The 129,891-nt window shown below is 40.4% G+C and overlaps 14 protein-coding genes across 21 annotated transcripts; 6 read left to right on the top strand and 8 right to left on the bottom strand.

The window, feature by feature from the left end:
• Positions 1-10,581: 10,581 nt before the first annotated feature.
• Positions 10,582-13,233, top strand: LOC108094523 (phenoloxidase-activating factor 2-like). Its single transcript, XM_017195125.2, has 3 exons — positions 10,582-10,779; positions 11,017-11,908; positions 12,923-13,233. The coding sequence occupies exons 1-3, from the start codon at positions 10,582-10,584 to the stop codon at positions 13,231-13,233; spliced, it is 1,401 nt and encodes a 466-aa protein (XP_017050614.2).
• Positions 13,234-13,612: 379 nt separating this feature from the next.
• Positions 13,613-54,368, bottom strand: LOC108094538 (voltage-dependent calcium channel subunit alpha-2/delta-3). 2 transcript variants are annotated; one of them, XM_017195140.2, is made up of 17 exons: positions 53,776-54,368; positions 50,066-50,704; positions 43,305-43,386; positions 33,447-33,557; positions 22,454-22,927; positions 21,648-21,929; positions 20,883-21,590; positions 20,448-20,661; positions 20,177-20,382; positions 19,855-20,084; positions 19,377-19,409; positions 19,093-19,197; positions 18,768-19,029; positions 18,169-18,648; positions 17,839-17,994; positions 17,626-17,782; positions 13,613-17,560 (listed from the first exon to the last, which is right to left on the bottom strand). In XM_017195140.2, the coding sequence occupies exons 2-17, from the start codon at positions 50,176-50,178 to the stop codon at positions 17,367-17,369; spliced, it is 3,807 nt and encodes a 1,268-aa protein (XP_017050629.1). In that variant the 5' UTR covers positions 50,179-50,704; positions 53,776-54,368; the 3' UTR covers positions 13,613-17,366. The 2 variants fall into 2 exon arrangements, with proteins under 2 accessions (XP_017050629.1, XP_017050630.1); XM_017195141.2 differs by lacking the exon at positions 19,377-19,409.
• On the bottom strand, positions 28,161-28,475 carry LOC108094540. The gene has a single exon (XM_017195144.2). The coding sequence runs from the start codon at positions 28,435-28,437 to the stop codon at positions 28,267-28,269; it is 171 nt and encodes a 56-aa protein (XP_017050633.1). The 5' UTR covers positions 28,438-28,475; the 3' UTR covers positions 28,161-28,266.
• LOC122320264 lies at positions 28,935-32,547 on the top strand. Of its 2 annotated transcripts, none has more exons than XM_043208392.1 (2): positions 28,935-29,139; positions 30,616-32,547. In XM_043208392.1, the coding sequence occupies exons 1-2, from the start codon at positions 29,032-29,034 to the stop codon at positions 32,410-32,412; spliced, it is 1,905 nt and encodes a 634-aa protein (XP_043064327.1). In that variant the 5' UTR covers positions 28,935-29,031; the 3' UTR covers positions 32,413-32,547. The 2 variants fall into 2 exon arrangements, with proteins under 2 accessions (XP_043064327.1, XP_043064326.1); XM_043208391.1 differs by lacking the exon at positions 28,935-29,139 and adding an exon at positions 30,078-30,379.
• On the top strand, positions 40,465-41,551 carry LOC108094539 (phenoloxidase-activating factor 2). Its single transcript, XM_017195143.1, has 2 exons — positions 40,465-40,577; positions 40,637-41,551. Exons 1-2 carry the CDS (start codon positions 40,485-40,487, stop codon positions 41,441-41,443), a joined length of 900 nt encoding a protein of 299 aa, XP_017050632.1. The 5' UTR covers positions 40,465-40,484; the 3' UTR covers positions 41,444-41,551.
• Positions 54,369-54,956: 588 nt separating the features above from the next.
• On the bottom strand, positions 54,957-76,443 carry LOC108094543 (G1/S-specific cyclin-E). 3 transcript variants are annotated; one of them, XM_017195149.2, is made up of 6 exons: positions 76,060-76,443; positions 68,788-68,915; positions 65,335-65,653; positions 57,048-58,378; positions 56,756-56,981; positions 54,957-56,608 (listed from the first exon to the last, which is right to left on the bottom strand). In XM_017195149.2, the coding sequence occupies exons 2-6, from the start codon at positions 68,805-68,807 to the stop codon at positions 56,318-56,320; spliced, it is 2,187 nt and encodes a 728-aa protein (XP_017050638.1). In that variant the 5' UTR covers positions 68,808-68,915; positions 76,060-76,443; the 3' UTR covers positions 54,957-56,317. The 3 variants fall into 3 exon arrangements, with proteins under 3 accessions (XP_017050638.1, XP_017050639.1, XP_017050640.1); XM_017195150.2 differs by lacking the exon at positions 76,060-76,443 and adding an exon at positions 74,689-74,849; XM_017195151.2 differs by lacking the exons at positions 65,335-65,653; positions 68,788-68,915; positions 76,060-76,443 and adding an exon at positions 58,662-59,497.
• Positions 76,444-78,025: 1,582 nt separating this feature from the next.
• LOC108094551 lies at positions 78,026-79,240 on the bottom strand. Its single transcript, XM_017195159.2, has 3 exons — positions 78,869-79,240; positions 78,682-78,783; positions 78,026-78,267 (listed from the first exon to the last, which is right to left on the bottom strand). Exons 1-3 carry the CDS (start codon positions 79,121-79,123, stop codon positions 78,127-78,129), a joined length of 498 nt encoding a protein of 165 aa, XP_017050648.1. The 5' UTR covers positions 79,124-79,240; the 3' UTR covers positions 78,026-78,126.
• Positions 79,241-79,729: 489 nt separating this feature from the next.
• LOC108094541 (exosome RNA helicase MTR4) lies at positions 79,730-83,296 on the top strand. Its single transcript, XM_017195145.1, has 2 exons — positions 79,730-80,895; positions 80,949-83,296. Exons 1-2 carry the CDS (start codon positions 79,812-79,814, stop codon positions 83,018-83,020), a joined length of 3,156 nt encoding a protein of 1,051 aa, XP_017050634.1. The 5' UTR covers positions 79,730-79,811; the 3' UTR covers positions 83,021-83,296.
• Positions 83,297-83,404: 108 nt separating this feature from the next.
• Positions 83,405-91,075, bottom strand: LOC108094542 (neuroligin-like protein glit-1). Of its 3 annotated transcripts, none has more exons than XM_017195146.2 (8): positions 90,994-91,075; positions 88,295-88,467; positions 88,105-88,237; positions 87,133-87,561; positions 85,599-86,818; positions 85,223-85,534; positions 84,454-85,161; positions 83,405-84,381 (listed from the first exon to the last, which is right to left on the bottom strand). In XM_017195146.2, the coding sequence occupies exons 1-7, from the start codon at positions 91,030-91,032 to the stop codon at positions 84,546-84,548; spliced, it is 2,922 nt and encodes a 973-aa protein (XP_017050635.1). In that variant the 5' UTR covers positions 91,033-91,075; the 3' UTR covers positions 83,405-84,381; positions 84,454-84,545. The 3 variants fall into 3 exon arrangements, with proteins under 3 accessions (XP_017050635.1, XP_017050636.1, XP_017050637.1); XM_017195147.2 differs by having other exon boundaries at positions 90,875-91,060; XM_017195148.2 differs by lacking the exon at positions 90,994-91,075 and adding an exon at positions 90,653-90,815.
• A 1,229-nt stretch (positions 91,076-92,304) lies between these two features.
• On the top strand, positions 92,305-94,192 carry LOC108094545 (leucine carboxyl methyltransferase 1). 2 transcript variants are annotated; one of them, XM_017195154.2, is made up of 4 exons: positions 92,305-92,694; positions 92,844-93,269; positions 93,340-93,644; positions 93,733-94,192. In XM_017195154.2, exons 1-4 carry the CDS (start codon positions 92,443-92,445, stop codon positions 93,767-93,769), a joined length of 1,020 nt encoding a protein of 339 aa, XP_017050643.1. In that variant the 5' UTR covers positions 92,305-92,442; the 3' UTR covers positions 93,770-94,192. The 2 variants fall into 2 exon arrangements, with proteins under 2 accessions (XP_017050643.1, XP_017050642.1); XM_017195153.2 differs by having other exon boundaries at positions 93,340-93,656.
• A 98-nt stretch (positions 94,193-94,290) lies between these two features.
• On the bottom strand, positions 94,291-96,129 carry LOC108094544 (zinc finger protein weckle). Its single transcript, XM_017195152.2, has 4 exons — positions 95,886-96,129; positions 94,911-95,825; positions 94,509-94,855; positions 94,291-94,424 (listed from the first exon to the last, which is right to left on the bottom strand). The coding sequence occupies exons 1-4, from the start codon at positions 96,009-96,011 to the stop codon at positions 94,388-94,390; spliced, it is 1,425 nt and encodes a 474-aa protein (XP_017050641.2). The 5' UTR covers positions 96,012-96,129; the 3' UTR covers positions 94,291-94,387.
• Positions 96,130-96,390: 261 nt separating this feature from the next.
• LOC108094547 lies at positions 96,391-98,880 on the bottom strand. The gene is made up of 5 exons (XM_017195156.2): positions 98,786-98,880; positions 98,635-98,730; positions 98,359-98,579; positions 98,181-98,303; positions 96,391-98,118 (listed from the first exon to the last, which is right to left on the bottom strand). Exons 1-5 carry the CDS (start codon positions 98,798-98,800, stop codon positions 96,480-96,482), a joined length of 2,094 nt encoding a protein of 697 aa, XP_017050645.2. The 5' UTR covers positions 98,801-98,880; the 3' UTR covers positions 96,391-96,479.
• Positions 98,881-99,026: 146 nt separating this feature from the next.
• Positions 99,027-100,291, bottom strand: LOC108094533. The gene is made up of 4 exons (XM_017195135.2): positions 100,097-100,291; positions 99,660-100,035; positions 99,324-99,498; positions 99,027-99,271 (listed from the first exon to the last, which is right to left on the bottom strand). Exons 1-4 carry the CDS (start codon positions 100,173-100,175, stop codon positions 99,095-99,097), a joined length of 807 nt encoding a protein of 268 aa, XP_017050624.1. The 5' UTR covers positions 100,176-100,291; the 3' UTR covers positions 99,027-99,094.
• Positions 100,292-118,418: 18,127 nt separating this feature from the next.
• On the top strand, positions 118,419-123,378 carry LOC108094550. Its single transcript, XM_043208414.1, has 3 exons — positions 118,419-118,473; positions 118,544-120,747; positions 120,778-123,378. Exons 2-3 carry the CDS (start codon positions 118,558-118,560, stop codon positions 123,202-123,204), a joined length of 4,617 nt encoding a protein of 1,538 aa, XP_043064349.1. The 5' UTR covers positions 118,419-118,473; positions 118,544-118,557; the 3' UTR covers positions 123,205-123,378.
• Positions 123,379-129,891: the final 6,513 nt, after the last annotated feature.

Raw genomic sequence — 129,891 nt, 5'->3', positions numbered from 1 at the left:
ACTGCCCACTGTGAATCTATGTGAATTTATATGAATGGAAATGTAGGAAATGTAGGGTGGTTACCACATTTGAAGTCTGCTACTATTAGCAGATTAGGTTTTCACTGAATGCTTTGCTAAGTATAAATGGTTGAATTTAAGTTATTTTAAAACTATTAGCATTTAAAGTTTAATTTCTGTTCATATTACTTAAAAGCAAAAAGAGGAAAAATCAATTTAAATGTGGACAACGTTGGAATCTTTTTATGAGTAACCTTTTTTAATTTGAACAAGTGAAAAAAATAACTCATTTAACCAACAATTCAGGCTTTTGCCATTCATGTCGTTCATACAATTTGACAATTTATCCCTGGCGACAGTTAATTTTTAATTTACACACAAGGCCACAAGGCCCAGTTCATTGCCTCATTCGCTTTCTTAATGCCGTTTGGCGACTGTTTTCAATTTACATGAACAGGGCACAAAAGGCCACATTCACAGTGGAAGCAGGGATGAAGGACTTTCGGCCGTTGGCGGCATTTTACAGGTGACAGGTGAGTGGGAGGGGGGGTACTAGGGGGGGGGGGTTAGGAAATGGGAAGGGGAAGGGAAAGAGTGGGCCCGAAACACCCCTCAAATGCGCCCTAGGGACACTCGTGTTTTTTCGCTTTTGCCCCAACTTTTTCAGCACTCTGCTAAACTTCCACTAAACATTTGCCTTCAATTTTGTGCTTCTATTTTTTTCTCTCCATGAACTTGTTTGGCAGTTGGCTGTCGTTTCTGTTGCTTTTTCTGCGGCTGTCTCTGCCATAGTCGATGTGCTAAACATTTTTTAATGGCTTGTTTTGTGGCCCAAAGTTGTTGACTGGTTGACTGGCCAGCAACCTTTTAATGAGTTTGTTTCCTTTCAAAAAGCTGAGTGGGGTAAGCTCTCTGTTTTTTATTATTCATGGCTTCATCAATATTTTTCAAGAAAATCATAAAAACTTCACGCTTCCCATGGCAGAAAGGGTTTAAAATGCACACAGTAAAAAAATGTGTAAGCTGGTTGTTCAACATTCTAATTTGTGTGTATTGTATACTACTTTCAAAAAGATAGAAACCATTAAAGGTAATCATTTATAAATACTGTTGTTCCAGAGAAAAGGAAGTATATATAGTTTATAAACATAATTTTCTTAGTGCACAATCAAAGGCAAGGGAGTTTTGTATTTTTCCACATTAACCTCTGAGTGCAGCTCGGCTCATTAGGTGCTATTTTACAGCATTCCGCAATTTTGTTTGCTCAATTTCATAAGCAATTGTGCATTGCATTGCTCTGCGCCTAAATGTATGCAGCACACACAAGAGATGCTAATGTATGCCAAACACATACGCTCACCCACACACACACTCAGGCACTCTCGCATATTTCTGATTTTCAAAATGGACGCAAACAAAGTTGCCGCTCACAAAAGCACGCAAAGTTGCTTCTCTGCTCGGTTTTGCATTTCTCCTTTGCTCTTCTTGTGCTTGCGGATGTGTGGAGAAAGTTTTCCTGACTCTACGAATTTTTTTTACTTTTTAAACGCTTGCCAAGAAGTGAATTTTTTTTTTGTTTTTAAGGAACACGAGGGGTGGAATAGAAGTCAATTTGAAAGGGGAGGATTATTTATATAATTTTAGGTTCCAAAAAGAATAGATTGTTTTTTAAGGAATTTTAAAATAAACTAATTTATTTAAAACAAATTACGTTAGGTGATTTTTTAAGTTGATTATCCCATTTACATACGTTTTGTGATTCTCATTAAACAATATAAACATTTAAATTCTTATAATTTTCATATCTAAACATTTTTTTAATTAAAATTAAGAAACTACACTTTTTCTTACCATGCATTGCAAAACAAAATTATTGTTTACGCTTAAACTAGAGTTGTATGTTGGAATCGCCTGATTTGCAGTTGCGTTGGCAAAGAGGTTTTCTGGGTGCAAATGGGAAATGGAAATGGAAAAATGGAAAGTTGGTGGTTTGTGCTGAAATGTGTGAGAAGTTTCTGAAGCAGTTACTGGTTCTGTTTGCCATGCATCACATCATAAATCCATTTTCTGACCACAAACCCAGGACCCCAAGCATAACTCTTTGGGGTGGGTCAAGTGGACAAAGTGGTCAAGTGCCTGATTAGCCTTTAATTTGGGGGCCCTTTGTTAAATAAGATCCGGTGATCCCGCCGGGTCATTGGAGACGGATAGCTGGCTCTTTGGCCACTGAAAGCCCTTGTTCCACCCGTCCAGAGACTAAAGTAATTATTCGGCCAAGGGGGACTGTCCGATGTCCATTCAATTTTCGCCCGCATTTCAGGGCCGTCGGGGTGGCAGTTGTGTGCTAATTTCCGGTGCTCATATTTGGCAGACAGTCACGCCCACTTACACAGCGACAGCAGCAACAAATTGCACCACATCCTGCTACGATGTCGATGTCGATGACGATGGTCGATGTTAATGATGACTATGATGACGATGCGATGACCAGACGACGGGTGAGAAGCAATTCAATTGCAGTCTCCACGGTGCAAGTATACAAACAACAATAAGCCAAGGGAGAACAACAGCCACTGGCTGACAGCCTTGTAACTGTCAAACATAACATACTAAATCTATTATCCCCCTAACAGACACTAACCCCCACCGATTCCTTATTTTTCCAAGCTTAAACCATGCGTTTTTGTTTCAGTGTGGGTATTCACTAAGTTAAATACCCAGCGGTCGTTTTCGAATTACAAAACACAAAACATTTCAACAGGTTTAAGCACGTTGAAATAAAGAAAATATTTTTGAAAATAATTCTGAAAAAATATATTTCTATATTTTAATAAAAATTTAAGCAGAGGATGCATGACATACCAAACTATAAACATGAAACTAGTTAGAGCCTTCCGTTAATAGCTGATACACCTGTTTTCCTTGAAAACTCGTAATATTTTCACTTTTCCACAAGTTTGCCGCCTCATGAGTCACGAGTAACCCGAATGCCCAGGAGCCGTTGCAAAAACAGCCATCAAATGGTCATTCAATGCGCTGCACTTCCTCCTCGTCCCTCGTCCTTTATCCTCCAGTGGCGTTGTTGTCTGCTAGCCGCTGCCTGGTGACCAGTCAACCGGGGAGAGTCCTGAAACCCCCTTCCCCCTCTCTATCTTCTCCCCACCCGTAAGTGTTTGCAGCAATCAGTTATGACCCTTTTGTAACAGCAGCAGCAGCAGCAGAAGCAACAACCATGCACATTTCTGGCATCCTTGGCAACTTGCTTGCCCACTTCCTGTGGCGATTGTCAACAGAGAACGTTGGTTATGTATTTTTTGTTTTTTTTTTTTTTTTTTTGGGTTTTTATTCCCGGGGGCATGACGTTGGCAGCCTCTATAAATCTGCACAAATTGGCAGCCCTGTGGTAGCATTAAAAAATATTTTATAAAAGAGCAAAAGTAAATAAATACAGCGAGTAAAACCGAAGGGCAGGCACATGTTGCCAGTCAGTTCTTTATGCGGTGTGCTCCCCTGGTCTTATTTTTTGCCAACATCTGTTTGTTTATTTATGCTCGCAACGTTTATAAATCGCTTTCCGAAAAAAAAAAAACGAAGTCACCGGAAGGAGGGACCGAACAAGGCGAAATCTGCGACTGACCAAGCGACACATCCTTGCCATCCCGAAAGCCCCCAAAGGTGACTGCGAACAACGTGGCGTATGCGCGATGTCCTCGATTGAGTTGTCACGGCTGGCTGGCTGGCTGGTAGGTGGGTTGGTTGGCTGGCTGCACTTTCCGCCCCCTGAGCGTCTTCCGCCACCGTTTGCTGCATGCTGACCACACAACTTCATAAATCAGTCGACAAAACCGCATCGAGCGCTGCCGCTTTGATGACCTTATTACCTGTCAGCCAGCATTCGCAATTCCAGAAGCTAAGCAATGTTAAATATTTAAACGATGCACTGTGGTGATTACAGAAGTAATTTCGAAAATTCTTTAAAATGCAAACTTAGTTTTAAAAAATATATTAAATGATTGAGGAATGTTTCAAGGTCAGTTTTAAGGCTGGATGTAACTAAAGCCCAAAACTGTTTTATGTAATATTTTTAGTGGATTACTAAGTTCAGATATCAAATGTTATAATATGTAAATATTTTTTTAATATATATATTATTTTAATGTAGGTTTTATACTTGAAAATAGCGAGGGTACTTTACTTTACCACCATTTTTCAGGTGGTTTCAAATAAAATATATATTTTTTTAACTTGCTCTGAAACCCAACTTAGCTCACTGTGCTTCACAGGTGCACTCAGTACTTGGCCATTGATTTGGCTTGCTTCGAGTGGAGCGTGGAACACGGAGCAAGCTCACCTCGTTGCGTTCGGCTTCTGAATCGAATCACGCGCCTTCCGCATCGCAAATATTTGCCCACTGGCGATATTTCATTTGCCTCCCCGACTCCGAGGCGGACAACTCATAAATCTTTGAGGGGGAACCCAACTCGAGGAAGAGGACGCAGAAGAGGACGAGGACGAGGACGAGGATGAGAACGACGACTGATGGGTCGATGGGCAAACGAATGTAATCGGGGAAAGTTTCCCGTTTTCCCGTTTTCATTGAGGGCTAGGCAACCACTGAAGGAGCAATCGTTAGACTGACAAACAGACATCAACATCACGTCGAGCGCGGATGGAGGCGGGCGAAAGCGAATCGAAATCAATATTTTCATCAGAATGAAAAATGACCCAAACAGAAGGGGCCGGCGGGGGAAATTGTCCAGCATCCATAAAACCACTTGAAGCCGCCGTAAGCCGTTCGTTGGCCCTTTGGATGAAGTGCGGCATCTCGTGGGTCTTTGGAGCTTATCTTTATTGTATTCCAGTGATTAGCGAAAATAACTCGAGCAGCTACGTGAATTTGCAAACGTCGCATAATTGATTAAACACGCAGAACGAGCGACTTAATCAACGGAGCGGGCAACGTGGCGTATACGCAATGCGAGCACACAATATTCTTGAGACGCTGGAATTGCGAATGGAACTTGGAAACGTTGATGAACACGAGAGACAGAAATAGAAGAAAATAAAGATACAGAACACGAGAAAAAAAAACACAAAGACACCAATCAGCAGGAAAAACAATGCAGGGCATTGAATTGATAAAGGAGGTGGGTTCAAATAAAGCAAGGACCTTAATAGACGAAGCAGATGGCTCGGCTTCAGGTACATTGATTATCGGAGAAGCTGTTGGCTTGATTAGGGACATTAATCAAAGGAACTGGTGTTCTTTAAAATCTCATTAAAATGCAAACTTAAATGTTTAAAGTGCATTCAATATTTTAAATTTTGATCTTATTTAAACCTTTTTCCCAATTCACTTAAGCATTATAACTCACTTTTCACCGTTTCTTATACCCAAAAAAAAAATCTGTTCGTTTATCTGGGGTAAACACGCCAGAAATCTATTAGTGAATCTGGGCTTTGTCCTTATTCTCCAAAAATCTATTAGTGTATCTAGGTTTAGTCATATTGACAGTATCCGTTTCTTTATCGTCTCGAGCACCCTCTTGTTGTTTTTATCTGGCTTTGTTGCTGCTTTTGGCTGCCGCTGGTGTTGTTATTGTTCCTGTTTTGGGCACACTCAGCTACGTGACACTGACATGGATTTTCGAGTTGTTTGCCGCTGTGTGTGTGTGTGAGTGTGCGAGTGTTTCAAACGTTCCAAACGTTTCTTTCGTTTCGTTGCCAGCCCGAGGAGGTCCTTGGAGGCACTCTCGCACACACGTGCTCGCTTATGAGGTGCCGTCCTGCCTACCCGTTCATTTGGCATGTTCGTGCCCTAAGACCCACTTGCACTTTGTCAATTCGCAAATCTTTTTGTACGCCATTCTTTTAGCGAACTTAGCCGCTGCCATCGTCATCAAAGGAAAACCCACGCACGCCGGCAAAAAGTTTATAGAACTAAGCTCGAACAAATGTTAAGGGGAAATCGGGGCAGCAATCCTTAAAAGCTTGAGGCATCGGCGGTGGCTGTGGCTCAAACATTTAACAATTGTGCGAGTTAACTTTGATGAATTCAATTATTTGAGCACAACATCCTGTCTTCCGCATCTGCATACAGCTTCAACCAAAATGTTAGTGTTCTTATTGTTTTGCATTCATATACTACTAAATATTTTTAAATGCTTCTTTTCCAGTAAGCTTTAAATAAATCAAAAAAGAATAGATAAACAGATAAATTTATGTTGTTACGAAAAGGAACTGCATGTTTTGATCATTGTTGAATAAATCACTTCATGAGAATACTTTTCTTTAATAACTGATAAATAAACAAAATGATAAGCAAGGCTATAAATCAAAATCTAATCTAAATAAGTGAATGCTACTTTCTTGTAGGCAACTGTGCCACAGTGCACGTACTTTGTCTTCGCCCTCGTTCAATGAGTTTGTTCCCGTCGTCGTGCTTAGAACGAATTGAAATTCCCCCATGTCCTCACGTCCCACGGTCGTCTCAATCTGTAAAGTGGATTTATTTCGTTGAAATCGAAAGTTGATTTCTCCCATATCCCATATCCCAAATCCCTTCTCCCCATGGCCGTGTTTGTGTCATTGTGTCACGCCCTACTGTACAGATGTTTGACTCTACCCTTTGCCATTCTCGGGTTTCTAGGTCTCTCGTGTGTGGGCGAAACATTAAAGGATTTATCAATTTACGCAATGGAACTTTCGGAAGTCAAACAGGTTATTCCTCCGCCAGATTTGTGTCTTATTATATAGTTGCGGGGTGATTGATTAAATTGTTTCCGAGCCCCTCGAGGAAAGCTAAGATGGCAGGGAAAAAGTTTGAAGCTTAATGGTCGGGGCTAAAGGAGTTAAGTAATAAGTTTGATCTTTGATTGAAATTACCCGAGAGCCATCTTGGGATTTCTGAAACCTCAAAGACTTTAATGGTTTTTTTGAGGCAAAGCCGCATTATTGATAATTGGTAAAATTGTTAGAAATTTTATGGGCTGCACACAATAGAAATATAATTTTGAATAAGCTATTTTCGGCAATAAGTGTCCATCAACAATAGTTTTATTCTCGCTTCCATTAAGCCCGTTTTGGTTAAGTAATCCCATCAGCTCCATTTGCTAATTCAAATACGTCAAATTAACGCCAGGACCAGGGACTCAACCATAAACAAGTGCAAATGCAAATTGCTTTTTGCGGTTGGAACAACAGAAGTGGGGGAATCCGCAGCAGCCACAGCAAAACTGGGGGCCAGAATTATGGCAGGCACTGTAGCACTGTAGCACTGAGCACTGAACACTGAACTCTGAGAGCTCTGAGGTCAACATATAATGCTTTATTAACGACGACCATCGTAAAAATTGTATATGGAAATTTCAACTGGTTTTACGATTATGGGTCGTCAGAAATATCAACCGACTTTGGTGGTGGCCAATGGTAAGGAATGCGAACGCAAAATGGCGGAATGCTGTTGCAAATTGGTCGCAAACAATGCAAACAGTTAAAACCAAAATCGAAAAAATTAAATCTCCTGAATTGCAATTAAACGATTTCATGCATATATGTAAATGGATTGCATAATGCTCAATTGCCGGAATCCGCGGAGCCATGCGAAATGAAATTACAAAATGTAACCATCAGCAGCAACAGATCCCAGGAACCAGGCCAATTGCAATAACAATGAAAATACTGGCCAAACCACTGGGCCAACCCATAACAACAACTATTAAATTAATGTTGAAAACTGAAATCAATTTATTTGTAGAAAATCATGACGCATGAGGAAACAGTCGGCGAAGGGAAAGGGCGCATCCCACACACATTATTTAATGAATAAATCAGATGACTGGCCCTGTGTCGAGCAAACAACCACGACAATAACCAAAATCACACAAAATTCAATTGCAGCCACACACGCAAAAAAGCCAACCGTCATTGTTAGTCGTTCTTCAAATCGCTTTCCTATCAAAATCCATCCGTTCACTTTTTTGACTGACAATTCGATTTTTGATTTGCATGTGCAGTAAAGTTTCATAATATTTCTAACCATTTCTGTATAATTGATATATTATAATATAAATATTATATTTCTTTGGAATATATATTCATACAAAATAAAAAGTAACTTACCAATCAGGACACATGTTTTATGGATTTACTTATCACTGTAAATATATGCATGCAATCAAATTTTGCTAATTTACAACCGTGCATATTTTTTCAATGGCAAATCTGTTTGAAGCTCAGTCCAGGTTCAGACACGCCAACGAGTCCCGGGAGTCCTCTAGTTGGCCAATTAAATTCAAATACATAATTGATAAGCGGCTAATTTAACGGCTCGACGCACAGAGCTAAAATAACAACAATACGGGGCAATAATGACAGGAATAACAATATGCACGAAGGGTCGAATTAATGACAAGTAACAGGATAACGATTTCAGCACGAACTCAAACACAACAACAGCCTGCTCAAGCCAAAATTGAAGTCCCGGTCCGACGTACATTTATAGTTTATTTGATTTGAATTTTGTTGACAGTTCTCGTACATAAAGTGCAAACATTTTCCACAGTTACTGGCCCACTTTGTTTGGCTAAAAAGTTCCCATCCGGTTTCCGTGTGTATGTCTAGCCTTATAAATAAATTAAATAGTTTTGCCAAATTTATTTGATTACGCAATTTATAATTGGCGCTTATCCTTGGGGAAGGATCACGTGCCAGGAGAGCAGACTGCCATATCGCAATTTTGGGATTTCGGCAGTTGATTTGTGTTTGCCATGCGTAATTGCGTACCGGAAGTGCAGCAGGTCATTAATGATGCTCCCCACACATTTTGATTCTTTGTTGTTGTTTAGTTTGTGGGCGAAATATTTGGTTTGGGTGGCAAATGATACACTGGCGCCATCTGCACTTATATTTTATTATCAGTTGGCAGCTTTTAAGCTTCTGTTTTTCACACCCAGAGGTCGCTTTTGCTTCTATAAAAAGTTTAAGAGGGATATTCCTAACTTTATCAAATCATTCTCGGAAAGCCAATGTTTTTTACCCAGGTGGCAGCCCTGCCCGATATAGTCGGCCGATCCGGCTCGTTCCGACTTATACACTGCGTGCAATAACTACACAACTTTTGGGAAAGTTTTAGCAGATAGCTTCAAAACTGAGCGACTAGTTTACATAGAAACATACAGACGGACAGACGGACCGACGGACAGACGTACAGACGGATTTCGATTCAGATCGAAATGCTGATCAAGAATATATATACTTTATAGGGTCTGAGGTGCCTCCTTCACTGCGTTGCAAACTTCAGACTGAAATTATAATACCCTTTGCTCTGCAAGGGTATAAATAAAAGCTAGTTTCGGTGAGCCGAAGGTTATATATATTATACTAGCGGACCCGGCGTGCTTTGTCTCGCCCCAATTTCACGATTTCATATAACCCTAGAGTAATAATAGAACACTGGCAATTCCAATTTTTGGGGAAATTTTGTTGACTCGAAATCATTGGAGAGCGATGTGGTCACAAAGCGCCCGCTCGGTGGTGAAATTGCCCTTGAATCTGAATGTTGGGATGCAATTTTGAAAAAATGGCAGTTGTTCATTTTGATAAAAGAGAGACGCCATTACCTTATTACTTGGATTGTAGCCTGGTTGATGAACAACCTCGGCTCCAGATGACGTCATTTGAAAGCATCCGTTATATTTTTGTGCAAGCTTCGGAAATTCTGACTATTTATGAAATTGCGCGAACGCCGTCCCAGTCTTAAAATAATTTTTTTTTTTTTGTCTGTTGGTTTTTAATCTTAAAGAGTATTGAGGTAAGCAACACAATATTTTTTTTTTTAATTTTAAAGATTATTTTTAGATGTACAAGTCATTGTTTTCGGTTTTATCGTCTGAGTGTTCGGATGAGCAAACATTGTCTGTCAAAAGCCAGCTTATATTTTCTTTAACGAATTCTATGGAACACGAAAATGATTATAAAAATAAAAAAAAGGCTCTTAATTTATATGAAAGTATTTTTTTGAAAGTCATATATGTACATAACTGTCGAAAGTGTGTATTTTTGACTACAATTATAAAAGCCCCTGCAAGGATATACAAGAGTTTCCTAAAAAGTTTGGAAAAGTTTAATGTTTAATTTAACAATTTACATTTTTTTGCCTTTTCAGATAACCGATCCAGTTGTACAAGTCGACGATCAACCAAGCTATTTCTCCAACCAACCAGCTTATTTCCCCAGGCAACAGGATCAGTTTAATCAGAATGGGGATGAGGTCTCTACAGAAAATCAATGGTGGGTACTACTGTAGGTTACGATGTTGTCTTCGGTAGTCCAAAACCAACACTATTTTATGTCTTTCGAAATTTATAAAAAAAAAAACTCAAAATGCTATTTCATAAATAAATAAAATTGCTGCTATTCAGAGTTCTTTTAAAGTGAATTCCCGATAAGAATCATATTAATACATACCTATATACGTGTTATAGTTTTTGGTCTTATCGCTTGAGTGTTCGGATGATCATTTATATACTCAACCATTGGCTCTCCAAAGCCAGTCTTTCATTTTCTTTACCAATGACAAGAATGTCTCGGTTGAAAGGAATACTTTCGATTCTGTGCCTTCTTCTGGCCACGTGGCAAGTCGAGTGCGCCTGTGGTGGAAGGCAAAGTTATCGGTGCGTGCCACGTCCGATGTGCAAAATTGAACTGGGTTATAAAACTCTTCAAGCCGGCAACATGGGATGCCCTTCCACGGCGGTCTGCTGTCCAAATACTCAAATGGTAAGAATAATAGAAAAAATAAAAATGAAAAGAAATTTCAAAAAAAACTTTGCAAAAAAATATCACTTTTAAAATAATTATATGTATTAATTAAAACGAATTTATTGTATATGAAAACATTTTACCGCGAGATATAAACATAAATGTGAAAAGTGTGTTGTTTTAACCTACTTGTAAAAAATAGGATATACAAAAATTTCTTAAAAGAAAAGCTTATGTTTCTTTTTGCCTTTTTAGAAAAGCAATCCAGTTGTGCAAATCGATGAACTAGTAAATACCAATTGCGGCCAACGTAACCCAAATGGAGCAACCTTTACTATTAGGGATTTACCAGGTTTCGCTCAGGAGGCCGAGACGCCTTGGATGGTGGCTTTGCTTAGACGAGATCTCAGCTATAAGGCCGGTGGCGCCCTGATTGCCGATAACGTGGTTATCACAGCCGCCCACGTACTCGAAAACCTACATGAATACGATCTGATTGTCCGGGCTGGCGAATGGGACTTTCAAACCGACTCCGAGAACTATGGCCATGTAGACGTTGGCATCCGAAAGATTGTGCGTCATCCTGATGTGGATACATTTAGCGGGGCTAACAACTTGGCCATTCTGTTTCTTAACGACCGGATCAAACTGGCGAAGAACATTCAGCCCATTTGCTTGCCAAAAGAAGAACAGTATCCTGGTCGTCAATGCATCTTCACTGGCTGGGGACAGAAGGACTTTGGCCGTTATCCCAATATGAATCTGATGAAGAAGGTGGAGATGCCGGTGGTGTCAAACGATGTGTGCCAACGAACGATGCGCGATTATTATACCGACGAGTTCGTGCTCCACAACAGTCTGATGTGTGCCGGCGGAGAGGAGGGCAAGGATTCCTGTCAAGGCGACGGAGGATCCCCGCTGGCCTGTCCACTGTCGAGCGATCCCACCCGCTATGAACTGGCCGGAGTTGTTAACTTCGGCGTCGGATGCGGAGAAAGAGGATATCCCGGTGCTTACACGAGTATTGCGAAGCTCAAAGGCTGGATAATACAGGAGAGAGCTAAATATTATGATCCTAACGTGATCCATCGTCCACCGGTCGGTCCTGCGAATCGGGGAGCACGAGACGTTCAACCTTTTCAAAATGGTAATTTTTCAAATATAGAATCATTCCCAAACGCAAATTCCGAGAAAATTCCTGTGTGGACGGACAATCCCACCACAATTACCTCCCAACCAAAATCAGAATAGCAGAGAACTTTGGCATACGGGTTTCCTTAATTCCGGACCGAATGTCAAAAATGGAAATGTCGCACCTCCCCGGTATGATTCCCAACCGAAACCGATCATTCAACAGGAACTGATCCCGTGGAAACCACAGAACCCAAACAATATTAACGATCCGCACAATAGATTCAAACCAAACCAAGATCAACAAGGCAATCAATATGGCGTTGGCGTGACGACCCCGATGCCCCAGAGACAGTTCCCGATGCAACACTTTATCCCACCAAATAGTGTTCAAGTGCAACCAAGTCGGCTCACTCCGACATTCGGACAGCAGGTAGATCAAAATGGCTTTGGAAGACAGCAAGTAAACAATGGTTGGAACTTGGGACCACAGAATTCCCCACCAAACGGTGGGAATTGGGCACAGTCCTTTGGGCAAACACAACAATTCCCTCTAATGCTCGTCAAAATCAACCAAGCTATTTGCCCAAACAACCCGCTCCTCCCTTCAGTCAACAGGGTCAGTTTAATCAGATTACATCACCACGACCAAATTTTCTAGAAGAGGTCACTACAGAAAATCAAGAAGTGTTCTCTACTACATTAGGTTACCAATACTATTTTACTTCTTTCAAAATGTATAAAAATAGTAAAAAAAAAACTTAAAATTATTCTCACAAATATTGTAAAATAGAATATTAACTTCTTTTGAATTGGGAATACTATTTTTCTTTTTTCAAAATGTATAAAAATAATAAATAAACTTAAAATAATTCTCACAAATATTATAAAATAGAATATTGACTTCTTTTGAATTGGGAAAAAAATCAGGAGAAATTGATTTCGTTAAACAGTAATCTACTGTGCATCATTAGCCCGTTGGGCTTGTGGCAAAATACCGGGCCAGCGATTTGTTACCATTCATACACAGGACACAGTGGACAGCCGCAGGGTCCGCAGAAAGGGGGAACAGGATTGCAGGGATGGCGGAGGACTGTCGTCCTTTTCCAGGAGCGGAACTTCGGACCCGCGACATCGCTCGGCACCCACACGCAGCAGCTGCGGGCGCCATCAAAAACTTGTGCTTGTGGCGGGCGCACTTTAATTTCAATTTGGCGCCGACCTCCGCAACGCCACCAGCACCACCACCACCAGTACCACCACCACCGCAATGAGACTGGCCCCACGGCATTTTATTGTTTTCCACTTTACGCCTGTCTCCCACTGGAGACGGTGTCCTGACCGCGTGTTATTGTTTTGTTGTGTTTTTTAGTGCCGTCCTCAAATTCAAGAGTTCTCCCGCCACCGCGACTCCCTTGGGCTTTTTTGAGGGATTGAGCCACTTGTCGATTGTAGGCAAATCAGAGGAGCCAGCAGTTTGGGGATTAAAAAAAATCGACCAAAAAAAAAAAATTTCAAATGAAGCAGTTGGTTAGAGAATTGAAATACAAGCTTTAGAGGTATGCCACTTCAAATTATTAAAGTTATGGACTTCGAATTAGTGATTTTTGACTAAAGTTATAATAATCTCTGCAAGGCTATAAAAATATAAAATGTTTTGAAGCATAGCAAACCATATACATATATGGTACTCAAAACATTAAAAATAAAACAAGTAAAATATATTTTATAATACCTTTTGTCATTTATTTCTTCGTTCTTGTTTTCTTATGCTTTTTTCTGTTCCTTCGTTCATATTATTTATTTATAATATTTTTAGTTGTTCATCTTCCTGTTTAATGTTGAATCTTAACTTGGTTTTAATTATATTATTTATGTATACCATTTACTTATAATTTCCACTTTGTAATTAGAATAATGAGCAAGTTTATATTAATTTATAATTAATTTATGTAAGTATGCGGTTTACTTTCTTCGTTTCCTTCTTAACAGTTAGGCTTCTCGTAAATGTGTTTTTTTTCTTTGACTAATTGTTAATAGTTTTCGTTTTATTAAACTATTTCGCGAAATTCATTGTAGACTTTTCATACAAAATAACATAAGCTTTGTCTATAGGTGTAGTTTTATGTTCTTGGTGAGCATGTGTTTATGTGTGTGTTGTTTTTGTATAACAAAAGACCAAAATTTCATTTATCCAAATTTTAAGCATTTTTGAACAATTTCGATATTTATTTTAAGCCATTTTGCGGGTCTTTGGAATATACAGAATGTATGTATATGACTTATATGTGTGTACGTATTTATATTTTCCCGTTCGGTTGTGGTTTTGCATTAAACATTTATATTTTCAAATCTCATAATGACAAATTTAATGAAACAACAATTTCTCTCACAATTTAAAAGTTGTCTTGTGTTTATTTTAGTTTTAATATTCAAATGTGTTTGACAGCAATAACAGAATTTATTAACGTTGAATATTACTTGATAGAATGACTTCGGTTCCAAATAACGTTTAAGTCAGTAACTGGCTTTTTTATTTTTCATGAATGTATGCTTACTTGTCATATGATGTCTGTTATGCTTTTCGGTCTCAATTAAAGTACTAAGTGTGGCAATCAAAACTTAAACAAAATTTAACGAAACGAAAAGCGGCAAATTATAATATACAGTTTCTGGGGATTCATCTCATTCTTTGTAAGAATGTTTGAAGAAAGGGTAAGTTCTTCAAGGGATCGTTTTATTACATGTTCTATATACGTTTTTTTTTTTTTTCGGATGGCTTTATATAAATGTTCCATATAGAAAGATGTATATAGGGTTTATAGAGAGCAAAAGTGTGTTCATATTTAAATTGTAGTTCATTTGTTTTTTCTTATTTTGCGGTTTTGTTTTTAGCAAAAAGCACGATTTCCAAAAAGCAAAAATCGCATTGTCAAAAATTTGATTTAAATCGTAAGTTAATAATGGTAGATTTAATTGTTTTTCATTTTGTTTTCCATTCCATTAAGACCAATAAACATTACATTCGTTTTTTGTTTCTTGTCAATATTTTTCATATGCCTTTAGAAAATTATGGACTACACATACAAACATTCGATTTCCTTATAAAAATAAACAAACATAGAAAATGTTGCAGAACAATATCGTATTATATTATTACATACTTCAGTAAAGTTTTCATTTTAATTTTGGTTTTATTCTGATATGGAATTTTTGTTTTGCAAAAAGTTGAATACATAAATATGTTTATTATCTTCGAGTTGAAGTTATGCGAAGGAATTGAATGCCATTTTACAGTGGATTTGTGGTATTGTGGATTTGAGAACAGGAGTGAGTGAGAATGTAGCCGAAGATGGCGGCCGAGTGATGGATATAGAGAGAGGGGAATGTTGTTGGATAGCGATCTTAACTGTACGGTGTATTGTGTATATTGTGTTCTGCCTTCGGTGGCCTACCAGGTATATCCATTGTCTTGTCTCACACATTCCCACCCACGCCACTTAAAGTCAGTCAAGGTCCCCAGCCATGCACACGCACGCACACACAAACACAAACACACCCACCCAATCACGCACACACTCCAGCTCAGATTACGCATACGACCGGGTGTCCAAACCCGTGCAGCACTGCAACATCGTCCAATCCGTCGACATTGTCATCGTTTAACAAACAGCTCTTATAACGTACGGCTTACAATTGATTACTCGGTTTATGTGGTGTGTTAAATTAGGTTTATTACATATTTACTATATATATTAAATATTCTGCTAATATTTCTTCTAATGCTTGTATGGATCCTCCCTCCTTGCATGCTCTTCATCCTGCCGGTGCTGCCCTTTAACCGGCCCTAACTAACTACATTATCTAACCGTCTAATGGGTGTAAGAATGTTCTTGGTTTTCTTCTGTTTTTGTTTTTTTTTTTTTTTGGTTTCCTCTTGCCACCGACAGCTTAAAGCTGAACAGGCAACCGAGAGAAAATGTTTTGAAATTGTGTATGCTTGGTTAATGACGTTTCGAGTTAAATGTTTTAATATATATTTCCTTATATAATCGTATTTTTTAGTTTAAGTTAATTAGTAGTTATTGATTTATAAATTGTTTTACTTTGTTTGGATTTCTTTTTTCGTTAAGTATTTTAATGGAAGACATTTTTTATACAAGTTTAAGACACAGAAAATATTTTTTCTTTATATTTTGTAAATGTTTGTTGTGTTTTTTGTTTGCTTGTGTTTAGAGTGAGTGAGTGTAGGTGTGAATATGTAAGTGTTTCGAGTAAGTTTTGTATTTTTGAAATAGTTTTGCTTGTTAGTTTAGAAAAGAAATAATTGTTATTTCAGAACTCCGATAGATATGTAAATTTCTATGTAGGTCTAATAAATGAAGAAAACAACAAAAAGAACATACGATATAGTCTAAAAATTAATGAATCGACTACCCTAGTTGATCGATATAGGTTTTCGCCTTTCGCTTCTTGTTATTTGAATGAGGTTTTGTATAAAAATGTATATAAAATAAATTATTATTCCCTCTCCGCTTTATTTTATAATTTATTTTCTGCAAAACTAATCAAATATTTATTCAATAATTAACTTGTTTTTTTTTATTCTTTCTATTCGTTTTGCTTGTTTCTGTTCAAAATTTGATGTCAACCATGTACATTTAAGATATGACCTGTCTATATCTATGTTCTGGTTTTAATTTAGTTTCTGGTGTGCTTTTGTTGTTTTTACATTGCTGTCGGGTATTTCAAGTCTTCCATTTGTTCAGTGAATTCGATTTCGTTTGGTTGTAAAATATATAATACTTCATATTTGTGCGTACGCAGTTGAGTGCAAAAGTAACTCCGTTCATTTAGTATTTAAGTTGTACGATAGAAAAAAAAGGAAAAACGAATTATTTATCGGTAGGAATTTTGCTCATTATGAATACTTTTGGATACTATTTACATAATTTGACTGATAACTGGCTTTCCTTCATGGTTTCATTCAGTAAACGATTTTTGCACTGTTTCTTTTCTTTGCATTTCTTAATTTGTATTGAGGATAAAATAAATAGTTTTAGTCAAAGGTAAACAAAGCTCGCTCTAAAAAGTATTTATACTTGACTAAACAATTTAGTTTTAAATGCTATTCTTATTGCACACATACATACAGAATTGATGTTTAGCTATCATTTTGCGTAATTCTCAATGAAAATATTTTTCTGCAAATTATTGTCTACAAACATAAGGATATAAACTCGTCAGAATTATCTGTGTAACGTTACTCGTTTTGCAAATCTTCTAATAATTTCTTTATACCTTTTTTCTCCTCAATTAAAAGAAAGAGGATTGCTAACAATCATTATTTCGACCTCAAATCAACACCCTCCGTTTCAAAAGAAATTCAAGAGCCCTCTAGAGCCCTTTCCGCTTATTGTTTTCGACACAAAAATAGTGCAAACCTAATGCTCAAGACCCATTTAGTACTCATATCACGCATTGGCCAGCACAAAGGTCACGGCCACCATCAGGAGATGGGCCACGATCACGGAACCCGACATGTGCAACAGGGTGCTGCCACGCCCACATTGCTGTATCTCGATCTCCTCGGGGTGATAGTTGATGCACTTCTTGGGTCGGCGACGCGACTCCTGCTCCTGTCCTTGTCGTCTCGTACTGCAGGCTCCTAAATTGAAATAAAAATAAGATAAATTAAAAAGAAATCCTAATGAATATCTGAAAAATACTTACCGACAATGCCCGCCTCCTCCATGGGCTCAATGTCCAATTGTTTGGAGCCACACGGGCACAGAGTGTCCACCACCAACAGGATCAAATTGCTGTGCGGGATCTTCTGGACGCTGAAAGGGCGCTCGCAGCCAGAAACGTGGCAGTTGGTTAGTTTGCCCTGAAAGGATGAGAAATATTAAGAATTTTCATTAAATTCAGGGAAACAACACCCACCTTTAGTGGATTGTTCTGACCACCCTGGTTGAGTCGCTCTGGCTGGAGCATGTAGAGATCGGTTCGCAGATCGCAGCGCCTTGCATTCTGCGGATCCGGTGCAAATCGAGGTCCCACGTGGGGTTTATGTTGTCTAGGCGGTGGCGTCGTATACTCCTAAAAAGAAATTACAATTAAGAATTTCAAATGGTTATACTGCACTACTCGAAAAAAATAAATTAAAAATAGCTTACTTATACTACAAAGAATAAGTGTAAGTTGTATTATTTTATATAAATATGTATATAATATTTTAATAAATTATAATCTTTCTTATGTCCTTATGCTTACCACATCAGCTGTGGTGAAGAATTCATCCATTTCTTGGTCCACCTGCATGTTGTACTCGTTTCCAAACTCGTATTCATCTTCATAATTGTTATCCACAAATACAACATCCTCATTGTCGTAGGTATACTCCTCCTGTGGCCAGGCCCTCAGCGAGGCTGGCATAAAGGACAACCAGGTGGCACTCAAGGCCAAAAGATGGTTAAAGAACCAGGATCCCAGGCGATTCGGTCGCAGGATGCCACCTGCAGCCGTGTAGGGATTGTCCGCATCGGAACAGACTCCCTGGTAATCGTTGACGGTTACCCTTTTGTAGATCCGATCCTGAACCAAGGAGTCCATTATAGTGCCGTCGATCTGACCGAAAAACTTGCCGGTATGCTCCATCTCCTCGGATATGATCACAAATCCGCTGTTGTCCAAAACATAGCAGTCGAGATTGTCCGACGCACAGGTTCTCTTGCAGCCCGTCATTCCAGTACACTGAAATCAAAAAAAAAGAAGGAGTTTATACAGTTCTAAACAGATTCTATGGTAAATTCTATGTAAATGTAAATATTCAAGAAATTCTGAGTAAAAGTAAAACACTCAAAGACACTTACAGCTGATGTGATGTTAATGAAATGTTTCGCAAGAGAATCGTGCTGGAACTGCAGACCCACAACTCCAGCGGGAGCTTTGTGACCACGATGCTCCACAAACATGGCATGGGATGCAGTGACCAGAGTGGCATTCGACTTTATAGCATAGCCCGATCCAAAGGGTACACTGTACACAAAACTATCCGGCTCCACGGAGTGCTGATCGATGGCTCGCTTGTACCAAGATGTATCCATGGCTCTTACATTATCTTCGCTAAAGTGTCTGCGAAATATACAAAAATTATTTGAGAATATAGTTCGAAAAACTGACGTATTTTATACTTACGGTTCGGGAGTGTCTTCCGGTCGCTTAACATGATCAATCCAACGAAGAAGACCTGATCTCGTAGCCACAAACGAAGTAGCAACCACAAACTTTTGATATCCTTGCCTAAGAATAAAAAATAAATATCCATATTAGTCTCTGGAAATGATAAAATTTTATTTATTTGGGGCCAGCATCAGATATTTCTACGGGATGTTCGTTCGAGCCTTCTCCATGTGGCTGGTCCTCTAAAGCGATTGCATTCAATTCTACTCCAACTTCAATCAAATTACACTTCGATTTACCTCTTAAGAATTGCCATCAAAGTGGCGATTGGACTATAGAAATTATTTATATATAATTTGTGCATATCAGTACAAAGTTGCATTGGTTAAAAAAACATTTTAAATTATTTGCAGTGGGAAAGAATATTTTTGCATTATGGTTATTCAAGTGAAAGTGTGCAGAGTTTTAGCAAAAAAAGGAAAAGTGTTCGCCATCAAAGAAATAGAGTGAGGAAAATATATGCGGAGAGAAAATGGTTTTTGTGCTTTAGTAAAATTCATAAATTAAAACAAAACAACGATTTCGTAAAAAATTGAATTAAAATTAAGCTTAAATAAATAGTGTATAAATTACGCTCCAATTAAATTAAACAAATTAAATAAAATAAAATATTTTTAAATCAAATTTCAAAGTCTGAGCTATACATATGTATATTTTAAGAATAATGTAAAAGCAAAATTAAAACGATAAAAAATAATTTTTGCTCCTCAAACTTACTGTTTATCTTCCTTGCCGCTGGAGGATCCTGTTGTATTCCTGTCGAGTCCATCGGTGACCATGGCATCGCGCACCAAGCTCTGGATGAGGGTTCGATCGCAGAAGTAGGGCTCAGCCTTGCGAGATCCCTGAGAGTTCAGGTGCTGCGACCCAAAGTGGCTCGAACCGGGCGAATTGCCGTTGGAGCCACTGTGCATGTTGTGATGTGGCTGCGGTGACTTTGGTCGAACCTTTTTCGGCGAAAGATGATCGGGATTAGCCCACTTTCCAGATACGATAACCCCACGAGGGTTAATCGCTGCTCTGATTTCAGATTGCTTACCGACATCCACTTCCAACCGGGTCTTCCAGCACGCGATAGAAAGTGCAATACCTGCTCCTCCGGCGATCCGAAGCTGGGCTCCTGGTCCCGAGAGGAGTACTCCCCAGAACTCTCCCGCTCCTTCTCCAGATCGCTGACGCTATTGTACTCGCAGTACACCCAATCAGGATGTACGCGCCAGTTGTCTCCTTTGAAGTATTCGGTAACTAAAAGGAGTAGCATCATAAATGTGTTACTTAATATTTATAAGGGAATATCTATGCAAACTTACCATTGTTACGCGAATGACGGATCTCCTGTTGGGAGACAAACTCATGGCTACCGTATTTCTCCGGGAGCACAATAGCCAGCGTGAATGGTGTATCTTCGATGGGACCGTAGAAGTAGCGATGCGTCCTGGTGGAAACCCTTTTCGAGTCATCGTAGTGGTTCATTACGGTGAACTCAGTTTCACCCTCCTTGGGTTTGATCATATCACCTCGCATCTGATAGAAGAGACAGTTAAAATAGCATTATAATATACTATTTATTATGATATGGGTTCAAAGGATATAAGCATAAATAACTAAAAGAGAGTCATGGGAAAGCATTGAAAACACAAGTTAGTAGTTAGTTAGTTTAAGAATAGAATTCCGTTCAGTAAATAATTTTTTAGATTAATTCAAGTATGCTGAAAAATATAATATGGTATAGTGACTCAACCCACCTCGTTTAGAAGGTTCTTGTTTATCTCAATAATTTCGTTGTTGTTGCCAAATTCCGTTTCCGGCAGTTCCAACTCCGTGATGTCCACCGATGCGTATTTGGGCTTCAGCTGGTCGATGTACTGGTTGGCATCGCCCAGGGGTCGCAAATCCGGGTGGTAGAGCACCCGACCGTTGTTATCCACGATAAACGAATAGCCATTCGGTCCCAGCTTGTGTTGGGGGATCACCTTGCGGATCTCCTCGATGGGCACATCGGTGCCCACCACGCCCAGCAGATTGGCAACGCGCACCGAATGGTTTCGTCTATCGAAGACCGGAGTTGAAACTGTCGTCACCAGCCGACGCTGGTACTCCGAATCGCGTCCCAATCCTCCGGACTTTCCCGCCACAAACACGGGACTCCAGTGAACCGGATGGTCCGCCTGGTACATGATCATCGGACGAGCCATCACCAAGGCATAATCGATCACTTTCCTGCGGGCTTCATCGTAATCATTGATTTGAACGAAGAATCCTTTGTTGGAGCAGGCCATGTCGTGGAGGTTACTCCGACTGCCGGAGTCACTGCCAATCAGGTAGGTGAAAATCCGAACTGGCATGTGTGGCCAGTTGTACTGCTTAATCACATCCTTGTGCGATTCCGAGGTGCTCTCCGTAATCAGCATAATTGCCTGGTTGCACTGACTTCCAGCTCCCGATTGGTTGTACTAAAATTGATACATTATTAATTTATGGGCTATTATAATTTACAACCATTTTACAACCTTGTGGAGCAAGCTGAAGGCGTACTCGAGACCTGCTGTGAAGTTAGCCGTGTCCTGTAGTTTGATGGCCTTGACCGCGGACTTGATTTCCTGAATATTGTCGGGCGTGGCGCGAACCATGCGGTCCTTGAAACAAGGAACCGGTGTTTTCACCACCTCCGAGAATGTGATGAGGTTCACGAAGTCGTCTTCGCCCAGGGTGTCCAGTATGTTGAAGGCGGTGGCCATGCCGAGGTCGAAGGACTTCTCCGTCATGCTCGACGAGGCATCCAAAAGAATCATCTAGTGTGAAAAGATATATTTATATTATTTATTTTAAGACTTAACATCTTAACCTGTCGCATAAAATGAGCTGCTCTTTTATAACTTAAGCCGTATTTTCCAAAACAAACAAATTAATCATAATGTTCTACCAAATGTTAAAGTTCTAAAAATAATTTAATGTTTGGGAATTTCGGCTACTGATTCATATTTTTTTCCAGTCTAGCTTGAGTTCAAAATTATAATCAATTTTCTATGTGTTTATTTTCTATTATTTGTTTGTTGGTGTATTTAGGAAAAACATTTATTTCTTTTTGTGGAAAAAATATACATATTAGTCGAGGAATCTAGTTGAAAGCTTAGCTAACTAATCTATCAAATAAGCTTATTTTGATTTCAAAAAAGCCATTAGTACATTCAAAGTATGATTCATTTTTGCATTATTTAATTATTTTCAACTGTATTTATGTATTTCAATAAAAAATGTGGTGTTTTTAAAAATGTTAAAAATATGCCATGACCATAAATGAACAACAGATACTCACAATGTCCTTGGGCGAGGAAGCGGCCTGCACGAACCAGTTGTGGGTGCGGAAGTCGTGGATGAGCTTGCTGCCCTTGGAGCCCTCGGGGGGCCAGGCGGTGCCCGGGAAGCGGCGCAGGAAGCCGGTGGAGGAGCCGAAGTATTGCCAGGAGAGTGCCGGATCTTGCTCTAAGTTGTTCTGGAAGAGCGGGTCCAGGTGGGCGCTCCACTGCAGCGCCGACTTCACGTCCGCTTCATCCAAGTCGACGCCGTGGGGGACCAGAATCGAGCTTAGACTGAGATTGACCGGCAGGCGCTCGAAGCGCCGCATGAACCGGATGTCCATGTGGCGTGCCCCGTCCGCCAGCTTGCCATCGGCATTATACTCGTTGATCCGCCGGGCATCGTAGTGCTGCTGCCCATTCATTGGCGATTCCGCCTGCCCCTGGCCCTCCAGTTCCGAGAGAGCCGCCTGCTCCGCGGAGTCCATCAGGCGCTGGAAGAGATTGCTTCGTTAACTCACTGCCATCAATCTGCTTAAATATTTCTCAAGGGGATGGGGAGTGGGAAGTGAGGGGGAGAGGGAGGGGGAGGGGGAGGGGTGTTGAATATCAGGGGAAAGTTGCAAAAGTTTCCCTGCTTTATGCAATTTATTCTCTTCGCTGCGACTTAAATTGCACAAAGCACTGGAGTTTGCTTTGCTTCTTTTTTTTTTCCTCCTTTTGGCAAACTTTTAGTTCGACTTTGGAGTCGTGTGTATGTGGAGTGTAATTCACAGTCCTGAGATATCTATATCTGCCCGGGAATAACGTGCACAGTGCTCGAAATCGTTAAATCGTTCTTAAGTATTTCAAATATGGTAAAAATATAAGTTTAACCCAACTTGTTTGATTGAATATCAGATTCCAATTTATTTCATAAGTCCGTTGGAGCATTCAACTCTACTAAATTCAGCTTTTGAAGGCTTTATAAACTTTATATTTACATTATTTTTTTATTGATTGATCTGTATTTTAAGCAGATTAACCTTGTTGTAATTATGGCTTAAACTATGTGTGGTTTTTGCTCGCCTACTCAAACACATTTCAATTTACGACCCAACCGGAATCCAACAAATCACTGGGATGCTGTTAGGGATCTTGCAAGTTGGCGCACAAACTATCTTCACAAATTTCGCTCCATGCCCACAGTATGCATTTTCATAAGACGCAAACAAGAACTTTAGCTGCAGCGAAATTAGATCCAGAGGGGGCAGGTCCTCGGTGGGTCCTCGCTTCTTCTTCCTCGAAGGAGGACAAACACCTGCAGTCATAGACACTGGGGATGTGCCACGCCCACTCTTGTTTGGAAAGGAGGGTGGCTGAAAACTGAGATACTGGAGAATGGAACTGGGTGAAAGCAGTGCACCTGAAGATGCTGCAATGACTGCCGAGCTACGAGCTAAGCTGCATGTGGGTGCATTGAAATAGTTCAACTACTTTTGCACAATGGGAACGCCGAGCAGGAAAATAGAATAAAAATGCCTCTGCCATGGGATTCTCTGGGGCATATAGACCCGACGTCCGAGTCTGAAGAAGATTTCAATGTAAATTGGCTGCCGTTGGGCGAACGCTGGTGCCACGGGAATGTGTCAGCGGCTTAGACAAATGGCAGATAAGGGGCGGCTTTTGGGGCAAGGAATGCTGCAGCTGCAGCTGGAGGGCGGTAAAGAAAGTTGTTCCAAGGTGGCTTCCGCCACTCCTACTCCTTCATCGGCGAACTCTCAAAGTTATTTGCACATTTTCCGAGAGCTCGAATTAGTTAAGGAGTCTTAAAGTTTGCCAAAAAAGGTGTTGAGTAGCGAGCTAGTTAAGGCATTAAATAATAAACACTGCCGAAAGTGAGTCAATAGAAAGGAGCACACTGGTGGTAAGTGAGCGACTGCTAACCAAAAAGGAAGCGGCAAGGAAGTTTCTATCGGATTTCAACCCCTTGGTCTTTGGTTTTCAGCTGCCGAAACTTGGTTGCCATGGCCCAAAGGCAGGTAAAAGTAGTTAAAGTTGCACCCAAGTGGTTATTCAATTTGGAGAAATCCGTTAGTGCAGAGACTACAAAGAGCAGAGGTTGCAAGTGACATAACCGCTTTTTTTAAGTTGAATAAGATAAGTGTATTCAGTAGAGTAGTTTATAAGAAATGGCTTAAAAAATCTTAAAGGTTAAACGGTTTCCACAACTCATTTACAAAGGTTTCAAAGATAATATTTTCTCTCTGCAGGCTACTTCGCACTACATAGTCCGTCATAAATGTGCGAAATGAAATTGCTTCATCAAAAATAACACCCCATAGGATGTTATTCATACGAGCCCCTGGTATTTGCAGAGGCCAACAATGTCATACCCATGTAAATAATTGCCAACATGCGTAGTCGCTTTGTCTAACACAACTCGGGATGGAACATGGCAAGAAGCGGCAGACAAAACATGGCCGTGTATTATGAGATATTTGTTGTACATTTTTCTACAATATTATGCACTTATGGGAAAGGTCGAGGCAGCGCGACAGCAAAAGAAATGCACAGGAAGGGGCCAAGAAAAGGAAAAAAAAAAAAAAAGAAGAAGGTGTCTGCGAGAAAAGGGTTGCATGGATGGATGGATGGATGGATGAGTTGGCTGGGTGGTTGGATGGTTTGGGGTTTGGGGTTTGGGGGTTTTCGACTTGGTCTTGGAGAACCGAGACCCTGAGCATTGCCCTCTCGCACACAATTCTCGGTTGACACCAGCTGGCTTCCCTGTCGCCCGTCTGTGTGCAGCTGTCGACATCTTAACATTCAAAAGCCAACAATGACAACGCCAACGATTTCTGCGAATGGGAATGGGTCTAGAAGACCGAGACTGCGATTCCGACTGCGACTGAGACAGCGACTGAAACTGAAACGGAGACGGAGACCGAGACCTGCTCAAATGTCAGCGGTGCAGTGTCTGGGGCTCTGCCGGAATTAGCAAAATGCAGCTACTTGCACGCAATTTGTTCGCAGAAGGATAAGGACTCTGGGCGTTGGCTGGAGCAACAGCCTGAAAGTGTGCTCTGCACAAAAAAATAAAGGATGGAGGCGAAGAAAGAAATAAAAAAAAAGCAAAGAACGAACCCGCGTTGACCATTTGCCAAGTGAAAAGCCAGAACCAGCCGAGTGATTTTCCATCCCCCTTTTTTCACATTCCTCTACTGGATAATGCAAGATGTGTGTTTAAGCTACGATTTTTGCCCGCCCTTCGACTTTTCGTTTCTTTTTTTTCACTGTTTTTTTTTAGCGATTTTTTTTCAGTCGCCCAATATATTTGCCATCTGAATGAACGTGCCAAATGTTGGAGCAATAAGTTCTGCAGTCGAAAAGGAAATTTATATTACGTTTTAATATGAGTTCAGCTAAATATTTGACGAGGTGAGTGTCCCTTTACATAAACGTCTGTATGTAACTCTCTGATTAGTATGAGTAGACATCAAGTGGCTGGCACCTGTTCTGGTATCTGTGCTTTTCACAGGTTCTTCTTTACTGACTAAATCTGTTATTTTTAGCCAGAAGTGTGACTGGTCTTAGGCGACAAATTCACACCCGCTGAATGCTGTTTACTTAAAGGATTATAAACGTTTTTTCCCCAACCAAAGTGCAACTTTGCATAGTGGTTGGATTTTACCCACAACATCGGTAGTAAGCAAAAACTGGAAAGTAATTATTTATGTTCTATCTGACAAAGGTCTGGGGTAAAAGGGGTAAAACAGAATATTAATACAAAAACTGTGTTCATAAATAGATGCTATTATCATTTGCTTGCATCTTAATGTCATTGATAATTAATCATCTAAAAGAATGTAATCTTAAATACCACTATGTCCAAAAGCGAAGTAATTTCAAGATAAGGAAATCTGACGCAACTGCAATTACAACGTTAAGTAAGTGTCAACAAAATTTTTGAAAATTCCATTCTTCCTCTTGTTTAGTGGAAGGCAAATGCTTTTAGTGTGAAGACATTTTTTGCCTCGATGTCGCATGTTTCTATTTAAAAAACCCGAACAGCTTTCCAATATACTCAATACATACACACACATCCTTGCTTTCTATCTAGCCATCCATCTCGTCCCCTCTCGCTCTGGCTGCTTCTGCCCTCTCGCTTGCACAATGTCAACGTCAAAGTGCAAGTGGCATTATGGCAAAGAAGTCAACAGCGAACAGGATGTGGGGGTGGGTTGGCCAAAAGGAAAACAAGTCGAGCAGAGACACTGAGACAAACTCTGCTAAATGAATAGTTCACTTAAACCACAAAAATTTATCTAAATATTTTTGAATTAAGAAATCATTTAAAAGTTCTTTTAATATAATATAATAAATCTGGTAAAGAATAAAAGGTGGTGTAATTTTCACAAAATGTCATACAAAATAAAGTGAGTTCGAATGGATTTAAATCAGCTAGGAGAGTACATTTCTATCCGGAAAAAGGACGAATTGTCAACACTGGTGGAAAGGAAAATGAATGGCAGCGAGTGCAGAGGCGTGTCCCTGCCTTTTTTGCCGCTATTAAATGCAATTTTAAAGTCAATTTTAGCTTGCAAACGAATGCAAATAAATGCTGTCAGCGGCAGGACACGATTAGTGGCAGTTGTGGGTGGGGTCCTTGAAGGACTCCGGTTGCAGTGCCAACAGCTCAGTTAAAACGGCATTGACAGGCGTTGATAGAAATCGAATTAGCAACGGCGATTGCCACACGTTGCTACATTTCCACCCGAGGGGGAACTGTGTACAAATTATTACGCATACGCCTCCGAACAAAGTGGAAAATGAGATGCGTGCATTTGTAGGTGTGTGTAGGTATGTATGTATGCGTATGTATGTGTGCGTATCTGTGGCATCTGCAGTTGCCTTTATGTTTACAGGCAATTAGCATTTTAATGCCGCACCAAACAAAAGGGCAACTGCAGGTGCCCAACCGAGTGATGCGAGGCCAATGGAGAACGACCGACGGGGTTGATCCGCAGCCAGGGGAAGGAATCGGGTGCACATACTCGTATGGGACTGAGTATGACGTTAATGTAGGTGGAGGAGGTGAAAATGTGGAGGGGAAAGGGCACAGCAGGTGCTCGTCTGGTCGCGCTCGAGTTGCTTTTCATTATTTTTCATGTTCGACATGAGCGCAAATTGTCGACGACAGGCAAAGGGGCCAGCGGGACGCCAAATGCTATAGCATACTATGCCATACTATATGTTATATAGCAGCAACCAGAGTCGGTGGAAAAAATTCCAAAGGATGCAGTTTTATAGAAATGAGTCTAAGAAAGTCACTTTGAACAAAAAGAACAACATGTTTTATATATGCGAACGTTTTTTTTTTATTATTCGTAAAAAAAAAATAATTGCACAAATCATTGTATGCAACGCAGAAACTTATTTATTTTATAATGGTTTTATTTTTTTATCTCAAAAACATGCAACTTAATTTTAATTCCATCTTGTGTGCGAATTCCTAAAGACAATATACACAACACAAGCAGCCGAGGAGAATACAAGTTGTTTTTGTATGATAAACAAAGAAACGAGTTTGTTTTTGATTTTGTTTTCTATTCTCTAATCCGACATGTGCGGGCTATAAAAATCACGCATACGCAATGTTGTCATCTGTCATCTGTTTATTAAATGACCGCGTGCGCTAAACACTCCACCTGCATTAGTCGTGTATCAACAAATTCCAATTAGTGTCAGTTGTGGTTGGTTAAGTGGATTTTATTGAATATTTTTTGGTGGTTTTTGCATTTTACACTTTATTGTTAGAGAATTTAGGTATTATAGTTGTTTGTGTTTGTCGATGTTATCCTTGCCTCCTAATACAGGCCAGATAAGATGATAGACCGTTAACGTTGATAACAATGTCGTTGCCATTGGTCGTAAATCCACCACCACATTCCTGAGGCGCAGCCAAACAAGAGCCAACAATCAGGCAGGCAATAAGAAGCAAGAAGACATAGATCTGCGATTCCATTTCGAGACAAGGTGATCGTTTCAATCGGCGGTGAGATACTGTCGATGCATTTCAGTTACGGTTCGAGTTATATGCAAAAAATTGTAAAACGGGAGAATCCCGCAATCGAATAATATGCGCAGGTTTTAATTACCAATCGAGACTCGGGGTTAGTCTCTCTTATCTCAAAGTCGTTGCTTACTGGAGGAATTTCCAACGTCATTTGACTTGTGCATCTCATTAACAAGTGAATTCAATTCACATGCTGGAAGTAATATTTTCTTTTAGTCAATGCCAAAGATCAGTCGCCAAACTCCCTCTCAGCGGCGCCTCTGGCCAAATAAGCTGGTCAGTCGACTTAAAGCTGAGAGGGCCGCGAAACCGGTATCATTTATAGAACAATTATGAAGTGGGCATTGCCCCAGAGACGCTGATAGAGATGCCATTGGTCTCCACATCTCTAAGTTAACGTTATTATATTTTTTTCTGCGAGGTTTGACTTTAGTTGTTTATGGGTCAATACTTGATTCACCTTTTAAAGAACTTATAATCACCCAACCAAAATTATTTTCTTCGCATGCTTCAACGATAATTTTGTTGCTGGCTGTTTTTGCCATGTCTGCTTTTTGTGTAGGTGGATTTCTAATGTATGGTGCCTTTTGTGCAAGGACCAAGAACTATCTGCTAATAAGAAGGAAAGCAAATCTGCATAATCTGTGCATGGTGAGTACCTTCCCTAATAAAACCTTGGCAGGCAATCAAAAAAATAGCAACAAACTACATTAATTTAATCGATAGCTTTAATGGTGAGTAAAACATGTAATTGATAAGGTGAGCTTTGTGGATTTTATTCAGTTTGTATTCCTAGAACTCGCGTCGAATTGTATATAATTTCATAATCAAATTAAATACACGAATCGAAGGCAAGTCGCAAGAGATTAAGAGAACAAGCTAGACTTAGAGCGCTATTGAATACAGCTATGATATTTTCTATACAAATCAGATTGATTAAATTTTTAATTTTTATTTGATTTTTCTAAATAATCTGTTTTTTATACTTCCAAATGGTACACTCAACACATTTTTATGATATTTAATTGGTAATTAAAAGGTCCCCTTAACATTGCTTTACCTCAAAAACTACGCTTTATGTAAAAAACGACTTATTTTTTAACTGCGTTTTAAATATCGAATGAAATTTAAAAGTATTGTTTAAAGTCCATTTCCTAAGATAAACACCTTGTACATTTTTTTAAAATAATTTTTTTTTTTTTTGTCTGTTGGTTTTTAATCTTATTGACGTAAGCAACACTATTTTATGTCTTTCGAAATTTATAAAAAAAAAAAAAAAAAATGCTATCTCACAAATAAATAAAATTAATAATTGGCATTATAAAAAAAAGACCAAATTTTTTTACTGTGTTTCAAGTATCTGATGAAATTTAAAAGTGTTATTTGCAGTTCATATCCCAATATTAATAACTATTATTTTTTTTAACAATATATATTAAATATTTAACAATTTATTTTTTTTGTCTTTGTTTTTGACCTTAAAGAGTATTTACGAAAGCACCATAAACATTAATTGCATTTGAAAGCTGCTATTCAGAGTTCTTTTAAAGTGAATTCCCGATAAGAATCATATTAATACATATATACGTGTTATTGTTTTTGGTCTTATCGCTTGAGTGTTCGGATGATCATTTATATACTCAACCATTGGCTCTCCAAAGCCAGTCTTTCATTTTCTTTACCAATGACAAGAATGTCTCGGTTGAAAGGAATACTTTCGATTCTGTGCCTTCTTCTGGCCACGTGGCAAGTCGAGTGCGCCTGTGGTGGAATGCAAAATTATCAGTGCGTGGCACGTCCAATGTGCAAAATTGAACTGGGTTATAAAACTCTTCAAGCCGGCAACATGGGATGCCCTTCCACGGCGGTCTGCTGTCCAGATACTCAAATAGTAAGAATAATAAAAAAAATAGAAATGAAAAGAAATTTCAAAAAATACTGTGCAAAAAATATCACTTTTAAAATAATTATATGTATTAATTAAAACGAATTTATTGTATATGAAAACATTTTACCGCGAGATATAAACATAAATGTGAAAAGTGTGTTGTTTTAACCTACTTGTAAATTATAGGATATACAAAAATTTCGTAAAAGAAAAGCTTATGTTTCTTTTTGCCTTTTTAGAAAAGCAATCCAGTTGTGCAAATCGATGAGGTATTAAATACCAATTGCGGACAACGTAACCCAAATGGAGCGACCTTTACTATTAAGGATTTACCAGGATTCGCCCAGGAGGCCGAGACGCCTTGGATGGTGGCTTTGCTTAGACGAGATCTCAGCTATAAGGCCGGTGGCGCCCTGATTGCCGATAACGTGGTTATCACAGCCGCCCACGTACTCGAAAACCTACATGAATACGATCTGATTGTCCGGGCTGGCGAATGGGACTTTCAAACCGACTCCGAGACCTATGGCCATGTAGACGTTGGCATCCGAAAGATTGTGCGTCATCCTGATGTGGATACATTTAGCGGGGCTAACAACTTGGCCATTCTGTTTCTTAACGACCGGATCAAACTGGCCAAGAACATTCAGCCCATTTGCTTGCCAAAAGAAGAACAGTATCCTGGTCGTCAATGCATCTTCACTGGCTGGGGACAGAAGGACTTTGGCCGTTATTCCAATATGAATCTGATGAAGAAGGTGGAGATGCCGGTGGTGTCAAACGATGTGTGCCAACGAACGATGCGCGATTTTTATGGCGACGAGTTCGAGCTCCACAACAGTCTGATGTGTGCCGGCGGAGAGGAGGGCAAGGATTCCTGCCAAGGCGACGGAGGATCCCCGCTGGCCTGTCCACTGTCGAGCGATCCCACCCGCTATGAACTGGCCGGAGTTGTTAACTTCGGCGTCGGATGCGGAGAAAGAGGATATCCCGGTGCTTACACAAGTATTGCGAAGCTCAAAAGCTGGATAATACAGGAGAGAGCTAAATATAATGATCCTAACGTGATCCATCGTCCACCGGTCGGTCCTGCGAATCGGGGAGCACGAGACGTTCAACCTTTTCAAAATGGTAATTTTGCATATATAGAACCGAGAACCGAGACAAGTCCTGTTTGGCCAATCCCACCACAATTACCTCCCAACCAAAATCAGAATAGCAGAGAACTTTGGCATAAGGCTTTCATTAATTCCGGACCGAATGTCAACAATGGAAATGTCGAACCTCCCCGATATGATTCCCAACCGAAACCGAACACACAGAACACAAACAATTTTAACGATCCGCACAATAGATTCAATCCAAGCCAAGGTCAACAAGACAATCAATATGGCGTTGGAGGACGACCAAATATTAATTTCCATATGGTTCCTTCCCGTCCCTCTACGTCCCACGTTTCCCTGTGGCCAAGCCAAAATTTCCAAACGACGCCGATCCCCCAGAGACAGTACCCGATGCCACCCTTTATCCCACCAAATAGTGTTCAAGTGCAACCAAGTTGGCCCACACCGACATTCGGACAACAGGTAAATCAAAATGGCTTTGGGAGACAGCAAGAAAACCATGGTTGGAACTTGGGACCACAGAATTCCCCACCAAACGGTGGGAATTGGCCACAGTCCTTTAGGCAAACACAACGATTCCCTCCAAATGCTGGTGAAAATCAACCAAGCCTTTTCCCCAACCAACCCGTTCCTTTCCCTGGGCGACTGGATCAGTTTAATCAGATTACAACACCACGATCAAATGTTCTAGAAGGTGGGAATGGGGCACAGTCCTTTGGGCAAACACAACGATTCCCTCCAAATGGTTTTCAAAATCAACCAAGCTATTTCCCCAACCAACACGTTCCTTTCCCTTCCGGGCGACTGGATCAGTTTAATCAGATTACAACACCACGACCAACTGTTCCAGAAGAGGTCACTACAGAAAATCAAGAAGTGTTCTCTACTACATTAGGTTTCGACGAAGATTAAACATACAATTTCAAATCAGATGTTGACTTTGGCAGTCAACTACCAATACTATTTTACTTCTTTAAAAATGTATAAAAATAATAAATAAACTTAAAATAATTCTCAGAAATATTATAAAATAGAATATTAACTTCTTTTGAATTGGGAATACTATTTTTCTTCTTTCAAAATGTATAAAAATAATAAATAAACTTAAAATAATTCTCACAAATATTAAAAAATGAAATATTGACTTGTTTTGAATTGGGAAAAAAATCAGGAGAAATTGATTACGTTTATCAGTAACCTAGTGTACATCATTAGCCCGATGGGCTTGTGGCAAATTACCGGGCCAGCGATTTGTTCCCATTCATACACAGGACACAGTGGACAGCCGCGGGGACCGCAGAAAAGGGGAACAGGATTGCAGGGATGGCGGAGGACTGTCGTCCTTTTCCAGGAGCGGAACTTCGGACCCGCGACATCGCTCGGCACGCACACGCAGCAGCTGCGGGCGCCATCAAAAACTTGTGCTTGTGGCGGGCGCACTTTAATTTCAATTTGGCGCCGACCTCCGCAACGCCACCAGCAGCACCACCACCAGCACCAGTACCACCTCCATCGGCAACCCACCAGCACCACCGCAATGAGACTAGCCCCACGGCAATTTATTGTTTTCCACTTTACGCCTGTGTCCCACTGGAGACGGTGTCCTGTCCGCGTGTTATTGTTTTGTTGTGTTTTTTAGTGCCGTCCTCAAATTCAAGAGTTCTCCCGCCACCGCGATTCCCTTGGGCTTTTTGAGGGATTGAGCCACTTGTCGATTGTAGGCAAATCAGAGGAGCCAGCAGTTTGGGGATGGTACATTGGAAAAAATAAAACAATTTAACCTTTATTTATCTATATTATCTGCTGAATTTTGATTTACCAAGCCTCGATCATTGCACCTAATATCTCAAAGTTTAATCACAATAAATGACAATTTCAAAACTGTTTCCCGTTTGTGTAAGTGTAAAAGGGCAGGGACGGGGAAGGAGTCAGGAATATTCACTTACCATGACAGCATTGCGCTTGAAATCCATAAAGTTCTTCACCTCGGCGGCCAATTCCCGCAGCAGGATAATGCCATCCTTGCGCTTCACTTCGACGTCGTTGTCCTTGAAGCGCTGCAAATGAAAAACCCAAAATCATCAGATACACAATTCTCAGTACATTCAACGGCCATAAACTATAAAGCTGATGGGCGAAGGTTCGCGAACACAAAAAAGGGTTAAGGGGCCATAAAACTTTTCCGCTTTCTTATTGTCCAACATAAAACGCTGATGTACTTTTGAAACGGTTCGTGGCAGAGAATTGGGCAATTCGAAGGAGTTTCTATGGCTGCAGGCCAGGCTAAAATTGTTGTTAAATTGATTTTGATGTATCTTATTAATTTAATTAGGTTTTCATTAGCTAAACGCGCGGTTTGCTTCCATTTCGCTAAAAGCTTTTATGGCATGAACGTGGCTAGTGCCGCTGGTCATTAAATTGAATGAAAACGGATTGAGTACTTAAATTGGCTCCTCGCTTGCTTTTAATTTAGTTGGTTTCAGTAACCGAAGGCACTGGGAAAATACATTGGTTTTAAAGGTTTTATGCTATGCAAATACTTCAATTAAATTAAGATTTTGCTTAAGATTAATTAAAGATTTATTTGATTTGACCATTAAAGTTTCCCTTGTTGGATTATCAGACCCTTGAGATCTGGAATAACATATTACACGGCCTATAAAATAAATATAAAAGATAAGGCTTAAGGAATTGCACATAATATGTGAAGAGGAAGACTCTCACGACTGCGACAAATAAGTCTAATTAAATTTCACATTTCATTGCACTTATCCCCAAAGGCGCACATACACACACACACACAAACACACACAAACACACACATACACACAATTTCGCAACAGCAAGTTCTCCTAACTGAAGTGAGACACGCACACATTCTTGTTTCAGATTGAAGCAGAGACACGCATTTAGTGGCCAAGTTAATGGCCTCAGCGTTTTGTCCTGATTTTTCCCACCAGTCACTCACACACTCACACTCACAGTCACACTCACAGTCACACTCACACTCACACCAGCACACGCACACGAAGATGCCCTGTTCGCCATTATAATGATTTTTCTATTGAACGTGTTGTCATTTGTTTTAATGGAAAATTCCGATGAGTTTTCTTCTCTGTTCTTTCTTCCGATAAATTCACATAGTCATAATCGAAGGAGCGGCAGGCAGATGGAAAAGCGAAATGGGACTCGCAAGCAAATGCATTTTATGACTTTTTCATGCATTTAAGTGCCACAAATTAGCCATTTGGAAATGGAGTTATATGGGGGCCTGGACACGCCCATTTCAAATTGTCACTTTTCAAACAAACTGTCAGTTGAATTATATTTTCGCTGCAACGTTAAGAGAAAGAGGAGGAGAAAGCAATGGGCCTGTGTCTGTGTGTGTGTGTGTGCTCCTGTACATGTCTCCAGCGAATTAATTAGAAAACTTTTCTTAACTGATTCAGTGCCAGCAGCAGCAGTGGAGAAACTGCTTAAAAACAGAAGAATATGCCTGGCTATGAATGCAAGTTCCCAAAAAAAAAAAGGATTCTTAATTATAAAAGAAAATATTCAAATTAAATAAGAAAATAAATTATTTTGAACTAAGGCCAGGTTTTCATGGTTAATCAACAAACAAAATTATTGAGGTACTTTATCCACACTCACTACACTTTTTCTTTGGGTGTAGTTGTAGGTGTGTTTGTGTATAAAGCGGCTCTCACACACACGTTGCAAATATTTGTGGCCTCAGCCAAAATCCAACCATGTACCATTTGTGTGCTTGTGTGTGACCACAGAACTAAAACTGCAGAGAGAAGCCTCTTTGAGGCATTCATTAGTTGGCTAAAGAAAATGTCGCCCACACAAGCAAGTAAAAAAGAAGGTATTACTGGCAGAAGGAGTTTTGTCTTACTTGTTATCCCACTGAGGATTATACGTTCTACATTTATAAAGACTTAACATTCAACTACTCCTAAATGGAATACTAGTACTTTCCTTAGTTTCAGATGATTCATTTATTATCATAACGATTTTAAAATCAGTTTGGCCTAAAAAGTAAAAGTAAAAGTAAAAGAGCATTTTATGTTTTCTTAGGAGCTAAATTGAGCCAATTTCCAGGGCTCACTTTTTTCACAAGTGCTCGGTCCGCGAAAGTTTTCCTCCAAAAATGATTTATAGCTGTTGAAAAACCATTAGCAAACTATTGGCAAATCAAAGCATTGGTTAAAAAAAGAGCAAAGGAAAACTCGAAGAGGCACGGGCGATGGAAAATGCATTGAAAATTAAAAGAATGTCAAGCAAGCAGCGGCAGCGTTACAATAAGAATCAATGAGAAAAACAAAAGCAAAAAAAATTCTATATTCTATATGTATATCTGCGGGGGCTTGCAAGATATTAGCCACGGATGTAGGGGCCACGCCCACAAAAACCTCACCCAACTTTCATGCGATGGCAACATTTTATAAAGCAATTTCCACGCGAGCAACATCGAAATGCAATGCACGCCTGAAGGACGCACGTGTGTATGTGTGTGTGGGTCTCTGTGTGTGTGTGTGAGAGTGTCCTGCCGCGATGGAGAGTTTCCAGAGGGGAGAAGGGGGTGTGGGGGGTGGAGGCAAAAAACTATATACAATATGTATACAATATGGGTAGCACTCGAAGAGCGAGAGCAGCAGAAGCAGCAGCACAGTAGCAGCCATAGAAAGTTTTTCATTTTGCGGTTGACTCTGGAATTCGAAAATGTTGCGCAAGGAGGAACCCTCCGGCGGACCTCTGCCACTCCTGCACTCCTGCACTCCTGCACCACCACCACCTCCACCCTCCTTTACCCACTTTACACCACCACCCACTGACGGGTGCGTATGCAGCTGGCGAAGAAGAACTTAAACTGGAGCAAGGACATCCGAAGGGGCGGCGCTGTGAATAAGGAGCATTCCTGAGCTTTGGCTTCTGCTCCTGTTGAATTCCAGCTCAAGCTAAGCAGCTTACGCACGCAGCTGCAGATGCAACAGCAGCAGCACCGGCTACCTGAGCCAGCACTCTAACATGAAACAAATGCAAATTTGTAAATTCTTTTTGCACTGCTACAAAACACAAAGTTACAGTCTTATAAAACAAAATTAATACAAATTAACGGTCCTTAATAAATCTAAATAAAACATGGTGCTCATTGTTTAAAGGTGAAACAAATATAATACCTCCAAACCTCAAATTTGTATAAATTCTTTTCTAGAAACAATAAATTCTTAGAACTCTCAGTTCATTTCCTTATTGCTCCGAAATATCATAATTACTTGAAAGAAGTAAATTCGTGGAAATCAAGTGGGATATTCCTTGAAAGGTAATTACTTATACTTTATGGTTTCTGCGGGCTTAAAATTCTGCTGCAACTAGAAAAAAATCTTAAGGCTTAACTTGAAATCAGTTTTGTTTTTATGAGAGAAGAATTATTGTATTTAACATTATTCAAATGTTTTAATCGCTCGAATTAATATTATTGATAATTGTTAGTTTCACTTTTTTTTCAGTGCAGTTGTAGTGCTGGGTATATTGACTTTCGTCCTGGCTTCCTCCTGTCTCAGTTATAAGGCGCTCAAGTGCCACGGCGAGCTCAGAAACCGGAGCAACTCTTTGGTCGGGTTCGGCATTTTGTGGGCTGTCCTGGAAATGCGCTAATTAGATTTTAATGAAGATGTCGCTGTCACCCTTCCACCCCTTCTACCTCAGCCCCTTGACAGTCTTGTGCCCCTTCCCATTGGAAAAGCGAGCAACAATGTCTCGCATCAACGCGCATGTTTCCCAGTTCACTGAAGCAGAGATTTCCTTTGCTAATTTCTTCGCACAGCAGATTTTTATTTTCCTCCTCCAATATTAAAGTTTGTAGTTTTTGCTTTCTGTCAGAGTTTGTTGATTTTTTGTTCATCCGAATGGATAAACTCTGTTTTTTTTCGTAAAACTGCATTAAAGTTTTAATTAGCATGTTTTGCTTCTTTTTTATTGCTAGGTAAAAAGTTAGTTCATTCCGCCAGTTATAATTGGCTTATAAAGGACCTTTTGCGTTGAGTGAAAAATGGTTCAAAAAAGCAGTGTTGCCAAGCAAGATTCCTGTTTTGCATTTAATTTAAATATATTTTTTACGTTTTTAATAGTCTAGTTATAACAAACAACACAAAAAAATTCTTGAAAAGTGGCCAAACATGAAGATGTTGGCAGACCAGCAGTATTTAATTATTCTATACTAAATTAAGCAAATAATCCTGAGGGAGTTGAGTCATCCTACCTGGCATTTGCTGCGTCCATTTAATGGACAAACCCCCGGGGATTTGATGAAATTAAATATTTAATTTGCTTTATACTTTCATTAAGAACCAGCCACGCCCCCAGAAGTCTCCGCCCCACTTAACATTTGTTTGCCGGCAGCTGTATGTCATGCTCGCATTTTCGCCACCAAACGACAACGACAGACTTAAATATTTGCATAGACAAGTCCTCTCGCTATACACAAACGTACATCTGCGCATAAACTACATATATTTACATATATATATATATGTACAAATATACATATTTATATGCTTGGAGAGGATCAAGGACTGAATGCATTTTGGACCCCACAAAAGCCAGTGGAGTAGCCCCATGAAGGAGTTGGTTGGTCTGCCCTTGGCCATTTGAGGGGGAGGGGGAATGGGGAAAGGGGATTTCCCCGCCCCCTTAAGTGCGTTGCCGAGTCGTCGCCTTGATTTACGATTAGTCTCTTCGCAGTCCGCAACACTGTTCGCCACACACTTAGTTAGCCAAACACACAAAACCAACTCGATCTCTCTGGCCCACGCCACCCCCTCCCCTCCCCTCCCCCTCTCCCGCCCACATTTTAGCCACAAGGCCCTTAACAAGGCCTTTGTATTTGTCACCAGGCCCGGGAAACGGAGCAGAATCGCCGCTTGGTGATGTGTAGTTGGTATCAGTGGAGTGGGCAACCACTTTCCCAAACAAATGACCAGCAATCTGCAGTTTGGATGGCAGTCTCTGCCCACGAAAAAATTATAATTGCTTAGGCACCGAACACAAGCAGATTCCAACTCCTCATGGACCAAAAGAACAGACTTTTTAGCAGACCACCACTTCAAATCAATAGGAATATTTAAACTATTAATGATTGTTAAACTAAAATAATTATCTGCTCGAAATAAAACATTTTGGCACATTTTTCAATTTCATTTTAAGCATTGCTATTGCTTAAAAAAATGGTACATGAATTTTGCCTTACTAGCTTTTATTACCTGAAAAACATTAAATGTTTTTTGCTGTTTTCAAATATTTAGTTCATTGTAATTCCTCTATGAACATGAACTCATATTTCAGATGGTTTACTTTTACCTTCAATGCCAAGAATAAGCTGGCAACGGCAGAAAACAGTAATTTGCATGCCACTTACAGAGGAAGCCGACTACGAAAATGAAATAGAGGATGGGAAAATGGGGAAATGGTGAGGGAAAGCGAAGGCTGGACGCTAAAGAAAAACGACAGCACGCGCCAGTTTTGTTTTCTTATATTGTTCGCTGTTAAAAAGTTTTGTATTACGTGCAAAATGAGAGCACGCTTAAATTTATTTGCCTGCGAGGCGAGTTGAGAGCAAGAAGGTAATTTTTACTTGAATTTGACCCATATTTCACTGCAACTGAGGGCCCAGATGTTTGACAATGATCACCAACACCGTTAGCTGCACATCATCATTTGGCATAATGGCACAACCAGACAACTCCTGTCGTTTTGTCCATTTGTGTTGCCGACATGTCGTTAAAACCTTTTCGGCTCGGTCACTTTTGACACAATTTCACATTTTAATTTTCGATAAACACTAAGTTCAAGAAAACCTTACCAAATATTATAAAAAAATAGGGAACACGAATTTGTGTTTTTAATAAAACAAAGAAAACTTTTAAATTGGGTTTGCTGATTACGAATATTTGTATATGTACATATTCATATATACAATCTAAATTATAATACATATATAACAGATTGATAACGGTTAATAGAACACTTATTGGGAATTCCATTCCGTACTCACATAATCAGTTTTAATTCCTAGAAAAGTCATTAACAAGGTGACTCATTCAACCTTATCTTTATGCGCCAATAAAAACATCGATTGTACTCAAATTTATAAAGACGAATTGTTCTTTATACACAGTGTATGTTGTATATGTACAGTGTATTCTTTCGAAGAACATATTTCATGGTTTAGGAGGAATACTTTTTTAGCTAGTCAGCGCTTAACGCTTTCGAGCCAGAAGCATACGGAAAATAAAATAAATGAATATGCGCCACGCACAGGCATTCCGCACCCACACACTCTCACCCACCGCATATCCTTGTGCTTCTCACTCTCTCTCTCTCTGCCTCCATCTCTCTCCCTCTCTGTCTGTTCCTCATCCGTGGCAGCCATTTTGTCTTCGGGTTGTTGTTGTCCTCGCTGTTCCTGCTGTCCTGCGACGCCTTTCGCATAACTGAACGTGTGCGCTGCATTTGTTTTACATTTTATTATGCTACTTTAAAATGCCAAACGGAAAAAGCAGCTACCCAAAATAGCAAAAAAAAAACAGAAAAAAAGAAAGCAGCAACAGCAGCAAAACATGGCAAAAAAGCAAATAAATGCGATGAAGGCGAAGCTGGTAGGCAGACCACACCCACAGCATTGTCCGCTTTCCTTTTTAATTTACTTTTTCCCTTTTTTTATATTGCATAAACATTTTTTGAAGGACAACAAGAACAACCAAAAATTGTGTCAGCTAAAAACCCACAAAACGATAACGTATGGGGAGTAATCTAGACGTATTTAAATTTGACAGCCTTTATATATTTTAATATTTCTTTAGAACTGATAATGTGGACATAAAAAATTGTATTACCGAAGTTCAAAGATTTTAATATATAATACCTGCTCATTCGTTAACAGACTTTCGATTTAATTTGAATTAAAGCTCGGACAAATAAGCATGTGCCAATTGTGGATGTTATTAATTGTTCTATTCGCTTTGTCTTTACTCTGTTGCGGGGAAAATAGTGAAGGCGATGAGGAAATTGAACAGGTTCGAATCCATTTCCAATTTTGTAATCATTTTGCAATATATAATATAACTTATTCCAGCCGAAATGCGGGATGACTTCACCGTTTCCCTTGGATTTGGTTGTAAAAACTACTGAAGGTCAAGCAAAGCCTGGGGAATTCCCCTGGACCATAGCCTTGATCTCTAATGAAACATTTATTGGTGGTGGATCACTAATTGCTCCAAATATTGTGCTCACAGCTGCCCACATCGTCCTAAATAAGTCAGCACAGGATATTATTGTGAGTGCCGGCGAGTGGGAATACGGAAAAGCTTTAGAACAATACCCATTTGAAGAGGCGAATGTGGTGAAAATTGTGAGCCATGAGAAGTTTCATTACAAAACGGGAACCAACAACTTGGCTCTCCTCTTTCTCGATCAGGAATATATGATAACCTATCGTATTAACACGATCTGTTTGCCCAGAAAGAACTGGGCATCGAATGACAGTCGCTGCTTTGTGGCTGGCTGGGGCAAGAATGGATTCAGGGATCATTATTATCCAACCGTACTGAAGAAAGTAGAAATGCCGATCGTGCCCTGGTACACTTGCCAGGATCAGCTGCGAAAAACAAGGCTGGGCAGCAGGTATGTGTTGCCCGCAGGATTAATTTGTGCCGGTGGCGAAGAGAACATTGATTCCTGCACCGGCGATGGCGGTGGCGCACTTTTCTGTCCAATGGCCGAAGACCCCCAGCGATTTGAGCAGATTGGCATTGTTAACTGGGGCATTGGCTGTAAGCAAAAAGACGTACCCGGTGTTTATACTTATCTGCCCGACTTTAGGCAATGGATTGATCAACAAATTGAAGCCAATCAATTCTTAAACGATATTATAAATGAATAAGCACAAATCATAAAAAATCTACATATTTTCAATCTAAACACAGAAACAAAATATGTATGTACACAGAGCTTTTTGTTTTTCTTTAACCAAATAAATTCGATTCTTATACTCCGTGTTTTTAAATGCCAAAAAGCTGCAAATCCTCTTTTCCAGGGTGGCAATAATTTTATAAAACACACTATTTATTGGCCAAACCATCGGAGGTTGATGCCGAAGAGAAAGGCGTTAACAAGGGCCGCACTCATATAATTACAAAAACACACAAACAAACAAGCCGACGGAAGGACAGATCAACCTTCGTACGCACAAAAGGGTATGATATAATGTTTAAAAAGCACACACGTATACAGACTATTTCCGTCAGGCGAACTGCGCGGCGTATACTTGATATTTAATTCAATCTGGGCGTAGGTTTTCATTTTTTGCCGTTGTAAGCGACGTGCGCTTTAAATTAACACAAACAAACGTTGTCAGCGACAGCAGCACCCACACACAGACGCACACCCCAACACACACCAACACTACCGACAACAACGATGCGATAAACACACACACACATATACACACACACGGCCAACAGTAAAGCAACAGCAACAAGGCACTTGACAATTACAGACTCAATGACAGTCACAGCCAGCAAATTTATTTGCATTTTAGCTGCCTTTCTGGCTCCGAATCCTGTCGCTGCCTCACGTCCTCATCCCCCTCGTCCCGCCAGGATCCTTGCTCCTGCTCCTCTCCACGCGTTTCTCTGTATAATTTGCCTGATATTTATACCCTTTAAAAAGAGCTGTCAGCAAATGATCAGTGTAATGTCCATTCATTATTCAAATAATAGTAATTTATTATTAAAAATGCAGATAAGACTAACTGATATTATTGCAAAAATCTTTTTTATTTCTAATTTTTGTTTTTTTTTTTAAATTGAATTCAAAAAGAACCTAATGAAACCAATTTTTGCAAATTGTTCATCTCAGGCTTAATAACATTACTTGGTTTAAATTATTTAAAAAATTTTATTTCCTTATTTAAATTTGTTATTCCTTTTATTTTTTGTTTATATGGGATGTGTTAATATGGGATATATTTTTTGTAAATTTAATACATACTTCCTCTATCATTTAATATACATATGGTTTTCAGCAGTGCCCTATCAGTAGTAAGAAGCACAAATTAAACGACAATCCCCTCACTTTAAAGGGTATTTAAAAGCCCGGCCAGTTGTTTATGTAAATCCCCATAAACGCAATTCTCTCGCACATAATCACAATGTACACACTCGCCCAATAAAACCAGCCCACTAGCTCATGCACGTCTGATTAAACGCGGAATACGCGACTCAATGAAGAGGGGGCTGAATACTCGCGGATGCCTTGGAAGCCACCATCTTTCACCGCAGGCCACGCAGTCAACCAAATCCAAACACAGCCATGCTTATTAACATAGATAGCACCCAGGCACATACTTATAGCAGCCCGCTTAACCCACGTTGCCCCCCCAATTAGCCTTATTTGTGTTTAAATTGCATTAGGGCCAACAAACAAACAGGCGGCGAGCCAAATAAGAACGTCAAAGAAAAACACGAAAAATTGACGCATTTGCTTGTTAAGCTTCCACTAAGCTGAACCATTCAAAGCTTTTATCGATAAATTCTCTCTTATCGATAAGTTCAACTAAGTGCCCGTAGGGCTTAAGTGTATTTGTTTCGACTAAACCAAGCCAGACAATCGAAGCCATTAGCCAACGCGATTGGCCATACCCACATGTCAGGATTATCAGATACATATGTCCATATTATCACTCGCATCGAAAATAGCGTACTTATTGTTTGTCTAGCCATTTGACTGCCGTAATTACTTACACTTTTGATCTCGTTCATTTTGGTAAATTGCCGTCCGAACTCCCACAAGTCAACGCCAAACTTCAAGGCCCAATTGCGAACCCTGAAAATATTAAAATAATATGAATAATTTGCTTTATAGTAGGGTATAAATTTAGTTGAAAATAAATTTGAGGCAATAAAAAAACTTTTATTGATGTTATATTTTCAATTCCTTTTTTACAAGTTTCAATTCGGTCTTATAATTATAAAATATATGTTTCAGACATTATTGTCTATTATTATTTAAATTTTTATTGGCAAAATTGTTTAATTTCAAACAGATAAGCTATCAAAGTTATTGACCTTGTGCCATTTGGGATTTCCACAAATTCGTATTAATGCGATTCATAGAGCGCACAAGTTTCAAACTAAAGAACAGAAGAGGTTCTGCTTAATTTATGACATTTGTTTGTATAAAGCATTTTCGGCTGAATTTTTACGTCTTTAATGTTAATAATTATCGCTCTTTATTATATCGTTAAATATTTTTTAAGCCATTACCCGCAATACCAGTGCCATTCATCGACACGTGGCTGATTAAAAATCAATTAAAATCGATTTAAAATTGCGCATACATTATTTCCATCTCATTACGTATACGCATACAAAACTCTCATTAAGCAATAACTGGCTGTTGGCGAAGAGAACACAGGCATTATAACTAAAGAAAACATACTTTGCGAAAATATTTCTTCAATATTTGCTAATAACTTTTCAAGCAAGAAAAAAAGCTAAATCAACTATTTTGCAGGACCCGGCTAAAGTTCAACTCTCTTGAGAAACATCCAAGGAAGCGGCAAAACTCATTACATAAAACTGAGGAGAAAGGGAAGGGAGAAGTCTCAAGAGTCATGGGATAACAGCAGGACCAACAGCCAACTATTGTGAAAACATTTGCCAAACATTTATAATCTAAACGCGAAAGTCAAAAGCAAAACAAAAGCAGCTCAACGAGTGCTTATAAAACAAAACCTGGGAATGGGGATAGAGTGACTGAAGCAGCAGCAAATTGAAAATAAAGCATGGGAACCCACAAAAAAAAATTATATACAAAAAAAGTACGAGCAAAAGAACAACCAAAAAACAAAGTCAAGTTGAGACTGAGACTGAGTAAAACCTTGCAGAATAATGCCCCCAAAAATATTTGCACAATTTTATGGCATTATCTGCAATATCAATACGCTGGCACAGAGGGAGGTGAAGCCAAGGAAGCTTCAACTCGGGCACCAGTAACCGCAGCAACGTTGCGTATACGCAATGTTGATTATGTTGAACCGGCGGCGAGCCACCGAACGAAGCCAAAGACAAGGACGTAGCTCCTCTGCCATCTAGATACAAAATAAGCGCATGTTTATATGCTCTGGCCAACAATGGAGGAGAGAGGAGGTGGCTGGGGAAAAACGGAGAGCAGATTGCGAGGAAAGGAAGTGCAACTGCAGTCAAGCGACTACAGACAAAGTTTTATGGCTCGGGCGATGCCAAAAATGAATTTAAATTATATGAAAATTGTATTATAAACGGAAACTCCGGGGAGGCCAGAACTCCCCGCATCTGTGTGGCCCGCAGCAATGAAAGCGTAAACAATGAAGCGAAATAAAGTGGCCAACAAAGTGATTGAAATTGGATAATGCTGATGGCTGGCAACAACAAAGAGATGGTGAAATGATGGCGGGTTCAAGTGATGATGATTAAATGCTAGCCACGCCATGTAAGGGTTAAATAAGGCGTCCGAGATTGGTGGTTGATTGTCCATGAGTTCAATTTAATGCAATAAAAATTTTATTGAAGTAGGGTTGTGCATTTATATTAAAAGCTGCCATAGTGGGTTTTCTTTTACTCAATGTACTTTGAGTATTGACGATTTTATTTGAGCTGCGTTGTAAAAGATAAATTAAGTTCTCTAGGATAAAGAATTGATTTTAAAAAATAAATTATTAGATTTTGTTCTTTTTTCTAACTGCCTTTTCAGCTGGGATGCAAAACGAAATTCTGGTTTAAAACATTCTTTATTCTACTTTAGTTTGGTGCTATCAAAAATATGCTAGAAACGCCATTCAGTTCATGTGGAAAATATCCACATACTATATACAGAAAGTAGGGGAACAATGCATACTCTATACACACAACCAATAAAACGAGAAAAAACATTGAGAATCGGGTCCAAAGCAATGAAAGGCCATCAACGTCATCTTCTTGGCCTGAAGTAGAAGAGTTTTTTTTTCGATTCTTTGCACTCTTCCTGCTGCCTGTGGCCAGAAAAATAAAAGGACACATTTTGTTTTACACACAGAACGGGGTTTCCTTTTTGTGTTTTTTTTTTTTTTTTTTGCTGCTTGGCCAGAAACTTGACAATGGCTAAAACTATGTATCTGTGGGCATGAGGCGAGTACTCAGGTGTACTCGTAGTGACTTTCTATTCTGTCTCAGCTTTTTGAGCACGAAGCAACCACGTATGTCATGCTCAAGTACCATATACACCTAAAGCCATCGAACCAGTTTCGTTCCATTGCATTTTTTCCACTGTTGTTCTCCTCGGTCGTTTCACGTTTGTCTTTGCAGTTTTTCACTTTTCTCGGGGGCGGCAAGTTGATGTTGAGGCAGGTGGAAATAGGCTGTTGGTTGGTAGTCGGCCCACAGAGTAGGTCAATGGGTTTTTGCCATTTTGCATCATTGAAATTGAAATGAGTCCCCTTCTGACGCTGCCAGCAGACTTGAATGCGCAATCACAAGAGCGCACTTCACTGCGCCCTCGGCAAGTGGAGGAGTATTGAAATCTTAGAGCAAATACACTGCAGCAATCTTAAATTCAATTCCATTGAAGGGTTTGTTGTTCCAAAACATTCAAGTTCACAGAAATCCGTTGACAAATAAATTACAGTGATAGATCTTTAAACCCATCCACGAATCTATAATTTTTTAAATTAATAGAAATTATTTTATTTGAAACTTTACTATATATGAAAAGGTTCATAAATGTCTTTAACATTTACATTTAAATCTACTTTTAATCTAGTTTCTTTGTCCTCTTTGCTTGAAGTTCTGATGAAGTTCACGTTTGAAAATAATCTTTTTTTTTTAAACATTTAAATCATTTGTTGTTTTTAGCAGTAGCACCACGCGTGTTTCTTAAGCCCACTCGTGCTAATTAATTTGTTGTGTTGCACTCTAATTCAAAATCCACTTAAATAAAACCAAGGAGGAATTACAGCTGGTGGTAGGTGGAAAATAAAAACCAAAATAATGCGCCAGACGAAGCACTGCTGTCGCTTCTGTTTGTGTCTCTGGCTCAACTTCTGCTTAATGCACTTTCACTGTCATTTGTCATAAGTAGTTAGTGCTCTGCTGGCTGCCACTTTGTTGATTTTGTTTTATTTATTCACTTAAGCTGCCCCCGGTAATTAGATCTGCCACGCCCAAGTGAAAAACTGCTCACTGCTTCGAATGCAAAATTGTTTTAAGCAGCAATTGTGAAGGGTTTGCTGTTCCAAAAAATTCAAGTTCAATCGGTTGATAAATAAATTACAGTGATAGATCTTTAAACCCATCCACGAATCTATAATTTTTTAAATTAATAGAAATTATTTTATTTGAAACTTTACTATATATGAAAAGGTTCATAAATGTCTTTAACATTTACATTTAAATCTACTTTTAATCTAGTTTCTTTGTCCTCTTTGCTTGAAGTTCTGATGAAGTTCACGTTTGAAAATAATCTTTTTTTTTTAAACATTTAAATCATTTGTTGTTTTTAGCAGTAGCACCACGCGTGTTTCTTAAGCCCACTCGTGCTAATTAATTTGTTGTGTTGCACTCTAATTCAAAATCCACTTAAATAAAACCAAGGAGGAATTACAGCTGGTGGTAGGTGGAAAATAAAAACCAAAATAATGCGCCAGACGAAGCACTGCTGTCGCTTCTGTTTGTGTCTCTGGCTCAACTTCTGCTTAATGCACTTTCACTGTCATTTGTCATAAGTAGTTAGTGCTCTGCTGGCTGCCACTTTGTTGATTTTGTTTTATTTATTCACTTAAGCTGCCCCCGGTAATTAGATCTGCCACGCCCAAGTGAAAAACTGCTCACTGCTTCGAATGCAAAATTGTTTTAAGCAGCAATTGTGCCAGTTGCAGATCCAGCAAAAATAGCAACACGATTAAAAAAGGAAGGAGAAAGTTCAAGCCCGGCAACATTCTATTTTCGTCTAGAGTTAAATTCACTCAAGAATAAAAATTAAAAACTTGTGCATAAAAGAAGACCTTCGGTTCGATGAATTTTCAACCGAGTTGTTTGAGGTCCTTAATCGATCGCTCATCTGCAGGCCGTGCCAGAAAAGGAATCATGTAACAGTCCTGTTGACACAGGCCCATCCCCTTTTCTCCTCCGTTTAAAGTTTCTTCTGGCCACGGCACGTGACCCATAAGACGCTGTCAATGCAACTGCCTTCGAGTCCTCGTCCTCCGAGAAGGACGAGGATGGTTAAGCAAACGAGGCATGCATTAAAATGGCGATGGCTACAACTGCAACTGAAAATGAGCCAAATGAATGGGGTTGGAAGGGAAAAAGGGGGTGGGCGAGATGAGGGAAGACTTGGAAAAGAGGAAGGCCTAAGGAAAACCCGTTGAGTCCGTGAAGGCCAGGCCAAAGGAAAAGCGAGAAAAGCGGGCCAGGCGAGGGAAAACAACGCTTTCGACTTCGCCTCCAATGTGAAACTCGATCGGGATTTGGGTCAAAGGAAAAGCAACGGGCTGCGCCACCAAAGAGCGGGACCGCTCTGCCACTAACAGGACCAAAATCCAGAAACAGGACCAACTTCATCATCGTCATCATCGGTCCATGCCAAAACATAATCGTCAAAGCTGAAGGCCCCAAGGCAACCCGACCGGTCTCTGGTTGTTTTTGCTGCCTGCCAGCAAAAGTTGAAATAAATTTAATTGAATTTCTGCAGTGACATAAAGCAAATGGCAACATGGACGCCAGAGAAGAGAAGAGTCAGGCCGAAAAGAAAGCCGGCCAACAGCGAAAGCAAAAGTTTGTTTTTCAAATTAATGAAATTTATTTTACGCATGTGCCACAACATGTCAGCAGCCGAAGACGGAAGAGAATAAAAGAAAAGTAAAAGAGTTAAGGACATAAGATTACGAAATCGAATACGGACTCGCACTAAATTTTGTGGTTTAAAGAGAATATAAAACAAGTCATAGTTATAAAGCTTCAAAAGAGTAGTAAAAAAATATGTTATAGCTGACACAGTTCTGTTCCTTTCTATTTGCACAATAACAAGGAGCTATATTCATGGTCACTATTAATTACCTTTTCCCAAATGGAAGTAAATACTTATTAGAACTGATTTCCATAGAATTCCCACAATAGAAAACTTGTAGAGTTGAACAAAACTGACCAGGCTTCAACACCAATAAGGCAAAAGCTTTAACAAACAACTAATTGAATTTCAACACAAAAACCACATGGCAAAACTAATTTCAATAAATAAAAGTGACATTAGATACAAAAACAGAACCCCAGAAAAAAAATCACTTAGTGTGTCTGTTCCGGTTGCTGGCCCCGAATTCCCATCAGCCGGCAGTTGTCCTTGCCTGCAAATGGCAGTTGGTTTTTGGGTTAATTAGCCAAGTGAACGTTGCGGTTACGTGTGTTGCCTTTCTCCGCACCACTCAACCACCCAACCATCCAACCATCCAACCACCCAACCACCCGACCATCCACCCACCAGTCACCAGTCACCGTGTGAAGCTAATTGCAAAATCCTATTATATATCCATTAGATACGCACACACCGTGCCGTTGAGCATAAAAGTATCGCTTCGCCACATCAGAAAGTCAGTCCCTCACTTTTGCCCAACCTCAAACTAATAGAATTCGAACTGCCATATATAAAATTCATAAACATCTTGGCGTATACTAAATGGGCAAAGACTTTGCCCGTTGATGCCACTTTGTCACCCATTATTTTTCATTTACGCACATTTTTAATGAAACTGCCCATTTCTGTGACATTCAATATGCCTCAATATGCTTCTTGTACGAAAACGATAACTATAACTATAATGGGAAACTAAGAGGGAGTAAGCGGATTTTATTCCAATCTGTATGTGGTAAACAAAGTAATAATCATAAATAAATCGGTCTATAAAGGCAAACGAATGGCAAAAGTTTTACAAAAGAGATGTTGGAATACATAAAATCCTGATGATGCATGAACGCATTTATAAGTAAAATAATTACTAGACTTAAACTTTATGGAAACTTTATCTCATCGAGAGAAAGACATTTAAAACATTTAAAGACTGCAATAAATAAAATCTATTCAGAAGGGCTTAGAATATTTAATAGAAATTCTTTTTAAATGATTATCCGAAAGCTTAACTTCTCCTAACTAAGTTTTGTGTTAAGGGTATGATAAAAACTTCACACTTTAGCATCGTTTGAGCTGCTTAGCTTAATTATTTAGCGGATAACTAAACATGAACGCATTTTAGCCAACCAACAGTAAAAACAGTACAAATTTGCATACTTGTATCAGCAGCTTGTTTGTTGAATTGCTGACGAGAATCGGGTAAATTATATACAAAACAATGAGCAGAGGAAAACGGTTCGGGCAGAATAAACAAATTTACAATTAATTTCCTGTCCGAGGAAATTGGCAAAATATTTGGCAAATGCATAATTGAAACTGTTGGTGTCGCCTGTCGGATGACAGATTCGGGATGATGGATAAAACTTACTCGTTGTGCGGTATATCCTCGTCCTGATCGGCGAATGCTACAAATATGTGCATTTTGAATATTAGCAAGCCCAGCACAATGGCCACAAAGCAGCTCCAGTGTTTGCTCTCCATTTTCTGCTTGTTTTGCTGTCCGTGTGCGTATTTATATGAATCAATTTGTTTTTGTATAGTTCACGATTAAATCCCTTGTTTGCGGCTTGCCCCAATATCGATTGGGTATTCGGTTTCCAAATTGTATAATTTTTTATTGTTCTGGTGCTCAGCACATGGGATAACCACCACTGAACAGTTCACAAATTAAATAGAATTTCCGCTTTAATTGATTTATTTTTCCACGTATTGACACTTCAGGCAAAATGTTCTCTGCAGCATCACAAAAGTTTTTAATTTAAGTTTTTATTGCATTATCATATTTTGTGTAGCTGGTTTATTTTAGTTTCGGTTTAGTTTTGACTTTCATATACTTGTTATGAACGCTGCAAAGTCGGACAAAATTTGTTGCCAAAAGTCTTGATTGCTTTTTCCGGATATATTCAACATGGTTGAAAAACTATTTTAATCGCTTTTGTTTTTAGACGACAAGTGTTAATTGAGCTGGTAGTTGGATATGTGGTTTGTAGTTCGTTAGTATTTTTACCTGCAATAAAAGAAGAAAGTCAAAGTTTTAAAATAGGTATACATTTCTAAAGTCCAAGTGTTTGTATTAAACCAAAAGATATTTATAAAGGGTCACTACAAAAGTATATTTATTTACAACTTTTTTAAAATGTAGATAAATTTGGTCTGTGGCCTTGCTGTTTTATTTATTTTACCGCAAGAAGCAAAGAGAATTGGTTTACAAATAGTTTTCACTTGGCTCTCAAACAGACCAGAAATATTTCTAGCATATATGTTTTCACGATTTTGATTGTGGATGGGGCCAACGGGTTGATTCCCTGGCTCCATGTGAATTTGACCTAGAAATGCGTTTCCACCCACCATCCCACCGCACGCACACTTATGCAGAAGCATAACTCACACACAGACAGACGCAACTTCGGGATGTTTTTCGAGCTCGAACTCGAAGTCGAATCGGCGACGAACATGCGCAGTGTGGGAAGGCGGCTTCACTCATTCACCCGTGCTCCTGTTTTTGCGCCAGAGAGTGGTCCTTTTTTGTATGGGCATGCCACCCCCCGAAACGGGGCGCACATTGCCATACATCCTGCCCTGCGAGAATGCTTGTGCACGTCCCCAAGGATATCGCGTAATAATTTTCATTAAACACGCTGCAAGCCTTTGCCTCGTTTCCAGCCCAACACAGCCACATCCGCAAGAAGGAAAGACAATTTATTGCGGCCAATACGCACTCACATACTCACACACTCACGCCTCCGCCGCACATATCTAAATATGTGTCTGTGTGTGTGTATATATGTATATCTAACCGGATTTCGCACGCTTTTCTGATTTCCCCGGACCCTGTGCCACTTCTGCCTCAACATCAAAAAGTTTGACAGAAGTGGAGCGCCATCCACGCTGGAGATGCGACATCGAACCGGCACCACATGCAAAACCTACAGAAAGTCAACGACTTTGCTGCAAGCCCTGAAAAGTAGGCAACTTTAACCATAAACTAACCAATGTTGCCTCATATGCCACATTACTGTTCGTAGCTATGTTTCCAATAATGAACTTTTGTCTTTTCTTTATTAAAAGACAATTAAAAATGCTCACAGAGACTCTTAAATGAAAAAATGTTGACGATTTTGCCATTATGTTCTTAAAAAAAACTTTGAATGCAATTTTGGTGTGTCCAACAAATATATTGGAAATAATTTAATTATGTTCGATAGAATTAGAATAACTAAGTTACTTAAAAAAGGTTGCAGACCTTTGAAGCTCTTTATAGAACTCTTAAAATGGGAAGTGCTTTGCTTTTGTGCTGTTTGATTTTCCAGATAACATAAATTTACAGTTATATAAATTAATTAAGTTAGAGAATAACTTCGATTCGAGCTAAAAGCCATATCTACTAAACTATTTATTAAAATTTAATAAAAGCTTAAATATTATTAATACCCCGTCTAACTAAAAGTCACTCATTTACGATTACGCCATCAAAATAGCCTTTTCCAATGGGGTCTCGAGTGGGGAAAAAAAATGCGAAAAAAATAATAGTGATAATAAAAATAAAGGCATGTGCAACATGGCGTATACGCAACGTTGGCGTCAGGCAACGTCAAGCGGACGAAACCCATTGTTGGAAAGTGAAAGTTTATAGTTGGCGCACGTTCATAAAGTTTTGCGTGTTATACAAAAGATTTATTATATCGCATATATCGCTAGCTCCTGCCATTCTTTTTTCCATTTCCCCATCCTGCGCATTCGTCCTTTCCCATCCCGATTTCCCCCGCTCAGATTTTGCCTTTCTGTTTTGTTTGCCTTTGCCGTTTTATGTTTGGCCTGACTTTTTGGTTTTGTTTGCCCCACAGCAGCAGCGGCAGCTCAAAAGCAATATGGCCTTGGGAGTTTTCGTAATGGAATTAATGTGCCTGTGAAAATTTCAATAGGCGGCGTACAAAACATTTTTACAACCAAAGACGGATATGTCTGTGTGTCTGGCAGTAGAAAATGTTGATAAGTTATAAATCGGTTGCCTGTTAGCTTTTGAGCAGGCCACATGACATATTTATTGTTATGTGTGGAAAGACCTTTTTTCATTTAATTCGCCCATGAGTTTTGAAAAGAATATTAGCTTGGATATTAATAAATCCTTTAAAATCTGTCTGAGTCAATGTCTCTTAAGTTAGAAAATGCAAGAAATTTTTAGAAGCTGAACCTAAAATCTTCAATCATATAAAGTTAAAAATGTACTAAGTTTGAAACACAAATTTAAGGTTTTAGTTTTAAGTTTTTATAATATCTTCCTAATATTTTAGAACTTGTCACAAATTAAATCTTTTGTTTTAATGATTACTAAATCTTATAAATTCTTCTGAAACAAACACTTTTAAGTCCTTTAAGTTCTTATGAAACAACTATTCCTAAGCGAACATAATTCCAAAGGACTGCAAGCGACTAAAAAACCATAAAACGTGAGCCTCAAAAAAAAATTAATAATAATCCTCTATACGACAAGCCGTACACACACCCGAACTTCGATGTATGGTTAGTATATATATTTGTATTTAGATGGGTAAACAGCTTACAAAGCTGCAGCGGCAGGACTCCTGGGAGGGAGATTAGGGGGCGTCGGGATTTGTATGTGGGAAGGCCAGCCAGAGGTTACGGGGTATTGGTCAAGCCTTGAGATTTTACGCAGCTGCGTAAGCTGCGTGGCTGTAGTACACGATAGACCGTTATTATGTGCCATGTGGCCGTGTGTTAGTGTGTTTGGGTGAGCGTGCGTAGTAGTAAATAGTAAAACGGCGTAGCATACTTCTTTGGGCGCGCAAACACAAGGACCCGCACACAAAAACGCACACACCAATGCGCACCTCAACGCGTACGGACACGTCTATGCGCGATTTTTGATTTATGCTCCCATCAATTGAAACTTTGGCAAATTTTTTTTCCGGATTTCTATGATTTTCAGTCACGCTTTCGTTAGTTATTTTGGGCTTTTTGTTTTGCCCATTTTATTGTGCAATCAACGGGGGGTTCTCTCTCTTTGAGGACTCTCTTTCTCTCTCGTCCTGACTCTCTCCCCCTCTCACTCTGACTTACTTGATGCTCCCGTGCGCGCCAAATTCGCAATTTCGAATTTCGAAGCCCGAATGGCGAAGGATTTGACCAAAAACAAAGTGGCCAAGAGGTTTTTAGTGGGTGGGTGGTGCAGCCAGGCGCAGATTTGCCGACACTTTTTACTACGCGACTTTCGAGCTGGAGAAAACGACGCGAAAACGAGAAGCGCGAAACGAGAGACGAGAGATTTATTTGGCTGCGCGGCCTCGTCTCTTCGGCTTTTTGGCGCTCACAATTATTGCACCACCACAGGCACACGCACACGCACATACATTATACATATACACAGATATATCTGTATTGGATTTTTTTCCAAAGTTTGGATTTTGAAGATATCCTGCCGAGTACAGAGATTTTCGAACTGGCTTTACAACACTGAACTTTTATGGGCAGCGATTATTGCTCTGCCGCCTTAGCACTTTAAGCTTTATTTCGTGTGACAAATAATATTGCACTTCGAGTTGGTTTGTTTCCTATTTTTTCTCTTTTTGTATCGGTGTTGCGGGTTGCATTGGGCAGAATTGAATTTTTGTTTGGACGCGGGTTCTGCTCGGAACGCATCCACACTCGCCAGATTCTCGCCACGAACTGAGTGGCGCTCTTGGGGTAAAAAGCTGTGGCTGTTGGGGCACGATTCCTCGATATTCGAACTCGTATCCTCTCGATTATGGCCAAGTTCGTTGGGGTTGCAAGGCGCCAGAGCTGCCAGATGCACCGATGCCCACTGTTAACCTCTCCCTCTCTGTTAACGGAACAGGATGTTAGTAGATTGCAAAAATATCGATATCAGGGTCAGAGTGCAACCAACCATTTAATTTCGGCGCGAATATTTGAATTCTAGACCAAGCTTACTTTGAACCGTTATATTTATTCTCTAATCGTATGAAAAACTGAAAGCATTACGCTCTTTGGCTCTCAATTCTTATCTTGAGCTCAATATAAATAAAATATTATCTCAATGCCTTTTATATTGTATATACATTGCAGTGATGCAGAGGTTATCAGAGGGTATTTGCCACTCAGTAAAAAAAAATTAGGTTCATAATTTGCACACATAACATTATTCAAGCAACGTTTTTGTTTTTTTTTTAAGAAAGATTATTTTGTACTTTTTTTAACCCAACAAGTAAATCCTCCGCCCCATAATAAAAACAAGGTCATAATTCAGTTTTATTTACAAAAATATATTTATTAACTCCATCAATTCAACTTGATTTGTATAGTTTCTGGTTTTGTGGTTATTTATTGACATCAAATCATGAATATAAGCGTACTTGTGAAATTATTTAAAATCAAATTCATATTTTTTAAAATGATTATTGCGTTTAAAAACTACAAATAAAACATAAATACATTAGATTTTTTTGTTTGCTTTTCTTTTAGTTGTTGTTTTTGTTGGTTTTGTGTTTTCATTCCAGCCTTAATTGTATGAACACTTACATGTTAATTATGCCTAAGCTATCAAATAAAAATATTTTTCTACGTTGCGTTTTTGCCATTTGAATGTACATAACATTTTTAAGCCATATAGAGAATTGTACACTTATATAATAATATATTATATGCGTTTCAGTTACGGGTATTTTTTGTTTTTGTGCGATTTGTGTGTATTTTGCTTTATGTACAGGATTTATTTGCTTAGCAAATTATGGCAAATTAGTCTAAATTAAAAAATTTTACATTGACGTTTAAATTATTTTGTGTTGATATAGTCCGTTCTGGGCGCTCAATTCATTTGTATAACTCATTTATTCTTCAGTTGCCATTTTCTTTGTCACTCCATGTCAGCTGTGGACTTGTTGTCTTGTTTTTTAATTTTTTTGTTTTTTGATTTATTGTTAGTAGGATTAGTTATCGAATGAAATGCTGGCTGCGGCATTAGTCGGTTTAGTGTAGCGATTCCCTCGACTTATGACCTAATTTTAGTTGATTAGTCAAGTACTAGCTTTGCCCTCTGCTCTTCGTCAGTTTTAGTGTGTTAATCTTGCGCTCGGTAATTGATAATGAATGAATGCATGACTGACTGAATGACTGGTTGACAGCTGGACATGTTTGATTGCGAACGTATTCTTGTGTGTGTGTTTCATTTTTGAGGTGTCAACAAAAAGTCGATGAAAGTATAACTCCACTTTAAGCTGGCTTTTGTTTTGCTCCTTTCAGCAGGTATTAGTCTAATGGTTAATTCAGTTTTGCCTTGTCTGCTATCCTCTAGGTATTTATATAGGTATATATGATTTTGTGTGTTTATAGATAGTATACATTTAAAATTATATTTCTGATTTACTATAAATACACAGAGTTAAATAATAAACTGAGCGAGGATATAAATGAAACGCGAGTTGAAAAACAAAGGCGCGCGGAAAATTTCAAATTAAATATGTTTTTAGCATAGGAATTAGGCAACTAATAACTTTTCACTTAACAAAAATAATTTAAATATAAGAAACACTTAACGTAGAGACTGTTTGGGCGGGTGTGGTGAGTTGTAAGATGATAATGGCCAAAATCGAGGCTATTATTTCTCTCAGCGATTATTATTTCTGCTGCTGCAGATTGTCGCAGGATTGCTGCTACTGCTGCTGCTGCTGCTGCTGCTAACGGTGGTGCTGCAACTGGAGGTGGTGCAGGTGGTGGTGGAGCTGATGCCGCTCCTGGCCGCCGTCTCATCGCCCTCATCGGCCAGGTAATCATCCGGCTTGTGACTAGAGGCAGGCGGCGTCAGCAGACTTTCGGGAGCGCGCAGCGCGGTGGCAGGTGAAGCCTGAATCCTGGCACGCATGGCATGCGCCGCATCCTGGGCCATCAGCACTTCGTCCTTAAAGAGAAAAAAATATAAAGGTAAGCGACTAAATTCAAAAACAACATAATATAGAAATTTCATATACAAATTCAGCATTTATCTCATTGAACTCCAAACATTTTTGAAGTATTTCTTTAGCTTTAACACCCTTCAGATACTTACATACATATCCATAGTTGTGGTGTGCGTTTGGATGATGTGCGAGTCGTCGGTGACAATATTTGGACAGACGTGGCCCAGTCCGAACTTGTTGCTGACCTGCTCGTTCTGCTCGTTCAGCTGCAGGTAGGTGGCCTTCTGGGAGATGACCCGGAAGAAGGGTTCCATCCAGCGGGCACACGGCTGAATCACCAGCCAATCCAAGCCAGAACAACGCAAAGCGGCCTCGCTAATAATAAAAAGTTAAATGGTAAGTTATGTGATCCAAATAAAATAGAAATTTATGTTAACTTACCGACTGAAAGTATGACTAATGGCGGCCGCTGCCAGAACGGAGTAGGGATAGTTGGCCATGCCGACGTCCAGGGTGCACAGATCCAACAGCTGCGATGTCTGCACAAACTCGAATCCGGAGAACTGCGGATAGATGAAGGCATCGTCCGCCTCCGTGGCCTTCTGCTTGCCAATCTGTGCGAACGAGGCCGGAGTGCGATTGTTCACATTCAGCTGCATGTAGACGCCCAGCCAGCCGGTGATGGTGATCGGACTGATGTCCCAGTCGAGCGCCTGCAGCAGGATCTTCTCGTGGTTGAGGATATCCTGCTCGGTGCAGGCGCCATCCGTCACGTAGGCGAACTCACCGATCTTCGGCGGATAGATCTCCTCCACCTTGGCGGCCACAAACAGACAGGTGATGCCAATCAACTGCAAGTGGGTCTTCTGCACCTTGTGCGCCACATGCAGATAGCGATCCAGATAGTCGACGGCCAGGTAAAAGGTCTCCCTGTGCAGCTTGTACACCTCGCACACCTCAATCAACCAGTCCAGGAGGATGGCGCGCATGCGGGGCTGCAGGCCAGGATGCTGATCCAACATGGAGATGCTTCGCAGGCGCGAATCCTGCTCATCCCGCTGGCACATCAGGCGCCACACATCGGCGGCATTGGCCCACGAGAGAGCAGGCAGTGGACACTGGGGCAGGACGCTTTCCAGCGCCGGCGACATGCAGTCGAAGGCAGCCGCATCATCGTGGACCTTCAGCGAACCCGGCATGTTGATCATGAGCTCACCCACCTTAATTGGCTGCTGCTGGTGATGCTGTTGCAAGCCGGGAGTTCGCTCCCCATTCACCGCCTGCTGCTGACTGCATCCCGAGGAGGCCGGCGAAATGGTGGACGAGTAGATCTCCTCGTCGTCGTCGACCTCCTCCTCCTCGCCATCGTCATCCTCTTCGTCTTCGTCGTAGGAGAAATCCTCGCAGCTGTCGTCCAAAAGATCATCTTCCTCTGGCTTTCTAACCAAGGAGCTTGTAGTACTGCTGGTGGTGGTCACTGTCTGCTCCACATCGTAGCGAACCACCACGGGCGGCTGCTTGGCACAGCGGTCTGGACTCGGCGGACTGTCCGGACTGTCCGGCAGCGGACTGTGTGGCGCCTCCGGCAGCTCCTCGGCCGGCGAGCTGCGTATGCTGAGCAGCTCCTGGGTGCTCTGGCCATCGGCGGAGGCAACGGGCGAGGTGTACACCGAGGAGGCCACCGACGAGAGGTTGCTCTGGTCGCTGCCGTACAAAGCGGGCAGTCGCTGCTGGCGCTTCGCCGATGGAGGCTCAAAACAGAGTTCGGGGTCCTAAAATAAAAGATAATGAAGAGTTTTAATAAATAAATAAATAAGTAGAAAAAAATATAGTATGGTAAATGCATAAATGTACGGAAAAACAAATAAGATAATCAAAAAATTAATCGAATATAGGTTGATAAAATGATAAATGTGCAAGTAAATATAAAATGTTTTACGATAAATATTAGGATATGTTTTATATTTATATATTTAGTGGGTATATTAAAATCCTACAACTCATTTTCTAAACAAATTTTAAGACTAAATACATATAGAGCTAAACAATCTTTACCATTTCAATAAATTTACGCTTCTGTTCCAACTTCATAATAACATGAACAACAGCAGAAGATATGGAGACTCAAGTCAATAATGGGATCACTCGGGTGGCGGAATTGGAAACGTGCCCCGAATATAATTAGGCAAGGAGTTTAGGAGAAATTTATGTGGGCACGCCTGTCAAAAATCGTAATCCTTGATAGATGGACCGTGTTTTTGGACCAAATGCACCCGCACAAGTTGAGAGCGAGGAGAGATCGCACAAAAGATCAAGGATCAGGCTATTCGCATGGAGGTAAAACAATAACACTTTATCTGGATGCTCGTTTTCGTGGGAACGGGTTTCGGGTTTCCTCTATTCTTTTTCGAATCTTTTTGGTTTGATCAATATAACAAAAATTGTTATTGCACTTTTTGCTTAAATGGTTTTTAATTTAGTAGCAGTCTTTGGTTATAATTTGTTGCTTTGTTACTTTGTTGCTTTGTTTCTTTGGTGTGATTAAGTAATTGTGCAAACAGATTTTTGGTTATAACATTTAAAACATTTTTGGCTTCGTTTTCGGTATGTTTCGAGTTGTTGTTGGTGGGTGATCTTGGCAAATCCGGTTCTTAAATTAGTTCTTTGCACTCGTTCTTGGTTGCTTCATAAATATTTTGTCAGTCTTTAGTCTTTACTTTTGCTACTTGGCAACGAGTAATTTAGGTTTAGATTTTTGGTTTTGGTTTCAGTGTCTTTTAGCTGTATGGGTATTTGTTTGATATTATTTTCGGGTTCACTCCGCTCTTGGCTAAATCGAGTACCAATCGCGTTGACGTGCTCTGTGCAACTGAGCTCGACGTTCTTCGTTCCAGATCGCCGATCCCCGAACCCTGATCCCCGATCCCCGATCTCCGATCGTCGTCGTTATCCTGTTTACCGAGTGCAACGGTTCCCGAAAATAGGGGTTGCTCTTCGGCTGCAACAACATCGGAATACAGCGGTAAAAACAGGATCGCTAGCGACTTTCCATCTCTTTTCAACGGGGGTAGTTTTCCGTAAGATATATCCACACATATACGTATAATACTTCTTGAGACGACGACGTTGTGTTGTTTTTGCAATGCATTTTTCGCCTTTGGGTGTTTATCAGCAACCAACAACAAATCCCACTGACGGCTGCGGCTCCTGATCCTTTTAACAATTATTTTTGTCAACATTTCTTTGCATCCAGGTAGACGGACGCAAGACGTCTTGGAAAATCACTACCTAACCCTCCTCACAAAGCGACATATAAACGGTATATAGGAAGTATATAGGTTATTTTTGCTAGTATTATAGCTTTTGGCTCGAGCTGCATTAAGGATCCCCTGCATATTGGCGGCCACTCTATAATAAATTATCTTTTGGCACAAATCAGAGGGAAAGGGCGGTGCTGAAGCCAAAATTTAGAGCGAGCCTAATGGAACCTTCTGCCCGGGGACCAAATCATAAGATTACAGCACGAAAATGTCAAAAAAAGTAGGAATGGAGAGAAACAATTGAGATTTCCTTGACCATTGTTCTCGCAGACAGATGATGGAAAACAGAAGCCGAGATCAAAAAGTCCATAAAGTAAAAAAAAACGTTTACAATATGGGACACAGATGTCACGCTTGGATTACCGAGATGTACAAAGATTAAATTTGAGAAGGCGTTTCAATCAAAAACCATTGTGAAAACTTTGAAAAGAATACAACCTTAGATTCAATTTTAATATGAGATAATATTTTAAGATATAATTTATCTATTTAATATTATCTGCTTCCATAAAATATGCTGAAAGATAAATAAAAATTCTTAGATTTAAAATTAAATGACATCTGCCGTCATACAAGCACATAAACCCAAAGAAAATTCTGAACAATTTTCCTTTAAAATCCCTTGATTTACAACTGCAATTGATCTTTGCATTGATAGAAAAGGGCTGCACATCCTATCAAATTGTGAAATTTATCAAATAGCAGACGTATTTCGTCAACTTTCTTAACAGTCAATCTCACACGTCGTAAAAGCTTAACAATATGAACCAACCCAACCCAACCCTACTTGCTCATTAAAGATTTTCACATAATTTGTTGCGTGAAAATGAGGGAAAAATTTTACGATATTTATGTGACAATTTTAATTGTCTGAGTAAGGTTTTTGCCCTTCCGACAAACATGCGAGGAAAAAGAATCCCCTTGTGGAGTCGGGGGTAAATAAATTTTTTGCTTCCAGACAGGAAGGTCCAAGACGCATGACAAATTTAATTTCTTATTCTTTTTGGCCAGCAAAATGCAACAACCCTCCTCCGGTGAAGATGATGTAGGTAGTAACCGGGAATGGCAATCGCAGAATGGAAATGAAAATGAAAATGGACATGGACATGGATATGGACACATGTCAAGGCACCCAGATGCAATGTAATTAAAATCAAAGCGTGCAATGGCCTAAGAAGCCATCTCCGCACACAATGCACATTCCTCTAGCCTTATTATTTAACTTTATTTCTTCCCTTTTTGGTGCGTGGACACATTCTGCCGTTTGCCGTCCATCTGCCGCTGCGATTTGGTCAAGCGTTAAGAAATCGACAAGATTATATGTATGAAAATTCCCAGTTTACCTAATGACATGAGCGATTTCGAAGGAGAAAGATCGGTCGGTCGAGTGATTGTGTGAGAAATTAGTGAACTGGGAAAAGTGGGCTGGAATCTGGAATCTGAAATCTGGACCAAACCGACCGAGAGGGTTGCATCCCAAGTTTAACAAGGGTTAAACTGGGTTGTTGCCCTTAAGCCGCCGCCTCAAGGATTTAGTTTTCTCAAGTCCAAGCATAGGCAGCTGCAATCGCAAGGATCACAGTTCCTTCAGATCGCAACCCAGCAACCCACAAGACACCCAAAACATCTCTCGAAATCTCACTGGGAGGGAGGCCATGGATATCGCCACGGGCAGATGATGCAATTCCTCAAAAGTTATGGGTACCTATATACGTACTATACCAAACATACAAAGGCAGTCAAGAAGCGATTGTTATGCGACAACCTCAATGTCCTGGTGCCCCATTGTGTCCTGCCCCGCACTCACTCTCTATCCCTTTCTCTTTCTCTCTTATTGAGTCTGCCTACCCTATAAAGTCCTGCGCTTATGTGTCGTAATCTTTCGACGGCCGTCTGCTCAAAAACGAAACACCTTTAGTTTTCATACCTTGGCGTGGGTCCAGGTGTAACTTTTTTTTCGCCGCTGCTGCCTTGTAATACGCTGCATTGTTGTTTCATTTTATTTTTCTTTCATTTCGTTTTTTTCCATTTCTCCCCCAAGTTTTTATATAACATTTAATTCCAATGGCCTGGGGTAATTGTTAATATTTTTTCAGGCAGTTGATTCGGTACGGAATAAAGATTAGGATTTCCTAGAAGTTCGGGGATCCAGCTTGGTATTTCCTTATAAAATATTACTACAACTTCAGAAAGGACAAATATAACTGACAAATTATGATTTCCCTTATGGTTATTAGCTCAAGTCCTGTCCACTTTTGGGAAAGCATTACTGCTCTTCTTTTAATAAATGATATGCAAACAACATGCCAGAGGACAAATCCCACAGAGACCATAACAAACACTCATATTTCCAACCAACTCGGATGACCCGTGGTCAGTATGAAAAGGGTTAGTCCAACACAATACTTTCGCGGTGACTTGACTGGATTTATCATCGGGGAAATTTGAATTTTTGGTGGGCCAAGGGGACAGCAATGAAGCTTGGACATGTAATTAATCATGCAATTGGTAAGATCCATGACCAAACGAATTAAAGCATAACCCATTGGTGAAATGAGAGGAGGGTAAGTGGACAAGGGGCAAACCGCGAATGAATTTTGAATGCGAAAAATGGAATGATGAGTGTTAGGGGAAAATCATTTCTCTGCAGGATAATTCAGCCTAGAAATTTTCCGGATATTATAAATGGTATTTGAAATAAGTTTAAATCCTTTAATTTTGGATTATCATTCAATTTGAAGAAACTTAATGCTTAAAAGAATTCTTAATGTAATAGAATATGTTTACCCACTCAATAACTTGTTCCTTGATCAGATCAATCTTGATTGTCACAAATCTGAAAACAGATCACTGGCCAAGCTTCCCTTACCATCCAAACTTCATCTCTTGTTTACCATTGCCTAAATAAAATCCTCTTTAAATTTTAAAAATTCTTTGAATTGCAAAACAGACGATGCATGATCCCAGGACGGGATGCAATCTGGGAAAACGAAACTTGGATTCAGTTTCCCAACCCAGTTTCCCACAATGTCCCGAAACTGACTTGACAGAAATCAAGACCCGCACTTGATTGCACCGAAAAGAAACCCCGAGGACAAGAGCAAACCCAACTCCCCTTTCGGGACAAAAGAAACAAAGAAGTTTCCCAAAAAACCAAGGGAACTTTCAGCGATTTCATGCCTGCCATGTAAAAAAGCAAGAGAAAAAAGGGTTTACATTACACTGACAAATTGGTAAAATAATACCATAATTTTGATCCTTGTGCCAGCAGCAAAACAAATATTGTATAATATTTCAAGACCGCATTCCGATGCAGGAGCGTTGTGCGTGTCCCAAAGGAAGCAGATGACACAAGAGCGCTGCAAGGAGCTGAATGATTTGCATAAAAGTTTAACGGAAATCTAATGAGCAGACGTCGCAGGATCGTCGCAACGCATTTGCATAAGGATAACATGTCCCGAAACGGGGTAGCAAAATGCAACCCAGTTGGAAAGCATTTTTTATAATAGGTTGGATCTTCTGCAGAAGCAAATGTCGTCTCGATGAATATTTAATTAGGGAAGAAAAGGAAAAACTCGGCCCAGTGATCCTTGAAAAGGATAAGGCGTTGCTCAACCCCTCCGTGCGTTTGTTCGTTGGTTCGTTCGTGTTTGTGGTTTTCAGTTCTGTCCCATTCCGGTAGTCACTTCGATCCCCTTTACCCATCCTGGTGATCGTCTTGATCTAGTTCCTCTGCCTCAAGCTAACCTATAACTATCGCAATTTCAAATTTCTTGCAACGGCCTTAACGGACATTTGCCGCCGCCTTGACTTCGGGGAAAATCCACCCCTGGAGAAGTCGGACTTTCGGCTAAAGGTGTGCGCGCATGCGCAACGACGCCTTCTGTCCTTGGTCTCCTTTGTCCTGCCGTGCATACATATGCTCAGCACTCTGCCAAGACCCCTTCGGAATTCCCAGTTCCGAGTTCCGAGTTTTTACCCAACAACAAAGTTCGCCTGAAGGGGGGCAAATATTGCCTTGCCATCCATTTTTTTCGTACGAGAATGACATTTGTTTGGCGGGGAAGTAAAGGTAAAAACTCTGCAAAAACAAAAAACAGCACAGAACCCATGGCAAAAAATATCAGGAATTGTTTGGGAGTGAACTGTTAAGATACCCTTGAATATGTTCTAGTTTGAGATCATTTTGATATTATATGTTGGAATATTTGCTGGTTTTTTCATTTTTAAACTGAAGTTTTACGTTTTACTTCCAATATTTCTTTAACAGAATTTTGTGTAACATATAGTATAGATTTTTTACAGTATATTAAATCATTTGAAATCCATGGATAATATTATGTTTATTTCAATGTTTCTAAGAAACAATTTTTAAGATATCTTTACTTCTTCTCCTCAAATTAAGATTCCCTTTCCAAGCGTAGCAAACAAGAAAACAATTTCTGCAAGTTCTTTGCACGTATAGGAGAACATTCTCCCCCCTCGATATTTATCCTACAGCACTGAAAAAAAATCCTTTGCACCAACACAGCTGCCCGTCGCCACAAGACGAAGCCATTGTACTCCGCCTTGATTGCAGCTACTTGAGAGGAGATCTGACTTCAAGGCTTCGGCTTCCAAGGATGCTGCTAAATGAGCCCTTTCAGTAAGTAGCGTTTATTTTTGGGCTCATCTTTGCATTGTGCCAGCGCAGAAGTGCCAAGTAGCTCTCTACGTGCCGAATGGCTTATTTGGCTGCAGATCAAGCAGCGAAAGATCAAATGAAGATCGGCAGTCAAACGAGTGGAAGCCAAGAAAGGGCTGGCCTCTCAAATGAAAGTACAAATAAAGGATCGTTTGAAAAACATACGAAAAAAAGATGCCAAAGATCAGTGATCAATGAAAACATTTCCTAAACTCTAATTAAACAAGAGGGTGTACAAATACTTTTAATGAAAAATTCTATTGATCATTTTGTAGATAATAACAAAAATCAACTTAACAAAAGCCGATCATGCATTACTAAATGAGAGTATATTTAAGAGTTTAAAGTTGTTAAAATTTATTCGTCTACTAGTCGTCTTCGAATTATAATTGATTCTGACGAGGGAATTTTTTTTTTAAATTGCTGATCGACACTTTAAAGAGGAAATACAAATTCCAGAGATCACATCAAGCTGTCAGTAAGTATGAACATTAAATTAATTTTAAATTCCAAATTAGAACAGTTTGCAACAAAGAAGCTTAATCATCCTTAAAGACCTTTTGGGTCATCGACGCCCTCTTCTCTTCCAAAGTTCTTGGCATTTCCTTGATAAGATTGCGAAAACCAACGAGGTCACATTCGCCTGATAAAGCGGCTTCATTCATAAAACTTATCTGCCATGTCTGGCTTTGCATTCGAAGTGCGATTTGTGTGGAGTACTCACCTTGGCATCATCGTTTGAGTCGCTGCTTAAACGCCGTTTACGTTTATTGCCATTGGCAGTTGTGGCTGTGGATGTTGCAAGGTTCTGGTTATCACAAGAGCACATCTCGACCGATTTGGCGGCTGCTGAGGTTCCCGGCAGATCTGATGATGAATTCGGGACCGGAATTGGGATTGGGCTATTGCTGCTGCTGCTGCTATTACTACTGCTGCTGACGACGACGACAATGCTGCTGCTGCTGCTGTTGGCTTCTCCGCTGCTGGGGGCTGCTGATGTGACTACGCTGCCATTTGGCTCAGTGCTGCTGGTAGAACAAACACTGCAAGAGAAAGTACAACGAATGAACAGTGGTTTCAGAGCGATAAAACATGAATTTTATTTAATTTTGAAATTTATTGTAGATTAAGAAAGTGTAATAGCGAAAGAGTATTTAAGAGTTCTTAACCAGAAGTATGTTAGTAAATTATTTTACGCTTAAATATCATACAATATTTATCTACAGAAAATAATTTAAATTAATGACCTTTTACTATAATCTAAAACAAACTTTCCATTTCTGTTTTTGATTTTTATTTCCCACAAATTTTCTTACTTCACAAAATAAGCGTTAAAGGTGGAATAATTTTTCTCCTTGAGAAGTATAATTTCGTTATGCCATTTCATATCCACAAGCTCATAACAACCCAAACCACTGTGCAAATTTCTGGGGATCCGTTATCCGAAATTTCTCCTTTTTTGCAAAATAGAGAAATTCAATATGCCACGGAGGCAAGCAAATCACATAGGGGCGTTCTAAAATAGATACAAACGAAACGAACATAAATTCATTGAATTTTGACACGGCATTCGAATCGCGATTCGGGACTCGAGATTGAGGCGCCCAACGGATACATTAATATTTGACATCCGGGAAATTGAAATCGAGATGACTGATCGAGGGAAATGGGATCGCATCGTCGTGAGGGCCAAAGGAAAAGCCTTTCCTCCACGAAATTAAGCAATTTTGGCAAATTTGCATGCACATTAGCATAATGCAAGAGGCTGGCAAACGGAAAGAATTGAGTTTCCCTCCTTGAGAGGACAGATGTTCCATTATCTCGCCGAAAACTCTCAAGTGTTGCGGAGCAAAGCAACTGCACTTCAAGCAATTCGATGCGCGAATTTTTTGCAATTTGAGCAAGGAGCAAAAAACGAAATCTAACCCTTGGGATCACGACGAAAATAAACCCTTCTTAAGGAAGCTGCGAAGGGGATAAAAAAAGGGCTGCTGCACATAAATTCAAATGGTTTAGCCATTTCTTCGTGGTTCTCCAGAGGTTCGAAATGGCAGCCTCCTGTTTTTCATCTTGGCCCTGCACTATCGATCGGGCTTAATGGTTTAATGAACAAGAAAAAGTAATCACGTAGTAAATTACGAGGAAATGGAATCGCTTAAAAATGAGTTATGGCGAGAAAGGACTAATGGAGCGTACGTGCACGCGGCCTTCAAGTTTTTCCCGCTTTCTCTCTGCCTTTCTATCTTTTTGTGTTTGAGATTCGGGGTTCGGGGTCAGAGGTTTCCGCCGATCTCCGCGGCTTAAGGTTCAAACTGAAATTTGTCATTTCGAGGTGAAAGTTTCCTTTCCCTTGCGGCGAAGACAGAAACCTTGTTTCGGTTTCGATTCCCCCTTTCTTGATTCCGAATCCCTGTAGGTAGCGAGAAGGGTAGGGTGACTATCTTGGCGATGATATGGAGAAATTCCAAGGAGCAGTTCCTGGAACAAGGTCCAGTGCATAATAAGTGGACTATCGAAGGATCGATCTTTCTCACATGATAAATTATAAGAAGCTGCGAGGCTGTGACCAGGAATTAGTTATTTATTGCTTTACTTTGTGGCAAACAGTTATGTTTTGGGAATTTATAGTTATAGATAGTGGTAATCTATCGACAAATCGTGTTCTTTAGGAATAACACTTGACAATCGAACTAACCTTTTAAATTTTCTTGATAGCAGAAACTGAGTCAATTATTTTGCACTCGCAAGAAACATGTTAGAAAAAAAAGCATCTTTTTGTAAGAAAAGTATTTTTTTAATTAGCTAAACTTTGCCCTTAAAAGTATGCAACATAATTTAAATATTTTTCAAACTAAATTCCGTCACATTTTTGATAAATTCCGTTATAGATGCCGGGAAAATACCTTCGCCACGAATACCAATAATTATGTCGCACACATGTTGACCACGAAATATGTCCATAAAATGGACTATCACTTAAGTGATCGCAGTGATCGGTGGGTTGAAATGGGAGTGCGGGGTGTGGGTGATGATGATGTTGAATGCGAAAGGGGGCCGCAACTGACAAAGCCAAATGACTAGGCAATTATGCAATTATTGTCATGCGCAGGCACCCACGGGCAAAAAATATAAGTGGGACAGGGTGAAAACATATTAAACTCAATTAATTTCTGGCCAGGACATGACTGGAAAAGCCGCAGAAGGACGAGTGTGTGCTGTGACAGCATTATCAACCCGTACAGTACAACCCCCTCAGAACAACCCACCCTCCGGTCGAAACCAAACTGACCTGAACCGTCCCACAAAACTAAACACTTTTCTAATGACATTTTCGCGCGCAATTATATACTAATCACACGCAGGACCTCGCAGGCTAGAGTCCTTTGTGAAGGAATGCCGAGTGTAGAGGAATGCGGCACTTGGTTATCAACGCACTCTCAACTTTAACACCTACAAGCCATCTGTTTCGTTTTTTCGACAGTGAAAATGCATTTTAGATTATCGCACTTGAATTCAGAAGGTTGAAAATGCAGCAGGAGTTGTAGAATTGGTTATTTGTAGCTCCTGCGGGTCCTACTTTCCCGGGGAGTAGTCGGGCATAACCAGTTGGGCTCTGTCACTTGATAATTACGAAACAGCTATTAGATAAACATCGCTTTTGGTTAGGAGAATTAAAGGGAGACGCGCTGCCTACCAGGATAGTTAGTGGTAAAAAGGAAGTCGATCGGATGTCGCCACAGGAAGTCGCCGAGCGTTAGAAACAACTGCTGTTAAAAGTAAAAAGTTGGGGAGTCGCCTTTTTGGCTTTCATGTGGGGTGCTAATTACTTTGGTCAGGGCTGCGGAGGAAATTGCAGTCACGAAAAGTGTTTGATGGGAAAAGGAAATGTCTAAGATCCCAAACGTAGTCAAGGAAAACATGCAGGTTGTTGATCTTTTAGATCCAAACATGTTCATAAGCTGGCCTGAAAGAAATAGAATCTAAACCACTTAAACCATACAAAAATTATATTTTATTTTTATAAATTAAAGAAACATTTTATTGGAAAATAGTTTTACAAGTTTGGGATAGCATTGAAGTACAGTAACCTATTTTAGGTGAATAAGATTTAAAAATAGTATTATTTGAAAGGCTGTTAAATGTATAATATGTTGCTTTAAGTATATATTAAACTTACCTCTTGGCATTTAAACCCATAATTGTACGGCCTTAGAAAGCCGTTAAGGTTCTTTATCCTGAGTTTTATGTAAGGGCTGCTCGTCAAAAGCAGAAATGGTTGATATAATTTAAATAATTTAAAAGGAACTGAAAATAAAACAAGCAAAAATTAAATAAATAAAATAAAATCAAATGAACGTTAAAATAAAATATATTAAAGGCGAGAATAACTTTTTTCACCATTTCAAATTCTGAAGTCGAGGAACTGGTCATCACATGTGACGTGTTTTCGAGTTTTTACGACTTGACAAACCTATCAACAGTTAGTCCCGCATTATCTTTAGGTCCTTGTGGAAAAACAACATATGATCCTTGAGAGAAACTCCGACACAGCATGTGGTCGAGGAGTTTCCTCGTTCTCAAAACCCCAAACAAATTTGTTTACGTGAGTTTTTCTCGAAAAACTCTTTAAATACACAAAAATTTTTGCTTTTAGCAATACGAACGTTTGGTAAACATTTTCCTCTGGGTGCAAAGTCTGTCCAAGATATTCAAATTACAAAAATAGAGAGATGTGGAGGAGATATATTCCAGAGTTGGGTCATTCTAAACAGGTAGTCACGGGATGGTCAATTTTTTATCATAATAGAATTTCCACGAGTCTCAATTGATGCCTTTTGCTGAAGGTTCAGCTTCAGCTGCTCCCCTTGAATTTCCTGTACACTCCGAAAATTCATAGAGTTTTTAAATACAAGAAGATATTACAAAATAATTCCAAGGCTTAAACTTTACTGTCACAGCAACAAAAATACCCAAAAACAAATTATAGTTTGTTTTTTATGATTTTCAGATATGTAAGGATTAAATAAATATAACCCCTTTCTGTATATAAATAACCTATTGTATTAATCAATTTAATTCTTTCAGTGTACCAATGTCAGGTGCTTCGCACTCGGCGCATGCGCAACGTCCACGTTTTCTAGTGGTTTACAACGCTTAATTATATCGAGGAGTCGCTTCGATGCGAGTCCTTACTGCCAGCGATGCACCTGTTGTGGCTAGGAGTTGATCGCTGGCCTTCTGTTAGAATCGCTGGAGAAGATGGCAGGTGAGTGGAGTGGAGTGGAGTGAAGTGGAGAAGGGGAGCGGCAGCTGTTGATGGTCCTGTCCCACCTTAAAAGGATTTCGATTGTGTCTCTGCTGCTGCTGCTGTAACTTCAATTGACTTCCCCCTTCGCTAATTGTATCCTGTCGCGTTTCCTCTTTCCCCTTCCTCTTCCTTCCCTTACTTCCTTCGTTTATTTTTCCTTTTTTCCAAGTGACATATGGGCCTGGCGTTATATTCGCCACGATTTATGGACCTCCCCTTCGGCGAACCACTCAGTTCGACACCTTTTCCTACCCCGTATGCGAATGCTTTCTAATCCAACGACTTTCTTTCCCCTACTTTCTTGTTCTTATGCAACGAGAACTGTCTGTTTTCCTCACTTTTTGCCTTTCTTTTCGTTTGCTTTTTCCGGCCTTTTCTCATGCACAATATTTTGCTTTATCCAACCATCATTTTCACACTAATTGCGGATATGCCTTCTAATTAATTAGGTTCTCTTTCTTCCCCGAAGTCCTTTCTTGGTTACTTCTACTTTCAACCCTCCTAGTTACAACAAAGAAATGTTGCTCCATAAAAAGATCTACAAAAGTATGTATCTCTAAATGATCTCTGGGAAATGAGTGTAAAATTCATAATAGCAAAGGATATAGTATTCTTAAATAATTGCAACTTTAAAGTTTTAGGATCAAGATTAGTACTTTTACCTGAACACTAACTCAAGATCATAACCAGATTATTATTATATATTCAAGAAACCTAGATTAACATCTAACGATTAAAGTTGCTCAAAGATAGTTCTGCAATCTGCATTGTAATCTATGAAACAAACGTCTATTAACCCAAGTCCCTTAATAGCTGGATTTCTTAAAACCTTTTCCATTCATTAGAGGAATAATTAAATCAAATACCCAATATTAATATTCGTTAATGGGAACTAGATGAAATCTCCAATCTTCCAATGAGTTGACAGGGGCTCCTCGCAAACAAATGACTTTATTTCAGCTTAACCAACTCTCCTTATCCAAATACCTCCGACTAACATTGACAGAGGACTAACTAATTGCAAGGACTGCCCACACACACACACACACACACACGCAGGTTGACTGCCCTCCAAGGAACCATGCAGCTTCCTCTAATGAAGATTAAGTGAAGAGTGCTGCGAGTTCGGAAGAAATCTGCGGCGACAGGTATACAAATATGAATAATGCCGCGGATCGAGTGGATAAACACACAGGGGTTTCCTCCTCCTCGCAGCTTCCTAATTAAAGGCGATGCATGAGTGAATCTGTTTACCTGGTCGGAGGTCTCCAAGGTCATTTAACTGGAAACCGAACATAGAGTTCTGCTTTTCGGCAAATCTAAAGGCTCCTCAGCTCGAAATATTTGCTTTGTGCGGAAGATTTCCCACAAGGAAATGGAACCAAGTCGAGATAATATGCAATGCAACTTGAGGCAATGCAAAGAGGAATGCGCAAAATGCGCAAAGGAGAGCGCAAAAAAGTATGTATATATTTGTACATACTATATGTGTATGTATATCAACGAGTATATAGAGGGAAAACAGGTCTCGAGTTATCGGGGGGCCTCTGGAGACGCCGACTTCTTCAGTCTGCAGTCCCTGCTATTTTTGTGCGTCCTTTTTGGGCCTAAAGATTGTTCGTATGAGTGTGTGCGTGTGTGTGTGTGTGGCGAGCTGCATTTTGGGCTGTGCACATGCGAGGAGATACATTCCAAAGATATTCGAGATAAATGCACATGTATCTGGGTATCTGTGGCGTTGTCAATGCCAATGCTGCCCCTTCTCCTCCTTTGTTGTGGTTTGGCTACATCTCTTGCAATTAGTTGGAATCCGGCAAATACATAAACTATATAAAATAATATTTCTACTAGTTATAATTTCCGTTTTATAATATTAATAAAATATTTATTTAATATTCACACAAATTATGTGCGATATGAGGTATTTAAGGAAGCAAAGTAATCCATCTCTAAGATACATTCATAAACTTAAAAGATTTTGCAAAATTATTTGTGATTCAAAAAGGTAAGTTTGTTTTTCTTTTTTTTTTTAAAATTATTTTATGTTAAAGGATGTGAAAACTTAACATAAGGGAAGTTACTGAACACAAAACACTTTTTTGATCGAATACCTCGTCGAAACTACCCACTCTACTCCCATCTACAGGGTACCAAAAACGAAAACAGGAAAGTCGATCGTCCTCTCCTGCGTGAATCTGAATTTGTATCTGTATCTGTGTCCGGTGTATCTGTGTTCCCGGTATCTGAAGAGCGCCGACTGGGCAAACGGCGTGTGAAAGTAAAGTGGAACCAGCCGAAGGAGAACAAATCAAAGTTCTTGAATGGAGCGGCGGCGGCGGCGGCGTTCCAGTTCCAGGAATCGACGGCCTTGAAGTAGCCGTTAGGACATCGAGACATCGAGCGCTCAATTGACTATTTAGTTTATATTTAGCAGCGTCTAAAAGGATGCCCACAGCCAGCTCAAGTGGCCAGGGTCCTGTTCTCCCTGCCCCCCCCCCTCCCCCGGCGCTCCTCCCCCAACTCCCCAGCCGGACGATCCTTTGTTTGTCTGGGAATAACTGGAAACTGTTTATCATTGTTATTTCTGCCCTTCGTACGGCTTCTTCTCTCGTCTCATTCCCATTCCAAATCAGATTCTTCTGCCACGACAATAAAAAATACCGCCTATATGCACCATTTATTTAAGGAGTTAGTATTCACAACTCATCCTTGGATTTCGTATGTAATATTTGTAAAACATTCCGCACTTGTAATTGAGAAATATTTTTGGTATTTTACCAGGAATTCGGGTTAATATGGGCAGGTGATATGTGTGACTCCATAGGAACCATGTATGATGAGAAAATATTTCAAATGAGACTTGGGATTCTCATCCTTTCAAAATTCCTTTGATGGCCTGCCGCTAAAAAAAAGGTGGGAAGCACTTGATCAGAACAAGAAAAGAAAAGGTGTTGACTAGGATTTGAATAAGTGAGGAAAACTCAACGACCTTGTCCTTAAAGGGTGCTCCAAATTTTTAAGACATTTACATTTTTAAGATACTTTTAACAACAAATACAAAATATAGTAAAACCATTTTTAATTATCAAAAAGACGCTGCTCAGAAAACCATTCTATTTATTTCAAATAACTTTTCCCACAGTTTTAGCCATTCAACAGCCGTTCAAGAACCGAATTTCGGATACGATCATGACATAATCCCCAAATTAAGTATACAAAAAGCCACCCCATCAACAATACACCAGCCAGCCCCCCAGACACGCCCCTCCCACGCCCACTCAACAAGTTTAACGGCGCACAAAGCGAAGACGCAAAAAAGCTCGCCAAAAGAATGCAAAAAAGAAGAAAGTCAAAATTGCGAAAAAAAAAAAAAAAAAAACAGCAACAACAAAATAAATTGTGGCAGGTAAATGGGAAAAGAAGAGAAGTGGAAAAGGAGAAGGAGAAGATTCGAACGGGGAGAAGAAGAAGGGGGAAGCAATAGCAAAGCACCGAGAAATATCAATGAACTCCATTCTCCGTACGCGTAGATCGGCTTAGCAGGCGAGATGGCCTCATTCATTGGCCAACAACCACGTACATAGGGTTAGTACACACAAAAAAATAATAATTACTCAAATAAATACTTTAATAACATTCATATAAGGATGTATGAGCTCAAATTGTTTCAATATTCACTTGAACTATGCAAATTTTTTTTCTGTGTAGCTTAACAACGACTTATACAAATGATCTTTAAGTATTCTTGTATTCTTGTCCACTTTTTTTCTCTATGTACCAAAGATTTTTGCGCCACTTTTGACATAATTCATTTTTTCTACTCTTTTTTCCCCATTTTGCTTTGCCTGCTGCTTCGTTTTCGTCAAGTTTTCAAAAGGTTCGTACTTTGCGTTGAACTTTTCCCGCCGTCGCTGCCTCTGCCGAAGTCGCAGTCGACGCCGACAGAGAGGTACTAAAAAGTTTTTGTTTGTTGTTGCTGTATGGAAGGGGAAAATAACTTGACTCGTTGTTCTGATTGGAATAAAACGGAAGAGCGCTTGGCAGAATGGGGAAAAGAGAGGGCTCCCTCTCTCTTAGGGAGCGCATTTCTTCCAAATGTATGTGAGTGTGTGTGTATGTCATTGGAGGAAGCGTATATAAATGAAATGAGCATGGGGAAAAGAATGGAGAAACACAAAGTGGCGCGAATTAGGCGTTTGGGCTGGCGCAGTTTTGTTTTACCGCCCAAAATCTATGCGAATGGCGGGAAAAGTGCAATTCGGGCGGGAGAAAGATTAGAAAGTTGGCCTAATCAAAACGGGCAGAAAGAGTAGGCTGCATCTTCTAAGCGGCCAAAAAGAAAAACCGTTAACAGTTCACTGAACTGATATTACCCGTACTGGAACCCAATGATGCATTCCTATAGGATATTGCGAGCTTTTAGTGGTTACCCATTAGATACTTCTAGAACTCTTATTTGACATTTTGGGAACCCTCTTAGAGGACTTTCAAAATGTGTGGGATGGTGGTTGTATCTTATCAGCACCTCGCCCCTTGCCAACCAGAAAGCAACGGTTAAATCCCGCAGCGTGTCAATTTTCTTATAAGAGGACGTTGTATTTGTAGCAAAAAATGCAAAGACACGACGGCAAACGCAGCGTTCTCTCCCACTCTCTCCTTCGCCATATTCCGCACACACACTTGTCACACACACGCGTCATAATTTTTTTCCACTTGGTTTTTTTTGTTCAACCTTTTTTCTAATCAAACCATTGTGCAATTGGTTTTTACCTTCTAAAAATTACGAAAATGCTTGTTTTCCCAGTGTTTTCACTTGTTTTTATGTGGGAATCGAACGATTTTCGAGAGTTTTTCGCCGTTGTCGTCGTCGTCGTCACACGCCGGCCACGAAAAAACTTCACGAGCAGCAGAGCGGCGGCAGCAGAGTGATCGCTTTAGCACCGAAAAAAATTGGTGGAACTGGCCCGAAGGCAGCGACGTCGACTGCGACGCCGGCCGCGCAACTGCGGCGAGTGTGCAAGAGGAACGCGCCAAAACAAGCTGATCCGAAGCGCCAAAAAATGCAACAACACACACACAGGGGGCAACTTTGTTGTGTTTCCAGAAGAGCGACAGGGACGGGAAAAGCATCTCCCGCGCAAAGAACACGCGGGAGAGAGCGAGAGGGGACCAAAAAGCCGCTGGTGGCAGGCTTCGCATTTTTATTGAATGGAGTCTGCAATTGGAGTCCCGCCAGGCTAGTCGGAATCCAATTGGAGGTTTAGGCGGACAAGCAGCTGGGTGGCCAAAAAGACAGCTGACAGCGATGCCAGAAGGGCGGATTTTGTAGGTCATTTTGGGATAAAACAATAAATATATTGTCAACTTTTTAATATTTTCTAAGTAAACATTTTTCTATGGGTTTTAAACATTGCTTATTTAAAGAAAACAATAACTTAAAATTTTTTAAATATTTTTAAAACGTCCTTAAATAACCTAAATAACAAAAAATACTTCGTTAAATTATATCATTTTAACAGAGGAATATTTTTTTCTTCTTGCATGGTTTAAGTTGTTTACTTCATTAACTATTAAGCTATTTCAGGAAGTTTAAAATATTTACAAGACAAAAACATCTGACAACTAGGCTTAAGCGCAACGTGGTGGCAACGCTGCCCTGAAACCAAACAAACCGCTGCCACTTTGTTGTTGTCATCGATTAACGTTTCATCATTTTTGGCACCAACTTTGGAGGCTAATAAGACCATAAAGCTAAATGAAAACACTGGGTAATTTATAACCAGAGGAAAGCTAAAAACTCCCAGAATCTGATTTCGAAATAAAAACAAAAATCCCGTTTGATTCGGGGGAAATAAAAACGATTGAAGTTGACTATTTCCCGCGCGCGGGAATCCGACGTCGGCGCGCGCTGCTGACAGCGATGACAGCTGCGCGCGCAGTTAGAGAGCGCCAAAAGAGATGGCGAAGAGAGAGAGGGGGCAATTAAAAGAGAGAAAAAAAACGTGAGGCAGCGACGTCGACGTTTTTTTTTTCACTAGAAGAAAAAGGTTCAAAGGAGATCGCTAGAAACGTAAAGTTCACGAACTTTTAAGCCCTGCACCTGCTCCAAAATTAGATGGCCCAATGGCCAAGATCACTTACCTGCTGGTGGGCAGGATTGGGCCGAAATTCCCGCGGGGATTACACACAAAAAACACACGCGGACTGGAATGATGATGAAAAAATTGCACACACACGCACACTCAGCCAGCAAGACAGTTTCACCTCCGTCTTTTCACCTTTTTCACGTTGCTTAACGGCTCTATTTTTGGGACCTTTTCACGGCCAGCTTAACCCCACACAAGTCAAGGCCAATTCGAGTCGATCCCCGTTGGCCAGCAGAAATTCTGGTTAAGCGCAAGCACACTTTTTCGGCCTTTTCAGCGACTCGACTCGAAAATAAAACACAATTATCGGCAGTGCGGCGAGATCGAGAAATCGAGAGAGAGCGAGAATGAAGCGATCGCTGGCGTCGAAAAAGAGCAAGAGCGAAGGCAACAACAAGAGAATAATTACCAGCTCTGGCCACACGCCAAAGAAGAGAACCGCGAAAATCTGGGGCAGCGTTGCCACCCGTCGTGGTCGCGGGATTTTTAACGGGCGCGCAATTTGAATTGAAATTGGGTCACTGTTATAAGGGGATCACATATTTATTAAAATTAGGTTTTTTCGCATTTTACCTCTTAATGATTGTTTTTCACTTTATTTTCATTAGATTTATTCACTTTTTAATCAATTTTATTTAAACAGACTGAATTAGCAGTCTCGTAAACATATTGCAATGGTTAGCGCGCCTTTTTTAAGTATTTAAAATGCAGTAAACGAACTTTATTTTAGTTGGTTTTAGATAATTTCACCTTTTAATAATTTCTTCTTTGTTTTATTTTAAAACCAACCTTTTTTTTAATTTTTTGACTCCTTGTCCTTGACCAAGACTTTAAAATTTTTTCGGCGCGCACTTTGAATCAGAAAACATTGGCCTTTGCGATGTGATCATATTCGTATTAATTGCATTATATTTTGCTTTCATCTTCATTTCTTAATATCGAATTGGATTTTTTTTTTAACTAACTGCAATTATGCAGTGGAATTTAAAAAACACGTTGTACATACTTTAAAATTCATTATTTCGCGCTTTTTTTAAAAACGTTTGTTATTTAAGTTGTATGTTATTTACAAGTTTATTTTTTACGGCTGGGACTGTGTACATTAAAAACGAATAATCAACCATTTTAAACAAAAACCAAATCCAATTAATAGGTTTGTTAACGTATTTCCACTTTAATTTTTAAAAACTTTTTGGCGCGCACTTTTTTAGAAATCAGGATTTATTATAGTTTCAGGAATTGATTTTATTTGAATTTTCTGTATTTCACAAAGAATAATTTAATTCGATTCAAGATAAATTTGTTTTTTCTTTTGAAACTGCAAATTAAGAAACCCTGTTATTTTTACGTAAATAAATATCAACGTTGGCGCACTTTTTAAAATTTAAAATGTAGCCCGCTTTATATCAAGGTGGGTTTTTGTTCGATCGATTTATGGCGGTTTCAGATTTAGAGATAGATTAATAATTTTTTTTCCGCACTTTAGTTACGCATCTAAAAGCAATAGATCTTTGCGTACACCAAGTTGTTTTTTTTGACTAATTTATAATCTATTTGAATTCTAACGGTTTTATATATTTATTGTTTTCGTTTTTTTTTTTAATTTAGTGAGCACTTATTCATTTATTTGTTATGGTTATTTAAATCCTTCTTTTTATTCGGTTTGTAAGCATTATAAATATATTTTAGTAGACTCTATTGCCACACCTTTTGAAATATTCTCATTTTCGGGGAGTTAAAACCGCAGCTTGGTTTCTTCGCAAGCTCGAAAATGCAAATAAAAGAAAGTAACCGATAATAGACATTTCCAGTGAATTGAGAGCAATGGCAAACTGCTTAAGCAGCTTTTTCGGCAACGTAAAAGCCAAAAAAGAATATCCGCCGAGCGCAGCAGAAAATCGCCTTCTTCAGCAGCGGAGCGGTGGCAAAACCACAATCCACTCTCAATCACCTTCTCTGTGTTTTCGTTTCCATATTTATTGCGATTTTTGTTTTGATATTATTAATTTACGTTTCAAACTTAAGAAAAATCACTAAGCCAGTTCGAAGGCGAGCGTTTCGCCTACAATGGCGACTCCTTGAATCCACGGGCCGCGTAATCGGAAGGCGCCGAGCGATCGGAGACCTTCGGGTAGCCCTCATCTCCGGGAACGCAAGCCTTGCGCGAGCGGATCACACGCCAGCCGCCCTTGCGGGTCCAATCCTGGAATTAATGGTGAAATTAAAGGATTAATACGAGATTCTCAAACACAGACACAAATTAAAAATTGAAAAACTATCATGATAAGGAAGTACTTTGTTGTGGTAAATGCACCGATATGGGAAGCCTTTTTAAACGATTTTTTGTGGGCTCACGGACTTCATAAATAGCAGTATTAGGAATCCACATTTTCACTAAAAACTAAACTTATTCTTTAAAGACATTAATATTATAGGATACATAGTCATAATGATCCTTTTTTTTTTTTTTTTTGAGATTTTTATCGCGCGGCGAATGTGTAGAATCGTTAAGTGTCATTGAAACGGATTTTGTAAACTTGAATCATGTCATCTGTTAGTTGCAATCCCCTTGATTACCAGCAGTTTATTTCTGTCGACTCCTTGTTGTTTTACTCACATTCTGGTTGTACTTGAAGTAGTAAGCGCCGGCGTAGATTCCTGTGAGGGCGAGGAGTGCCTTGCCGGTCCAGTAGCGCACGGTGAAGGCCCTCTGGAAGCCCTGTAAGCCAAGATGGAGTAAGTCCTTCGCTCAAAAATCAACCCAAAACTGGGTGATTACATAATGCTTAATGTTTATAACTCACCAGAGCGGGTTCCAAAATGCTGGCTACCTTGTCCAGGGGCGCGCGATAGAAGCGCTTGATGGGGTTGTTGAGCTCCAACTCCAGCGCCGGCACTTTGCGGGGTCCGTGGTGCAGCTCCTGGTCCTTCAGCCACTGCTTCCGCCAGGCGCGCTCCTCGGGAAGCATGCCAATCAGGCGCTCCCGCTCGCGCACCATGCGGCCCGCAATGGCCATCGGCTTCACGCCGCCCGTCTCTGAGGCACCACCAGCCACCATGTTGCACCGATTGTTTTCTGGTCTCTGCGATTAGGACGTCGGAAAACGCCAACAAATTGTATAATTTAATCGGGCAGCAATGAAAAAAACAAATCAGCTGTGCGGGCCAGTGTGACCGCTCTTTACATAGCTGGTTCGTTCGTGAACCGGAACTAGTGACGAAGTTCTGATTGACTCTCCAAAATAAAACAATCAGTGTAACTACTTTTTGAATGATGAGGTATACGATATACCATATTTAAATCGCATAGGAATTGACTAAGTTTAAAACAGATGTCGAAAAATCGACCATCTGAAACTGTTGGCTTTTGTGACCTTCCAAGTTTTCGAAGACTTCAAATCGGAAGGTGGGAAAAATTAAACATGAAAAGGGGTCAAAATAATTGACTATTCTGAAATTAAAATTTTTTTTTTGCAGTTTCTACAAGAATCTTTCTAAAAACGTTGAAAAGTGGGTGTCACATTGAAATCTGACTTAATTTACGTGAATGGGCCTTGTTTGAATTAAAAGCCCTGTAAATAAATAGCTATATATAATGATAATATGCTCTAAGTGCCATTACTGTTCGATGGCAAAGTCGATGTTTAGGCCAATCGCGTTATCGTTATCGGTCTTTCACATGTTTTGCGGCGTGCATTGAACAAAAAATAAATAATCTGAAATATTAGCAATAAAAAGGAATAAGGAATGGATATAGACGAACTCTTCGATTGCTTCGACGAAGCACCACAGGAGGTAGTGCCTCCAGTTATTAACCAGGGGGAAAAGCCCTCGGGAAGCGGTGGCTCCAAAAAGGGAAGCAAACGGCAGGCGCAGGACAAGGATTCTGAAAAATCCACAAAAGAAGTGGATCAAAAAGATCAGGAGGATGAGGAGGAGGAGCCCACCAAGCGCCTGAAGCAGACTGAAACAGATGATTTGGCGGATGAGATTGACAAAGATGATGAACCCACTCGCACTCTCGACGTGGATGATTCCGCTGCTCTGGAGGCGCTCCGCACGAGGATTGTGACCCACCTGCTGGAGGCACCCGCCTCCTGCACACATGAGGTGGCTGCACATCCCGATCAGGAGTACATCCCTTTGCAACCGTTCACCGGCATTCCGGCCAAGGAATATCCCTTCGTGCTCGATCCCTTCCAGCGTCAGGCGATTCTGTGCATCGACAATAGCCAGAGTGTACTCGTCTCCGCGCACACATCAGCTGGCAAGACCGTGGTGGCGGAGTACGCCATTGCCAAGTCGCTGGCCGCCAAGCAGCGGGTCATTTACACCACTCCAATTAAGGCGCTGTCCAACCAGAAGTTCCGCGAGTTCACCGATGAGTTCAAGGACGTGGGTCTGGTCACGGGCGATGTGACCATCAATCCCTCAGCTTCCTGTTTGATCATGACCACGGAGATTCTGCGGAACATGCTGTATCGCGGCAGCGAGATTATGCGTGAGGTTGGTTGGGTGATCTTCGACGAGATTCACTACATGCGCGACAAGGAACGTGGTGTCGTCTGGGAGGAGACGCTCATCCTGCTGCCGGACAACGTGCGCTATGTCTTCCTCTCGGCCACCATTCCCAATGCACGACAGTTCGCCGAGTGGGTTTGCCATCTGCACAAGCAGCCGTGTCACGTGGTTTACACCGATTACCGTCCAACTCCCCTGCAGCATTATATATTCCCAGCCGGAGGCGATGGCATCCATCTCATAGTCGACGAGAAGGGGCAGTTTAAGGAGGAAAACTTCAGCACTGCCATGGCTGTGTTAGCAAATGCGGGTAAGTTTATTCTGATAAAACCCAGTTCCTGTTTTTATTTGTTTATTTTTTAGGTGAGGCTGGCAAGGGAGATCAAAAGGGACGCAATGGAGGCATTAAAGGCACAAACGCCGGACAAACGAACATCTTTAAAATCGTTAAAATGATCATGGAGCGCAATTTTGCTCCAGTTATTATATTCTCCTTCAGCAAAAAGGATTGTGAGCTCTACGCCATGCAAATGGCGAAACTGGACTTCAACACGCCAGACGAAAAGAAGCTGGTGGACGAGGTGTTTAATAATGCCATGGATGTGCTTTCCGAGGAGGATCGCCGTTTGCCGCAAGTGGAGAATGTACTTCCGTTGCTGCGACGTGGAATTGGCATCCATCACGGTGGTTTGTTGCCCATCCTCAAGGAAACCATTGAGATCCTCTTCGGCGAAGGTCTGATCAAGGCCTTGTTCGCCACCGAAACCTTTGCCATGGGTCTTAACATGCCGGCGAGAACGGTGCTGTTCACAGCCCCAAGGAAATTCGATGGAAAGGACTTCCGGTGGATCAGTTCCGGCGAGTATATCCAAATGGCTGGTCGTGCTGGCCGTCGTGGATTGGATGACAAGGGTATCGTTATCCTTATGATCGATGAAAAGGTTTCACCAGCCGTGGGTCGCGACATTGTGCAGGGCAAGGCGGATCCCATCAACTCTGCTTTCCATCTTACCTACAATATGGTTCTCAATCTGCTGCGCGTGGAGGAAATCAATCCGGAGTACATGCTGGAGCGCAGTTTCTACCAGTTCCAGAACCAGGCTGCTCTGCCCGGTCTTCATGACCAAGTCGAACAAAAGACACTGGAACTGAACAAACTGAGCATCAAAGACGAGCACAACATTGCCTCATACCACCACATTCGCTCCCAGCTGGATCAACATGGCAAGGAGTTCCGCAAGTGGATAACGAAGCCTCAATATCTGCTGCCCTTCCTGCAGCCAGGCAGACTGGTTAAGGTGGCTGCTGGTTCACAGGAATACGATTGGGGCATTGTGCTGAACTTCAAGAAGCAGGACCAGAGTCGCAAGAATCCGCTGAAAACTGAACCCAGCGTAACTATCGATGTACTGCTCCATGTGAGTGAAGCGGCTGCTAAATCCGGTGATACGGAGCCCTGCAAGCCGAACGAGCGAGGATGCATGGAGGTGGTCCCAGTGGCCCACACGCTCATCACCCAAATCAGTTCGATCCGCGTTTACTTCCCCAACGATCTGCGAAGTGCGGACAATCGGAGAGCTGTGCTCAAAACCATTCAGGAGGCCAAGAAACGGTTTCCGCTTGGGCCACCGGTTCTCAATCCCATCGATGACATGAACATCAAGGATCGAGAGTTCCGCGAAGTAGTCGACACCATTTCGCAGTTCGAAAAGCGACTGGAGGAGCATCCGCTGCACAAATCGCCGGAGTTGGAGCGCATCCATCGTCGCTATCAGGATAAAGTGCAGTTGCAGACGGAACTCCAGGACCTGAAGGCCGAACTGAAGGCGGCTCGCAGTCTGCTGCAAATGGAGGAGCTGAAACACCGCAAGCGAGTGCTTCGTCGAATGGGTTACTGCAAACCGGGCGATGTCATCGAGTTCAAGGGTCGCGTGGCCTGCGAACTCAGTTCGGCAGACGAACTTCTCATGACCGAGATGATCTTCAACGGAGTGTTCAACGAGTTAAGCGCCCCGCAGGCTGTGGCCCTTCTCTCCTGCTTCGTTTGCGATGAGAAGTCCAGTGAGTCACCGAAAAGTGCCACGGAATTGTCGGGACCTCTGCGTTCCATGCAGGATTTGGCGCGGCGCATCGCCAAGGTTTCCACGGAATGCAAACTGGATCTGGATGCCGACTCGTATGTGGACAAGTTTAAGCCCTTCCTCATGGATGTGGTGCTGGCCTGGTGCAAGGGATCCAGTTTTTTGGCCGTCTGCAAGATGACGGACATTTTCGAGGGCTCCATCATTCGGTGTATGCGTCGTTTGGAGGAACTGCTGCGCCAAATGTGCCAGGCCTCCAAAACGATCGGCAACACGGACCTGGAAAACAAGTTCTCCGAGGGAATTCGGCTGCTCAAGCGCGACATTGTCTTTGCCGCTTCGTTGTATCTATAGGAGTTAAGAACAAGCTATTTTAAGGCCTTACTTCCAGTTCAATTTCAATCAAATTTGTTTGATTCGGAATTCGTTTTTCCAATCTCTATCAAGACAATTTTTTGCTTGATATTTGGAAATGAATTGATGTTTTTAAGCTTCTCCAAACTTGAAACTAATCTTAAATTAAGACAGTCTAAGTACAGACTTAATGAAGCCGATACTTCTCTGTATATTTTCAATGTTTATACGACAACCAAGATGGATACAATAAATGAGACCCTTAGATCACCAGAACTTATTTACAAAACTATTTTTGTTCATTAATTTTTATTAAACTTTCATCTGAAAAGTAAATATCCATGAAAAATAAATGCGCTTTAAACCACCACAAACAACATTGAGTACATTATTAATAATTTATTTCTGGACGTACACATTACACTAACCTAGAATACATAAAAACATATAAAGTGGTAATACGTTATGCTTTCAATCATGTAACAAATAATGGTATATACAAAAAATAAAAATGTACACGATACGTATGAAAACATAAAGTTATTGGACGGTTCACACTGAATTTGTATGGTCATTATTATATGCGACACATAAAACATATACAAAATATATAACTAAACGTACATCTATATGTATATATGAAAGGCACACTTAGTCGATATATGGGTGATTAATTAAAAACTAAGTTTGGGTCCATTGAAGACAATTACAAGAGATGAAGGCACTTTAGGTATTGCTCTTGATGATGTGCGAGTGGCTAAAATCTAATGTTTTACATGATAATCTTAATGGTAAGGGACGGTACATTGATATGGGTGAATTATGTATTAAATAATACAGTTTGTTAAATAATTTATTTAGTTACTTGTTTTATTTTTATTAATTTGATAATTTGTAAAATTTTTTTTAATGTAGTTCTCCTTAAAATTTCATTCGATATAACTGACACTTTTTTGAGTTCTTAATTTGTTAAAAAATTTGTTCTTAATTGAAGAGAGAACACACATATTGTCTATTTGCTTAAAATTCTTGTTCAATCTAGCTAATCTCTTAAAAGTTTAGCAGAACAATTATTTTGTATACCTATTCTAATATACAAATATTTTACGATATTGTATATGTACACTTAAAGGCCGCTTAAAAGGCTATGGAATGTCATTGATATGGATTTGTATTCGTTGGGTTATCGAACTTACGAACAGTTTAACTAAGATTAAGGTGTTACGAATAAAGGCTTTCCTAAGCTACAACTCAAAACTGAGATCTCAAAGATCTGTCTAAAAACGAATTATAAATACAAAATTAAACTTAGTTTTTTTCGCAAAATAACTAACTTAACATTATGGAAATCCCAGGAAGGACTGTAAATAAAAGAAATATGTTTAGTTCTACTTCAGATGCAGGGGATACAATATATAGAAGGGAGATCCTACCTGGTATTTTCCCTCCTGGATCATCGACGGGTTCTCAAATTGGACGATTTGGCTGACTCTCTAAGCACATCCCGCGCTTAGAGAGCGGTTACTTAGACGGAAGTCTGAGGGACTCCCTCCACCAGTTGGGTTCTCCTGGGTTGTGCCGCTGGCTGGGAACTCAACGTGGCCGTGGTGGTGTGGGTTTGGGTGGTGCTCCGGGCGGAGGGCACTGGCGTGGTGCTCCGACTGCTCCCCGAAACACTGGACGCGGTTGGAACTCTTTTGGCTGGTTCCGCTTGTAATTGAGTAACCGGAGTGCTGGAAATCGGTTGCAGCAATCGCTTTTCTTCTACGGGGGCCGAAACTTTTGTCGCAGATGCATTTCCATTTGGATGGGAACGCGGAGTGGCTGCCCGTTCTGTAGGTTTCACCAGATGACCATTGGTTTCCTTCAGGGAAATGCCTGACTTTAGGGACGCCTGGCTGCTGGATTTCTGGGTCATAGCCAGGGAACTGGGTGACCGCAAGGAGGTGGTATCCGTTTGTGCCTTGCTGGCCAGAGTTTTCGTTGAAGGTGAATCCCTGTATTCGTAGATATTATCCCTGGATCGAAGTGCATGATGGTTGGTCACCATATGGGCATTGTCCACTCCCCGAGTATCCGGTTCCGGTTCCAACCCATCACCATTGATGAACACATCCTCATCATAAAAGCGATCTGATTGACTAAGGTTTAAGAATTCAATTATTAGATTACTTTAGGGAATTACTTTTAATAAAGACTTACCGCTTGGCATTGCGCCACATGATGCAGCAGATGACCACCAAAACGATGAGGAAGAAACAGGTCACCGACATGCTCCAAAAGGCAATCTGCAGCGGCTCCTTGGGCTCCCACCAGTACTCCGTGGTTGGAGGATACGTGGGCACCAGCACCCCGATCACAGTGGGCAGGTACTGTGTCCAAAAGGCACACTCCGTTTGCCGATAGTTGAGCAGAATGGAGGAGTTGAAGGTGGTGTTGATGTTCAGGTAGCGAATCTCTCCCGGATAAGCTCGTTGGAAGTGCATTCCCAGCACCTGTTGGGGTGTGGGATTACTGGAATAAAAAATAAATAAAAAAATAAGTAAAAAAAAAAAAAAAAATAATTAGAAGGACTTACCCATATCTTGCGAAATTCGAGTAAGTCTGCATGAAGAAGTGGCTCATGTTGCGATCGTTGTCCGTCCACATGTTCCGCTGAAGGTGATCCTTCTTGGGAAAAAACTCGGTGTCCAGGAAAGGCGCTCCCGTGAGGAAGTACCTCTCGGTGTCATGTGGGTACTTCCTCCACTGCGGCAGATTCAGTGCCTCCACCGTGGTATTCAGTACGTACATGTAGACCGGAATCTTTTTGTCCAGCATCAACTTAACCATCTGATCCACCGGAGCTCGGTAGTAGAGATCACTCAGCATATTGATGTACTGATCGCGGATAATAGTGTTGTTATTGGGATCCGGCCAGAAGGTGTACATGTACTTGATGGCCTCGTAAACTCCATTCGGATTCAGGGTGTAGTTGTACCGGAAAACGTGCTCGCGAATCTTCTGATCGAAGAACTTTCCATCCAGTTCGTAATACGGACTCAACGATTGATTTTGGGCCACGAAGAAGGCCGCTTCCTGCGTGGTAACTCCTGTCATGTACTGCAGATTCCTGTTGAATTTCCCAGCTCGAATGAGGGTTTCCGGGGTTTGGGTGAGGAAACGCCAGTCCTTTTCGCGCCATCCCTCGTACCAATCATCACCAGGCAAAGTGAAATTGTGATCCAAAACGGGACCCCAGGGAAAGCTGCCCACTTGGGGAGCGAATTCTGCGTTTCCCAGCTCATAGAAACTGCGTCCAGTTCGCAGGCAGTTCACCAGTTTCCATGAAGACTCAATGGAGCAACCCAATAGCTGACCCAAAACGCGACTTGTGTTCTGAGCACGATACTTGTCCTGGATCAGAGCCCAATCCGCCAGAGCCGATCCCGATTGGGCAATCACCCTCCTCACGATATTCTTCGTTTGCGGAGCCACCATCAGGAGTCCTGCGGATGCGCCTCCAGCTCCAGGACCAAATAGAGTAATCGAGTCCCGATCGCCGTTGAAGAACTCGATGTTGTCGTGGACCCAACGCAAGGCCATCGCCTGATCCAGAATCCCATAGTTTCCCGGGGAGTTCTCATCGCCCGTGGACAGGAATCCCAAGGCTCCCAGGCGATAGTTTAGAGTCACCACCACCACGTCGTAGAAGGAGGCGAGCACATGCCCCTGGAACAAGTTGGAGGCTCCGCGGATGAACTCTCCTCCGTGGATGTACACCATCACCGGGTATTTTTGGGCCACGCCTGCTCCAGTCTATAAAATAATATAAGGTTGAATAAGTTAAATATAATTTAAATATTGTGACTAAACCATTTAAAGCTGTTCTTCTTTAAAAAATATTAATCAGTTTTTTGTGTCAGAAATGTGCAATATATTATTTTGAAAAAAAAAAATCTGGTGTGTAAAACAAATCTAGTTTTTGAATTTCTAACTCATTTTTGGTGAAATGAAATGAATCATTTCTGTAAAATGCAGATATTAAACTATATAAATATTGCTTTCATATAAATTTTGGTAATATGGAATATAATTTTATGTTAAATGTTTGTTGGATATTTTCTCCTTACCTTGGGTGAGTATACGTTCAAGTAGAGGCAATCCTCGTCCATGTCCATCACTCCCTTGGTGGCTCCCGTATAGCGAACAGGTTGCGGACAGGCGGGTCCAAAATCGACGGCCTGCAGGAGCTGCCATCCTCGATGGAGTCGCGGTGGCTTGAACCTGCCCTCGAAAGTGGGCGGCAGGGCGTAAGGGATTCCCAGGAAAACCGAGCACTCGCCCATCACACGATCCACCGTGGAGTGATAGGGACGGTAGAAGGACTTGGGATCGGGATTGTCGTACATGTACACCTTGAAGCCCTGCACTTGGCCATAGTTTGTGGTAACGAAAACATCCCGCTCCAAGGTCAAGGAATCCCGGCGCTGTTTTCCCTGCAAATCCTCTCGCCATCCGGCTAAAACTCCGGGAAACTGGGTCCGTGCATTGGGATCGTTCTGTGATTAGAAAATAAGAAATTCAGCACATCATTTCACATGGTTTCATTGTACAAATAGAAACTATGAGCCGATTTGTGAATGGGCGACATGTGTAATTGATTAAGTCGCCTTTGGCTTCACTCGCTCGCATGAAAACTCAATTAAGATTATTAGTTTGATATTGGAACGATCTGCTGATCGGACGAACTCCCTCTTTCAATGACTCGGCATTGTTCATTTATGGATCGTCTTTGTTCGGTTTATTTGGCATAGGGGTCAGTTTTTTGTGTCACAGAATTTAATTGATTAAGAGCGGGTTGAGAGCTCAAAAGCAATGTGGATAATTTTTCATAGTTTGATTGGATATTGGATAACTCCAATTTTATTAAAATTCTGATTTTTAACCATACTAATACAATATTGAGTTTATAAAATGGAGGAGAGGGTTAGTTCCTTTAACAAGAATTCGTTGAAGATTGTTGAATGTATGAACATAGTTTGTTTTGCATTAATATTTTCATTTTATTTTGTTGGGTTTTAATAAAAAAGCTATTTGCTTACCGGATCAAATCGAAAACGATCCTCGTTCGGCATTCCCTGGGGATATTGTCCCGGTGGATTTCTGCCAGGATAGTTGGCTCCAAAACCATTTGGCTGATAATGGCCATATCGGCGATCGTTGAACGTATAAGTTCTGAAATTCCGAAACGTGAATGAGAACGTTGAGAACAGAACTGAGTTGATGACTCACCTGTAGTCTGGATCCCCCGGATTTGGCCAATGATAGTCAACGCCTGGGCGGGAATAAAATCTAGGATCCCTCGTCTGTGCATCGGTTTGTATAAAACAGGTGCAGATTATCAGGGAAATGGCTGAAAGCCATTTTAATTTGTCTCGATATTTCAGTTTGTGCATCATGGTTGTCTGGAAAATAATTCGACTTAAGTTATTAACACAAAGAAAAAACTATTCATTTTGTATCCCACTCTTCTTAATAATATATATTCTTAATAAAGAACCTTGAAAACAATTTGTTGAAACATCAAAATTTGAGAAGTATACCATTATCCTTTTAAAGCACACAAAATTGTTTTAGATCACTTTTACGGTCAGCTTATGAAAAAAAATCTTCAACTCCATAAAGGTATAAACAAACAGAATAAAAACAAATCTCGGATCGGAGTGTCAGTAAGAGTGACCAAACAGGTTTTCCATTACGTTGTTGGCTCAATTTTCTTGGCACTCCGGCATTAGAAAAAAATCCGAGAGACCGAGAAACCCGTTTGAACGCTGACTCGAAAAAATGCGCTAAAAATAAGTTACAGCATAAAGTGCGACTCCGATGTGGAGGCACTTTGATGGGGAGTTGGCCGAATGAAAGAGGCCTCTTATACCGACGATTACGTGCTTTGTCTGGGGCGCCTGCATCGGCGTCAATGGGTTAATTGCACCGATAATGGAGAAAGGTCATCGCTTTAATTTGGTTTAAGCTGGGGAAACGGTGTGTCGCAAATGGTTTGAAGAAAAAAAGGATGAAAAGTTAATTGTTTAAAAAATGGGACCTAAATTTATATATTTTTGTTCAAATGATTGAAATGTTTTTTTTTTGTTTGGTAATTTTAAATATTTAAAAAAAATCATTTTGTGTTCCAGAAATCCCCTAGAAAGCGTATCTACCAATAAAAATAAATAGTAAAAAGAATGCCAGTAAAAAACTCAACTAATTGCGCTCAAATAGAATACATTTTTTAGTCATCAATCGCCTATTGATAAAAGCGATATGTAATAACTGAAAATTCACTTAATTATATATGGGTGACAGGTATTTCCGGCCAAAACCAACCCCTTAAGTACGTGTGAAAATGCAATAAAAGAAAATGTGAGGAAACAGAAACACCTGGCGGTTGAATTTGAATTTCGCTATTGGCATTTGATTGGCAATGCAGTAGTATCGATGCAACATTAATGTCGTTACCCTGGTTGCATTTGCATACAGCCTGGGGCAACAAATTAGGGATGTTTCATTAGAAGTACTATTTTATATTTTCCAAACTTTTCAGACTTAAAAAATGTTTTATTTATTTTGTTATTGTTATAAAATAACAAATTTTATTATTTTATTATATTTTTGTACTGTTATTTGTTAAATTAAAGAAGTTAACTATTTTTGTAGTAACATTTTTTGAGAACTAGAAGATAAGTAAATCTTGCATTGCCAGAAAACTACTGCCATCTTGAATAAGAAGTTTATACTGTTTAAGATCAAGGTCTCATTGGCTATATTGCTTTGACTGGTGTTGTAATAAAACTGGCACAAGGACTCACACAGATACGGGTGCATTAACCTGCTTGCTGAAGCCTCAAGTTACACGGCTATTCGGTGTCTCAACCCTCGAAGGGTTCCCATTAAAATTACGGAAGTGCAAACGCCTGCACAAAAAATATGCCGAGCTCGTTATTAAAACAAAACTGGATGGGAACTTTATATCGAATTTCGTGTCGAAATTTTGTTAGCATTTTGTTATTGTTCGTGGATGAATCATTTGTAGAAGCTTTGCTTTTTTCGCAATCACTAAAGCAAACAATAAAACGCAACGATAACGCTGAAAGTGAAGCGCAGGTGCGCCTGTGTGTGTGCGTATCTCTATGACTGTGTGTATCTGTGTGTTGGCCCAGTACACAGGTGTTGTTGCTACCAATGCACAGAAAAAAAACATTTTTTGGCTCACTACACAGTGTTTTATAGGAATATTTCTTCGCAATTTCTAACTCTGTTTGATTTTTATTATTGAAATGCTAAATAGTTAACTAGAAATGTTAACTGATGTTATATCCTTTATTTATTTTTATTCTTTTAATTTTTATTGGCTGAAGAGTTTGTTTATAAGGTGCGTTAATTTCCTGATATTTTGAACAGTTTTGTAGGAAGTACAATTAACCGCAACCATTTCTTTCGGTGTCTTAATCTCACTGTTTTTACAGTTATGCTCCAATTGATGACGTTGCCGTGGCAACTTGTTGCGGCTTCTAGCCGTCATTTCACTATCTAATCGCGATTTTCCAACCATTACCATTCGCATTTCTGTTTCAATCTTGTTTTTTCACTCACAATAACTTTCTTGGCCAACGCCCCGAAAATGGTAACATAAAAACAATCCGCACTGCTAACAGCCGAAAACCACTGAAAACGAGAAAAAACGTAACGCAGCTGAAATGACCGTTTTCGAGTCGGAGGCAGAGACTCAGGTAAGCCAGGTAAAAATGTAAGCGTATAATGCCGTCAAAAAGACGGCTCACGCACACCACAGAACCAAACTGAGTTAACACTCACACTCAGGTGCCGGCTGTTGTTACCAACGATTCACACGGACACACTTGGCCCAACCGATTCTTTGATTGTATTGAGCGCGCGCAGCTTTGAACGCTCCTCTGCCTTCTTTTGGCTCTCACCTGTGAACGCAATAACGCGACAACGCAACCGACAACCATCAACCAACGACCGACGCTCTCGAACGCTGAAACTCAACTGAGGCACAAAACAAAACCCGAATCGAACTTGGCCAACGAAGAGACTGAGAACTCCAGTCAGCTGAGCGGGAGCGTGGGTGCCCATACCACAGGGGTGGATCTGGGGTAACAGATCGAGCTGTTCTTTTATCATAGGGGCTCCAAAAGTAATCCAAAGATTGGAAAAAGAGTTATTGTATATTTATATTTATAGTTAAAAAATAAGTAGGTATATTTGTAATTCATTGCACTACACAATTATACCATCTTTATTTACCACAAATATTTTAAGTATTAATAAGGTGGGAATAATTTTGTTTTGTGGGTACGATTTAATTTTCTTATAATTATTTTAGAACTGATAAGTATTTATATTTAATTTTTATAAAATACAACAAAAAAGGAAATATGTTTCGCTACCTTGAAATGATATTCTAACAGTATTTAGATTTTGTAGGGAGAGCGCTCTTCTTCTAATGCGATTTTGACATATTGCTCCGATTAATTAAAGTCTCGTCAAATAAAGATTACCATTCCGGTTTCGTCATCCGCTGCAGATAACGTAGTAATGAGTGATCTTTGCATGACAAAAAGGAAAAACACATTTTGCATAATTTCTAATTGAATTCTATTATATGGGACGTAGACCAGACTATGGGTATAGGTCGTGATTCACGCATTTGAGCCCCGAAGCGCAAAGGCAATTGGCGATCAGCTCACATTTTGACCCCGACTTATTGAGCGGGTTGTTGGGCGTAGCTGCTAATTTTAATTATAGCCCAAGACATCGGCGGTGGAGAGCTTCCGATGTCAAAGATGCGGGAAGCAATTAAAGCACTTGAGCATGGACACGCTTTGTTTACAATGTTGACCCTTTCTTTATTAATGAAGTGCTTAAGTCAATTAGGTTAAAGAAAAACTGCAGTTAAAGAAAGACACCAAGTAGCATGTAAGTTACAAGATACTTTTAAAGTTATAACCAGCGGAAATCATAGCCAGTAAAATATCAATTTTGTTTGTTTAAATTTGTAGTTTATGGCTCCAGAAAATTAGCTTCTTTACCTAAATGGAAATTATTTTAAGTTATGTCCGACAACGGCCACTTAATTATGTTTCCTTTTTTTAATGTTTCTTATGCCTCTTGAGATTTAAATTTCAAATATAGGCGCCAACCTTTCGACAATCGAGCTATCGATACGTGTTTAATCGAAACTGAGTTTATTGCTGACCAATACTGTACACTGTTATCGTTTATCAACCTCTGCAGCTGATTTTGGGAAGAAAAAAAAATCGGCAAGAGAAACAAGGATATTCTGGGACTCCTGGACGCAGCAGGATCTGTTTGTAAATAAAGTCCAACCGGAAGTAACCGAACACATCCGCCGGAGAACAATGGAGCCGCCACCGCCGGGCGGAATGGCGTCCGCCGGTCCGACGCACAAGTTCCATCCGTGCGATGAGGCAGTGATAGCCACCAACGACGATGCCAGCGATTGCAAGCGGTGCGCGGTGCGCCTGGGCTACTGGAAGGACGACTACATCGGGTACTTTGTACGCAACCAGGAGCGCAAGGCGCCGGAGATCAATCGCGGCTACTTCGCCCGCGTCAAGGGCGTCGAGATGTGCGTCGAGAAGTTTCTAAAGGTCGGTACCACGGCGACTCCAAACTGTCTGGCACGTGCCAAGGTCATCCTGTTGCATTGCTGCCAAGGCCAGGTCCGCCATGCGCATGTCCTGGACCGGAATGACCTTGCTCTAACCAATATACCTCACATCTCTGTTATCGCCCACAGAAAACCTCGGGCAACTGCCAGATCATTAATTTGGGCTGCGGTTTCGACACACTCTACTTTCGGCTCAGGGACACCGCCCACCAGGTGAAGAACTTCATCGAGCTGGACTTCCCCACTGTCACCGCCCGCAAGTGCTACACAATCAAGCGGAACAAGGCGCTCCTGGCCAAGATTCACGACGAGGACGGCGAGGTGCGGCTTAGTCCGACGGATCTCCATGGGCCCAGCTATCATCTGATGGGCGTCGACCTGCGTAACCTCGACGACGTGGACAATAAGCTGCAGCAGGCCGAAGTGGACTACTCTCTACCCACCATTTTCCTTGCCGAGTGCGTGCTCGTCTACATCGAAGCGCAGAATTGCCGCAATTTGCTGAAGTGGATTGCGCAAAAGTTCCAGGCCGCCGTCTTCGTTAACTATGAGCAGGTTAGCAGCGGAGTCCTCTTGGATTCTCATTAACATGGGATACAATTAACATTATCTTTATTTGATACAGGTTAACATGAACGACCGGTTCGGCGATGTGATGCTGAACAATCTGCGCGGACGCGGCTGTAGTCTGGCTGGCGTGGAGTCCTGCCTGTCGCTGGACACCCAGAGAAACCGCTTTAAGGACAGCGGGTGGACTGGCGCCCGTGCCTGGGACATGGTGCAGGTGTACGAGAGCATCTCGGCGGCCGAGAGGCAGCGCATCGAGCGACTGGAGATGCTCGACGAGGGTGAACTTCTGCTGCAGCTCTTCCAGCACTACTGCCTGGTGGTCGCCTGGCTGGGTGTGGCCTTCCAGGACATAGATATCACGTGCGTGCCAGTGTAAACATTCGTGCCTAGCTGACAAGGTCCTTCGATATTCCCTGATTATTAACGCACTATTATTTTTTCAATTTAGGGTTGAGGAGTTAATGTCCTCGCTGAATATTGACTAGGAGCGATCAGGGAGGGATGAATAACGAACCAGCCAACGTGGACACACGATTTATTGACTCTTTGCCTGGCTCGGCAGGCCCTGCCAAAAGATTTTGCTTCTCAACGTGTTAACCTAAACAAATAATTATACAAAACCATCGAAATCAAAACGTATATAAATCTTTATCCCACAACATACCCACTCACACATTGCTTAATTCGTTAATTTTTAATTGTTCCTTATTCATTTCATTTTCCTCTTGTTATAATTATTTTATAATCGCTTTTTTTCGTCGCTCACTAATTTATCATTGAATCGTGACACAGACTATTGATAAGTAATCGATAGGCCACCCATTTATTCCCTAATTCTAATGTGCGTCAAAAGTGTAAATGTGCTTTGAACTTAATTAAAACGAAACATTAATTGGAAAACTAATAAATATGAATTTAATTGAGGTTGAGTATAAATGGATGTTAATAATAAAAAAATAAAAACAACTTTAAGTGTAATTCGGAAAAGGAGACAATTTATAAGCGATTGTTTCTTAAGTATTACTTTATTTTTACAGATAACATACATATATTTAAATGGTGTGTGGGAAAATGAAAGTTAAAATAAAATGTAAATCCATGCTCTAAACTTCCTTGTTGGTTTTCGCCATTTCGTGCGTTCTGAAATAAGAAATTTAAGTTATTATTTATATATATAAAATAAATAAATGGACTTTAAACGCAACAGGTACAAAAATTACTCACATGGCCCGCAGTTCCTCCAAAGTGGGCACTGGAACCCGTGAGGACTCGCTTTCATCTTCCTTGGAAACCTCGTTCGGATGCTTTTTCCACTTGTGTGAGCGGCAATTGGTGTTGCTGGCGAACGCCTTGCCGCAGTATTTGCAAACATAGGGCCTCAGACCTGTGTGGCCAAGAAGGTGGATCTTCAGGGCAGTGGAATTCTTACAGCCACTGCCACAGACCTCGCACTTGAAGCGCCGCTCCTCGGAGTGCACATACTTGTGCTTGTTGAGAATCGCACGGGTCTGTAGCCTTTTGCCGCAGATTTCGCATGCAAACTTTGGTTCTCCATGCGTCTGGCTGTGCACCTAAAAAGTAAAGATAAATTAAAGGATTTAGTTTACAATATATCTTTTTACTCACCCTCAGTCTCGCTTTGTTTTTGAAGCCGGCGTTGCAAACGGGACAGACGCAGGGTTTCTCATCGGTGTGGACCAGTTGGTGCTCCACCAGCGAAGTAAACGTCTTTAGTGCTTTGCCACAATAATCGCAAACGAATTTTTTTGGACCACCGTGCATGTCATGTTTGTGCCTACGCAGAGCCATGAAGGACATAAAGGACTCGTTGCACGCCTTGCAATTGTAATCGTTGCTGGGACAATAACTTTCGGAGACTCCTTCTAGTACACTGGCTGTAGTGAGATTTTTCGCTGGTTGTCTTTTAACAATGCGTTTCGGTGGAGTTACAATCTTGCTATCATTTAGCTTCTGCCGCTTGAAAGAACCCCTGGGTCTTCCACGTTTTCGCTTAACAGGCTGCAGTTCAGTGGTTTCACCCTCGGACAGGTTAAATACCTCATCTTCTTCATGCATATCCTCCTCATCTAGACGGTATTCATGCTGATTGAGATTATCTTTTCTGCGAGCGCGCTTTGGTTGAATTTCTGGCGATGAAGCATTGGAATGGATGGGTGTATAAACCTCCTCGGTCTCACGCTTGGTCTCTACGGCTAACTTATGCCTTGGGCGGCTCCTGTCTTGAAGATTCGGTGACGGGGTAATGGAATGGTCGGATAAGTCTTGCTCCTCAACCGAAGAGCATTTGTCCTCTTGAAAATTGAGCTCCAGAAACTCCATTTCTTGCTTGCAGGTAGCCGTTAGCCCATATTCCCGCCGCAGGTCATCGACATCCAGATTGTCCTGCGGTTCCGTGTGGCGCAGCAGTTCAAAAACGGCTTGTACCTTATTGACGCTTTCGGAGAATGTGATTAGCTGGCCAATTACCGAGTAGCACTCTTCGCACAACATGCTGCCAAGTTCCGGCTCCTCGAGGGTCATCTGTTGGTTGTAGAATGTGAATATCAGAAGTTTGGATTACCAGCAAATCAAGTTACTTACCTCCACATCGAAGCATTTGCTGATGATCCTCACAAGATCTTCATCCTGCGCGCGAACTTTGATAATGGCATCGTCGCGAGCGCACAGGCGACACCAATATAGCCACTCGTTCGTCGAAACACCCATTGTTAATCCTTACCACTAATCCGACAATTTAAATTGAAAATTTCTCAAATATAATAAAATTTGTTTACAAAATGCTTTTTAAAACGCCGACGACTCAGCTGATTGTCAGAATGCCCTTATTTTAGAGATGGCAAAACAATTTAGAGCCAAAGCGGTGTGACCAGATTTTGTACTGACAGCAATTTGTTAACGGTTTTCAATTTTGAAATTTTTACTTTCTGAGATTTAACTATTAAATAAATAATTGTACAAAATTGGAATATGTAATATAAAAAAAATTAAATTTTTATTTCTTGTTGATCTGGTTGAATAAAAACTTTATAATAACACGAATCTGTACTAAATTTACGCCAAATAAAGTCTTCTATGCTCCCAAATATTTATATTGAATAACAATTTATTTCCACTTAAAAGTTAGATATAACTACACAGTGGAAAGTAACACACTTTCTTAAGATAATGTATAAGTTAGATCTCCATACCCTCCACTTGCTGACCCTCCGATTCACCTTCCTGCCAATTTTCGATGGAATAGAAAGCGTTAAGAACAATATCTTCGTCGATTAAGGGTGCTCCGAGGTCAAGAGGGCCCAATTGTTTATCCACCATGACATTCTGCCAGAATCCTTTGTGTTTCTTGGCCAGTGTGACTTTTTTCAACTCCTCTGCAAACTTATCGTACTCCACAAAGGCGTTAAAATCCAAAGAACTCTGTCGGTACATCTGGATAATCTCAGCCAGTTGTTCGTTATTTGGTTTTTTTCGCTCCAGTAAGGTGAGGATTACCACACGGGTTTCGGCAGCCAGTGCCTGGAATTTGGTATCCCGCTCCGTGGCATTCGAAATAGAGCGAACGCTTGCCAGGACGCGGGTGAAATCTTCAGCAGGACTGCTCAAACCCACTCCATCCGATGGCATTGGAATTTCCTTCTCCGCTGGCTCTTCCTTGACGGGCACTCCATTCTCAGCCAGCTCCTTGGCCAACTGCTTTTCTTGCCAGGCGCGACTGAAGCGCATTGGAAAGAGCTTCTTCACATTGGCCGCCGCCTGCTTGGACTTCTCTTCCAGTTGCTCTGGCACTCGCCAGAAAACATCCGCGAAATTCTTTTCCTTCAGTATTGGATCATCCTTATCCTTTTTGTGGATGACCTTATATTCCAGCACATCCATCACGTTCTGCTCAAAGATGCTTGGCAAACCGTCGAAGGGAAGCAGATCGATTTGTGCCCAAGGCCTTGGTTGCTGTGTGTCCTTCAGGGAGCACTCCAGATCGGTGCTATCGATTAGATTGTCAATGGCCTGCAGTTGGTCCTCGCTGCACTCCGTCTTGGGGGTTCGCAGGGCGGGAAAGTCCCAGAAATGATGCTGCGACGTGTAGGACACCTCCAACATGTACAAAGTGGCCGGATGGGAATCGTTCGCCAGGCGAGGCAGCAGCACCACCATTTGCGGCCTATTAAACTTGGCGCTGTAGACTTTCCAGCAGAGAATGGCGCGATCCGAGCTGATGAGAGCTCGCACTAGAGCATCCAATTTATTGGCGGCCGCTTTGTTGCCCTTCTGGTGAACCAGCAAGTACAAGGAATCGCCGCAATAGTACTCATCCGGCACAGCGTTTCGCTTGATGAACCCGTAGAAATGAAGTCCTGCTGGATGTGGTTCCTTTGGCTCCAGCAGGGTATCATCATAGGGCACCGGAGTGCCGCCAAGCATGTAACCTGTCATTAAATCCTCCGGCAGCGGAGTCACCTCCATTCCCTTGATGAAATGCTTTGTTTCGCGGGTCACCGTCTCATCGTTTTCGGACCAAGTTTTTACCAGCTTCACGGGTGTCTGGTTCTTCATGGCGATCATTCCCTGCAGGCTGATGAAAATCTTGCTGCCAATGTGCAGCTTGGCGTTCCAAACCCATGGTCGCCGGTTTGTCACCTTAAAAGCGGTTTTTAGAGCCTCTTTGAAGTTGCACAACGTGGCATTGCATCGCGGAATGAGGCTTAAAACGTGCTTTTGGTTCTCCAGCTCATTGGGACCGCACTTCCGAGAGAAGTTAAAAATGGCCTGTGGCAGATTGGTTTCGGCGTTGTCGATGTATGATATGTTGTCGGTTCTAAGAAGTGTTTTTATTAATTAATAGTGATAATAAGTAATGAATGAAATGGTTCTGCTCACCCCACAATCAGCTCGATTTCCTCTTTAAGCAGTGCGTCCGTGATATCGTTGAATTCCGTATAGTCCTGTGGGAAATCATTAAAATCGAAGAGCAGGAGAATTCTTCGTCTGGCGGGCTTTAAACTGCAAAGAGTTATTTATAAGATTTAAGAGTGTAAAGATTAACTAATGGACCTACGCCAAAGCGGTTTCCTGCATTTGCATTGCCACTTGAAGGCCATCCAACCATTGTCCTTCCTCAGAGGCTGTTTTGTTGACGAATTTGAAGAATTCAAGTAAGAGGTTCCAATTGCAAAGTTGTGGATCATTGAAAGGTACCACAAACGGACGGACTTCCCCTTTCTTGTCATCACATCCCACCAGGACAAAGGACACGTAGTCCTTTTTATCGCAAACGATCTGTGAGTAATTCTATCAGTAAAACATTTTGATTTAATAGAGCTAAATAACTCACTTTGTCCTTTAAAATCTCGGTAACACATTTTGCAGATTTCAATTTGATTGCTTCGGCGGCACAAGTGCGCACATCGAGCACGATAATAAGGCATTCCTGGTTGGAGAAATATGGTCAAATAATAAGAATATTTAGTTTAACGTGAGCCTACCTTATTAGAAGCCATTAAGAAAGTTTATTTACAATAAAATAAGATATTTTGAACTTCAGCCAAATTCCGGCGCAAAAATTTCACAACAATATGACCGTTCACGCGATGACACAAAAACGTTGAAGATTTTATGTTCACCCTAAAAAGTTTGGCGCCCAATGATGCGTTTATCGATTGTCAAAACACCGCGTTGCCAACTTGATGAGTATCAACCGTTATTTTAAGGAGACTATATTTCAATTTAAAAATATGAATATGTATTTGGATGATGTTTAGAATTCAGCTTAAATATTTTAATTTATGATAATCCTATAGCTTTTCGTAGGTCTGCAGCTTCTCCAGGTACTCCGCATTTTGGCTTATATGATTGAAAATCAAATTCGTATCCAGGACATTTGTGGCAGGACCTCCATATTCCGCCGGCAGACTTTCGAAGCCAACCATTTCACGCAATTTGCTGAGATGCCGCCCATCGTGAGTGAAGATCTTGAAAGAAAAGCTTTTAGTTTTTATAATAGTAAGCTAAAATAGTGCTTACCCTTTCTTTGAACTCCTTGTTCATAAAGGGCATAAAAAGCGTGGAGGTCACGTGCATAAGAAAACCTCTTTGGATTATGTGCACGATGCGCTGACTGAAAGGCAGGACTCCGTTTTTTTCATTTACTAGCTTCATAAAGGCAGGCGAAAATTGTCGCAGAAAATTCCGGTTTGTTCTGGGGTTTATAAAAACGAGAGAATCAAAATAAAAGTCAGTAAATATATATAAAAAGTAAAAAAAAACGTGCAAACAACAAACTATTTGTTGATAAAACGAAGTAAGTGTAAGGACACAATTTATTTCTTATATTATATGATCGAATGCAGTTCAACCCACCCTTGCAAATCGCAAATGACCGTGATGCCATTTTCCTGGACTCGCGGCAACAGCAGCAGCGACTCAAAGATCAGGTCGTCCATCTCGACGAGGCTCTGCAGGTAGTCCGGATACTCCTGGAATCCGTCCACCGTCTTGAAGACCACCAGAACCCTTCCGTGGCGATCCACCTGGGGCATAACATAGCGACAGTGGGTGCCGTAGAAGAGCTGGCGATAGTGCTCGATGGGATGGCGGGCCACCCAAGTGGGGTGGCGTTTCTTGAAGTCATAGTAGGCATGGATCGCCTGGTAGGCCTTTTTGGTGTCCCAACGGGTGTAGTGAAGGAATTTGGTTAGCAGCGGGTCCTCCGTGCCCACTCTCAGGTCCTCGCACCCTAGAATTAATTACCACTTAAATGTTTTTTTTATGGTGTATCCCTTTTCTTTTTTGCTTACTCTCCACCAGCTGCCTAAGTTGTTTGATTTTAAATTTTTGCTCAGCCGAATGATCGATTCGGGCTGTTTGGAACAGCATCTTGCTTCGAATTTTGAAAAATACTTCAAAGTTTTGTGTTTTAGAATTTGGAAGTGATTGCTTTTCAATTGCCAGAAGTTTCACTTTTCACTTTTTTAATCCGCTGACGATCCGCACACGCAACGCAAACAACGCTCACTGACTAAAATATCCATGAAATCAGTTTTTGTTTATGGTTTACTTGCTTTATCACCCGTGCGTGTTTAAATTATTAATGGTCGCCAATCGATTCAAAATATACTTAATTTTTCAATCTTGAACTTGGTCCGATTTGGGGTTGTGATAATGGAAAAGTGCCGAGAGCCACAAACTTAAAAAATGTTTTTTATTTAAAAAAGGTGATACTGATAATAATATACTTATGTATATGCAATGTATTATATTTAATATTTTTTTAGATATATTTTTACAATCATAAATGAATGGGCATGGGGTAGAAATATAAATCTATCTTAAAGTAACCCCAGAAAACATAAGACTACTTAAACAGCTAACCTTTAATGTAACTGGGAACCTCAACTTCAAAGAACTCATCAAGTTGACCTAACCACGTATCTTAACCACAATTCATTTAACCCGAAAGGCGGCAAAAAGAAAAGATGGGTGCTGGGAAAAAGTCAAGTCGAATAGTACGAAAAGTAGTCAACAAAACGCGAAAGGAAACTATAAGTACGATAATTGAAGAAAATGTCAGCTACACACGATGCTACGTGACTTAATAATGCCCCTTGTCTGTTCATAATAACGGTCACAACGTGTTGCTCCATCTATATATATATAAATATATATACCCAAGCCCCATCTATATCCGACACTTTGCACCGACTTCTTCAGTTATTTTTTTCACTTTTTTTGTAATTTTTTATTTAATTAAGGTTTATTGATCGACTTGGCAAAGTTGAGCGGTCAAGAACAACTAAATATAGTTTTTTAATTGATAAAGTGTGAGCACATTCAGAGAGAGAGAGGTTGCTGTCAATCGAAAACCATTTCCAAAAGCGTTTAAAGCGTGACTGCGATAGAAATGTTGAAATTAACATTGCACTGCGAACATTAAATTGATAATTATAGATGTTTGTTATTCGGATGGCTTTGTAACGGCTTACAAGAGGTATATGTATATAAATATGTAGGTATATGCAAAATTCACCTTAATTATTCACTTTTAATTTGATGTGCTTAATGATTTCACATTCTAAAATTAGCTCCACACTCGTTAAAAAATTAGATTTAAATAAATTACCATATTATTGAAAAAATATACTTCTAATTACCAACAAATGAGTTTTAAATCAATTAGGGTTTTGGCAACTCATAACATTTCGGTTGACTGGAATGCAATTTGCATTCGTTTCAATAATTCAACAATATTTCCCTCCCATTTGGGAGACTGTATGAATAAACACTAGATTCGGGTTCGCTGATTTTAAGTATTTGATGTAATTCAAATTAGCCCTTCGCGAATGTTTCGGCAGTGACTTTTTGTAATAATCCAAAATCTATAAATAATGCATTTAATTTGAATGCTAAATAATAAACATTTGGTTTTTGCGGTTTGTTTTTGGGCGTTGAGTAGCGATTGTTTGCTCGCTGATTAAATTGTGGTCACCTGGATTGCAAACAATAATGATTGCAATGCAGTTTAACCTATTTCCTTAACAACTTTTTGGTTTATCAGGAAATTAACACGAACAGTTTCTAAATAAAATTAGTTATTATAATTAGATCACAAAAAGAGGTGTTAATTTTATTTACTTTTATTTTCATTATCAAACGTTTCTGTTCGTAATTAAAAAGGGAAACCAAGTCTTCTGCATATTTTTCTATATAGTTTCAAAGTGGCAACAAATCACAATTTACAGCTGCAGGACCAACCAAAAGGAGAAAAAACATTGAATACTTCTGCTTTTGTAGATGTTTGACCGTACTAGACAAAAAAAACCCCGAAAACAGAACAAATTACAAGTGTTGTAAACTGTCATTTTTCAAAAGGACGAGCGGGCAATGTAGAAATAATCATAATGGCCAAGCGCATATTCGAGGCGAAATCTTGCGTGGCAATGTTGTAGAAACAATAGCAGAGAGCTAACCAAAAAAAAAAAAAAAAATAGAATTGCAAAAAGGAAAACAAGAAAAATGCGAGGAAATTTCGCTGGCACAAGAAAGGGCCGAGAAAGTAGGAGGAAAAAAAACTAAACCAAATTCCAATTTGTCAGGAATTTGTTCAATTTTAGTTTTGCGGTGGCCAGGGACCGAATGAACGGACCCCGGAAATCCACCCACCACACTCCCCCTCCACCATCGACCATCTGCATGCCCCACACGTGCCGCCATGCAAAAAGCCATAAGCATAACGGTCCACCCACTTGGCCATTAAAGAGCTGCCACGACAAATCGCACACATTTAACACGCACACTCGGAGCGAGGGGGGTTGAGGGGGTTGCGGGGGGGCCAGAAGACCCCTGTGGGGGAAAAACTGCATACTTAACAGGCCCACAAAAAACCAGCAGGGGAAACAGCTGCCCGCAATGGCTCAAACAACGTCGCCAACTGGCCAACAGGACAAGCCAATCGTTAGCGATGGCATCCAGTGGTAAACAAGCGGCTCGAAATGATTGGAATTTTGCAACCATCTAGTCAGGAACTATTAAAAAATTTAAATAAAAAATCTAGCTGGGAATTATTAGATTTCAGAAAAAAAAGAAACACAAATCTAAAGAAGCAAACTAATAAACAGAAATCAACTTATTATTGCAATTAGTTGAAAAATTCAAGACTTTGGTTTTTCTTTTTCTTTTGTAACATAAACTAACTACCATGTATTAGCTTTGAGTACTTTCTATTTATTTCAAATTAAGTTCATTTATTTCCCATTGAACCAAAGATAATCTTGTAAATTTTGTATTTCATTTATTTTAAATTTAAAGAAGCTATAACATTTAATGTTGTCACGATTCCATCTCCATATGAACCACAAGTTTTCTTTTGCTTGCGGCCTCCCCTAATGACATTTGTGTGCCGCTGCAGACATGTGCAACGTTCGGACCCGAAATACATAGCTTTTGGAAAACTTACCCCGAAACTCCTTTTTCGCTTCGCATAAGCACTACTGCAGCTTGGCAATTTGCCCCGATTCGGGTAGAAGAAATGAGTAAAGTTTGAGCTCTGGCCGCCGTAAACTTAACCTGGTGCTATTTTGTTGTCTCCATTTTAATTTGCTTTATTGGCAATAAGCTCTGTCTACTGGCGATAAGCAGGGAAAATGATTGTTTGAATTTATGCTAAGTGCCGGTCGTCGTTGCTGCCCAATGGCCAATTTTTATTGCCAAGCATAGGCAGCTTTTCAGACAGCCTCTCACAAACAGTTCATAAATATTTGCCCTAAAAAAATGAAACAAAATAAATAAAAAAAAAAAAACAAAAATAAAAAATGGAAAACCACTCAATGGTTGTTGTCTTCGTGAATTGTTTTTGGGGGGCGAGATACAGAAAAGGAGATTTTCGTTATTCTCCCCAGGCAACAACATCATATTCCCAGCACCCGACACTCGACTCCCCTATGGATTTGTGGCTGTGGGGCTTACGAAATCTGCCGGCGCTTCGAGAGTTTTAATTGAATTTTGAGTGGTGTATTTAGGGATTTGTTATTTATAATAGAAAGAGCACACAGCCGGGAGCTCCAAGGAAAATGGCATTGGCAGGGTCTGATAAAGTGTGCAGCGACACGAGAAAATCGAAACGCAGTTGCACAATGTTGTTCACCAGAAAGCGATTTTGTATGTTAAAGGTTGATTTTCAAATATGTAGAGTTCTAACTCGTTTATTACACATAAATATAAGTAAAAAATATACATTTATTGATGGACTTAAGTTCGGTTCATAAGATCTTTTTAAATTTCAGATATTAAATCATTATTATTATTATTATTATTAGGGGGGAAAAGGTTACCTCGACCCAACTGGATCTTCTGTACCCCCTATCTGAGCTTAGAGCTCACCCATCAACCCGGCTCCTTCGATAAGGTTAAGGAGCTTTATCGGGTCGATGCTTCCAGAGGTCCCAAGTGTAAGGAACCTGGACCCGAGGGTTCTGCTCCTCAGGCTACTTAGTGCTGGACAATCTGATATTATGTGTATTGAGGTTTCGTCCTCGTTATCACAGAATCTGCATGTTTTCCTGTTTGTAATCCCTATATTAAATAGGTGTCTCCTTAGTTTACAGTGTCCGGTTAGTAAGCCGGTAACTATCCTAAGTGATCTCTTCCCTAGTAGTATAAGTTTCTTAAACCTCTTCATGTCATAATTGACGATGAGGGTTTTGGCTTGTCTTTGGCCTGTGGTGTCTACCCAGCAGGCTTGCCTCATATGTACCTCTTCTGTTCTTAGGTAATCTTTGACTGTGTGTCTGCCTATGCCACAGTAAGGCTCGGGTCCTATAAGGGGTCTTTCCGCCCCTAGTTTTGCTAGCCTGTCGGCTAGTTCATTCCCGGATATGTCTTTGTGTCCTGGAATCCATCTTAATGACAGCCTGTTGTTGCTGCCCAGAAGGTTCAGCTTTGTCCTTACTTCTCGTACCAGCTTCGAAGTGATTCTATTGCTGCATAGTGCAGTAATTGCCGCTCGACTGTCCGAGAGGATCGCAATGTCCTTGTTTGTGTACCCACGCTTCATATTGAGCTCTGCACACCGTCCTATGGCGCAAACTTCAGCTTGGAATATGCTGGTGTATTGGCCTAACGATTCATGGTATTTAATTCGTGGTCCTACTACTCCAAGGCCAGTGCCTTGGTGTGTTAAAGACCCGTCCGTATACCATGCTATAGTGTGACTCGCCATGGAGTGTACTTCCTTCATGGTGGTCCAATCTTTCTTGTTGCTCAGATGAGCAGAGAAATTCTTTTCAAAGATGAATTCTACTGTCATTTCGTCCCTGGGGTGTGAGCTCAGGGGAAGTTCGACTAGTAGTTTTGCTGCATCCCTAGAACTAAGGATGCGGTCACTGCCATTCCCACAAGAAGTGATTCTTAGTAGGGTGGCCTTTCGCTGTAACTCTACTACGCAGTGTAGCGGTGTGAGTTCCATGAGAACTTCCAGTGCCGCAGTGGGGCAGGTTCTCATTGCTCCTGTCATACATATGCATGCCAGTCTTTGCAGCCTTTGGAGCTGTTTCTGTGCGGTAACGAGCCTTGCTCGTTTACCCCAGGCTACTGACCCATATGTGAGTATTGGCCTCACAATTATAAGGTATAACCATCTGATAATTTGGGGTGAGGTCCCCCAAGATTTCCCTGCAATTTTCCGACAGGTGAAGAGAGCCCTGAGGCACTTATCCACTGTCTTTTGCATATGGGTTGCAAACGTTAGCCTTCTGTCGAAGGTAACTCCGAGGTACTTAACTTCCCGGCTTATTGCTACGGGAGTACCTAGTAGTATGATTTGTCTCATCTTCTTCAGTTTGTACTTCTTTGTAAAAGGAACAATGACTGTTTTTGCGGGGTTGAGGTTAAGCCCAACTTCCCTGCACCAGTCGAGCGTTATCTTGAGTCCGAGTTGGACAATATCGCAAAGCGTTTCTTCAAATTTCCCTTTGGCTACTATTACTATGTCATCGGCATAGCCCTGACATTGTATTCCTCTGTCGGCGAGTTTCTTTAGTAGTTCATCTACTAGTAGGCTCCACAGTAAAGGAGACAAGACTCCACCTTGCGGGCATCCTCTGCTTGTGGCAACGGTCATTGTGCTGTTACCAATGGTCGCCATTGCCTGTCTGGAGCTTAACAAGGCTCCAATCCACCTTCTTGTTGTCGCGTCTATATTCCTTCTGGCGAGGGCCGCTAAGACAGCATCATGCGACGCATTGTCAAAGGCTCCCTCTATATCCAAAAAGGCGCAGATTGCAACTTCTTTGTTGTCTACTGCTCCTTCAAGGGTGTGACAAAGTTGGTACAGTGCAGTGTCTGTTGAACGACCTGCCCTGTATGCGTGCTGCGTGGGTTGCAGCGGACAGTCCTTAAGAACTGTGCTCCTAATATGGTAGTCTACCAGCTTTTCCAACGTTTTAAGGCAAAACGAGGTTAAGCTGATAGGTCTGAAGGACTTTGGGTTGGTGATGTCTTTCTTCCCTGCTTTGGGGATGAAGACCACCCTAGCTCTACGCCACGCATTTGGGATGTGTCCAATTGCTAGGCTGCTTAGCATCAGTCTCCTTAAGCGGGTTAGGAGTAAATCCAGTCCCTGCTGCAGGAATGATGGAGAGATACCATCCAGACCAGGTGACTTAAATGGCTGGAAGGTCCCAATTGCCCATTTAAGTCTCTCCGGAGAGACTAGAGACTTGGCAATTGCCCAGTCCTCAGCGCTTGGTCTGAAGTGTCTTGGAGTGGACGATGCCTCCATTGGGTTGAACGTGTCTTCCGCCAGGGGTGAGCTCCCGGGGAAGTGTGTTTTAAAGAGTAAAGCTAGTTTATCCCTGTCGTCGGAAGTGTAAGCGTTGTCACATTTCCTCAGGGCTAGGTTACTTTCTGGTGCAACTTTGGCCATAGCCTTGTGCAATCTTGCCCCTTCATGGGCTGTGCTGATTGCCTCACAGAAGTCTCTGTAGTTCTTCCGTTTGGCCTTCCTGATCTCTTTGTTGTAGAGCGTCAGGCTGTGTCTATATTTTCTCCAGTTATCCTCGCTCGTTTTTGCTCTGTTGAAGAGCCGGCGGGTGGAGATTCTGAGCCGTTCCAGGTTGTCGTTCCACCATGGGGCGTCTCTATCTGCTTTCCGTCTGCCAAGAGGGCAACTGTCCTCAAAAGCATTGGTTATCTTCTTGCAGAGGTTATCCACTGCCTGATCTAATTCTAAGGAATGTCTGGGTATACCTGACGGTTCGTTAGAGAGATCGAGCTCAAGAGAGGACTTGAACCGATCCCAGTTTGTCTTCTTGGGATTCCTTTTGGGGGGCGTCCCTAGCGGTGTTGAAGTCTAATTCAAATCTAATGATTCGGTGATCCGACATTGATTCCTCTGGCGACACATGCCAGTTCTTAATAAGTGGTCCTAGAGACCTGCTCATCAGGGTTAAGTCTAGGACCTCTTCTCTTACTCTAGTAATGAATGTCGGTGTGGACCCGACATTACCGATTTCTAGGTTACTATTTACTATAAATTCTATTAGCTGCTCACCTCTGTTGTTGACGTCGGTGCTTCCCCATATCACGTGATGTGCATTGGCGTCACACCCGATGATTAGGGGCATCTTCTTCCTCCTGCAGCATTCCACGAGCCCGATGATTTCCGGTGGTGGGCATGCTGCATCCCCAGCAAAATACGCCGATGCTATGGCGATCGCTGGTAGTCTTCCTGCGCCGCTCACAGTTACTGCGACACAGTCCCTGCTTAGGAACTCTGAAAAGATATTATAGTTGATATCTTTTCTTATTAATATGCATGCTCTGGGGTGTGCACCCCGTTGGTCACATATTACCTTTGATTCCTTGGTGTACAGGCCTTTAATGCCCTGATTGCACCAAGGCTCCTGAATGAGAGCTAGCCCGAGATGTTGGTTGGTGAACAACCTGGCCAGGACGGCTGATGCCGCCTTGGCTCGGTGTAGGTTCACCTGGGCTAGCCTCGTGCTGCTGTGTGCAGCCATCATTGGAGCGGATGCTCCATCTTTGGTGAAGGGGGCGGGTGTTCCCCTTCACTACCATCCGTCAGAGTGACGTCGGCCTCCATATCGTCGTTACTGTCGGAGGGCGTAGGATGCTCCTTATCCTCATTCCTCTCAACTGTAACGGCGCTAGGGTCCTCCTCTGTGCCCATAGGCTCCTGTGGCTCGTCGAGGGATTCATCGACCTCCACTTTGCCATCTGGGGGACCAGAGGGCGCTCCTTCCGTTGCGGCCACCTTTGCTGCCTTTCTCAGCCCACTCACCGAGACGGTACCGAACCTAAAGTTGAGCTGATGCCCTCTAGCTACGATCTCGTCTCGGGTGAGCTGGTCGATCCCGATGACAAGGAGTGCTCCGCCTCCATCGTTCCTCCGGGAGACCACTCTCCAGGCGTCCGTCTCCAGCCTGTTCTGGCGCCCGAGCAACATGAGGAGTTCCTCATTCTCTCTTTCCGCGCTTCTGGGGCAGAAGACCGTGACGTTATATGCCGCGGGGATATCTTCTCCCACCTTGGTTTCTAGGGGCACGCCCTTCCACGTCCTGAGCAAGGGCACAACGGCCCTCAGCCAGTCCGCTGAGTCCTGATCCAGGCAGTCGATTATGAGGTATCCTACCCTGAAGTGGATGCCCCTAAATGCAACTGCCGTGTCCCATGCCGACGTGATTATGTCGTCCATGATGGCCTCCTCCAACTCGGACAGTTCATCGTGGCTCAAGTGCACCTGTGGGAACTCCGCAGGTAGCACCGCCACTCTGACCCTCTTGGCAGCCTCCGCATAGGAGGTGTGTGTGCCAGTAAGAGGGGCTGTGGAGCTGGAGGGTGGCTGCTTCATCCGTGCTGCCGCCGCCTTTGAGGTGCAAGGCTCCTCAAGCTTTGGGCAGGAGGGAGTTGCCTTGACCTCATTGGTGCCCTCTGACTTCGACCTTTTTGGGGTGTCTGTCGGAGGGGTGAGGGTGCTGTTACCCCGCTTGCTGGCAGGTGCACTACTTGGGGCCGCTGGTCGTGGCTCCTTTGCCTTCCTCAATGCCTCGTCAGGTGACATGCCCTGCTTGAGGTATCTGAGGTACCATTTCGCTTTGGACCCCGGCAGGCCTCTCCTGTTGGGGTCGTCTATGCCTCCAGGTTGTCCTCTGGCTGGGAGGACATCCTTCTTCGCGGCAGGCCTGGTCCTCTGTCCAGCCGCGGGGGGTGGGCGAGCCAGCCGGGATGGTCCTGCTGGTCGCGCACATTCCCGGACTGGAACAGTAGACCGTTGTGGGGGATGTCCCACATCTTGCGTCCGAGACGCACTCCTGGCGGTGGCTGCGCTCCTGGGTGGGGATGGTCCCACCTGTGGTCGCTCCCCGTCGAGGAGTTGATTTTCAAAGTGTCTTGCGACACTCGAGGCAGGGATGTCCTGCGGTAACTTGTTTGTGTTATTCTTTCTCATAGTGGATCCCACGAGTTGCGGAGAAAGTAAGGTCCACCCGGGCAGAGATCCGCCATACCCGGGTAAGGCGCGGTTAGGACAGGCGGTCGCCACTTGCCTGAACCCTCCGTGAGAGACTGGGCTAGTTGTTAATCCGGGCCCCCAGCCAGGCTGACTATCGGCACGGGTCGGATGACACCTTAGTCCGGCACCGGAGTGAGATTGCGGGAAGGGAAGTTGGTAGGTAATTGTGAGGGAAGAGGGGTGTGTGAGGCTACAATTTAAAGACGGCCAAACAAGCGTCTTATCAGTACACCGACTCCGGTGCACCCGCTGTTTGTCCGGGGTTGCTTATTCGCTTGCGCTTATTCACAACTAACCTTGCGAAGAAGGCCGTTCGCTATCCGCAACCTGCGACCCGCCTGGTGGCCTCAGCTAAGCCCCCCTTGAACATCTCACTAGTTCGCGAGGAACAGGTTATTAAATCATTAGTTTTCATCCTTTTGTTGCATATTCTGGCAATAATTTATCCAAAATCTTAAACTTTGGAACAGGGGCGTAGCTACCGCCGTATATGCCGTATCAATTATACGGGGCCCCCGGGCCAAGGGGGCCCCCAAAGAGTGTAAGAGTGAATATTTAAAATTTGATTTTTATTTGTAAAATGGGTAAATAATGTGATAAATAAATATTTCTTCTCACAATATTTTGTATACCCTTGCAGAGCAAAAGGGTATTATAATTTCTGTCAGAAGTTTGCAACGCAGTGAAGGAGACACCTCAGACCCCATAAAGTATATATATTCTTGATCAGCATCACGAGTAGAATCAGAATACGTCTGTCCGTCTGTCTGTTTCTATGTAAACTAGTCTCTCAGTTTTAAAGCTATCTTGCTGAAACTTTTCCAAAAGGTGTGTAGTTATTGCACGCAGTATATACGTCAAAACGGGCCGGATCGGCCGACTATATCGGATAGCTCCCATACGAGAGAAGGAAATAAAAAATTCTCAGACCGTTGTTTTTGATCAGATCGACTTGATTTCTTCAAGATGGCGTTTTCTAACTGTTTTTGAATTTCGGATTAAATTTGATCAAAATCGGATAACTCTATCATATAGCTGTCATAGGAGCGATCGGAAAATATATATAGAATTAATGGAAATAAATTTATAATATCGTTGTTTTTTATCCCACGAGCATGATTTTTTGAATATCAAGTTTTTTAACAACTCTTTTACTGAGAAAAAAGTTTCATAAAAATTGGACAACTATATCTTATAGCTGCCATAGGAAAGATCGAAAAATCTATATAGAAATAACGGAAATAAAATTGTAACATCGTTGTTTTTCATCAGACAACCATGATTTTTGGAATATAGAGTTTTCTAACGAATCTTGAATACCGAATTAAATTTCATCAAAATCGGACGAGTATATCATATAGCCGTCATTTGAACAATAGTCGAAAATATAGAAAATGAATAGAAAAATCGTCTTAGCTTCGATGTTCTTTAGCCGTTATGTATTTTTTTCGACATATGACTGCAAAGGTATAAAAGCTTCGGTTTGCCGAAGCTAGCTTCCTTTCTTGTTTTCTTTTGTGAAAAATCTTTACCTCCATATAAGGGCCCCCAAAAAATTTTTTATACGGGGCCCCGACAAGGCACACTACGCCACTGCTTTGGAACGTAAATACAACTCCATTCCAGCAATAGGCGGTCATCTCCCAAGTATTTAAGAAAAGTGGTATCCAAGTTAGATAAACAGATATGATTTCTATTTTACGGCGTAGCTTAATGTCGGCTAAATCGAGTCCACCATCTTTAAAAAATTGGTAAAGATTTTTGTTTGAAAATTTCATAATTTAAAAGAAATTTCATATTCTTAAAAAAAAGTCTGACGTTTTATTCGACGAGGACTGTATAGTTATCTTTTTTCATCAACATGATTATTACAACTATCGAAAACTTGGGAATATTTGACACGAACAGGGGTAAAATTCGACCATCCGGAAATGGAAAACTTTAAATGCAGTTTAGGAATCCCAACACAAATAATATGCCACTTTGGAATCGAATAAAATTGGTCGAGTTATGGGGTATGGAAGTGCTGTATTGGGTCACTTTTTGGGAACCATTCGAAAACTTACATTATTAGTAAAATCCCTAAATTATTTAACCATATCTTTAATATTGCACTACAAAGTAAAATGGAAAGGGGTCATCCTCTGTTGGCAAAAACAAATGGTTGAATATTATTGTTTGGTTCTCAACGCAAATTGTGTTATAAAAAGCAATTTGTTAGCGCCATAAAAGCTTGACCCCGTCGTTCTTATTTTTCGAAGTCTTTTCGCATTTTATTACATTCGATGACCAATTTGAAGAGCAGTATGTGGGGCGAATGTGAACTGACGCAGTTGTTGGGGACTCCAATCATTGGAAATCAAACCGGCCAACTGGTTCCCCCACACCACTCAATATCTCCCAGCTTCTCAATGGAATTTACAGCAGCTATTTATTTTTGGCCAACATTTGCGGCACATGTCGCCTGTGAATGTGATTGTGATTGTGAATGTGAATGTGAATGTGGAGTGGCACTGGCTTTGTTTTCCTTTTACGAGTGCGAGTGCATTTGTTGTTCATTTCATTTAAATTACCCTGTGGCTGACCTCCTTGTCACAACATGTCGGTGGCGTCATATTGGAACTGTTTTGTATCCCGTCCGCAATCCACAATCGAATGCTCATTGAGGGTTTTTTCCCCATTTTTGTTTTTTATTCGTACCGAATGGGGGTTATTGTGGTTTTTTAATCAAGTTGTAGGTGAACAAATTTTGGCTAACCGATTGTTTTGTGGGTGTGCGACTGTGTGTTATTCATTGTTGTATCTCGAATTCCAATGAAATGCAGAATAAAATAAAAATAATTTATCGAAAATGGTGCTATAGATACCAGCAATTTATTTTAGTTTAAACGAGGTACGTATTTTACTGGGATACATAATATGTGATAATAAACAATAGATTAACAGGTAACTGGTTCTTCAATGTTTGGTATTTAAGATCTTGAGATTATTTATGCAGCCCAAATAATTATAAGCACATTTTTATCAAGTTGTTTATCACTTACTTGCCAAGCATTGCAAATAAAACTCATATATATATACGCACGGCTTAGCATACATACGGCACTTAAAAATTATGACATATTCTTTGGAGCAACACACTCAACTGTGTGGAAAAGCATGAGCATAATACATTTTACGACTGCGTTATATGTCTGCCAAAGTATGTAAAATTATTATTTGTCTGACTGGCTGTGTGTGTTTGCATACTTTGTACTTATTTCTGGCTGTCAGAGGGAAAAAAGAAGAGAAAAGATGTACGACATTTTATTATATTTAAATTACACAAAGCATTAAATATAATTCACTCACTACGCTCCATTTACTAAGGCTATATGAAAGGCACACACGAAGGCATTACTGTCTGCGCACATAAGTATGCAACAACAAAATGACGCTGAAAATCGCTGTAATACTTTTTCATCAATTATATGATGCGCAAAAATATATATGCTGAGATTTACAATATCAAACATGGCTAACACACACACACTCTCGCCGGCGAACAGAGCTTTGAGAACACACATGCATAAAAGTACAGATATATGCCGACATGCTCTAGATGGCAAACGCGTCATACTTTACTACTTACTAAATCCATTACAAAGTATTTACGTAGAAAATTGCTTTATATCTCTGCATATCTCTCAGTCGACGTCATCGTCGTTGTTATATCCTTGCGAGTGTGTGCGAGCGTGTGTGTCGGTGTGTGTGTCGGTGTGTGTGTGTGAATATGGATGCTAAAAAAGGACGAAAAAAATTTAAGTACGTGGGAATAATAGTAGAGGGAAAAAATCTTTTTAGTGGCGTCGTACTCCCTGGGCAAATTCAACGAAGGAACTCCTAAGGTAGTCGACATTTCCACCCCGCAGCCCAAATCCTCTCCCACTCCAATTCGCAGGAAAAAAGGCTGTGTGCAGCAATTTATGTGATTTTTTCCTAAATGTCAGTGGCAAATAAGAAAATATTAAAATAGATTTGTGCACTCTGAACGCAAAGACAATGGCTTGTCATTTGCACTGAAATTAAGAAAGGAAATTTATAAAAACATTTAAGTTGATTTGACAATGATTTAATTTCAATAGAAAATAAAATATGTATTGGTAGAATATATTACCTTTTAAAAACCCATAAATCACAAATCGAAATCATTAAAAGTTTACAGTATATTTGCATATAAAATCAAGACAAAATAGTTTTTTTCTACTTTTTTGTAAGAATGTTTTTTTGCAGTCTGACTTTTCTCCTGATGATTTCCATTGCCAAGATGTTGACGGTAAATCACATCCAGCTTTCCACTATCTCAGTCAGCATGCAGTCATAAGAAACGAGCGAAAATGTATAGCAAAAGTCAAAGAAGTAGGATGTTGGATGTGGAATGTTGCCGTAAGTGTGTGTAATTCATAGCGGATTTGCTTGCAGAGGGGAATTATTCATGCGCACTTGATTGTGCACACAACAATGGATCTGATCGTTATCACTGTCTCGTCAACATCATCATAAACTGCTCATGGAAGGTCAAGAAATATTCCCTTGGCAACGAGATAATCCAATGACAAGTTAGGGAACCCTCATTGCAATTTAGTCATAACACCTTAATAACTTACTTTAATAACTACTTTATATTCTATTTAAATATTCTCTCGTTGTCTAACACCAAACACCTAAACGTATCCTCCAGGCTCTAATCTCGAACAAACAACAATGAAAATAAGTAAAACGAAAATACAACAAATAAATTTGTCGTGCAGCGGTGCAAGAAGGCAAAAGCTGCCTTGAATTGCACTACGAATCACTCTAGCGTGCTATCAATTACTGTGGCAAGTGTTGCACGTGCCACCGACACCGATCCGGTCGGGAGTCCTTCCCAGTCCCTCCGCCACCCATGGCACCTTGGAGGTCCTTGGTTGGAGGTTCCTCCTCCCAGCCAGGACAGCTTGCTCATCTCATTGTGTTCCTTGGCATTTGCTCGCCTGGCTTTCTATTCCAATTTTTTGTTCTTTTTTATACCCAGTAGTAGGGGATTAAAAGGGTGTGTTGTATAAGGTTGGGCAAATTGTGAAGATTATCTACTTATTAAAATCAAAAAGTAAAAGAACAAGCAGATTAATTATTGAATCAAAGAATATGAAAAATAAACATAGCACGATAAAAAATAACAAGAATTAAAAAGAAGTTCTATTATATGTCAATTATACGACTTTTCTTTTTATTTCACTTGAATTAACTTTAAACGTCGGATTGCGATATAGTAATTTTTATTTATTGGGTATCTTAAAGTCGACTCACTGAAGGACTACTTCCTTTTGGTCTCCTTTTCTAATTTCTTGTCGCACTTCGGTCGTTGTCTTGGCTGCTCTAGTCCAGCGTTCCGTAAGTGGCATGAACATCGCTGCACTTTCTTGACAATTCTCAGCTTTTTTCTGCTGATGTTCCCTGCTTTTTGAGTGCTTTCAATTGTTGCACAATTTTTTAATTTGCTGCGTGGCCAAAGAAATGAAAGAGTTGCCGTCGCACAGGGAATTTTAATCTAAAGTGGGTGGCACACGGAATTGTGAAATGTTAAACGTTACTGACTTTTTGCTTCGCTTTTTTATTTTTGTTTGGCTTGCAGAGATTATTACACTTCAAATCGAATTGGGAGGTACAAAATCCGCATTAGGTAGCAAATCCCAAAAATTTGTACTTTAATATATGCGTTTAATTTACCGCAAATAAACACACAATTCTCACATATATTGGCAGAACTTGAATGCCAAAACAACGTCATGATAATTCAGTTGGCCACAAAACAAAACAAACTTCACATGTCGTTTGTGTACACGTCCTACATTCGATTTGTAAGGCTTTTGAGTAAATTGCTATTTAATTTCATGCAATTTGCCGTAAGTTTGAAAGCCTAAATCGTATTGAAGCATAATGTCCTTAGGTCTACTAATAAGCTTAATCTCGAATGCTGGTGCTCTTATAATTCAGCCTACGACCAACATCAAAGGTTGCTTGACAATTTAATTTAACAAAGTTTAAATACCCTTAAGGCTTAGTTTGTTACTAATAGAAAAGAAAATGTTTTACTACATCCGAAAACGAAATGAATGACAATGAAAATCTTACTGGTTTAAAGCATAACCTTTTCTATTCAAGGTATTTTTTCTTGGGAAATAAAACTAGATGACAAGCAAAGTCTCGTAGCAAACTAGCCCATTCGTGGCACTCTTTTCATATTAAATACCAAAATGTAATAAGCATTAAATTTCGTTGCAACCTGCAGCTGCAAGGAGAGAATACGAAAGATGACATCCAGTTGCAATTACAATGTAATTACAAGCGACAGACGTAGAACGTTTTAAATTTTGTATGTGCCGGGCAAATGTCCCCGAAAAGGATTAGGGAGCATGAGGATGCGTTCCATTTAAGCAGCAGCTTATGCCATAAACATACGATATGAGCTGGCTCTCAATGTCTGCCATAAAATTACGCTTAAAGTGTGGCACGTAATTGCCCGTTCCCCGTCTGTTCTCCTTATCCCTTCTCTAATTGCCACAAGTGCTCGTCTTTTGTATGATTTTAATTAGAATTAGGGTACTAAGCTGGTGTTTTGATTTCTTAAGCGCACTCAACATGTGCTCGGTAAATACAAACTTAACCGGGCTCTTAGCCAACGCAGATATCCGGCTATGTTTGGCAATCAAAACTTGGTAGTAACTGTAAATTAATTTCCTGGTTGGCTAATGCAGCAATTTCAGTTTCCAGTCTCAATTATCGCAAGCTTGCTGCAATGCATAAATTTCGAAAGCAAACCGTCCGAAGCCCGAAATCAATGATTAATTTTGTGTGGTGTGCAGACCAATATTAGTTGGCATTCGGGGACCATAAGTCTATCGGATGACTGTGGCAAATGAGTTAATTTATTAAGAACTTCCCTACGAAACTCCAGCTGATAATATAGAAGCTTCTTTAAGCTGATACTTACATCCCCTTAAAGAGACTCCCAATCAAGACGCTGCCAAAAGAACAAGAAACTCATACTGATGTAGCAATTGATAAAAACACGGCTTACAGAACGCCCAGATCATTAAAAAACAGAATGTGTGACATTTTGTCAGGCATAATAATAAAATTACAATTGCAGCTCGGCGACAAACAATCGGGGCAAAATGTGCCAAATCAGCGCGAAAAAAACTGTGGGGCGTCGTCCCTCTTAAGGAAATGTCAAATCAAATTTATTGACTTTCATTGTTCGCCGGAATGAAGGCAGTGACTCCTGCTGGAAGCCCGGGCTCATTGAAATGTGAAAAGCCAATGACAGGGGACGCAGGGCTAACAATGTGCACCTTTTTTATGTCGCTGGATCCCGTCTGGGATTCTACTTGTGGCACTTGTCGATTTGTCCTGCACTTTTTCCCATTCCGAATCCGTGTTTGTGCGCGATTAAAGCGGCGCTTAGCACGTTTGAATGCCTTCCAGCCGACGTTTCTGATTCTCTGAGACAATCAGCAGAGCTTGCTTCTCATTCCCCATTTTTTGTCACACTGAAAAATAAGTAAAAAAAAAACAGAAAGCGTTAAATCTCAATTTGTTATTCGCAGTGTTCAAATGGGTTATAAAATACGTACAAATAATTAAATTCTTAAAAGAATATAGTGTGCTAGCAAAATTTATAAAACAAGTTACGTAGTTAAATATTAAAATATTTAAATTTTACTTGGAGTGTTTTCTCTCTGTATATTCTCCCGTGATTTTCAACAACTCCGCACAATGCCTGCTAGCAGGCTATAAAAATCATATGCTTCCTTTCATTGCAAGGGGTTGGCTTTAGTTTTTTTGCAGCTTCGTCTATAGCTGACTTTCTTTGTGCCCAGCTAAGTTTGACAATTATTTGCATTGTTCAGTGAAGTCGTTTGTTCAACATGCACATGAATCGGTAACTACAACATAAGTGAGTCCCTGGTTATGGGCAAGTTGGGTTTGTTAGGTTCAACTCTGTTCTATTGTGCACTGTCCATTGAGTTTGTCTGATGGAAGGAATGGAGTAAGCCAATCCTGCGATGTGAGAAAAATGAAGAAGATATGAAATCGAGTAAGAAGGATTTTTCGATTTGCTTTAATGAACCTTTAGTAGGTCAATGATGCAGAGAAAGATTTGGAGTAATATTTTTAAAGAAATGGTGTAACTCCAATTCTGATTTTACTTTAAAACAAATAGATAAAATCATTTCAAGTTCAAATAGTAAACTGTTGCTCAAGCTCATTTTATTTAAGATTTACAAGCAACAGTGCCCACATTTTTCACCAAAATCACTTTATAAAGCGAACTGCTGTCAGGTTTCTGCAACCAATTTTCTTCACACGAATATGCAAAATAAATGTGCTTCGCTTGACCCGAAAGCCTGTTGCCTTTGTCGTGGGAAATTCCGGCCAAAATGCAGGCGGCCTGTTGCCAAAAAAGGGAGTTCTTATAGACATTTTTTTGTCGGCCTCGCCGTTTTAAACGGCTCTTTCCGCTTCCGTTTGGCGTTACGTTTGACTTGCCTGCACGTAAATTTCGTGCCATTTTGTGCAAGAGAACTCGGTTGTTCTTCTCGCTAACTCGCTCAACTGCTTCACTCATGTCGGCGGTAAATTTTAGTACAATGCATATATAATCTTTTTCACTTATCTTTGCATAGTTTCCTTTTGCTGCAGCCCAACTTTTTACGGTCTGAGGTTAAAAGTAGCGTCATACATTTCCTACACCCAGCACCTCCAGCCACCCACAACTACTCGAGATTCGCGGCGCGTTGAGAGCTATATAATGAATGAAAATGAAAAGTTGGCTGGGAGTTGCAAAAGGTTGCGGCTGCTTCCACTCCTGTAAAAGGTGCACAGGCATCGCAATTTTTGCTGAATGGCTCGGTTTAGTTTTTGTACCTGTCGACAATCTTGTGACAGATTTATGGGTTAATTATTGTGAATGGCGCTGCGGAACTGGGAAAGAAAATGGGAGCCAAACGGAAATCCCATTCGTTAGATTACTCGTATGTAGCATTGAGATCTTAGTTAGTGAACTATTCAAACACATTTATCCGAAATTTTTGTAGTGAATGTTCATAACGTTATTGTGTTTTTATGGTAAGAGGACTTTAGCAAATATATGGTCAAGTGAATCCTCTCATAAAGCAAGTTGTTTTTCAATCTATAGTTTAACCAATAAAAATGAAGAGGAAAACCCTATCAAAAATCCCAATTCTAGTGAATAAGGTTCAAATGGATGAGCAGCATTCTTCCGATGACGACAATTCGGAGGGCTATGACTTATTTATGGGCGTTTGGGCACTGAGTGTTAGCCTTGGTAGCTATAACCACAATGTGGCCAAATCAGTTAAGTATATAAACGAAAACAATTGTAAATCGACCGAGCTTTACGAGCTGGTTTATCTCAATGATTTTCGGATAAAATTCGAGAAACTGCAAAATGGTACAGATCCTGAGGAAAAGGTTCTTCATGAGACTCGGGAAGAATTATTTATGCGCCTATACAAAGAACTTTCAGATTTGGAAACTAATGAAAACAAGCGTTGCGAATACCTGATGCTCTTCTGTGGACTCTTTGACTCTTTGTATCCAAAACTTAATGGTCTCAAAAAATCCTTTAGTTATCGTGTGGAACTCATTAATCGTTTGCAAGATCAGGCTCAAAACATTTTGCATTGTTTAGTAGGCAATACGCGTTCTAGTCTAGAAAGCAAAGTAAGATCCCCCGATTCACGTATTAAAATTTATTTGGAGTCAAAAATGTTTGAAAAGGAAGAAGGAGAAATTGATCAGCGTTCGAAGAAGGACAATTGTAACCCAATAATAGAAATTAACTCTGAAAAAACCTTGACCAAAAATATGGAAATTGAAACGACAAAAATTGAAGGTCATACATTTATTGAAGGCTGCAAGGAAATGCTGGCTTGTCCTTCAATGGGCTTCCGATTTGAAAAGGCCATCTTGGAAATTACTAATCTAAACATATTAACCAAAATTAAGGGATATCAAATAATTGAAGGTTGCAAGGGAGCAAATTCTTGTCACTTAAGAGGACTTCGATTTGAAAAGGACTCGTCTGAGTTTTCTTGTGGAAAAATTTCATCAGATTGCGAAACTTTTTATGTTTCAAATTCTGACGATGATTCTTGTGTAATTTTCAGCGATTTCGAAGAATCCACGGCAAGTGCCTCCTCCAACGTATCTTCTTATAATAAAAACATTCTGATTTCCTCAAATGATTTAATGAAAACTCCACTGTACGATTTGGATTATTTTTCTAAGGATTATTTTGTAAAAGAAAGGAATATTATTTCGTTCATCAATGACAAAACCGAAATAGATACTAATAATGATCCGATGGACAATTATACGGAAATTTCATCGCTTGATTTGGGAAATATATCTGAACCTGATGGTTGTGCAGACTCTATGAATTGTAATCCCAGAAAAGATCAAACAGGTCTTTCTTCAAGTAGTGCCGAATGTTCTTATTCTCTTAATACATTTGAAACTTCCATTAGTAACAACTCTGAAATTTCAACAATGGTTACAATCAAACATGGAAGTGATAAAGCCTCTAAAAATAATTGCCATCAATATTTTCAACTAAGTAAGCTAAAAGATTTGTATTTAGAATATAAAAAGTCACTTGAAACGATAGCTGGAGTTGAAGAAGAAAAATCTTCCTTAATCAAGAAAAATACCACTGAAAACGATGGCTTACAAAAAAATAATGTCAGTCCCAAAGAAAAATGGGAAGAAAAGGAATTAGAAACGGACGAAATTATTAATCAGCTTCGACAAGCTGTGAGTAATATTAAACTAAACTTATTAAAAGATGTCGATAAGTCCCTGGAACTCACTTTACAAAATCCCTTTCAAATTTCTTTAAATTTTGACGCACCCAAGGATAGTAAGGAAATGAATGTGCCAAATTTAGGTAAAATTACTAATACGGAAATGGATAACAATTTATTTGAGTTACCATATATAAATCAAACCACTGAAGCTAGTGTTATTAAAGAAATATTTAGTAGAAATAAGGCTAATTCTGATACTCAGAAAAAATCGCATGGTGATGAACCCAAGGATTTTAGAGAACCTTTACCTATCTTAATCATTGAAGTTCCTCAAGAAAGCCATTTAGCACACAATAATTTAAATAATAAAAGAGCTCTTAAAGAATCCAAAAAAAATTTCGAGGAGGAAGAAGATCAGGAAATGCTTTCACCAATTTTAAGTCAAATTGTACGCACCGTTAGTGACGTCAAAATTAATATTTTAAAGGAAGTTGATAAATCACTGTCCGAAATGACTTTAAAAAATGCTTCCGAAATCTTTCTAAGTCAACGGTGCGAGGAAAATCCTAAGAACAATTTGATAAGTTATTAGAGAACATCTGAAAAATTATTGTCAGCGGCGGAAAAAATTTTACTCCAGAAAATAAGCGAAGAATATGACAGTGAGGTTGATTCGGTAACGGAAGACGAGGAACTTTTACCAGAAGCTTTGGATTCAATAACACGAGAATCTGTAAATCCGGATATTAAGGAATCCGTACAACAGCTAAAAAATGCTGAGGATTTCAAAACCTATATGAATGCTCAAAATAATATAAGGCAGCATCAACGTCACATAATTGCGGCTCCTCGAGTTGTAATTAAAATCTTCAAATCAAACTTGTCTTATGAATGCCCACCAAATGATCCAAATTCTCCCGACTTCTATGAGCAATTGGATCAATTTTTTGAGATAATAGGTCAACAGGATTGTGGCCCTGTTTTAAATGCTGCCGTTTCTCAGTTTCGATATCGGTTAAGCAAGGCCATAAACAGCATTAGAAAACAAATGCACAGAGACTTTGAATTGGATGATTGGATATCAGCGGTCGGAAAATGCCAGTTAAGACAATTGCTCACTCGCGAGGAAAACCATGCTTACGAATCCCTGAGAAACCAGTTAAAAGACAAAGGTGATCAGGACCTTTCTCCCAAGAGTCGATTTACAGATGCCTTGCATGGAATGATGGGTTATGAGTCGCCACACTTAGTCTTATCGTCCTTCAGTGGCAGATTGCAGCTGAGATCCCCTCAGCATCAGGAGAGTATCAGTGAGTCCTTTTTGTTGGTGAGCCTTGGTCAATTGGGACACTTGCATCGGGAGATTCAGCAGCAGCTGGTAGAACTTGGCCAGCAGGGCGAAACTGCTAGCTCTCTCAGAAAAAGTCTGCAAAAGGACCTTCTTAATTTCAATAAGTTTTACGAGTTACAGAAAGAGAAACCATGTAGCCTGCTATGTTTGTATCACAGAAGTCGATATTTTAAGCTGCACTTTCAGTGGCTTCTGAATATCCTGTATAAAATTCAGAAAGGAAAGCATATTGTGATTGTGTTGTACGATGAATTGAGACGAAGAATTGGATACCAAAGAGGTTTAGTTTTTAATTGGTTAAAAACGGCAAGTCAACCACTAATTATTAAGCTTCGCAACTGGCTTGCTAGCGGTCAAAGGACTTCATCGGATTCCGAGGAATATCTTATTAAACGCATTTCAACCTCGGACATAGAAGATTTCTGGCTCAAACGCTATCGACTTACAGATTCCTTTTCAAACTTTTTTGACCCCCAACTCAGTGAAAAACTGATTATAGTGGGCAAGACTTTGGTGTACTCGAGTAAGTATTTGGGCATCACTATGGAATCTGTTCTGAGTAGCAAAGAACTTCATTTCTTATTACAAGAGACTTTCAATGATTTTTATAAGTACGGCGAACAGGAACAACTTTATGAACTTGTTGATAAACTGCATTCGGAAATATCTGGCACTGTTTTAAAAACTCTTCGGGAAAGTAAACTTAAGCCAGAGGATCTCTTTACTCACCTTCACAAATACTTGATGCTATCGGATATTAAGTTCCTCAAGGAGTTTATGGAAATATTTGAACCCGTTCTGGACGACCCAGCAAGTTTCTTTGATATTCAAAAGTTTAATCAAATGAAAAATCAAATGTCACGGATTCCGTCTCCGGGTATCCATATAGATAAAGACTTATCCGAAGGATCGAAGTGTTGGAATATTCTTGCCCTCCGCTGTAAACTGCCTAGTTACTGGAAAGCCCTTCTCGGTCAGAATGTTAAGGAATATGAGGCGATTTTCACCGGACTGTGGAGATTCCATTATGTCGATTATGTGCTCCGCAAAAAGATAGTTCGGCAGCAATTAAATTTTCGAGCCCGCATAGATTTTAAGTATTTCGAAGGCCTTAAAGAAATAGATTCCTCATTTGTAAGGCTGATCAACATTTTTCTTCTTGTAACGAAAGGTCTGAAAAACTATTTTCTTTGCGATTTATTGGAGCCTGCATTTGAAAGACTTCTGTTGGCCTGCAATCAGGCCAAAACCGTAGACGATATGCTGTCAGCAAATGTATCATATCTAAATACCATTAGGTTGGGCTCCCTGCAATCGGAAAATCTAGTAGAATCAAATCAGTACCTGGAACAGATTTATAACTTAATACTTAAACTCGCTCGTAAGCTGGAAAAATTCTTTAGACTCACTGAAATTTTACTGGACTATGTGACTGAAACTCGTTCTGGAAATACATATTTTTCAAAGTCCGATGAATACAGTAATCGGATTCTTGACTTTCGCTGGACCTGTAAAACTTACTTGGATATTATCAACGAGCTGAAAGATCAGTTTAAGTCGGTGATGGTTTCATTTTTGTGTACCCTACATTCAAGAGAAGAATATATGTTAAGGTCACTCGTTGAAAGGTTGGATCCCAACAGTTATTTCACAAAAAAAGGTGAACAATTGTCTTAATCAAATATCTTTGACTATTAGAGGAAAGTACAAGAGAGCAGCTTGGTTGCCAGAAGAATCCTTTTGTTATACAAGTATACTCTTTATATTTTGTATATCAACAATTATATATTTTGTGTACCTAATTCGTTAAAATATAATTTAATGATAAATAATAAATACATAAATATTTAAAATAAAAACAATGTACCACAATGCTTTTGTAAATAAACTTTTTAAAGAATTTTTTTTAGAACTGAAAGGCAATACTCAATAAAATAACTTTCCTACTCAATAACTTTTCTACACATTAAACTCCTTGCTAAAGTTTTAATTCGTTTAGGAAAAGAAAAAAGGCAGATAACCCTTTTTCGACGCTTTGTCTATAAATAAATTGGATTTTAATTGGAAATTAAAAATCGACTTAGCAATGTTTGCATTGTGCAGCAACTGGAGAAGCCTTTTGTTATGCAAATTTTCTTTATATTGCGGTCCCGTGTGAATAGGGACAAAATGGGAGGGATGATCCACACTGTCTGTCGGTTCATTTAAATTAAAGAAAATAATGGAAAATTTACTTTTTGGCTTAAGCTTTGGCCAAATGGAATTTGCGACACCAACGAGTTGGGAATTTGGCTTCGTCTGAATTGTAATTGCTCGCCGAAAATTAAATCAAGTTTGGTCCTTCACTTTTCATATTTTTATTAACAAGTTATGCCAACACTTTTCTAACTGCTCTCATCTGCATAACTTAATTTTCCGAGAATGCGCATGGAAATATCTTTGCGCTCGAATCTCTGCCAAAGAAATGAACAATGGCGAAAGGATGGCCCAGTCTTGAGCTCTTTTGTTATCTGACAAACACAGCTGGCAGTCATCTCAGCAAGTCTTCCACATATCAGCGACTGTGCTGGATGAATTATAAAGCACTGCCGCTTTCAAAAAACGCGCAAAAAAAAAATGTCAAGAAGATAATTGAGCCCAGGGAGCAGGCATTTAATAAACTTGATTGGTGCGACAGGAAGGAGCGACACTCGGGTAAAAGTTGACAAGGTCCTGACATGCGTTCGCTTTGAGAAAAAGTTAACTGGGTGACTTGCTCGACTGTTGATTAGGGAAATTAATTTCATAGGAAATTGCCTGCCTCCGATGCGTTTTCGTTGATAAACGAGCCATTTATTGTGTGTTTTGATGTGTGGGACACTCTCTCTTCGCATTGTTACATAAAAATAATACAGCAGCCGAAGGAAAAGGTTTAAAATAATGTATTATTAAATTACCTACTATGTGATTAGCTTTGCTCACTTCTAATATTAAACGCTCATTAATTTATCTGATATATCTGCAAAAGGTTCCAATTATCTAATTAACAAATAATCACGCGCTTTGTTTTTCACTTTAATTTTTGTTTATTGATTTAAAGCCAACATTGCAGACGATTTTATCTTTTACACCATCAACAAGCTCGTTCGCCACGTCAAATTAAACTATGAAATTTATTATTATGCCCGTTGACATACTTGAACTGTTGTAGGCAATAAATTTCATTACAAAGTCGCCATTTCTCCGCACCCCAGTCAATGTTATTGACAATTCGCTGTCACTTTTTCTCGGCCAAACACGAAGCAATTTATGTGGCCGGGACTGGGGTCTTTATGAAATACTTCTCATTACTGGGGGACCGTGGGGGAAATGGCCAACGGCCGATGGCTGGAACATATTCGAACTATTTTCATTTCAATTGCAAACGGTTTGGCGCAGAGAAATCAATTGAATTGCCATTTCACATATGAAATGGTCATTTGTCAATGGACAACAATTGGAGGGCGTGGTCGCAGCTGGTTTGGATGGTGGATACTCGATGCGGTCAGTCAAAATGGCCGCATAAATATGTCCTTCTCGTCCTGTGTGCGAACGATCTTCTGGCATTCGGCGCCCTCCATTCCCATTTCGATGGCTAAATTGTTGGTCGTTATTAAATTTCCGCTGCGTTGAGTTCTCATTTCCGTTTCAATGGCCAATGCAGCTGACCGTCGTTGAATGCTCAACGGATGTTCGCCTGCGAAATAGATATATACATATATATAGACTCGCATACGTGCATTATATAAATATTTTCGGTTCTAGCTGAATAAACAAAGGGGTGGGTGGCTGCGTAATATTCGATTATTGTTTTTATTATAATTTTTGAGGCCCTACACAACAAGCCCCATTTATCCCGTATTTGTGGCGATCAAAAAATTGATTCTACAATTGAAATGCCTGTTAGTATGTATGTACATACGAGTATATGCGGCTTTTTAGCCAAATTGAAACTAATTGAAATATGTGGATTGCAGGAAACGGCGAAAAGAGGAAAGTGGGCAAAACTTTAGCCATAAATTTTAATAAAACGGCATTTTTGGTATTTTCCTTTATTCCCGTTGTAGTTGCTTTTCTCTGTGTGTGTAATACGTTTTATTGGCATTACGTATACGCCGCGACCTCATTTATTGTTTCGTCAGCATAACTTTACATTACGTTTTTTGTGTTTGCTCTTTAGTTTTTACTTAGTTCTATACAGTTATTTTATGTATGTTGCAAGATATAACATTCTTAGTTGATTATAATACTTTGTTTTTTTAAGTATTTATTGGCGGGCTTAATTACATGTAAAATTCCTTTAAAAGTTAACGTTCCACTAAAAGACCATTAAATGTTATGAGTTTTAATGAAAATATAATGCAATGCCCATCAAAGGGACTCCTTATTTTCGGTCTCAGGAGTCTCTTTTTATTGTTCGCTTTCCTTTGTGGCTTTTGTGTCTTGGCCAAAAAAAGAAGAAATAAATAACAAAATTATTCAAAATTATGGCCAACTCTGGGCGCCTCTTCCCCCTTTCGACTTAACCCTTGTGTTTGTGTGCGTCTTATTTTCTTCCGTTACATTTTTACACCCATCCAAGTTTTTATTAAACCCAGTCCCCGGCCTTTGGAAAGTAACATCTTAGAAAACGCATTTAAAAGGCGCTAAGTAAATATTAAAATTTCTGTCAGGGGCAAACGTGCGAGTTAAAAGAGCGAGCTTAGGCCATTTTATTATTATTATTTGCCCGACTAAACAAAGCCAGTTAATGGCTTCAGCTGCCGGACAATGGTGGTTTATTTATGCCCCTCGCTAATGGACAGCGCGGAATCGCTGAAAGAGTTTGCCTCGGTGGATATTATTTATTATCGCTGCCACCGCTGCTGCGAACAATAGATGTAATATTTATTCATTTATTTATTGATTTATGGCCTGGCATTTAAATCAAAATCAGGGCAAGAATGCTGAACATTTTATCAATTTGATAAGCCTATTTATTATGATGTTTTCACTTTTCACCGCTGAAGTGGCGTTGCCCCGGCTTCGATGAAATTTATGCCTTCACTGACCACAAAAGATTCATCTTCATTTCATCTGTCCAGGCCCGACTATAAGTTCCACCCCTCCAACCCGCCTCCCATTGCCCAACCACCCACGGTTGATTAGTTGATGACACTTTGTGCGAAAGACTGAACCCTGCAACTGCCATATACATACATATATGTATGCTTGGGTGCACTGAAAAAAATACAACCACCAACTTAACAAAACTTAATTACTTTCAAATAAGGATACAATTTTTTTTTATATATCTTTATATCTAAATATTTGTTGTGTAAATATTTTATCTGCTTAATTGTATTTTGAATAAATGATTAAGAAAATGTATATTTATCTGAAGGGTAATTAATGTTGTAATTTAATTTCTACATAATTAAAATCTTAACTTATTTTTGCAGTGTATATGTGTACATATGCGCACTTCCTCTATCCACAACTTGGCCAAGGCGATATGTCTCGCTCTGCGGTGCTTGTGGCTAATTTGATAAATATGCGCGCGTTTATTCAAATCAATCAGAGTCAGACGCCGCGGGAGTTGCTGAAGGAGGGTCTTTGAACAGAAAGGACAAGTCATCGGCAGCGTCTTCACTCGACTTACCACCACCTCTGATTATCTCCACTCCTTCGTCCTCCTCTGTGTGCATCTTGTGGCATATAAATTTCAGCTGTTTTCCTCGAAGCACACACACATAATCATTCGCACACACGAGCTTCTCTCTGAGGAGATTTCATTAATGTGCGGTTAACTATAATGAGGCTGGTATATAGAAGCACACCATGGGGGGATTTCTGGTTAAGTTGGGTTAACTGAAATCCTTCACGGTATCAGTTAGTTCCTAAATGGGACGATTTATTGTGACGGTACTTTAAATTAAGTGAGCTGATTTTGCTTTGCTTTTGTAAATTTTTATCAAGCACTCCTTTTTGGAAATTTCGAAAGGTGTTGTATCATAAAAATTTTAAAAAAATCGGATAAAAAATAAAAACTTAGCTAACGATGCAGCATATTAAAAAATAAAAAAACAAACTTGTAGAGGTATGCCACTATAAAATCTGATTAAAATAAGGAAAGTTATTGACTTAGAATCAGTGAATTATGGTAAATTTTCAAATACCTATATACTCATATACTTTCATCTTTAAATTTAGTTTAAAAATGTATTATATTATTGAAAACTCATTGGAAGAAACCTTTTTAAAGAGGTAACTTTAAACCTATTTTCCATCTATCAAGAAAATCTCGCTTGCAGGTAACCACAAACCAGTGTCCTCCTTTGTAATACCTCGTCTAAATTAACTGCCCCACATTTGCAACTTCATTTGAAGGGGTTGTTCGCCCAGCCACATGGCGCATATGTTGGGAAAAATTTGTGCGGTGTGACCGCAATAAATCACAATTGAAAGTGGCAAAAGTAAGTTGACTCTTAAATCACATTGGGCCAGGGATGGCATGTTTGTGGGATGCTCACGCACATTTTGCCTAATGAGTTCGGAAATCTAGAGAGTCAAATATATTACAGTAAATATAAACTAAGCAAGGGCTTCCGAATCTAACAACGTTTACCTGCAAGAGGGCAGACAATCAGCATAAACTCCAAACGCAATCAAAATGCTGAAATAAACTTAACAAATCCCGGGTAAAGTTTGTTGTTCTTTTTCCGCTGCACATTTCCTCCACCTGTCAGCGGGTAAAATTTGTTCTCCATGTTTAGTTCGCCCACGGTTGACTTCGCATTCGCTCCCCACAAAATTTTCCACTGCAATCGGAGCGGGAATGTCTTCGGTGCACACTGCGTATACGTAATAAATTTCACAATTGCCAGAGGAAAACTGTCCGCAAAAGTGTAATTGTAATGTTTGCTCTCGCCGCCTTTTATCTTAGAATGTGTGCAAGGTTTTAGTTGGAAATTCTTGTATTTGCCAAGCGCTTGGAAATGTGAGCGAGGACAGCTCCTTAATCTATGCTACACATTTTTTGTCACCGAAAGGAGTGTGTGCGTAGTTATACGTACATGAAATTGCCAGCTTTACCTTCAATTGGGTGCCAAGTGTTGACTTGAGGGTGCATTGATGGGAGGGTTGTTTCAAGGTGTTTACCCTGAAATTGAGTCCACTTTTCTGTACAAAAATGTTATCAAAATCTCTTGAAATGAAACGATTTCTCAGCCATTGCATTTGCACAACCTTCAACGAACTTCAAGTCCCCTTCGACTGTCCAATAAACGTCAGGCATACATTTTGATATCCAATTTCAATTTGCTTTAATCACGCACTCGACGACATTCCGGACACTTGTCTCGAAGGAAATTCATTAAAAAAAAAGATCTTTGGTAAAAGGACTAAAATGTGTTTTCTTCGCGATTCATTAAACGATTGAAAAAAGTTTCATTTGAATTTGACATGCAAAAGTGTCAAATTACATTACGTTAATTTGGATTCCTTTTCAAGGCGCACATTTGATTTCTTGAGCTGCCAACAGTTTAACGTAGTTGGAGCATTTTTAAGTAGCTGTCAGTTTCCATTACACAGCTGAAAAAAATATGTTTAAAGTCGCACATATTCCAATTTGTGTTCAAATCATAGATACAAATAAAAAGACACTAAGCCCTAAATATTTAAACCGAATTCTAGTAAAAGCCAAGTGAAAATCCTATGTAAAATTTTTTCCAACAAAAGCTTTTATTTGTATCATCGAAACATTTCCTTTTGCCTGTTGTGCGTTTTATTTTATTTTTTAATTTCCTGACGTTTGGCAGTTTATTACATTTTATTAGCTCACTATTTTATTGGATTTCACGGTTGGTGGATCGGGGGACTGCTTCAATATTGACAGAGCTTGTTTGGCTAACTCTCATGTACGCCAATCATACAGAATTCAAATTTCCAATCGCTTTTATTGGATCCAACATGGTGACCTTTATTCGGCCAGACATCCGATTTCACATTTTAGACTAGTAAAGAGGTACATAAAATATCGCTGAAGGCATGGACTGGCTGCTCAAATAACCTTTGAGTTGTGTTGCTAGACCCGTTGCCTGACTAATTTTCGCTAATGCAAAGAAGAGGCGGCAGCTGAGTGAAAGTGGTGGTGGGGGTGGCATAAAAAAACTAATAAAATTTACGTTTATCCCTGAAAAGGCACTCGAAAATGCGCGCCTAATGCGCGCCCCTTCGGATGGCGATGATGCTGATGGCCATGGCCATGATGATGATGATGACGCGAAAGGCAGCTGAGCTTCAGCTTGAGCTTGAGGGACCTTAATATAGACAGGCACAAGACATGCCCCAAAAGACGACCCCACC

The sequence above is a fragment of the Drosophila ficusphila genome, unplaced genomic scaffold (assembly GCF_018152265.1).
Source record: "Drosophila ficusphila isolate 14025-0441.05 unplaced genomic scaffold, ASM1815226v1 contig_436, whole genome shotgun sequence".
In the NCBI taxonomy this organism is placed as follows: domain Eukaryota; kingdom Metazoa; phylum Arthropoda; class Insecta; order Diptera; family Drosophilidae; genus Drosophila; species Drosophila ficusphila.
Note: the sequence above shows the minus strand (reverse complement) of the source record. Positions and strands in the feature narration are given on the sequence as shown.

Coding starts and splice junctions, on each gene's coding strand:
- LOC108094523 (XM_017195125.2), top strand. CDS start 10,582: ATGTCTCGGTTGAAAGGAATACTTTCGATTCTGTGCCTTCTTCTGGCC. Junction 10,780..11,016: donor GCTGTCCAAATACTCAAATG/GTAAGAATAATA, acceptor TTGCCTTTTTAG/AAAAGCAATCCAGTTGTGCA. Junction 11,909..12,922: donor CGTTCAACCTTTTCAAAATG/GTAATTTTTCAA, acceptor ATTCATACACAG/GACACAGTGGACAGCCGCAG.
- LOC108094540 (XM_017195144.2), bottom strand. CDS start 28,437: ATGGAATCGCAGATCTATGTCTTCTTGCTTCTTATTGCCTGCCTGATT.
- LOC122320264 (XM_043208391.1), top strand. CDS start 30,113: ATGATCATTTATATACTCAACCATTGGCTCTCCAAAGCCAGTCTTTCA. Junction 30,380..30,615: donor GCTGTCCAGATACTCAAATA/GTAAGAATAATA, acceptor TTGCCTTTTTAG/AAAAGCAATCCAGTTGTGCA.
- LOC108094539 (XM_017195143.1), top strand. CDS start 40,485: ATGTGCCAATTGTGGATGTTATTAATTGTTCTATTCGCTTTGTCTTTA. Junction 40,578..40,636: donor GCGATGAGGAAATTGAACAG/GTTCGAATCCAT, acceptor AACTTATTCCAG/CCGAAATGCGGGATGACTTC.
- LOC108094538 (XM_017195140.2), bottom strand. CDS start 50,178: ATGGAGAGCAAACACTGGAGCTGCTTTGTGGCCATTGTGCTGGGCTTG. Junction 43,387..50,065: donor GAGGATATACCGCACAACGA/GTAAGTTTTATC, acceptor TAATATTTTCAG/GGTTCGCAATTGGGCCTTGA. Junction 21,591..21,647: donor CCTTCAGCTTGCTCCACAAG/GTTGTAAAATGG, acceptor TATCAATTTTAG/TACAACCAATCGGGAGCTGG.
- LOC108094543 (XM_017195149.2), bottom strand. CDS start 68,807: ATGGGTTTAAATGCCAAGAG. Junction 65,654..68,787: donor ATGGGTTTAAATGCCAAGAG/GTAAGTTTAATA, acceptor TTTCTCTTGCAG/TGTTTGTTCTACCAGCAGCA. Junction 56,609..56,755: donor CCACAACTATGGATATGTAT/GTAAGTATCTGA, acceptor TTTCTCTTTAAG/GACGAAGTGCTGATGGCCCA.
- LOC108094551 (XM_017195159.2), bottom strand. CDS start 79,123: ATGGTGGCTGGTGGTGCCTCAGAGACGGGCGGCGTGAAGCCGATGGCC. Junction 78,784..78,868: donor GCATTTTGGAACCCGCTCTG/GTGAGTTATAAA, acceptor CTTGGCTTACAG/GGCTTCCAGAGGGCCTTCAC. Junction 78,268..78,681: donor ACTTCAAGTACAACCAGAAT/GTGAGTAAAACA, acceptor CATTAATTCCAG/GATTGGACCCGCAAGGGCGG.
- LOC108094541 (XM_017195145.1), top strand. CDS start 79,812: ATGGATATAGACGAACTCTTCGATTGCTTCGACGAAGCACCACAGGAG. Junction 80,896..80,948: donor GGCTGTGTTAGCAAATGCGG/GTAAGTTTATTC, acceptor TTTATTTTTTAG/GTGAGGCTGGCAAGGGAGAT.
- LOC108094542 (XM_017195146.2), bottom strand. CDS start 91,032: ATGGTTGTCGGTTGCGTTGTCGCGTTATTGCGTTCACAG. Junction 88,238..88,294: donor CCGGGGGATCCAGACTACAG/GTGAGTCATCAA, acceptor TCGGAATTTCAG/AACTTATACGTTCAACGATC. Junction 87,562..88,104: donor ATCGTTTTCGATTTGATCCG/GTAAGCAAATAG, acceptor TTCTAATCACAG/AACGATCCCAATGCACGGAC.
- LOC108094545 (XM_017195153.2), top strand. CDS start 92,443: ATGGAGCCGCCACCGCCGGGCGGAATGGCGTCCGCCGGTCCGACGCAC. Junction 93,270..93,339: donor TCTTCGTTAACTATGAGCAG/GTTAGCAGCGGA, acceptor TATTTGATACAG/GTTAACATGAACGACCGGTT. Junction 93,657..93,732: donor GATATCACGTGCGTGCCAGT/GTAAACATTCGT, acceptor TTTTCAATTTAG/GGTTGAGGAGTTAATGTCCT.
- LOC108094544 (XM_017195152.2), bottom strand. CDS start 96,011: ATGGGTGTTTCGACGAACGAGTGGCTATATTGGTGTCGCCTGTGCGCT. Junction 95,826..95,885: donor GCAAATGCTTCGATGTGGAG/GTAAGTAACTTG, acceptor TACAACCAACAG/ATGACCCTCGAGGAGCCGGA. Junction 94,856..94,910: donor AAAACAAAGCGAGACTGAGG/GTGAGTAAAAAG, acceptor TTTACTTTTTAG/GTGCACAGCCAGACGCATGG.
- LOC108094547 (XM_017195156.2), bottom strand. Junction 98,580..98,634: donor CCGAGATTTTAAAGGACAAA/GTGAGTTATTTA, acceptor AATTACTCACAG/ATCGTTTGCGATAAAAAGGA. Junction 98,304..98,358: donor ATGCAGGAAACCGCTTTGGC/GTAGGTCCATTA, acceptor AACTCTTTGCAG/TTTAAAGCCCGCCAGACGAA.
- LOC108094533 (XM_017195135.2), bottom strand. CDS start 100,175: ATGCTGTTCCAAACAGCCCGAATCGATCATTCGGCTGAGCAAAAATTT. Junction 100,036..100,096: donor ACTTAGGCAGCTGGTGGAGA/GTAAGCAAAAAA, acceptor AATTAATTCTAG/GGTGCGAGGACCTGAGAGTG. Junction 99,272..99,323: donor ACAAGGAGTTCAAAGAAAGG/GTAAGCACTATT, acceptor TTTTCTTTCAAG/ATCTTCACTCACGATGGGCG.
- LOC108094550 (XM_043208414.1), top strand. CDS start 118,558: ATGAAGAGGAAAACCCTATCAAAAATCCCAATTCTAGTGAATAAGGTT. Junction 120,748..120,777: donor GGTGCGAGGAAAATCCTAAG/AACAATTTGATA, acceptor TAGAGAACATCT/GAAAAATTATTGTCAGCGGC.